This window comes from Rhinolophus sinicus, chromosome 12 (assembly GCF_057876585.1).
Source record: "Rhinolophus sinicus isolate RSI-liver-muscle chromosome 12, RSI-T2T, whole genome shotgun sequence".
NCBI lineage: Eukaryota > Metazoa > Chordata > Mammalia > Chiroptera > Rhinolophidae > Rhinolophus > Rhinolophus sinicus.
The window spans coordinates 25,676,179-25,785,271 of record NC_142512.1 but is presented as its reverse complement, the minus strand read 5'-3'; the positions used below and the strand labels follow the sequence as shown (position 1 = coordinate 25,785,271).

At 38.3% G+C, this 109,093-nt stretch overlaps 1 protein-coding gene across 2 annotated transcripts; it reads right to left on the bottom strand.

The window, feature by feature from the left end:
- Positions 1-457: 457 nt before the first annotated feature.
- AP2B1 (adaptor related protein complex 2 subunit beta 1) lies at positions 458-105,669 on the bottom strand. Of its 2 annotated transcripts, XM_019732556.3 has the most exons (22): positions 104,458-105,669; positions 99,661-99,720; positions 94,844-94,949; positions 90,037-90,172; positions 88,067-88,312; positions 74,900-75,090; positions 72,638-72,859; positions 71,985-72,105; positions 71,761-71,856; positions 70,840-70,955; positions 68,842-69,007; positions 67,411-67,509; positions 61,638-61,897; positions 55,095-55,287; positions 42,897-42,938; positions 41,927-42,073; positions 40,714-40,859; positions 34,183-34,312; positions 16,357-16,441; positions 15,376-15,462; positions 8,580-8,734; positions 458-3,167 (listed from the first exon to the last, which is right to left on the bottom strand). In XM_019732556.3, the coding sequence occupies exons 2-22, from the start codon at positions 99,695-99,697 to the stop codon at positions 3,093-3,095; spliced, it is 2,856 nt and encodes a 951-aa protein (XP_019588115.1). In that variant the 5' UTR covers positions 99,698-99,720; positions 104,458-105,669; the 3' UTR covers positions 458-3,092. The 2 variants fall into 2 exon arrangements, with proteins under 2 accessions (XP_019588115.1, XP_019588118.1); XM_019732559.3 differs by lacking the exon at positions 42,897-42,938.
- Positions 105,670-109,093: the final 3,424 nt, after the last annotated feature.

Sequence of the window (109,093 nt, the reverse complement as noted above, 5' to 3'; positions counted from 1 at the left end):
CACAAATGCAGGTGACCACTTGAACTCCTTGGGAAGCTTGCTTTCAAGCAGCATTAGTTCTATTCACATGGGAATATGCAGGCTGAGTCCAGGTCTGGAAGCCTTTTATAAACTGAGAGATGAGTGACATGTCCTGAGTTAACAGGAAACCTATGAGAACCTCTGTTGTGCTCCCTCCTACTGCCCGTGGGACCATCTGCCGAGGAAGGACCGCGCACTCCCTGCTGGAGAGATGCCTGTGGTGGTGGTGGTACGGGGCTTGGTTAACAGGAGTCTCAGACATGTGTGGGATTCTTCCTCATGCCAATTTTAATTTCATCTGTCTAAATCCCTGGAAGGGCTAGGGCAGCCAAAAGGAAAGTTCTGACAGTGTCGTTATCAATGCACCATTCTTCCCCTGTCCAGGGGTGTTTTGTTCGACTGTCAGTTCTGAGAATAAAGTGCATATACTAAAAACTTTTGTGTAAATGAGTTTATTGAGGAAGACACAAGGTCAAGCTTCCCCCAATCCCCACCATCCCCAAGAACAGATCCCAACAACAAAAGAATGATAGGCATTCAGAGGGCAACATTTACCCCTTCCCCCCCTCCCCATTTCTCTCCGAGTCCCAAGCTTCACAACACAGACACACTGAATAGGGTTGGGCGAGGACAGACACTCAGGGAATCTCTGGCCAGCAAGAGTTCTGGGTGTGTGTGTGCTTCCATTGCCCTCTGTATGACACCAGCTGACGTTACAAAGACATACTGAGGCAGAGGAGAGGGGAACGCAGGGCAATCTCCATTCTGTTTCCCCTGTTCGGCCAAGCTTGAAATGGGCCAGAAGGGAAGCTGTGGTGGAGGCAACAGGTTCTGTTTCTTCAGGAGAGGTCCTTTTCTGAGGAGCAGAATCCCCCGCTAAGTGCTGGGGCGCAACGGGAGGCAGCCTCCCCAGAGCCCAGGGTTCCCGGATTGGTTCAATCAGGTCAGCTGGGAATGGCTGCAGTTACCTGCCACTGCTGGGAGGCTGAGGGAAGCCTAGTTTCAGGGGTGGAGGGACATATCCTGATATAAAATTGTTTCTGTCTGCTTATCTTGACACACACCCCTCCTTCTGGAACTAGTTTGCTTTGAGATGAGAACATTGTATTTGTAGTGTGAACCTTCACTGCTTGTATCCAACTGACTCTATGATTTCCCAATCAGGGAACTTTATTAACCCACTTTTCCACCCCACACATACTCTCCACATGCCCAAGGGGTGCTGAGCGCAGGACATAGTTCCTTTCTCCAACCCTGGTAATTCTTCTCTTGGAGATTCTCAAGGTTTAAGAAACTACTTTAGGCGACCCACTCCCCCAGGCTTTGCAAATGGTATGAATCGGGGTCATTTCAAACATGGCAGGACTGGGGGGCAGTTTCTGCTCGTTTTCTATGTTTCCTGCTCTTGACTCATTGCAGGGCTGAGTCCAACATAAGGCCTCTGGACTCCAGAGTACCTCTGATGTGAGGAGGGGCAGCTGAGAACCAGTCTTGGTCATGGACCCTGAATACCAGGTGCCAGGCAACACAAGTGCCCACAGATGAAAGGGTGTACACACTCTGCTAAACAGGTTGGTGTTTTGGGCATGAAGCATTCGTTGCCAAATCATACCCAATGTGTTGAGGGAGGGGATTTCACATCTCCCAGTCTTCTAAGAGATGACAAGAACTGCTTGCTCCTCTGAGAGGACCCCAATTGCCATGGAGCCTAAGTAACAGGAGTAAAGAGCAGATCAGAGAGCTGAAAGGATAAGGGAATCTGAGACACCTCTAAGCTCACTTCCTCTCTGCACATACCCTGGTGGCCTCAAGAACTACGGCTCCAGGACCATATGGGCAACATTAGCTACTCCTTTATTCTGGCATCTGGATTTACCTTCTCGTGACTGAAAAGATACTCTGCTGCCACCTGATGCCAATGAATGGAGTGCCAAAGTCAGTATGGAGTATGAGAAAAAAGCCACAAAGAAGTAGGCACAGAAAAGGCAAGAGAAAGGCAGTGAGGAAAAAAAAACTAGTGAGACACAACTGTAGTGAGAACTACGCTGATGGGGATTTAGGACACACAGTACCCCAATTCTGCTACTAAACACCTAACAGGCCTTAGGCAAAAATGTTCTTTTTGCCTTTTTTCTTTTTAGAAAAACAGGGCTGCATAAGTTATCACTTAAAGTCTGTTTCAACTCTAAAACTGATTTTAGATCTGAATTGGAACCGAGAGTTGAATGAAATACAGGGTAGGGGGTGGGGGAAGGGCATTTTGATTCCTGTTCCCCATCTCTACTCAAATTCCTTAATAGTGTTATTAATGGGTCAGATCAGGGGACAGGAAAGTAGTAAGTGCTAATTTCTCTCAGCCTTGGTGCTGACAGGCCCTGTTCCTGCATCCGAAACAGCATTCAAGGAAGATCACCGTTCCCAACTGCAGAGCAATCAAATGAGGTAATATGGGGCAGAGAGAATCACAAGGAAAAGGAATTTGGAGAGAAAAAAAAGTGAAAACCCCAATGGCTAGGACAAGGTTGCCACAGATAAGAAAAGCCCTAACAGGGTGGGCAAGTAACTGTGTCTCTTCCTCCAGGACTGTGCCATTAATGATGGTCAGTTGTTTGAACATTTTCTAGCAGTTACACTGTTCCCTCAATTTCTCTTATGTACAAAAATATAAAACAATAAAGTGCAGTTTACGTTTTTCAGTGACACTTTTCCTTGCTTTAATATTTTTTGTCTTTTTCTGCTTTTGAAATGAGCTCTCAATTACAAAATATCAAACTACACTCAAAAATGTCAGCCACTGGCAAGTATGGAGAAGCCTACATGTAAGGACGGACAGCAGCAGCAGGTGGCAAGAGGTGGGAAGTGATGGAAGCAGTGGTTACAAATGTTCACAGGAAGCTAAAACTATCCAACAGGTTGTGCCCTAATGTTAGCACAGGTTACACTAGTCACTACCTTGGTGGGTGGCCTCAGTATATTTAGGTTCAGATTCTACATGGCAATACAACTTCTTCCAGTTAAGAGTCTTGGCTTGCACCGATCACAGGGTGGCCAGAGGGCACCAGAACAGTCTATCAGTTTTTCAAGATGCTGTCGTAGACCTGGTAGATGTACTGAGAGACTTCAGGAGCTCTACACTTCAGCGACAGCTGTTGGGAGAGAAAGGAAAACAAAGATTAGCAGGAGATTGGCTAAACTCGGAAGGTATCCAAGTACTCAGTTCAAGAAAATCTTTTTCTGATACGGTGGGAAAGGAGCTTCTATCACTGACGAGCCAAAGAGATCTTGTTAGTAGGTATTGTGGGTTTTAGAATTTCAATTTAATCAATGTCAAGTTGTGCTGTGTTTCCACCTACATTCTATGTGGGTCTATAAGATTAGGAAATAATCCATACTAAAAACATCAAAGTCTCTGACTGCGGGGGAACAGCTGTTCCAATGCTTTGCTAAGAGTCATAGGGATTATTCCCCCACATGAAGACGGAAGGGCTAAACCCTTGTCTTGTGGTGGTCGTTTCAGCTGTCTACTTGGTTCTCAGTGTGACAAGGATGGTTATCTCAGTCCCAATTCAGGAGGATGTACAATCAACTAAAATAAAAGTGTGAACTAGTCAGGTCCAAGGTACTCGTCCTTTCCCTATTATATTGAAGAAAGCATACATGGTCATGGAGGGAAAATAAGAATTAGCACAAAAAGACATTTACTTACTATAACCAGACAGCAGTTCATGCCAACAGTTTCATCTTTAATTTTCTGCCTCTAGACAGACAAATCACATACTTCTGATACCTCTCTACTTCTCTACCATGGCCTCTTCTTCTAGTCTAACAATTACCAAATTAAAATTAAAAAGATTCCAATGTTGAACGCTGAGATTTTCACTTCGTAGGTCAACAAGCACAAAAGTTAAACCCAGATTTGGACTCCTTATTAGATTAGGCAAAATACTACTAATAATAATACAACAGTGGAAGCATTCAAACTCCATTTAGAACCAGAAAATTTCATATGTGCTTTTTGTATTACCAACACCATCGCTGTTATTTATTAAGGTAGATCAATAAAAGTTGTCTTTAACAATATATCACCATGAGATTTTAGATTTCACCTTTTTATTCTCTTATTAGAGACTCTGGATATGTTAACATAGTACAACAGGCGAGAATATTTTTGGCAAAAAAGTGAAGATATTGGTCAACCCTGAATTTCTTGAAAAAACTCACATCCTTAAAACCTGAAATTTTAAAAATGCAAAAAACAGGAAAACATCAACAGAGTCTCTTTTTATTTACAGCTTCAAGGTTAGGTCGCTAAAGCATTTCCAAAAGTGCTGCTTGACATTAGTCAGGAAGACAATTCTGGTAAATGTAAACAACAACAACTAATTTAAGAACATAAATATGCATAGAAAACAGATCCCTACCTGGTCAAAGGTACAGTGATAGGCATTTCCCTGACTTTTCAACTCCCTATAGAGGCAATTCTGTATCACCTCCTCCACAGCCTCTCCACTGCCAGTGTTGTGGGGAATTCTCGTGGGACAATACATGCGCTCAGAAAAGGAGGAGAAGCTAAAAATAGTAAGAACAGCCTAAAGGAGGTAATTCCCAGACTAAAAAAGGGTAGTTCCTCTCTCCCAAAATACTGTCCAGTATTTTTTCACATCTGTGTAGCAAAACTTGAAGTTCTCCCAGTTGGAGGTTCATTTTTTTTGTTCATAACTGGTAAGGAAATGCTGCCTTTCTCAACAAAAGACTGAACTGCAGAGGGGAGCCTGGGGGTGAGGTGGGGGGGCAGGATGGACTGACCAAGCTTGGACCCTGACAGTTTCAGCTGCCCTTTGGAGGAGGGAGAAGGAAAGAGGAGGAAGAATGAATCTCTCCCCTCAACTCCTTTATGAACTCTTACATCACGCCCCCCCCCCCCCCCAACTCCCAAGCTATCCCAGCCTTTAACAAAGGGTCAGGCTTAGACTTCAATCCACTCCTTGCTTTCCAATTAGTGCAGCTAAGACGAGCTAGAATGAATTATTATTATTATTTGGCTGAATCCTAAAGTTAAAGGGAAACATACACAAAGAAGCTACATAATCTGACTTACAAACTATAGCTAGGGCTCTGGGTCTCATTTAACATGGTTCCTAAAGGAAGAGAGGCCTTACTTGGGCTTTAACGTTCGAACTGCTAGCCTGCTTATGTGACACATCTTTAGTATCAACCACTTAGGAATGCCACCCATCCAGACAGACCCACCAAGGGAAGAAGAGTCACTTCTGCTGCCTAAGTAAGCCAAGGACTTACACATCCACTTCTGGTTTATAGTCTGGAACACACATTTCACCTGGGATAAGTTATCCTTCCAGGTGAGATGCAGCTAATAAGAAAGAGGTAGCCTCATCCTCATAGGATAAACATACCTTCTTAATGAAATACAGTAAGGACTGTAGTGGGGGAAGTGACTTATTCTCTCTTAGGAGACTAAGGGGCCACCAGTCCTCATGGGTTAGTACCGGCTCAACCAGATTTCTTTCCTCCTTACTACCTAGCTGAGATCAGATCAGTAATATAATGGGTGTTTGGGGTGATGGAGGAAAGGAAATGGGTTAGTACCGGCTCAACCAGATTTCTTTCTTCCTTACTACCTAGCTGAGATCAGATCAATAACATAATGGGTGTTTGGGGTGATGGAGGAAAGGAAATGGATCTGAGTGATTCTGAAGTCTGGAGCACCATTTAGGGGAATGGATTAGGCCTGTGTGAGACTGTGACAGAAATTTCAGATGGTTTTGTGGGCAGTAGGAACCTAGTTATCACACAAATGGAAAACAGGCGAGGGAGCAAGGAAGTATAAACAAATACACCACTTACAAATACAGGGGAAGAGAGATGGTTGTGGCTAAAAAGGGCCCCACGAGGACAGGATCTCACGAGATTTTTTTTCCCCCCTTCTTTCGCCTCCCCCCCACTCCAGTTCAAGCCAGTTGTTTCTCAGTCTAGTTGTGTAGGACACAACTCCCTGGCCCATGCTGGTGGTGGTCTGAGCCTTGTGCTCCCCGCCCCCCTGGGTCGAGGCAGTCGGTCGCCAGTCGTAGGTCAGCCACTCAAAGCAGCTCTCACCGGCTGCCAGCTGCTGCCCACTCACACTGGCCACCGGCTACTCCTGGCAGCACACAGCAGCCCATGCCGACCTCCGACTGCTCACAACAGCCCAGCTCCAGGGACAGCCGTTGTTCACAATCTTAGCTGTAGAGGGGGCAGCTCACTGGCCCCTGTGGGAACCAAATCCGCGACCTCGACCTCGGTGTTAGGAGCTCAGCGCTCCAACCACCTGAGCCACTGGGCCGGACCACGAGATTGTTTCTTACAGCTACATGTGAATGTACAGTTATTGCAAGATAAAAATTTAAAAAATGTATAGGGGAGGAAATGTCCTTCAAAAGGTGAATGGATAAACTATTGTACATCCAAATGGTGGATTACTACTTGGTGGAAAAAAGAACAAAGTGTCGATCGGTACATTCAACAACTTGGATGTCAAGGGTAGTGTGCTAAGTGGAAAAAGACCAATCTCAAAATGTTACACATTGTATGAATTTATATAACACTGTTGAAATGACACACTTATAGCAATGGAGAACATATCAGTGGTTGCCAGGGGTTAGGGCTGGAGTGAGAGTCTAACTGTAGCGAGACAGCAAAAGGAGTTTGTGATGATGGAAGAGTTCTGTGTCCTGACTGTGGTGGCAGTTATACACCTACAGATGTGTTAAGATGTCAGTATTATACACTCCTTAACAATAACAACAAGAGAAATGTAAAAACTGGTGAAATCTAAATAAGATCTATAGTTTAGTAAATAGTATCTTACCAATATCAATTTCCTGTTTGAACATGTACAGTGGGTATGAAAGATGTTATCAGCTGGGAAACTGGGTGAAAGACAGATAGGAACTCTATGAACTATTTAAAAAACTTTTTGCAAGTCAAATAATTTCAAACTTTTTTTTTTAAATTTAACAAATTATGTTTAGGACAGTGATACCAAAAGGTTCTTCTCAAAATTATCTTTATCCTTATAATAACAGAAAGAACACGGTAGGAAGTATTAAGATACCTGAATTCTAAGCACAACTCACCTACCAGCAAATTACACGATCTTGAACAAGTCACTAATCAGTCTTAACTTTGGTTTCCTTATCTGCAAACTAGGGATAACCATGCTTCTTTCACTTAGCTGAGGAGGAAGACTGTATACAGTAAAAGAATGGATGATAACAAACACACACACACACACACACACACACACACACAGCAAATTTCTAGGGAAGTAATAAATGGGGTTATTTTATGAGACATTGATCTTACGGTGAAAATCTATCCCTCTAGGAACAGCACAGAAGAGTTTTCCTTTCTTGGGGGAACTCAAAGTAAGTGACAGGGTAGTTTCTTTCCAACAGGAAAAAACGGGGGAGGGGGGATTGGCAGTGGGTGAGAGGAGTGTACAGTTTATGGGGGGAAGCCTGAAGTTTCCCAGCTCACAAATGTTTGGGCAAAAATCTAGCTTGACAGGCCTCAGCAGCTCACACACACACTCGTCCAGCTTACTCGAGGGAGGGACTAACTAGTGGGGAAAACACCAAGAAGTTTCAGTTGTGGGGGGTACTAGTATGCCCCTGATACATGCTAATGAAAACAGACTTGGCTGTTAAAATTAAGGAATGGGGTCACAGACTTTGCTAAGCTAAATGGCTAAAAAGTTCCCTTAATCTACTGCCTAGTCAGTTTCCTCAGTTATTCAATATTGAAACCTATTCTCCTGTCACTGTCTAGTCCCCTCCTTCAAAATAGCCTACAAAACCCTCAAAAATAACAAAATACGATATTTCCCCTATCCCGAGTAGTTTCTTTCACCGTACAAAATCAGATGACAAGCAGCATCCTATTAGGAGATCACATTTTACAACAGCAAACAAATGCCCAGTGTGGGGTATAAATCTGTGACTTAGAGTAATTTGCTCCTGTCCGAAAAATATTGCCAGAATGTAAATGTTAGTCCATTGTAGTATTTAAGGAAGTTTTCCAAACGAAAGTTCCCTTATAGCTTGCCAAAAGTGTATCCCATTTTGCCTTACCTTTCACAACAAGCATTTCAGGACAATGCTAAAAAACATTCATGTGTCTATGCCTCTGATACCCTTAGGCCATGAGCTCCAAAAGCAGGAAAGAAGCCCTTCTTGAAATGAGCTATGTAAACACTCTTCTTACAAGTACCTGGTTACCGTATCACATGCACAGATAGGCTAGAGAAGTATCAGAGATACGGCTAAAGTTGCCAAGTGTTGGGAGCTACTCTGTATATACAGCGTGAGTCTGAGGCATTTGCTGCCAGAGACACTATGCCTGTTGGATGGTGACACTGCAGACAGGTCCTCTAAGAGGCAACTAAGGACTTCATTATTGACTGCTTGTTTTGGACACCCAGGGTCTGAAGTGCCTCCTTCAGGTCTTTCCAGGGTGCTCCCTCCTCAAACCCATCTCACCCATTCTGAGAAAGGCCTTACCGTATAATTGGGGTTTCCTGGCTGGATCCGTAGCTCAGCCAAGATCCAAATGCCATTAGTGAGCTTCAGGGACTGGTACAGCATATCCTGCCCTTCCACATTCCTCTTGGCAATAGTATAGACGTTGTTGTTTTGCAACTTGCTGGAAACAGTGTCTAGAAACACAGATTCAAATCAGTATCAAACCAATGCATGCTAACTCTCTTATGACATTCTTACAGACCACGTGTGAAGTCCCTGACAAGTACCATTCCACATGCATATGAATGTACATTTCAGAAAGCCTTTCGTCCACAATAGCAAAGGGTCAGGGAGAGGCTCTTCAAGCGCCCATCACATTCCAGGTCAGAAAACAGAGTAAGATGCAACTGAGCATTAATGTAAGCATTACCTGTGAAGATTATGGTGAGTCAAAGAAACTTAACTAGGTGCTAGACAGGTAAAAATGCTCTGAAGAGAACACAGACAGAAATGGGCGTACGAGCGTGCTGCAGTGACGGCCATGTTGCTATTTATTTCTGGAACATTGGTCCCAGAGCCAGGGATACATACACCGATAGTCAAACCTGTACCACTACTTCCTGAGTCGCTACTACTTCACTATGAGCCACTCTGGCCTCAACTGCCAGATCAGAAAAAGGCACAGAGTAGCAGAATCCTACAAGTCAAATTTATTAACCTTGGATAGTTAAGATTATTTTTTTAAAGCAAATTATTTCTTAAGCCTGTAGAGAATACCATGCCTCCAAATTAACACTGAAATAAACTGTCTCAACAAAAGACTTTGAGAAAGACTGAAGTTGTACAAAGATGTCTATACAAGGTCCTATAACCCCAGCTGCTGCTGCCGGTGGAGGCCTTCACAGTCGCCAACCCAGGGTAAGAACAGGTTGGTGTTGGGGTCTCCTTGTGACTACAGCATCAAAGAGACATGATGTTCTATAACTGCAGGTCATTTCTCTCTCCTTGTTCTCTTACTGCTAATATGAGACGTGTAGCATCAGAGAAAGAGAAACTTTAAAAGGAGATGATGAACACTGCTTTTCTGTTGATAGTTTATTATGTTCATTTCTGATAAGAATTCAAATTACTCATGCCAACTTCAGGAACTAAATTCTTTCCATATAAAAACCTGTCATATTCTATTGTGCTCTCTAGGAAGAGGCTGCCATGGCGAACGGTCTTTCTGTTCTCCTAGATAGCAGGCTGAGTACAGGGATCCTGGAGTCTTTCATCGCTGTGCTTCCCACAGTATCTGGGACACAATGGCTACCCACCAATACCTGTGAATAAGCCTGGCTCAGGTGTTGGAGATGCTGATATGTACATAGTGCCATAGGCAGTAAAAACCATCTACTTAGATGTGGGCTGATTTTGCAGGTAGTTCTTGCCCTAACATCTTTCTCACATATTCAAACCAGTCCAAGCTCAGGGGAGGAGGCCCTTAAGTCTTCACTAAACCTGTGCACCACACTTAGTTATTACTTAACTTCCTCCCTTTTGTTTCCAAAGGTTTTCACTAACACCAAGCAGAGTAGTTATAACTTAAGAACTGGCTATCTTTGAGGTGCCAAAAAGTGTATCTTAGGGTAGTTATATGCCATATAACTGGAGGGGGCCTCAATAAACTTTTTAATCACCTTGTGAGGGGTTAGGCAGTTCTGGCGGTCACCCTGCTTCTCACAATGAAGGGCTCCTGCGCTTAGACTGGGTTACTAGGCAACGTCGCCAGCTGGAGTTTGGCTAATATCTTTTGACAGGACTGTCTTTAACATTGGGGGGGGGGGGGCTGCTTTAAGTTGTAAAGCCAGTTCTTAACTTTCAAAACTCTTGCCCATTTCCAAGGAAGCAGGAAATACACACAGTAGGAATCTTTACTGAAGAGCCACCTTGTTGCATAGGCACAAATACATTCTAGACTATATATATATATAGCAAGGCCCAGATTCCTAAAGACATCTCATGATTTCACTACCTATATAAGAGATGATAGGCTAAGAGGAAGCATACAAATACACATACACACTCTCCCCTTCCAAAAAATGAGAAAATATGGCAAACAGCCAGGTAGAACAAGCAAGGAGAACAGATGTAACTTTAATACATTGGAAGCATTCTGGCCAAGAACCTGGCTCTGCTCTTCTTGAATGGCTGTATCATTTCTATCAGATTACTGAATGGAGGGAGGGTTCTATAGCATAAGGATATGTGAGTTAACTTTTATTACCCTTAGATATTAGGTCTGAGCTTGAGGATATGTAGATGGTAGGATAATCAGACTCGGCTAAATGTACTTATTAAGAATGGCAATGGGAGCCAGACGTAAGAAGGCTTCCCAGCCAGACTGGGATAGAATTCTTGACAAGATATCATAGATTTTTTGCATATCCGATCTCCTGGGAAACAAGATAGAATCTTACAGCTCTGGGACCCTGAGAATGAGAAGGTAATATGAAGACACTGAGATCTGCCCCAAAAGATGAAATAACAGAGGCTCGCAATGTGCAGGTCCACTTATATGTGGATTTTTCAATTGACCCATGCAGTTCAAACCCACGTTGATTTTCAAGGGTCAACAGGTGGTTGGGAATCCATGTATAGGGAGGGCTGACTTAAGTTATCTGTGAAGTTTTGACTGCATGGGTGGTCAGAGTCCCTACCCCCCAGGTTGTCCAAGGGTCAACTGTATTTGCTTCAAGATGTGATTTCTTCTGGTTCATTTGTCTTCTTCCCCAAATTTGGCTCTTTGGATCTGGGGCCTAAAATCTTAGAAGGTGTGGATATGGTCTTCCTTCCTTCACCTTCCTACTTTAGCTAAGATCACACCTTTTCCAGCAGCAATGAGTGAAGACACTACTCGGAAAGTGGGAAGGGGGGAATCTGCATTTGGGACCCAATGTGGTGGTCACCTGCAAGTTCAAAACCACTATGACTGCTGTTTACCATTTAAACAACCAAACTATACTTAACTGCTGGCTGGCAAAGTATTTCCATTTATGAAATATTATGGAGAATGGGGAGAATCACGACAAAACAAAGAAAAAGAACTCATCCTTACCTAGTCCTCATGCTAGAAAAAAAGTATTTGTCCCTTACTATAGTGACTAAATAGGGAATACATACATCAGGTCTCTGATCTTTTCAGAGAATAAACAGTAAAAAAAAAAAAAAAAGTTTCCTGACTGCTTGCCAGAAAATTTTTTTTTAATTTTATTGGGAAATATTGGGGAACAGTGTGTTTCTCCAGGGATCATCAGCTCCAAGTTGTTGTCCTTCAATCTAGTTGTGGAGGGTGCAGCTCAGCTCCAAGTCCAGTCGCCATTTCCAATCTTCAGTTGCAGGGGCACAGCCCCCTATCCCATGGATGGGAATTGAACCGGCAACCCTGTTGTTCAGAGCCTACGCTCTAACCAACTGAGCCATACGGCCGCCCCAGAAAGATTCCTTTCTGGATATGGCTGGAGATGGGATTACTTCAGGTGCACTTAAGATAGTGGTCCCAGACATGTACACACCCCAAATGCAGCTATAATGGTAAGCTGCAAAACAGAGTCATACACTCCTCCTGACACCAGTAGAGATGGCCAGTGCTAGGAAGCAGGGAGACCCATACATTAGTGCCTTTCTGATCTAATATTTTCTAGTATTTACACAACTAGTGGACACAAGCACCCCTATCATACATACCTTTCTATCAAGATCTGATTAATTATTAAGGCTTGGGAAGAGGGTTTCTTCTTTCTTCTCTAGAAAGTAATCGAAGAGCAAAAGTAAAAGCTCAAGCTAGGCTGTAAGTCCTTTAAGTCTGTGACTTCCCATAGCCCTCAGGAATGCTACTTCCATCTGTCAAATGTCTACTCTGGCACAGAAAAGCTATTTAAAGTGTTGGTGCCATTGTGATTAGGGCAGATCAGCTGGAAAGGAGGGTATTTTTAGCTTTCAGCTAGATCCAGGGTGTTGAATCAGAAGGCACTAATCTTGGAAATGCTCATGTTAATAGAGCCTTTGAGACTGGAAGGAAATGTAAAGGCCAGGGCACTCCTGACCTTGGGGTGCAGGCAGAGGAAAAGCCAGAAAGGATTAGTTAGTTACAGGAAGTGGTCTTGCAAGATTAGCAGTGATTTAGTGTGGGAAAATGATGGCCTTGGGCTCCTGGAGAAAATGAAGTGGCTGTTTCTGCTTCTCCATGTGCTGCGCCGTCACAGAGCAGTGTGTCACTGGAAAACCCACTCGTTGGTATTTGGAGCACCCAAGGCAAGGAGGAACTGGCATGAAGCCATGGCAGAATTGATCAAAACTGAATTTGCTCTGAGAAACTGTTCTAGGCTACATCAGAGAACACAGCCCCACTGGGAGAAAGGCCAGACACTCCCTTGGCCAGATTATAAACATACACCAAGGTGCAATGGGGTTCACAACTCCAATCTGGAAGCAGGGGGATCTTTTCTATTATTTTGGCAGGTCACACTAAAGCCCTCAGTTATCCAACTTCCATTGTTTGTTTTTGTTTTGTTTTGTTAAGTATGTCCCTTTCATATTGGATGTCTGACACCAAACCTTCTTTTCAATTACTCTGGCCTTTTTCTGTGTCTCTATAGGCCAGTGTTTCCCAGATTTGTTGAAGGAATACTGGTGTTCCATAAGATGTTAATAATAGGCATTTTCTAATTTTTTTTGTTTTGTTAAAGATATTGGGGAAGGGGAACAGGACTTTATTGTGGAACAGTGTGTACTTCCAGGACTTTTTTTCCAAGTCAAGTTGTTGTCCTTTCAATCTTAGTTGTGGAGGGCGCAGCCCAGCTCCAGGTCTAGTTGCCATTGCTAGCTGCAGGGGGCACAGCCCACCATCCCTTGCGGGAGTCGAACTGGCAACCTTGTGGTTGAGAGTCCGTGCTCCAACCAACTGAGCCATCCGGGAGCTCAGCAGCAGCTCAGCACTGGGTGCCGTGTTCCATTTTAGTTGCAGGGGGTGCTGCCCACCATCTCTTGCGGGAGTCGAGGAATTGAACCAGCAACCTTATGGTTGAGAGCCCACTGGCCCATGTGGGAATCAACCGGCAGCCTTTGGAGTTAGGAGCATGGAGCTCTAACCGCCTGAGCCACCAGGCCGGCCCCGGCATTTTCTAATTTTAAATTCCACAAAGAAATTCAGTTAACATTGAGTGAAACAGATTTCTGCAATGAAGGACTTTGCTGCTTTTAGGGTGCTAAGAGGCACACCATGCACTGTATTTTTCAACTTTGACGATAGAACCCATTTTTTTAAGAAACAAGTATCCTCAGGAGCATAATGTATGAAATGACACCATAGGACCTACTACCACAGGTGACTTATAACAAAGGGCCTGGTCTATTCCAAGCTGGGTACAGAAGCTGCTTCTCTTACAGGATCTGCTCTGGTTCGCACCATTCGTAGCCAATGTGGACCTGACGAGCTTCCTGAACAATAGCTTATTATACTGTGCAGAGCTGCCCAACCTCCCACACTCATCAAATGAGGTTTGTGGTAACTGACCACTGAGCCTCACAGAGGGACCGATAACCCTGGCATCTACCTAGAATATGGCACACACAAAAAGCTCAATTTGAGTATTTTTTTGTGAAAACCCAACAAAAACTCTATAGTTTTGTTGAATAAATACATAATTAGTCAGAGTGAGAAACTTAGAACAAGAATTCATTAGAAAGAAGGCAGATACGTGGTATTCCTGAAGAGAATACTAACTAGTTATTACAATGGAAATTATAGAAGACATCTCCTCCCACACCTCTCCAAGGGCACAGGAGAAGCCCTATGAGAAAAGATTTGTCTAAACAGGATAAGTACATCATAGAGCCCAAAAAACTAAAATTTAAAAGTCGGAGAGAAAACAGTGAGTTTTTTCTCTCTCCGTGCACTGCCACACTGCCTCTCTCTCAGTTCCACACTTTGGCTATAATGGGATGGCAGCATGTGGGAAACCCTTATGAGAACCAACTGCATACGGAGGAAGAAATGATGAAATGATGGATAAATGAAGAAAGACGAGGTATGAACAAGGCTCACTTTCATTCAAACTCAAAGCCTTGTACTTACATGAGAGAGAGAGAGAGAAAACACCTGGGACAAACGCAGGCCTCTGAACAGCTTAGGGCTCCTTCCACTCCTGAGAACTTCGGTGAAACAAAGCCCTAGGGACTGACAGCTGCTATTGTTTCTCCTCTTCTGTTACCTCTTTGATACTCTATTATAGTAATAAAAATAACTACAAAGGGCTCTGGGGCTTTTTAATGATGATTAAAGAGGATAGTATCATGAAAGAGCTGATACAAGGCAAGAAAGAAAAAGGTTACCAACTAGTCTTTACTCATTAGTACCAACTAGGACTTTACTAGTTTCTTGTTTAATAGCAAAAGATGCTAAATAAGGATGTCAGAGTCACCTTTCATCCAATACTGAAGACAGATTCAAAAGGAAAAATTGTCCTTTTAATTCTCGGGAGAGTGCACATCTTCAAGTGTCACTTCAATCATATGATGACTACAGGATGTTCCAGTAACATCACTGCCACATGTTCAACTACTGAAGAATTGGGAAGATGGCACCGTTCTAGTTCATTTCTCAAATCTGCTGGCTTGTAAATCATCTAGTACCTACATCAAAACATCCCAAGTTTTTAAGGAGAAGTCTGTGAAGTAATATACCTACCATATACCCACTAGAAACAAGGCAGATGTAAAAAGAGGTAAGACAAAATTTTCATATATCGAATTTGAATTTACTAAGATGAAAATGAAATGTAGAGTCATTACTCACCAGCATTTAAATGACACTCCTTAATCTGAAACTGAAGTTCGTTTTCATTGGGAATGTCCTTCCAAGTTGCAAGGAAGACCTGGCGCTCTGTATGGGGACGCACAGGGAAGGAAGGACGTGCATAATCGGTCAGTATTCTCATTTCTGATGCCTTGCACCAGTTCTTTTTGGAGAGCAGCTCTTGCAATACAGCCAGGGGTAGCCTGTGACTAGAGCCAATTCTGAGCTACACAGACGTGCTATACTCCAGGTCAACTAATCCCTCAGCGGCTGCACTAAGGTACATTGGAAAAGAGTTTACATCTAGGGTTTAGTTTGGGCTCTACTGTTTTCCTACTTGGCAACTCTGGGTAAGTTTGTAACCTTTCTGATCCTTAATTTCACCATATATAATTACATCTGTCCTGCCTACCCCAAGAGCCACTGTAAAAACCAAATCAATTCAGTGCCAATTGAATTTAATATGTACCAATATAAGCTAGTTTTATTAGAAGGTGGTTTCATAAGTAAGGGAAGAGAGAAATGCCAACAACTATGTGGGGAATACTAGTGATTTACTATAAATTACTATAATTATAATGAAAAAGTGTGAAATATTGTGAGAATTACCAAAGTGTGACAGAGGTACAAATGAGCAAATGCTGTTGGGAAAATGGCGTCGACAGACTAGCTTGCCACAGACCTTCAATTTGTGAAAAACAATGTCTGCTAAGTGCGACAAAACCAGGTATGCCTGTACTGTGTATATGTTAGGGTGACTGGGTTATTCAGATATCGGTATTGTGATTTAGACCAACACCAAAACAACACCTAAACTGTGACTCAGGTGAATAAATAATTACCAATTATTAGAGCTTTCGAATAGCCTTACCCCATTTTTGAATCCTCAAAATTACTTGTATTTCTGGGCTACGTTCTGCCTAACGCTCAGGGGAAGGGCAAAGGTATGCATGTGGCAGAAGGACAAGAGGACGTACTCACCCATTTTACCATCTTCTACAAAAAGTACATTGAGTGGGATGAGGCAGCTGAAGTAGAAGACATCAATATTGTTTTTCACAGCCACCTGCCGTGAGAGTAACAGGGAAAATTAGAACATCATAGGACGCCAGGTGGGAGGGAAAGAACAGTTATGTGCCTAGAAATATATACCCTATTTCCCTCCTCTTTTAAACAGTGCAGGACCCCCCAAATCAAGACACACCAGCCCAGACACTGCAAAATACATTCTTAACTCATTTCCACAGTCAGAGCAGAGCACTGTCACAATCTGCAATTCTACCTCTCTCTCGGAGGAGCCCCAGGAGGGATGAGTTCAAGGCACAAGTTTCATATCCAGAATAATCTATTCAGTTATTTTTTTGTTTCTGTGGTTATTAATAGTAGCTGCTGCTACTATTTACTAAGTACCTATTATTGATATTATTGCCAATCCTCATTATTACTATTCCAAACAAAGTAAGTATCACTTTAAAGATGAGGAACTGAGATTCAGAAAGACCCAGGGTCACATTTCTAGTATACAGAAGAACCAGGATCAAACGTATTTTTATGTGACCCTAAATGTTGATTTTTTCCCCTTTCCACAGTAACTAGTCATACTGCCCCTTATCTTTTTATAGATACTGGTTTTAGATTTGTTTCTTTTATAAAATCTTATTTCCCAAGTCCTATGGTTGGCAAAAGCTTGTGGGTCAAAAACACTGGTAAATCTGATGACTATAAGAAGGAAAAACCTTTAAACAAATGAATAACTGAGTTTTCTTCTCGCAACACAAGCTTCTGATTTAGGTAAGCTGTGATTCTACCATGGCCTGTTCTATTCAGAGCATGCTGTTTATATTTTTTAAAAAGTTACAGTAAGTATTTCTATTCAAGAGGAATACTGATTGGCATATATATTCAGAAACAGACAGACTCTACTGTGGCAGATTATAAGAACCATATCCTGAAAAAAGGGCGAGTAGGAGGAGAATTACTTTAAACCACCACTTCCCACTGGTTTCTGTCACTAGTGACTTTTCTATTTGTGCTCTGGGCACTGCAGGAAAACATGTCTCTGGGCAAGGTCTATAATCAGTAACCATGCCTATGTCTCCCTCATTTTGCTCTAAGAAAATAAAGGGGGGAAAGTACCTATCCAGAACTACTATTTCCAGTCCACTCCCCCTTTTGGGACAAATGTCAAAACTTTGGCGATGAGCTCCAAATATCCTCTTTCCAAAGTACTTCTAGTTCTTTAACATTTATTATGAACTCATCTTCCCCACCTTCAATAGTACCTTTATTTCCTCCTCCATAATTTGGTTACGTCTACTTGACAGTCTTTCTGTTCTCTCTCCCAGAAGAACCCATCAAATGACTTTCCTTGTAACTTGTGTTTTTAACCTTTCAATTACCAACCCCCTAGAAGTTTCTGACCTGTATCATATAATCTGATACCTAAAATGCTGAGCGAGCAGGAGTCTCAAAAAGCTTGAGAATGATGAATGCAAGCAGAAAAACCAACCTCAGGAAAAAGGGACTTTAGACATTATTTTGGATGTACCAGAGTACCATTTCAAAAGAATTTACACCAGAGTGGGCTTCCGGGAAAGACGTATTTTCTAATCAATGTGGTATTCAGCAATGAAAGACAGAGAACTCTTACTGTTTCCCCGAAAATAAGACCTAGCCGGACAATCAGCTCTAATGCGTCTTTTGGAGCAAAAATTAGTATAAGGCCTGGTATTGTATTATATTAATTATATTATATTATACTCAGTCTTATAGCAAAATAAAACCAGGTCTTATATTAATTTTTGCTCCAAAAGACGCATTAGAGCTGATTGTCCAGCCAGCTCTTATTTTCAGGGAAACACAGTATTTCAGATAAGGAAGGGTACCGGGACATTTAGCCGTGAAAACGGGGGTGGTACGGGTGGGCCAGAGTGGGTTACATAAAGGTCTTACGTGAAATGCGAGTCATTATCATTACTATCATCTCTGAATATAATGTAGTTGTATTTCATAATGTGCCATTCATTCAAACATTTATTAATGTTGACTATGTCCTAACCATCTGAGACATGAGTACAAAGAAAACAGAAAATATAATCCTAGTTCTCCAGGGGATCATATCGGCGGTACTTAACCAAAGACTTATATTAGAATAATCTGGAGAGATTTTTCAAAATTGATGCCACGCCAGGGCTCTATCCTCTATAAAAGAATAACCATCTCTAACTCTGGGGCCTGGCATATATTCTATTTTGGAAAAAGTTCCTAGGAAGATTAACCAGATAAGCAATTAATTTAGAACAACGTTACTGAAGAAGTCTGAATCGGCTTGTAAGTATCTTGTTCTTCGGAGGGAATCCTTATTCCCCTGGGTGTCCTTTAACCAACAGGAAAGCTCCCGTAGGTTAGCAGTGCGAAACCATTCTGCCTGAAGACCCTTTTATTATAATAAATAGATGAAAGTCACGGACATTCTTCCTGAAAAACGTACTTGCAACATTCTGACATACAATGTCAGGGGTTTCAGGATACCCCGAAAACTACCCCTGGACTTGTTCTAGGATAATCCTGAGAAGCTGGGACACCCAAATCAGAGGCAGCAGACACGGTGGTTCAGAACATGGACTTGGGAACCAGACCAGACAACCTTGATTTTGAATTTTGACTTTGTCACTTATTAGCTGTCTGACTTTGGGCAAGTAGTACTCAGCTCAGTTTCCTGTCTATAGAATGGAGATAACAACAGTACTGAACGCAAGGGTTGTTAAAAGGATAATGAGTTAACATTTACAAAGCACTTAGAATGGCGCCTGGCTCACAGTAAGTACTAAAACAAGTGTTTAATAAAGAAACATTGCTTTTATCTTTCACCATCTTCTGTTTTATTCAGAATTTTTCATAATTAAGGATAACCAAATTAGACTTATCTGAAATCTTACTATGCTAACAAGAGATCAGAAGTAAAAAGCCTTAGCAAATCGTAAGCTTAATTTAATGATTCTTCTTGCTACTGTGCCCTTGGTAAAATACCATCTCTTTATAGGATCAACTGCACACAGGTCACTGTTTGGAAGGAAGTGCTGAATCTCTTACATTAGCTTTTCAAAATCTGCATTTTGCAGCTCTCAAACTTTTGCTCTTGGCTAGAACTGTGTTCATTTTAAGAATACCATATTTTGCTGTGTATAATGTGCTCCCACGTTTTTGGCCCAAACTTTCAGGTAAAAATATCTTTCATTTTAATTTTTTAATTCAAATTTTTATTTGCTTACATTTAGGTACTTGTTTTTTGTATTACAAAGGAATTTTAACATTTGTTTTTTAAACACATTATGGTACAAGAAATTTTATGTAACAAATAATTACAAACACAAGAACAGATACAAGGTACAAGAAATTTTATGTACCGGTAACAAATTTATGACATTTACGCATCACAGAAGGCCAAGAACTCTTCATCATTGCAAGTTCGGTGTAAATTCAACAAAAGCAACTATTGTATCCCAGGGTATGATTTTGCATATGGATATCATTACTGATTTCTAGAGTTACCCTTGTAACTCATAAGCATAAATACAAGAATTAAAAACATTTGTATAGATATGGAATTAGTACTACCCATGTATAAACTGCATCCTTATTTTCCCCTCACAAACATGGACCAAAATAATGCCCATTATATACAGTATATAGTTCTCTTGGATCTACCTCTCTAAACTAATTCCTTAACTTTGACCACATCAAAATTGCTTCTTGTTCTCCAAACACTGAAATTCACAGCTCTCTGCCTTTTTACATGGTGTTCTTTGTGCTTAATATAGCCTTCTCCTGAAGCTTTAGCTGTCTGGAAAAATACCTATCTAATCTTAAGGTTCAGTTTAAGCTGGAATTTCTCAGGAAAGCTCTTATCCCTCCCCAAAGTACCCAGTGCATACACTTCTGTCTACAACAGCATAAAATAACTGCTTATATCTGCCTCACCCTCAATACAATGAGCTCCTTGGGTGCAGGGGCTCTCATTTTCACTAGCTCACTCGTGGCTCAATGAATATTCGTTGGATGAAATGAAGGGAAAGAGGACAAATGGAATGGAAGACGGAGGGGGTTCCTCGTTCTGCCTCTACATCCGTCATATGCATAGCACAGTCCCGTCGGGAATGTCTCTCCTGGGTAAATTCATACTCAATGAGGCAGGGGTGGGGGAGGGGATGATATGTGGGCTCTTTTAGCTTCAAATCACTGAGCTAAAATAATATCTATATGCTAAGGAAGCATACTACAGGTAGATCACAACCCAAAGAAAACGAGATTCTTCAGGGATGTGCCAATCAGTCCTTGGGAGTTAAGGCATAAAAGAATCAAGGGAAAAACACAGTATGAAGCCAGTTCAATTCCAATCCAGATGGTGTTACTTTTAAATAGAACTGAGTCAGCCTTAAAAAGTATATTGATTGCTTCAGAGGGAGGAGGGGAGTTCCTTGTTTTTTGAAAACTATCCCAACAGGTACAGAATAGGAAGACATAATCCAGACAAGCTGGAGAACTATTTTCCAAGAGTTTTTTTTCTTCATTTTTTATTTTGTTTATTTTCCAAGAGTTTTAACATCAATACCTGCTTGCCTATGGGAAGTCAATGATCATGTATATATGCAAACGCCTACTTAGTATCTCCACTTGGATAACAAACACCTCAAACGAACATGTCCAAAACCAAACTCTCCATCTCTCCTCCTTATCCTTAAACAGAACCTGCTCTTTCTAAACTCAGTAAATGGAATAGTGCAAAGCTGTTTAATGGTCTCCCTGCTTCTGCACTCGTCTCCCCACCCCCAACACTTAGCTTCCCCCAGTCTCTTCTCGACACAGCAGCCAGAGGGATCTTAAAATGTAGGTCAGCTCATAAATACTTCTCTGCTCAAACCGCCAATGACTTCCCATCTCAGAACAAAAACCAAAGTGACAACTGCCTGTAATGTGATGCCCGTTACGTGGTACTCCTAGCCCCACGTCAGCCACCACCAGGCATGCTCCTCTCTTACGGCTTTTTGCATTTGTTATGTTTTGGTCTGGAATTCTCTTCATCCAGAAATCTGCATGGCTTATTCTCAGCCTCCTTTAGGTCTTTGCATTTATCAAATATTATCTTTTCATGTAGGTCTCCCATGAGCAACATATTTCAAAACTACACCGCCCAATCTCCAACCCCAATTCCCTGCCCCATCTCTGCTTTATTCTTCTCCATTGCCCTGACATACTAGCTTACTTATCTGTTAGTTTATTGCCTGTCCCTGTGCCATCTACCCCACCTCCAAGTTCCAGGAGGGAAGGGACTGTCTCTTGTTCACTACTGTATTCTCAATTTCTAGAACTGGTACTGGCACAGAATAAGTACTCAATAATAATGATTGTAAAAGACACCACTCAAAGTTCCTAACAACCATTTAGGTTTAGCGAAGACATGAACTTGATCTAAAGTTTCCAAAAGAACAGTAATTCTCAAGTCTTTTCTAGTGTTTTTTCCTTAACAGAAGAAGAAAGTATGGATATATTATCTTCGGGAGTGGAGACAGGGGGAAGGGCCAGGATTAGGGGTGTAATATGAAGTAGCCCACTGCAAGAACAAAATTTCTCTGAAGCTGCATGCTAGTCCATAATACATCTATACGTTTTAATATGAAAATGTGTTTCTCCCTTTACCTTTGAGTAAAACTGGTGCTCCAGGAAAATGTGTCACGTATATTCTTCAGCTTCAAGTACCTCCTAGCAGTGTGTTTTTAAAAACTGTGGGTCACAACCAAAAATTGTGGTTCTTAAAAATTTATTCAGTGAGCTGAAAATAGCACACACACACACACAAAATAGAAAATATCATAGTGCATCTCGTGAAGAGTAAGTAATGCTTCCTGAAAGTATTTCAGTTTTATGTGTGTTGTGTGTGTATACTATGTAAAATATATTTCTCATTGTAAGTTATAGTCAAAAAAGTATAAAAGCCATAATCCTCACATACCAAAATTAAAAGCAAGTAGTAAAGAAATGGGTTTAAAGAGCTAAGGAACAGAATGCACACCTCAGCTTCTGCTTTGCGGATGCCTGAAGCAGATCGCAGATGGTACCAAGGAGATCACCTAATCTTTGGTTCCTCTGGTCTATCAAGTGAAACATGTGGCCGTAACAGTTATTAACTTGCCTCTCAGGGACATCAATAGGAGGACCAAATAGAAATGATTCTGAGGCACTTGGAAAACACAAAAGAAGGCTATAAATGCTTCATAATAATAATAATTTTTAAAAGTTACTTTCAGTGGCTTCTGGGGAAACAGCAGCCTGTCAGCTTCAGCCTGTAACCAGCAATTAAGTTTCTTTCCATAGTACAGGAAGCCTGCTGCGGTAGCTGCAGCGTCTTTATGGTGGCGCAGCTGGAGACGAACAGGCTAAATTAATATTCTAACCTTGTTCCAGTGCACTGCAAAGTACTATAAAAAGGTACGAAATGAACTCGGTCTGAACTCTGGCAAATACAGCCTCTCACCACACCTCTCACCACAGATAACCACAGGAGTCACTGCCACAAGAAAAACCAAGGCAAGTGGCACACAGCTCACCTTTGAGAGTATATCAGCTATTCTTCGATGATGTCACTCGTGACCTTTCCAAGTCTCTGAAGAATATTTTTTTCTTTTATTATTCCTCTCCATTTAGCTTTTAGAAAGATTATTTACAGGCTGGTCCAACCTAAGACCAGGCAGTGACGCCAACCTTCTCCATTCAGTTCTCTTGAGGAATGATGATTCAGATGTATTTCAAGCACCACACCACCTAGTCAACAGATCCTAGGGGAATGGCTCTGAGTGACAGGTTTTTAATGGCACTGACTCCAACTGTGTGATAGATGTCATCTGAGACTCAAGCAGAAGTGGCTCTTTCTGTTAGCTGCTGGAGTTAATTAAATCTACCTGTAGTTCTGCATTCCTAGTCAATGCGAAAAAATATCTACCATCTTTAGTTTAAATGTGGTCCTCCATTTCAAACCCATTTGAAAATCAGTGAGGAAGCCAGTGTGGCAGGAGCGGAGTAAGTGGAGGAGCAGCAGATGGAGTCACCGAGGTAAGGCGGCATGGCTAGATCACGCAGGCTCTGCAGACCACTGTTAGGATTCTGGTTATTCGCCTTAGAAAAAATACCACTGCAAGGTCTTCCAGATTAGTGGTCTATACACTTGGGCAGCAGTATAGCAAGAATCAAGCAGCTGTCACAACTCTGACAGGACCATACCTATGTGGAGAGAGTCATTGGCAGCTGTGGGCCTCACAAGAAACCCAGGTCGAGGGAAAATAATGTTAAGCTACACTGCATCTGTTCCTGCTCCAGGAAGCTTCCTGATTTAAAAAATAATTTCATGTTAGGCAAAATAAATCAGGACTCACAGCAAATGTCTAGGTGATCTCTTTCTGCCAACATAGAACCCACCTGCCGTATTATACTGACTAATCTGTACAGGCTCTAAACCTAAAGATCTCCATTTCTCTTTCTCCCTTTAACGACAGTTTTGTGTATCTTGCTAGGACTGGCTGGTGGGCCCTTGGTTACAGCTCTTGTACCTTAGAATACTATCTACACTAACAACATGAACTGTTTGCTGTGTAGGGCTTATTGTTGAACTTAAAAATATTTATTTAATAAATACTGTAAGGAATCACAAAATGGTGAGGCTGGAACTGGTAAACTATTATCAGTTAAAATGATTAGATATTCCATACCCCAGACTGGTTTGTCACAGGGCAGAAGACCCAACGGAAATGCAAGAGAAAAATAGACCACAGTAATGAGAGTGAGTGAACATTATTCATTTTTAAATCCTGGAGTAAAACTGATTTAGAATCTAATCTAGGTTCCAGATAATCAGCATGCCGTCTCAGATTAGTTAGCAGCAAATTAGAAATCAAATAGGTTCACAGGTGTGTCTGTCTATGAGTATGTACTGACTGGTGTATTACCTCACCTTAATGTGGACAAAGAAGGGTACGTGGCTGCCAAGGTGACTGGGCACATGGGCAGGACACTGCAAAGATGCTGTCTCTGAGTAGTTTTACTGGGGAAACAGGTCATACATAGACGGGATAGAAATTATTATGAGTAGCACAGCGTGAGCTATGAAATTGAGAAGTTTTTTTGCTTTCATAGTTGGAGAACCTGCCTTCTAAACTCCTTCAGTAGTTCCTGGGAAGAAATGTTAGCACCAAACCAAGGACCACCATTCATCTACACACTTTTCAAAAATGATCAAATAATTATTTTCCTCAGTCTCCAACTGTAATGGATTCTAAGTACATTTACCAGTGTTTCTACTTCTGTTTTTTCTTAAAACTAGAATAAATCTGACATCTGCTTGCAGTACACACAAATAAATGTCCTTCCATAAACTTCGGCTTTCCTGAAGTGGAACAAAATGGAAAATGAATTCAGACTGAGTCTACTTTCATTATAGGCCCCCCCGACTGATTTTCACGTCCTGTGAGCACTGACTGGCTCAGAGAGAAACTTATCTATAAAACCTTAGCTGTAAAACTAGGATCTACAGATAGGATTCAAAGACATATTTTAGTTCAATATAAGTAACTTCCTAACCGAGTTTTAGGAAGATAAAATGGGCCATTTTACAGTATTAAATCATTAGTAGTATTCAGGCAGACGCCGAGACTCCAGTCACTGCTCATATAGGGTCAATTCCATCAGAAACAGGGTTTGAAGCAGACAACATTAAAAGTTACCCCTTCCAGCCATGAGATTTTACATTCTTTATGTTTGTACATTGACACAGCTCAACGTTCTTCTCAAGTTTCACTTTCAAAATGTATGGACCTTGAGACCATGATGCCTATGCATAATTCCTACATAAAAAATATGAATAAAGCTAATTCTTTTCATATCTCATTGAATATGATGCTACAGCAAAATATAATAGTGTACATAGGCATAAGGGAAGGATATGGCTCTCAAGTGGGCTTCAATCCAGCTCAAGAAAACCCCAGTGAGTTCCCTTTGATTCCAATCTGTAATGTACATTAAGTCTTGGTGAAGTCCCTTACTGCATAAAGACCACATGGTTAAAACTATTTTGCAATCGTTTGTCATACAGAAACACAAAACTGACTCCATTTTTCATCATCAAGTTCTAATTTACTATCATGATATAAAGATGGCTGGGATTTTTATAGATGAAAACCAGCAGGTCACTTTTATTACTACTTTAGAACTACACTGTGAAATTCATTATGATTTGCTCAAGATTGGCAGCATCGGCTTCCATTACTTGGGTAATCTGATCTCACAGGCCTTTTCATTTTTTTTTTTGTTTGTTTTTTTTTAAGGAGGCCACAGCTCACAGTGGCCCATGTGCTGATTGAACCGGCAATCTTGGTGTTATCATTACCACGCTCCAACCAACTGAGCCAACCGGCCACCCCAACGGGCCTTTTTTTTAATAAAGCACTAGCTCCCAAACTTGGGTGTTGTAAGAACTGAATTCTGGATTTCAGGAACAACTGTCTCCTGTCTCTGAGACCAAGTTTATGCTCCCTTAGACCACTTCTGCTTATCAGAACACAGAATTCTTGTCTACTGCTTATGTGTGGTTATTCAAGCAGGGCAATTGCTACTAACAGGCATATTCCTACAAGAGCCCCAGAAACCAGTAGTTGAGTGCTAGTTATATTAAGATAAAAGATATAGCCTGGTAGAATCTTGATGCCTTGACCAAAAAAAGATGAGGGGTGTTCTCAATAAGTACAGCCTAATAACAAAAGGAATATCTAGTATATAAGATACTCTATTTCTCAGCTGAGATTAAAGGATATGTTTACAGTCTTGATGTGACATGAAAAATATATCAAATTTGAAGTAGCAATCACAGAAAGTAATTTTCTCTTTTGTTTTCTTGGGTGATAAAATGTTTTTATCTTTTATAACCAAGACTCCATTACCTACATATTACTAATGGAATATTCCAGGTCTGTCCTGTCCACAGGGATTATTTTCAGCACTGGATCTATCTGCCTGACCTGGAAATCTCGTATAGTTCCCAGAAGACCCACTTTGAGGACTCAACCTCTCTGGAAGCAGCATGTGGTCCCATAAATGCAATCAGAGTGCACAGTGCTCAACTGTGGATCTTGGGAAGACCAAAGGAAGCTTTAACACAAAACTCGTTTGGCTTGCACAACAGTCAAGAAAAGTCAGCAAATGCCACGCTGGTTTGCTTCATTCGGTGGAAGCTTCTGAAGAAGCCTTCCGTTTGGAAGCATGTACCAGTTTTTCTGGTACAATAGCTAGAGCTGTGGGCTTTCCGAGTGTGAATGGACATATGTGAGACACGAAATATCAGGGACAGGCACCATCTGCAGCTGATTTTCTCATAGGCTGGGACTGCAACGTAGGAGTAGCAAGGGACAGAATTTTCTCAGGGCCATACACTGGCAAAAAAAACCCAAAACCTTTTGGCTGACCAGGATTTCAAAGAAATGAATAAATAGGATTGTAAGATTGTGTCCTTTGCAACTAGCATCTTCAACACTTTCTGCCTAATCATTCAACAGTTAAATGAATCGAGCCGATGAATACTACCTTGTTTTAGAAGAAACATTCAAAGAAAAAAACCAAGAGACATTATTTCTTTTCCTTAATTAATGTTCATCCTCTTATTGAACAACTTATGTGGGCTCTTTAAGGGCAAGAGGTAGAAATAACAAAAACCACATATAAGAAAAGACCAATTCTTTATTCACAGGTTCACCTCTAAGGCTCCTAATTAAAAAGTAGGATAAAAGGAAGGAAAGAAGAATTTTTATGAAGGTGCTATCACACTTTCAAGTAAAGATAGATTGAAAACCACATTTAAATTTTCTTTCTCCTGGAAGAAATTCTGCCGTAATTCAAGACAAATATTTAAAAGCATAAATTCATAAAGATAAGGAAGAAAAAATACAACAGCAACAAAACGTTGGTTAACTATAAAACAGATGGACTAGGGCCGGCCTGGTGGCTCAGGTGGTTGGAGTGCCGTGCTCCTAATGCCGAGGTTGCCAGTTCAATTCCCACACGGGCCAGTGAGCTGTGCCTTCTACAGCTAAGATGGTGAACAATGGCTCATGGGCTGCCATGAGCAGCCAGAGGTTGGCCATGAGCTGCTGTGTGCTGCCGTGGGCTACCGTGTGCTGCCATGAGCGGCCGGTGGCCAGCATGAGTGGCCGGCAACTATTGTGAGCTGCTGTGGGCTGCTGTGTGCTGCCATGCCTAGCCGGCAGCCAGCGTGAGCGCCCGGCAGCCTGTGAGAGCTGCCGTGAGCGGCCGACCTCCGACCGCCTGCCTCAGCTGGGAGGAGCGCAAGGCTCATAACACCAGCATGGGCCAGGGAGCTGTGTCCTACACAACTAGACTGAGAAACAATGGTTTGAACCGGAGTGGGGGAAGGGGGGGAGAAAGGAAGAAGGGAAAAAAAGAAACAAACAGATGGATTAGTAATAACACAACAGAATTCTCAAAGGCTCAAGACTGACAGCACCTCTGAAACTGTGTGGAGGGGAAATGAGAGGAGTAGATGTTAAAAGAAAAAGAATTCAGATGGTGTTAGAAACCTAGATCCCCACCACCAGTCTAAGCTACCTTAGCCCTGTAGCCCCTACATAAAACTAAAGACTGATTCTTTTAGAGAGGATAAAAAAGATGGCACTTTGAAGGGGATGCCAGGCATGGCTGAGGGGTGGCAGATTAAGTGAATGTATGCATACTGAACGGTAGACTCTCCAGCTCTCTTCCCCAAGTTAGCTCCCAGAAGACTGGCAGAAAGCCTTTACTAGACAGGAGAGTCAAAGGTAACTTTTGGAAGAATTAAGCCAACCAAAAAGAAAGTGTTGACATAAGCATTCCAGCTGGGAATTATGGGTTAACTGGGGCTCCTGTCCTGGGCCTCATGGTTTAGAGGGCCTTACTCTAATCCTCCTCTGGCCTCCCTGCAACCCATGGGTAGAAGAATCCACAGGGCCAAAGAGACTGCCCAGCTCGAACACACAGAATTTTCTAGACAGCCACAGCACTGTTTCCAGGGCCTGCTTGAGATGCTTTTACTGGTCACTTTTCCTGAGGGTCAGTAAGCACACCCTTTGGCCCAAGGGATGGTCCAAGGGAGCGAGTGGGATAAAGGAGGAAAGTGGGCTATAAAACAGGGTTCTCCAGTTGTCCTTCTGAGTGAACAGATGGGCAATTTTAGCAAAGAACCAAATGGAAATCCCAGAACTGAACAGGACAATATCTGAAATGAAAATTATACTGGGTGGATTTTTAAAAAGGTTGTAGCCTATAGAAGAGTCAGTATACTTGAAGACAGATCAATAGGAATTACCCGAGCTAAAGAACAGAGAGAAAAAAAGAACAGCCTCCATGATCTGACAGACAACATCAAGTGGTCTAACACACATGTAACTGGAGTTATGGAAATACAGAAGAGAGATAATGGGGCAGAAAAAGACTTGAAGAAATAATGGCAAAACTTCTCCAAATTTGAGAGAAACTATCAAATTACAGATCCAAGAAGTTCAGTGAACCCCAGGCCAGATGAAAACAAGGAAAACGCCTGGGTACAAAACAGCCAAGCTGCTGAAAACCAAAGATTAATAAAAAAATTCAGACAGCCCATAGATCAGCACTGTCCAATACAACTTTCTATAATGAAATGTTCTACTTCTGCACTACCCAGTCTAGTAACCACGATCCATATGTGCATTTGAAATGTAGCTAACGCAACTGAGGAAACTACATTTTAATTTTATTTTATTTTAATTAATTTCAATTTATATAGCCACATGTGGCTAGTGGCTATTATATTGAACAGGATAACTAAGGGGACTTACGAGATATCAACCCCTCATAATATGTGCACTTTACTGATTCGAACAGCAATAATAAAAACAAAAAAGTTTAAGATACTGAGATAAGAAACTTGTACATTGGATATTTGATGTTAAAACACTGTTAATTGTTTCATGTGTTCAACAGTTATTGTGGTTATATTTTTAAAAAGAGAACTATTTTAAAGATATATATTAAAATGTTTATAAATGAAATGATATAGATGTCTGAGATTTGCTTCAAAGTAATATAGAACAGGGCTGTGGATGGGATACAGATGAAACAATATTAACTATAGATTGATAATTATTGAATTGGGTATAGAATGACTGATGATGGTGGGTACACAGGGCCTCACTACAGTATTGTTTACTTTTGTAACTTGAAAATTTTTCCATAAAAAGCTTCTAGGAAGTGGAATAGAAGAAAGATATGCAAAGTAGGTGGGAAAAAAAGGGATCGGTCCAAGAGGGTCAATGTCCAAATAGCAAGACTTCCAATGAAAGAAACACAAAATGAAGGGAGATCTACAAAAAAGTTTTTAAAAAGTCCCAAAATCGAAGGATACAAGTTTCTATTTTGAAAGAGCCCAATGAGTACCCAGCACAACAGGTGAAAAAGATTCACACTGATGAACACCAGTGTGAAATTTCAGAACCCGGAGGTTAAAGAAAGGCTCATATAAGCTTTCACCGAGAAAGAGTAGGGGACAGAACAGATTCAAGAATCAGAATGCCTTCAGACTAGGAGGAAAATGATCTAGAATGTTACACAGAAACTGTCAAATAAGTATGAAGATAAATAGGACTTTTTAAACCAGGTGAAGTCTCAGAAACTATTCTCTATATTCCTATTCCCAGGAAACTACTGGAGTATGTTGTTCATCAAAATGAGGAAGCAAACCAAGAGAAGAAAAATACAATTGAAGACCAAACATAGAAGAGAGGTGAGGGGACTGAATCACCAGTGTGATGATGAAGGGAGATTCCCAGGATGACAGCTATGTTTCAGGCGTTCAAGGAAATCATTACAGACCGGAGCAGGTCAAAAGACTCCAGAAGAGACTCCAAAAAAGTGAAACTGAGAGTCTCTTTAAAGGGTCTGATCGCTTTGTAATTTGGGATTGAATTATAGTTAAAAAGAAGCTCTTAACACAAAAAAATTAAGAAAGGATTAACCAGTAAATATCCAATTACTTACGAAGAGTTTTACGAAGGGGGGGAAAAATCAGCCTTCATTATATACAACTCAGTTTTAAGGAGTATATACATAATAACTATGTATAGTGCCAGGTGGGTACTGCTGAATAACTATGATGCATATACCTGAGACTAATATAATATTGTATGTTAGCTATATTTTAATAAAAATCTTAAAAAAATAAAAAGGTATGTAAAAAAGAGTATACAGTTATAATAATGTAAACACTGAACACTGATTAAAGCAAATTCTAACTCAGTTCTATTAGGAAAAAAGGAGGATAAGAAATATCCATGTAGATGACGGCAGTGAGTAAGGAGATACAGACAAATACCTAAGATGGAAAAATCCAGAAGTCGTAATACCAACACATTATTTAGAGATAGAAAGGTAAATATAAAACATAGAAGGAAAAATTGGGGACTATTTTGGGAAGAGAAGGCTAGTGACTGGGTTTTTCTTAACTAACTATAGAACTAGTTGACTCTTTAAACTGTGTTTTTATAACCCTGATAAAATTAAAACTTGAAAGAACAGTGCTATCAGTGTTCTCATAAGAGTTTACAGCCCAATGAAAAAGGAAGCCAAGCAGCTGCAAAGACCAGGATGAATACATTGTCTTTTTGCAGACACGAACCTGAAGAAGCAGTCACTTGCCAGGTATCAAGTTTGAAGAAGTATATTGGGAAAATGTTTCTATGCAACTAATACAAACGAAGTGAAAAACGAGACTATCAGAGTCAGAGAAAACTCATTTAGCAAGAATAATAAAAAAGGTTTTTGTTTCATTTAATATAGAGGGAATCAATTCACTTTTTTACGGAATATAATAATTATATGATATAAATAAAGTCAAAAGAAGCTCCCAAAAGGGCAAACTAAACTTTACTTTGTGTAATATTTATAACTTGGATTCACAAAGGCTTTTTGTTTTTTTAACAACCAATATCAGTTAAAAAAAAATTTTTTAGGTTCAAATCCCTGCCAGGTATTTAATTCTTGTCTCTAAGTTATAATCTATTTTACATTTGAAGAGGGAACAGTGTTTTTTTAACCTTTCAATAGTGCTTCAAACAGACTATAAGCCATTAAGTAGTTTGATGAGCATTTTAGTGAAAAGTTTTTGTACTAAGTGTTACATTCCAGTTCTGGCATCTGGGTTTGATTTACTTGTTCTATATATTGATACCAAATTAGCCAAAATAGCTAAAACCCACACTGCATTCAAAATTTCATTGCCTCAACCCCCAAATATTCCTATCTACCCCTGATTTTATGGTCTAGAATACTAGAAAAGTACTAATTTTTCCTTCACGAGCTTTTGGATTTAAACATTATGCAAATATAATGTTTAAATGTCAGTCAATCTTTACCTGGATCTTATGGTTTAAGCTTGTTGGAGTTAAGATTTGATTCTTTTGCTCATATTGGGACAAGGGAAGAATGAAGCTGAAATCTAAAGTAACCTATCTACCTTAGGTTTAGCCATTAGTTTCAACTTCCACCAGCAGACATTAAGTAGAGCTGTTTATAGGGAAAGAAAGTTTTTCTCTTTTCAAGTTTTTGCTTAAGTTCTCCACTGGGAAATGCCAATTAATGAGAAAATAGCCATAATTATAACATCCCTGAAAGAAGAGAATCCATGGGGAAAACTTGGAGAATCAGTAGTTGACTACAGATGGAAATTTTTTTTCCCTAGAGAAGCTGAGATACTTTATTACATTCTCCTTAGATGGAAAATGCTTAAGTTTGCTTTTTATAATGTCAGGTTTATAAAAACGAAAACTTGTTAGTCCTAATACCATAGCAACACTTTTGATGGAGGGGTCTGGACTAAGTAAGATTCATCGTTTTTTATGAGGATTCTTACTGGGGATGTTCATTTTATTGACTACGAAATGGAAATGCAAATAGGAAAGTAAAATGACATTCGTTTATTTACTGTTTCTTTTTTAAGAGCAGAAAATTTGCCCTGGTTTCTGTGACCCAAATTCCCTTTTCTACTTCTAAAGTAAAGCATTCTTGCACTCATGCTGACTGTCCTCAAACATTAGGCTTGAGGCTCTGTGGGAAAACAGGAGGTTAGATTTCAATAAAAAGGGAGCAGATGTAGATTTGGGTTAGTTAGTTAGCTAGTTACTTCAGGATTCTGTGCTGGAAAAGCCGCTTAACACGTTACTCTCATCATAGTAACAGCCAATTCTATCTGCACAGTAATCCTTGTTTTGTTCCTTTAGTCTGAGCCAAGTTATATTGTGACTCACTCATTTTCACTCTAAATCATTATACCCTCTGCTGAAAAAGAGGCAGTCAACTACTGTGGCGACTAGGTAGTTAGTGAACCAGCAAACAGGCTTGTTTTGTTGGTATTTTAACTACTGAGGGATGTTAGTTTTTAACTCCAAGTACTTTTACTGTTGATGTTTCACCATCAGTACTAGGATCTCACACTGGTATTTCCAGAAGATTAAGCAATGGGATCTCATCTGTCTTGACTGGAAAGTGGAAGGTCGGTATTTGTCTTTAATCATTTTAAACATATTTTATAGTCTCATTCAGACTATTCTATCATTTCAAGTTCTTGGTAGAAGAAGAATACCAATCCTCCTCCTTGCTTTGTCTTCTAACTGTCTTCACAGTGCAGCTTTCCTTCTTTTTTTAAAAAAAATTTTGTTGTTGTTAAATCGGGAGCTCATTTTCGGGAGAGATTTTCTTTTCAGTTCAGAGTCCTGAGGGCCCCAAAGTTTCATTTCACCAGTCCTGGACCAATTTTACATTGATGTATTGGTTTGGAGAATACTGCCCCTACACAGCTAGTATATATTTGGACTATGTACCCATATATTACGCCACGGTTGGCATAATATTGGGCTCTGGATTTCTCACAAGAGGCCGCCAAGAACCCTGGTCAGACAGAAATTTTTCTATCACTTGCCCGAGTGAAAATGCTTTTCTAGTTCCCTTTTCAGGTAAGTTGCCCTTCCAGAGGCTCAGCTTTACTCGAACGCAGGATCAGTTATAGTTCCCCACCTCAGGCTGGCCCAAGGCTCTCTCTCCTGTCCGTGAACATTCAAATCCCCAACTTCTAGGGCTTATACCTGAATTAACATCCCTTTAGGGCTGCTACAGCTTCAGCTCACAAGCGTACCACTCTGCCTTCATGCTGTTTGAACCCCAGAAGGCTTATATTTCAAGAGAAATTCAAAATAGATAAAAAGTAAATGAAACTCTAAACTAGTACTTAAACATTCAACAAAATTCAATGTCTTCAAGATCGAGAGGCTTTTGTAGACCCTGATAAAATTCTGAGCTCCTATAAGATTCTGCTATACTTATCATAGCTATGTGCTAATAGGGAGTATTTAAATCCAGATAACTATACATGTTTGTGTGTTTAAAGATAACCTCATAGTTCTCTATTGTGATCTATCATTATATAAGTAACATTCAAAATTGCTATGAAAGTCTTCAGAAAAAAAAAGTTTGTAAATAAGATCTTAAGTTTCTAAATGTTTGTTGAATAAAAGAATAACTTTCTAAGTCAATCGTGACTTTTAAAAAAACTAAAACTCTTTTCCATGCAATTATTGCAAATCCTATTCCATGACCAACTCTAATATAGAGAACAGTGAGGGGTTGTTTTATATGTATAAATAAAATTGGCAAGATGCCAGCTTGTACCCCCGAGTGAAGTACAACTCTAACCTGCAGGTTATTCAGAGGCTCCATCTTCATGACTGGGCCTAAGGTGTTCAGAGGCAGGGAGACATCGATGCTCTGGTTTGGCATCAGTGGTGTGTGGATGGCCAGAGGCGTGCTGGGGATGACACCAAAGCTAGGAGAGAGGATGAAGAAATCCCAGAGGTTAATCAGGGGGCAGGATGTAGCCACATCTTTGGGTTTTAATGGCTTTTTACTCCATTTGAAGGAAACACAATTTTTTTTTTTAATATTAAATGAAGGAATAGCAGGACACAAGGTGCTCAATTCTCATTTACTGTAACACTGGTTACACCATAGTAAAGGAAAGAGAGTTCCTGAGCAACAAAGCCCAGAGTACTACCCTGGTTTATCTTCCTCTTCCACAGGAACCTCCTGCTAATAGTTAGTCCCGCAAATTCCAACTCATTCAAACAGGAGTATCAAAATGGTAGATACGCAGCACCTATTCAAAGACACTATTCTTAAAAAATGGAGAAACAACAGTACATCTTTCTTATTGACAAGCAAAACGTACTTGAAAATAATTTGCCATCGAAACAAATGCAATTATGGAACATTTATACATGTTAAGGGGAAAATACACTTAATGATGCAATTGCAGCAACAAAAGAACACACAACAGTGAAGGAAGCACCTGGGGAAGAGATGGCCAGATAATAGGAGAAGGTGAAGGGGAGCCAATAAAACTCAGAAAAGAAACTATAATACAAAAGAATAAATCATGTTAGAAATGAACTGAGCTACATCATGAGCATAGAGGCAACAAATACTCAACAAAACTTTAGCAAATTAAATCCAGTAATTCATAAAAAAGATAACATATCCTGACCAAATAGGATTTATTCCAGAAATACAAGAGTGGTATAAATTTGAAAAATTAATGTAATCTGTCATATTAATACACTAAAAAAGAACTACGTGATCATCTTACTAAATGCAAAAGCAGCATCTGACAAAATTTAATGACCACTCATAATAAAACTAAGCAAACTAGGAATTCAAGGGAAGTCCCTCAACCTCCATGAAAAACCTACAGCTAACATTGCACTTAACGGTGAAAAACTGAATACTTTTCCTATAGAAATAGAACCAGAACATGGCAAACATGTCCCTTCTTACCATATCTACTCAACATTTATGGGCGATCCTAGCTAGTATAATCAAGTAAGAAAAAGAAAAGGCGGGACCAGCCTAGCGGCTCAGGTGGTTGGAGCGCCCTGCTCCTAACTCCGAGGTGGCTGGTTCGATTCCCACATGGGCCAGTGAGCTGGGCCCTCTACAGCTAAGATTGTGAACAATGGCTCTCCCTGGAGGTGGGCTGCCTTGAGCAGCCAGAGGCAGGCGTAGGCTACCATGGGCTGCTGAGTGCTGCTGCGGGCCATGGGCCAGGGAGCTGTGTCCTACACAACTAGACAGAAACAACAGCTTGAAACGGAGTGGGGGTGGAGGTGGAAGAAGGGGGGAGGGAAGAAAAAGCATTAAGACTGAAATGGAAAAAAATGAAACTCTCTCTATTCACAGGTAACATGATTCATCTACGTAGAAAACCATCAGGAATCTATAAAGGGACTACTAAATAGAATAAGTGAGTATACCAAAGTTGCAAGATACAAGATATGATCACAAAATACAGTTGAGAAAAAAATTTATTACAGTAAAAGACACATTGCCATTTATCCCCCTCAAAATGCTCCTCCTTGCTTGAAACACCCTTATCCCTTCGTTCTTGCCACTTTCTGAATCTTTTGTATCTTCAGTTATACTGTTGTGGCTGCCTTGATGTCCTGAATCATTTTGACTTTGGGGAAGAGTCGGAAGTCACACGGTGCCAGATACAGTGAATAAGGTGGATGAGGACACACCATAATATTTTTATTTGACAGAAACTGTTGTATACCAGAAGCGATGTGTGACACAGAGCATTGTCATGATGGAGGATGAAGTAAAGACACTCATGAAAGAGGACTTCCAGAACTGCTCCAGAAAGTGGCAAGAACAATGGGATAAGTGTGTTATCCCAGTTAACACACTTAAGCGAGGGGGAGTATTTTGAGGGGGATCAATGGCAATGTGTCTTTTAATGTAATAATTTTTTTTATTTAGACACTCACCGTATTTTTTAATCACACGTCATACAAGCTCAAAATACAAAAATCAATTCTATTTCTATATACTAGCGACAATCAAAAATTAAAACAAAAAAATGCTATTTACTATACCATCAAAACTACAAAATACTTAAATCTGACAAAAGATATTTAAGATCTACTCGTATACATGACAAATTATAAAACATTACAGAGTTAAGTTAAAGATGACCTAGATAAATGGAGAGATATGAGTACACCATGCTGATGGATTAGAAGACTCAACATTGTTTGACATCAATTCTCCCCCAAAATGATCTAGAGTCACTGTACTCAATTGAAATCCTAGCAAAGGACCTGTAACAGCCAAAACAATTTTTGAAAAAGAATAAAGTTGGATAGGTTATACTATCTGATTTCAAGACTTACTATGGAAAAAAGTTTAATTTGACTCTTACTTTATACCGTATTTTTAATTATCTTAAAACAAATTATAAAAGTAAATGTAGGAACTAAATTTATATAATACATCCATTAAAAAACATAGAAAAAAATAATCTGTAACTGTGGGTCAAAGATTTCTAGATATAACACTAAAAGCATAGTCATAAAATGAAAAATTATAAAATGAACTTTATTTAAATAAAAAACTTTTAACTTTTGAAAGACATTGTTAAGAAAATAAAAGCAAGCCACAGACTGGGAGAAAATATTTACAAGCTATATATCTGACAAAGGACTTGTATCCATAATGTATCAGGAGCTTTTACATCCTAATAACAAAATCAAAAAAAAGAGGGGGGAAACTTCAGCAGATACTTCCTTCACCAAAGATATAGAATGGCCAATAAACTTATGGGGGGAAAAATGCTTAATATCATTAGTCATTCTAGGAAATATAAATTAAAATGAGATACTATTAGGTTGGTGCAAAAGTAATTGTGGTTTAAAAGGTTACAAACAATTGCAAAAACCGCAATTACTTTTGCACCAACCTAATAGCGTATGTATATCTATGTATAAGAATGCCTAAATCTGGTAAGGATATGGAACAGCTGGAACTCTCACACATATGACCCAGCAATACCACTAGTAGGTATTTACCCAGAAAAACTGAAAATATATATCCACACAAAGACTTGTAGGTTTTATCTTTAGTCACAAAAGATAAAACTGGAAACAGTCGCAAATTCCACCAATGGGTGAGATGGTAAACAAATTGTGGTACATTTATCACTGGAATACTACTCAGCAATAAAAGGAAATGAACTATGGACACATCTTAAAGCATTACGCTAAGCAAAAGAAACCAAATGCAAAAGACTCTATACCATGTGATTTCATTTACAAAAAATTATAGCAAGACACAATTATAAGGGCAGAGATAGAGCTACATAGAACAATAGAAGAGACACCACAGTAAACAGTTAAGAGACATAAAGAACGAGAAAAAGCAAATAATATAAAATAGAAATGAGAGAAAATGATCACTTCTATCCATGAAGCACTCTAGCCAGAAGACGAAGTCTAAATCTCATCAATCCTACAGATTTGCCTCCAATTTACACATATAATTAGCAGAACCTGGATTGTGAGAAACTCCACAGATAAAAGACCTATTTTTTTTTTTTTTTACAAAATAAATTTCAAGGAAAAAAGACAGGAAGAGGAACCTATAGTTTAAAAGAGACTTAAGACACTTATCAACCAATTGGCATGTATGGGGACCCTACTGGGATCCTGTTCAGACAAAACAAATTGTACAAAAATACTAGACAACTGTAAAAGTCCACTGATTGGATATTAGATGATATTAAAGAGTTTGGTCAGTGTTGTGATTCTGGGTAAAAAGGGGGTCATGAGATATAAACTGTAATATTTATAGATAATATTAGAAAGATAGTATATATAAAAGATAGACAATTTAAAAGCCATAAATGCATAATTTTCCGAACAAGAAAATCTAGACAATGGAATAGTACAAATATTTAAACATAAACCCTGAACACTTTCCTGAAACAGGAGACTTCAATGTATATACATGGACAGGACACACCTTATTCCAGGAAAGGCTGATCCAGAATGGACAACAATGGGAATATCCTAATAAAATAATTGGACTTCAGGGGCCGGCCCAGTGGCTCAGGCGTTTAGAGCTCTTGTGCTCCTAACTCTGAAGGCTGCCGGTTCGATTCCCACATGGGCCAGTGGGCTCTCAACCACAAGGTTGCCAGCTCAATTCCTTGAGTCCCGCAAGGGATGGTGGGCTCTGCCCCCTGCAACTAATAAGATTGAACATGGCACCTTGAGCTGAGCTGCCTCCCGGATGGCTCAGTTGTTGGTTGGAGTGCGGGCTCTCAACCACAAGGTTGCCAGTTCAATTCCTCGACTCCCACAAGGGATGGTGGGCAGCACCCCCTGCAACTAAGATTGAACACGGCACCTTGAGCTGAGCTGCCACTGAGCTCCTGGATGACTCAGTTGGTTGGAGTGCATCTTCTCAACCACAAGGTTGCTGGTTCTACTCCCGCAAGGGATGGTGGGCTGCGCCCCCTGCAACTAGCAACGGCAACTGGACCTGGAGCTGAGCTGCACCCTCCACAACTAAGACTGAAAGGACAACAACTTGAAGCTGAATGGCACCCTCCACAACTAAGATTGAAAGGACAACAACTTGACTTGGAAAAAAGTCCTGGAAGTACACACTGTTCCCCAAAAAAGTCCTGTTCCCCTTCCCCAATAAAATCTTTACAAAAATAATAATAACTGGACTTCAAAACTATGGGGAGCCAGACAAAATGATCAAATGATTTATATGGGGTGGGGGGCGGGGCAGAAATCAGTCTGGCAACTGACTTTTCCACAGGAATATTCAATGACAAAAACCACTGGAGTAAAACATTTAAAAGAATTTGAGTCAAGAATTTTCAATTATAAAGTTCACAGCTTTGACCCTGCAAGAATTCAAGAATTGTTGTTCACAGAAGCCCTTTTATCTAAGAAACGACGCTGGAAACTTAAATAAAACGACTGGCAGTAAGCACAAATCCAAGACAAAACAAAGACAGGGATAAAGGTGGAAGAATAAAAGGTAGAAATGATACAATTTATTAAAATGCGAGGAAAAGGGAGCAAGTGGGTAGAAAGTAGAATAAGTTCTTGGCCCCATCTGTCATAACTGGAGGTCAAAAATGACAAACCAAGCAGTAGAAATTTAAGCATATTTAAGAGTACAAAAGTAAATCCCAAGATATAGTACTATTGACATTAGGTGAGAAACGGGGGAGGGGAGAAAATATACATTACGATAGGAAATCAATAGACTACCTGTAGAAAGCAGGGACTAATAGTATTTTATAAAGGAAAAAGATTGACTATCAGAACAAAAATATAAACTTTTGTAAGTATCAGACTATTTAAAATTTTGAAAAAAACCAAAGACAAATAGAAATGAAAATACGAAGGAAGGCTCAGCAGATTGCCTTTACTATAATATATTCTCCCAACAGCTTTAGCCTTTAGCATGGCCAGCTCCCCAAAAAGTGGCTGGACATATAACTGGTCTTGACAGAAGGAAACACAGACTTTGTAGATACATAACTGATTTCTAACCTGCCAAACTTTCAAATCCAGGGTATAAAAGTTATTTCCAAATGATTAAAACTAAGACAGTTATTGATACAAGTTGTCATTTACGATTTTATTAAATCTGCTTCAAAGGTACAATTACTACTTTGTTAGAAACAAGTTTGAATATCTTGTATTCATGAATGAATGGACCTGCCATCAAAGTCTAGCAGTCAGTTCCCTGAACCACAAAATTTAATAAAAACCACTGATATCTCCGAACTACAGAACATCAACACTTTACTTCTTCATGCTCTCATTAATAAAGAGAGGATTCACTGCTAAAAGCAGTCAGCCTACATGTGATTGTTCAGTTAACCAGGTATACTGTCTTCTATATTTCTGACATCAACCAAAGTATTATACGTTCATTTTTTCCCACCAAAATGTGAGCTTTGGACACATCTGTTTGGTTCAGCACTCTAGCCTCAGTACCTGGAAACGTCTGGCACACAGATGCCAAACAATTGCTTGTTGAATGAGTAAGTGGATTTCAATCAAAAGTTTTTTTATTTGATAAACTGTTTTAGTAAAAACACTCTAGTCCTAGAATCCTATAGAAAGCATTAAATAAGTTCTGGTTTCCTCATGCCAAGTGAATGAGTTTCCCAACTAAATTCCCTAGGGCCTCCAGAGTTGAAACAGACCACTGAATAGACGTGCAACAGCCAGTATTCACTCTACATCTAGCATCTGCCAACATGAGAATTTTCACCCATTGTTAATGGCACATTCTCTTGTTGGGCACCAGGTACATACACGACTGTCTTAGGATCAAGCTAGGACTCCGATTTCTCACCTATTCTTGTTAAATTGGATTGCAAAGTCTGTCATGTGTTGCAGAGCTTTGTTGGTGAAGTTCATTTCCATATAGATGTGCCCTTGGCGATGAGTAAATGTTCCGGAAATCTCCAAGCCTTTAGCCTTTACTGCAGGCAGCCAGACCTGAAATATAGCATAAAGCCCAATGGAACTAAATAAGATTTATCTCGATGCTATTTGTTTTTGAATAAACAAAAATTAAAATTTCACTTCCTCAGGCAATTATGGTGATTTTTTTTTTCTAATATTAAGTCAGATGCAAAAGGCTCTGGATAAAATCGTATTTTCCCATTTTTGAGATAATTCTCAATTATTTAAGAACCAAAAGACAAAAACAGTCTAAGCGTAACCTTGGCTTCTTCTCCACCTTCTGTTCAACTTGGTCATTTTACTACTGCTATCAAAAAGATATACAAAGAGAAATTCCAACGAGTATAAAGTAGCTGTTGTTAGTAGCTTTGGTGAAAGGCTTAAAAGGAAAGAAACTGAATCTACAAATGAAAATGCATAGTATAATCTCTGAAGGCTTTTTTCTCATTACCAGAACCATTACTGGTAATCTCCTCAAGGGTAAAGACTGCGTCTTATGCATATTTTTAACTCTTGATGTAGTTTCTGGTAAATAGTACTATTTGTTGCTTAAATCATCTGAGTATCTATTCTCTATATATAATTCATTCATTACCCACCCCTGGTCCCAAAACTACAGTAAAAGTAGTTTCTTTCCCCTTCTGAATTTCCATCTGAGCGTCACATCAAGCAATGACGCAAAACCTAAATAAATCAGACCTCTAAAAAGGTACACTAAAATCCATGAAAACCAAACTTCAGCAAAGGGAAATGGTGCGAATGAGGAGTAAAAATGTTACTTCTCTACACTGTGTTTTCCCCACTGTTGCACTGGATGTCAAATTTACACCAGACTGACTGCAGTGCTGACAAACTAGACTATTTCTAAACATGAGAACAAAACCCAAATACTCAGTATTTCCAATATTAAGTCTAATTGTAAAAATGGTTAACAAAAATACTACACTGCTTCCTACTGCTAAACTTGAGGACCACCTTTCGTCTTCCTCTTAAATCCTGCAAAACAAGAGCCCAAACCTTGAATTTTATTATCAGTAATACAAACATTGGAAGCAAAGTAATTTGGGTCCTGTCCACTAAGAAAGTGTTGCTTTACTCACAGCCTTAGGAGCCACATATCCACCAGGTGCCATGCCTATGCCCGTGGAGAGTTCAAACAGGTCATTCAGACCACTACTGACCACGGCAGGAGTAGGTGAAGGAGCAAAGGTAGCAGGTACCGACGAAGGGATGAAGGACTGTCCCACCTGCAGAAGAAAAAGGCAGGGGAGGGGAGCATTGGGAAGAAGAGATTAATGGTCCTTAAAATGTTGCTATATTGTATTTTAGTAGTATTGATAAATCAGTAAGAATACACCATAATTACAATATTCTTAGGAGTTGAATTAGTATATTCTTTGTCCTTTTAATCTTCACTGATAAGATACACACACTCTTCAGAAGTTCTATCAAGAGAGGGCGATTAGTACGACCAGGAACACAGTGATCCAAGATTTTTTGTTTCCAATTTTAGCTTCCATGATTCTGTGCAAAAGGCCTACAGGTACCCTGACAAAGGGGAGTTTGTTTCTACATATAGAAGGAGAAGCATCCAACTTAGACAGCAGTTCCATTTTCACTTGGGTCTAGGCAAGTCTTACTTCCCCATTTAGGTGTAAATATCTAGTAGGAAACTCTTCTGGGGAGGGATATTCACATCCCCAGAACTAACTTACAAGGAGAGTCTCACTCTGAGTCCAACTGACTCTGTCAAGTTTTTTTTAGATGACACCAGAGAGTAAGAGCGTTCTCCAGTCAAGAGGGGAAATTCCATTTCCTTTAGCTCTTTAATGTTAGGAAGACAAAGATCTCTGTAGACACTAGACTGTAATCCCTAAAGATGCCCCTATACCACATGTAATGCATGTCCCCAAAGGTTCCAAGTGACCCTACGCTACTTTCTGCTCTTCATATAGAAGTTTCGGTGTGCAGTGTCAGACAGCAGCGGTGGCTGGTCTGAGAACGTGTGCATGGGAAAGACATCAAACAGGGGCAGCGCATCCCATGGTGAAAAAAACGGATGGCACTTACTGCCGGACTTCCTCCAATGCCCCCGCCAAGGTCACTGCCAAGCTGAAAGAGAGAAAGGAGAGAGAGGAGAGAGAGGTAGAGTTCATTTAGCTAAGTACTAGATGTCCATGTAGAATCTGTAAATTGCTCTACCAAGTTGCTGGGAATACATGCTATTCAACTTGTCTCCCAAAACCTAAAGAAATTTTAGATTGCAAAGAAGTATGTCCTAGGTGAACGGAGCAGTGGCAGTGATGGTGTGTGTGTGTGTGTGTGTGTGTGTGTGTGTGTGGCAGGGGGCTGGGAGGGTTGAAAAAACTTAGAAAGAAGATGGAGCTGAGACATCTCAGGGATGTTTCAGATCCAATCTTTCCACTGGGGTACACAGGCACAAACCCAAGCAAGATTTAAAGAGCTTGCATATTCCAAGAAGTTCTATCTTTAAGCAGTAATATTTTGAATATGGCTTTTTTTCTTTAAAAGGAAATTTCAGGGTGAAAAAAAGAAAAGCAAAGAAAAACTAAAATGTGCTTTGATCTACAAAACCTGCTGTCCCACTGAGAAGGTGGGAACCAAACCAGTACTGAGGTACAATTTCCAGCTTCAAAAATTATAGGAACAAGAGTAATTTTTAGAGTTAGAACTTTCCTAAGAAAGAAAACAGCTGGGATAGAAAGATATCCTACTTGGGGAGAAAGTGGGAAGGCATGCAATGCCTCAAATATCTCTCAGGGTCAATGCTACTAAGGAGAAATGCTGTGATTTATTTGGAGTAGAACATTTAAAAGTATGCTAACTGATGGAGAATTAAACTAACTTAATTAGCCAAGTGACAGGAAAATCATCCCACATGGTCTTAGCTGCGCCCTTTCCCTCCTCAAGGCTCTTATATAATTCACCGCGAAGTCAGTCTTCCACGACCAAAGCATTAAAGAACTAAAGCTGAAAAGAGCTGAAGAAACAAAACACACAATACACAACTAATGGGGATGCTGAAAAAGCCCAAACCACCTGTTTCTGCTACAGTTCCATGTTTGCTTCCTCCTTAGTTCTCACTGTAAACCTAAAATTCCTCTTTGAATCACCACATGGTTTACGTCTGCTTTACAAAACAATGTTTCCTTTACTCTCTGTCATTTAGTGGTAGGAACTTAAGAAATCTTTGTGCTGTGGTTGTGTTAGAAAACAAAACTATTGGTCTTTGGGATTTGGGAAAGAGGATTTATTTATTTTCTCAATGAACAGATATATAAAACGGGGTGGCCAAAATCTGCTTTTTCCCTGGTTCTACAATTGTACACATCTGTAGCATGACATCTGGAAAGCATAAAATTCCTTTTATTCAAACAAACACAGATGTAATATTTGCTGGGATACAAGGCACTACTGGGAATTAAAGATGTCAGGCAATGAGGGGAATACATAGATGAATAAGACCCAGGCTCTGCAAACTGGCAGGAGAAGTAAAACACGAATGCAAAACCATACAGAACATACTAATGGAAAAAGGGGAAGTTCTAAAGGGAAGTGTCTCCTTTTGGCGGGAGGATAATGAAAAGCTTCAAAGAGGTGGTAGTTTGGGATTATAAAAAGCAAAAATGGGAGGTTATTTGTCAACAAATACCATGAACAAAGGCTGAAAAAACATGAATAAAAGCATGATCAAGAATGAGGGAGTACAGTTCAATTAAACTGGAGCACATGATAGACATGTGGGTTAAAAAGTCACAGAAGTTTACAAAGGTAGGCTGATTATGGGAGGTCTTTAGTTTTTAATTTTTTCCTTCATAAAAACCTGGAAGTTTCTTAGACTAAGATTTCAAGCTTTCTAACAGTATTAATAACTATTTCAATTGTGCTCCACTAACTGTGGTTTTCAACCTTAGGTAAACAATGGCATCAACCACCTATGTGTGTGTATGGAGGGGGGAATTAAAAAAAAAATACTGATGCCTGAGTCTCACCCCCAGATACAGTGATTTAATTGTTCTGGGGTGTAGTCTGGGCATCAGAATTTTGAAAAGCTTCCTTGTCATTCTTCTGTACAGACAAGGTTGAAAACCACTGCCTTAGAGAATTAACTATTACTTGGACTTAAACAAGATTGATCTGTTCAGAAATGACTTTGAAAATAACGTTTAAGTAAAAAGGAAGTTAGAAATTGACTAAAAAGAAAAACCCTTTCTAAGGAAGGGGAGGATGCAAAATGTCTCATTTGTCCTGATGTTTTGATCTGGTTTTATGACTTTCTAATTGGCTTACTCCCTCTCCCACCAATCACTATCCTCCTTTCTGGCCAGGCTTACAATCTAAGCTTGAAAGAGACGCAATTCTTTACAGACCTGGTTGGCACTCAACAGCAAGAAAGAAAAAACACACTGGAAAAGAAACAGCAGTTTTATCAAATATGCTAAATTCAAAAAAAGGCACTCACTGGTGGTGTTTAGGCCAAAGGAAATAAAGCCCAACTATAGCCCTTATTTTCTTAGATATCATTCTTATTATCTTTGAGTATTTTATGAGCATTATCTTAGCTAGAAAAGATCTGAATGTACTCTCCCCTGCCATGCTGCTTGTCAATTCAATTCAAAACCAAGGAAGAAATTGAAAGGAAATCCTGATACTCCTTTCTTTATGTTCAGTATTGCAGATACAACTCAGCTAGAATAAAGAACTCTGATCTGACAGAGACAGGATCCAAGGGATCTGAGAGACATACAACCAGAAGTATAAAGGTGCACCTAAACTATGCTATGTCCAGGGAGCAAAGGGAAAGGAAAATCGCAATATGTTTTCTAACTAGCAAAACTAAAGCTTTTTCAGCACCATTCCTCTGAACTGAGAAAGATTCTAAGTTATTACCTTCTTTCTGAAAATATGACAAAGGTGATAGCAGAGTGATGGCATGAGTGACTAATAGGGAGTCCTCTCCTATCCACAGTGACAAGCAGGATGGTGCAGATAGTAATCAAGGGAAAAAAAGGCGGGGTGGGCTAGAAAGTTGAACAGAAGAACCCAGGAAAGTTGTCATGTCGACCTGACCAGCCATTAACCATTTCAGTTCAGTTCCTGGTATTATCTGGAGTCAGACAAGATTTATCTGTTTGATTATATTACACTTACTTAGACGGTAGGGCACTAAAATCAAATTAAGACTTGTGAAAATTCAGTGATACTGTTATCCAATGAGCTGGTGGGAGTCAGAAGTGAAAAAGGATAGGTGTGTAGGGCACGGTTTTAATCTCAGTCTTACGTGTCTAGATACTGTTTTGGGAGTCTCTCAGAGCTGTCCACCTCCCATTGCTCCCAGATTGCCTTACTGACACTGCTGTTTTCTCTATGAAGGAAATAATGTTATCTACTGGCTAACTAAATCAGGACACAGGAAGATGAAGGAAATAGAGGTGCTGGAGACTCAAAAAGGAAAAATTAAGGGGTAACACTGGTAGCCTGAAGAGCAAACATTTCAGTGTTAAGTAAACTTCAGTAAACTTCAAGGAATGCACTTCTGTATTGGGTCTAGTAATTGAAAACAAGATGAGTGGCTGGGTAAGAAAAGGAGAAGGGCAGGAGCAGGAAGAAGGCCAAAGTGTTTTGAATACAATCTCCCTGTCAGTCTCCTTCCTGGACATATAAGGAGGTAATCTTTATGTGCACATAAGTGTGCTGGGAAAATGTGAGGTGTTAATCCACGCAGCTCAACCACTGCCCTCCACTTGGGGTAACAGATTCTGTAATACACCATTAGACACTCGACTTCCTGTCACAAAGATGAGAACGCAAGAGTCCTCGATTCAAGCGTGAAAATAAAAACTGATCCTCAAACTCACTTTGCAGAACGTCTGATCAGTTACTCTTTCTTCCTTAAAATATGTGCCATCATGAAACTAATGATCAAAACCTTGATATTTTAAAAGATATTCTATTTAAGAGAACTTGTCAAGGCTGGTGTTAACAATCACCATAAATAAGTTTGCATTCATTTGGTAACAAGTTTTTGTAGTGCTTACTTATGTGCCAATGTAATACAAATACTAAGGAGAAAAATGGACATAGCGCTTTCATTAAAAAAAAAAAAAAAGGAAATAGAGGTGCCAATTTCAGGAAAAGAATTTCAATGCTGAAAACTGAGCAGAATTTTCCTAAAGATCTCCAGCCAACACCCAAATTTCCTGCTAGTGGTATAATTCCCTCAGTCCTCAGTCTAAATTATAGTAGTTGTAGTTGTTAAATGGCACTGAGAATAATACTAATATTTGGCTACTGTCAAAGAGTGGCCACACTATCCTGCCTGAAGTAGTGCTGACTGGGGTTCAGTTCATGTTGAAGTACACGATAATGTGTCCTTGCACTGCTAATTCAGTAATTGGATGAAAAGCACTGATTTCATGGTGACCCATCATAACTTATGGGCTAAAGGGATTTCAACATGGTTACATGAGCTCTGCAGCACAGTCAGATTGAGCCCAGGTTTGAGAGCTGAGTTTGTATACAGCTCTAATTCAGTTAGATATCAAAAGGAAAAACTCTCACTCCAATGGCAATATGTTACAATAGCGGGAATACACAGAATGCAAGACTAAAGTTCTATAAAGAAACAAATCTGGCTGATTATTTTTATTTAAAAAATCTTTTATAAAATAGTATCAAATGAGATGGCCATTGAGCAGATAAAAATAAAAATTCCCAGAAATGATCACAATGACTGATCTGGATTATAGATTAGCCCCTTTGAAAAACAACTGACGAGTCCAAAGTATACTTACCTGCTTCTAAAACTATGGCGTTGTCTGAGTATCTAAAGACATGCTATTAATTAGAGGGTAGATCTTAAATTCAGATAGTTCTTGGCTCCTGTCTAGATTACTGCCTCTTTTATTTGATGCCTTCCAGAATGGACCTAATTGAAGGGAGTCATATACGTAGCTTACTGAGAGTTTGGTTATTCAGGAGTCAAAAAAGAACGATGTAAAAACAGTGTACAATGATACCCATCACAATTAATAAAACATCAATCTGTGTTTTTCTTATTAGGGTGTTAGATTTTAGAAGACACACACCATCTCCTAGGTGAAAGTAGGATTTTCAGCTGTTGGGTTGCAAATTGTAATTTGATGTTCAAAAAGCTGTTCAGAAAAGCATCATAAATGATAACTAACCAAATTGGTGAAAAGAATCTGTAACCATGGAAAAGCTATTAAATTGATAGCTGAGAACAGACTTGCTGTGGAATAGCACAAATGAATTTAGATCATACAACACCATCAGAACACCCCTAAACTTGAAGGAAAAAGGCTTCTATCAGCAGGAAAGTAGGGGATGTAACAGATTACTTCCAGAGATGGGAGAGAGAACAGAATGTGACATCAAGTCCTTAGACTGTCTCAGGTCAGACAGAACTCAATGTTGAGTATCATAAAAATCTCCAAGAGAAGCTCTGCATCCTGTCTCATTTTCCTTTGTAGCATTTACTACCTTAACTGTGTACTTGTTTGTCATCGGTCTACCCTCACTAGAATATAAGCTCGTAAGAACTTGTCACAACTATATTCCCAGTACATAGAATAGAGCCTGCCAGAGAACACTTGTTGCGTGAATAAGTGTTCTACTACCCATATAAGCAGGGCTATTGGCTGTATTATTTCTTGGGGAGAAAATTTTGAAATGAATCATTTTATTGCAGAAAATTATAAAAAAATAGACGAAAGGCTGACAAAACTGTTCCATTAACTGGTCGAGAGCACCACCATATCTGCATCAACCTTGCCAACACATAAGAATAGAACCAATTTTGGGTGGAAAAAGAACCCTGCCCACCCACCACCCCCAGGCCAAAGCCCTTTCTAGAGAGGAAACGTATTGTATTGCTGAGTGGCTTTGACAGCTAGTTTTCAGTGGAAGAATGCCCTGCACATCATTTATTTGCCCTGAAAGTACTAGTGCTTTATATCACAACTCACTTGACAAATAGACAGAAGATGTGATTTCACGGCTCTACTTAAAAGAGGGTAAGATGAACAATCTTGTTCCTTTTGCTGCAAGATGTATGTATGAACTTAACTCGTTCCTCTTTTCACGAATAAATATACTTCTACAGTCCTTCTCAAACTTTCATGGGCCGCCAAGTGGCATGCCAGCCTAAACTCACACACCCAGGGAACCTGAGATGTGTGGCATGGAGAGGCCTAGGGCAAACAAACCTTGTGTTTTACCTTAAACATTCAGGCAATTTTGTATTCTAAGACTTAACACATCGGTGTTCAGTCTGTGTTTACATATTTCCATTAATTAAGACTGACATTGTAAGACAGTGAGCCAAGTTTATTCTGCAGCTTTAAAAGCACCCTGCACTCTGCTGTGTACCCCAGATATTGTGTACCCCAGAGTTTGAGAAGGACCAAAGTTAAGTGAGACTAGACTCTATCCTAGAAGTTGACAATAACAAACAAACTGGAGGAATCACAGAATACTGTAAAGAATATAAACTTTGAAGTTGTGAAAAAGTCCTGGGCTCAAATCCCAACTCTTGAAACTTACTTGCTATGCAACCTTCAATATTCCATAAAATGAGGCTCAATCACCTTGCAGGGTTATTTTGAGGATTAGAAATTATAAAAGTTCTAGCACAGGACTGGCACAGAAGAGGCACTCAATAATTGATCATTATTCCCATAACTGCTAGAAGCCAGCCTTGACTAAATCTATGCATTGATAAAAAAATAAAAAAGGGGGCCGGCCCGGTGGCTCAGGCGGTTAGAGCTCCATGCTCCTAACTCCAAAGACTGCCGGTTCGATTCCCACATGGGCCAGTGGGCTCTCAACCACAAGGTTGCCAGTTCAATTCCTCGACTCCCGCAAGGGATGGTGGGCCCCGCCCCCCTGCAACTAAGATTGAACAGGGCACCTTGAGCTGAGCTGCCGCTGAGCTCCCAGATGGCTCAGTTGGTTGGAGCGTGTCCTCTCAACCACAAGGTTGCCGGTTCGACTCCCGCAAGGTATGGTGGGCTGCGCCCCCTGCAACTAGCAACGACAACTGGACCTGGAGCTGAGCTGCGTCCTCCACAACTAAGATTGAAAGGATAACAACTTGATTGAAAGGACAACTTGACTTGGAAAAAAGGCCTGGAAGTACACACTGTTCCCCAATAAAAGTCCTGTTCCCCTTCCCCAATAAAATAAATAAATAAATAATAAAAATAAAAAAGGTTATAGAAGTCACATTGAAGAATTTACCAGAGAAGTGTGGGCCACAATTTACAAAGATACCTCCACAACACCACCAACTCTAAAACGTAAGCTCTTAAATCACTGCAAATCTATTCCAGAGGAAGAAATATAAAAATGCAAAACTAGTATGTATAATGGATTCCCCACAGGCCAGGAAAAAAACCCTCAAAACTGTTACTAAAATAGTTCATGACTTAAAATATCAGAAAGGTAAAAACCTGTAAGGAACAGAGGGGGAGGCTTTGCAAAACATGCAGTGGAGTCAGGACAAGGCAGTTTCTCCTCTATTCCACTCCATTCCAGCAGGGCACACTGAGAGCACATTCCTCTGGCAGGAAATCCTTTGTCAGCATAGAGAAAGGGTACTCTGGATAATGCTTCCTTTCCATTTTTGATGCACAATAGCACCATAGCACCATTTATCTAAATAGAATAGTACACCACACCTTGGATGAACAAAAGACTATAGTTTAGCCAAGGCCTCTGCTGACAGCCTAAAAATAAAGGCAACAAATAGTCAAGGTTCAATTATTACTTTACTGATCTTCACAGATGTCAGACTCATTAGCACATGTTATAACATATATGCAAGAGTTATGTACATGGGCCTTGGGTCACCTCCCACACTACAAACCAGAAGGATTTGCACTGTGAGAAAAGTCATACTACCCAGAATGAGCAGTTTCTTAGATTCAGTATCAGAGGTCAAAAGATACATACATAGCTTCTAAAACAAAGAAACAAAAAACCCAAAATAACTACTTTTGCAAGCCTACATCTAAATAGTACAACATCATGCTTTACGTGTAGAACAGATGTAAGTTCGTGTAGAACAGATGTTAAGTTCCAGTCCCTGAATCATTCTACAGTTAAGTTCACACTAAAAAGGAAGAAACTACCTGTAGACTTCAAGCAAAAGAGAATACAGTAGTCCCCCCTTATCTGAAGGGGATATATTCCAAGATCCCCAGTTGCTGCTGGAAACCGCACAGTACTAAACCATATGTATAATACATTATATATGTACATATACATATACTACGTTTTTTCCTATACATACATACATACATACATACCTATGGGGAAGTTTAATTTATAAATTAGGCACAGTAAGAGATTAACAACAATAACTAATAATAAAATAGAACAATTATAACAATATACTGTAATAAAAGTTAGGTGAATGTGGTCTCTCTCTCTCTCTCTCTCCTGAGATGGCCACTAAGTGACTAACGATGGACAGGTGGATATGCTGGACAAAGGGATAATTCATATCCTGGGCACAAGATTTCACCACACTACTTAGAACTGTGCACAATTTGAAACTTATTATTTCTGGAATTTTCCATTTAATTTTTTTGGCCCGCAGTTGACCACAGGTAAATGAAACTGTGGAAAGTAAAACTGTGGATTGGGGGACAGAGTGGGGGTGGGGGGGGTAATCTACTGTATTTCTTGAATGAAAATTCTAGAAAAATTCAACTCACTAAATATCAAAATTTCACAAGTTCAATAATGAAAGAAGGTGAAGGATCGCCAGGATCTGAGAAGAGAAGAATAACAGTATCTTCCAGTGAAGATCAGTTTTAGACAGAGGAATAGAAAATGGGTAGACAATCCAAAAAAACAAACTAATTTTCAGTCTCTAGTTATGGAAAATGAGCAAGGATAAAAAGGACCCTGGGACTGAGCAACTAACCCAATTTGGTCATATACCACTCTGACAGACCAACTTCTGACAGACTGGATCGCCTAACAGCAAAACACAATGGAAAAATGTCCTGCAGGGAAAAAACAAAGGTAAAGCCAGACAGACCTAATTTTGTAGGAGGTGCCAAAGAGGCTCACTGGAATATAATTCTTCTGTGAAAATTACTGTCTTGGCTTAGAGATCAATTTTTAATATCTCTACCCAACTCCATTTGTAACTTCATTTGGCTCAATGTTCTCAACCTGGGCTGCAAAATTAAAATAACCTGGGTATCTTTTTAAAAATACCAACGTTTAGGTCCTGTTTCCCAGAAACTCTCTTTACTTTATTGGGCCCAAATACTGATAGTATTCTTTACAATATGGTGCTATTAATAATTATGCAGCTTGAGTTGCGAACTACAACGCTTGCAATAAAGGGTTAGTAACTGCCAATGCTTCTTTAGCAGCACAACACTGACCTCTATAGGTAAGGTGCTGTTAGAAACCAAAGCTAAAGCAGTGGCCACAGTCTAGAGGCCTTGTTGACATAACACTGAGCTAACCCCAGTGCTGCTTGCCAGGCAACCACATAACTCCAATCCTGCCCATATTTTAAATGGGGGTCTGGGTCAAATTCTACCACTCCTAGCAACATTATTCTTCCTAGAGAATAAAAAAAGATCTTTACCAAAATAAGTGCAAGTTTCTTGTCCTCCCTCAATTAATTTGGGGCAGAAGAGGCTCTCTCTTTCTAGAAGTGTGTCTACTACTGAAGTCAAGAGAAAAAGGCATCTGTGTTTACCAGCAGCTATAAACACCAAACCGAAGTGGTTAACAGTGGTCACAGATATTTATGTCTACTATGCAAAATGTGGTCCATGGACCTGGGAACTTGTTAGAAATGCAAACTCGCAGGTCTCACCCCAGACCAATTAAATTAGAGTGTCCTATATAGGAACTTGTGGAGACTTCGATGCACACCATAGTGGACGAAGCACTGCTGTGAGGCAGAATTCACTCAAGAAATGGCACTATTGGTACAGATAAAGTGAAAACTTTGAGGGTTATTTTCCTTTTTAAATTAGATAATTTGCACACGAACAATAAAAGCATTTTAAATGGCATAGTCTACTGCTGCCTTAGCAATTCATCTTCCACACAGCCAGATTTAGGCATTCCTTGTCATGTTCTCCTAAAAGGAATGAATCTTGGTTCTGTGAGTATATATACATTCAACCATGTACAGATCCAGAGCAAAAAAGGGGCTTTTACTCCTTCTTATTTTGATTTCTAGGATATACTTATAATATCCCAGAATAAGTTGAAGAAAACTGCATGCAAACACTTTCTGGGGCTGTAACACCAAGTATAACATTTTAAACGCTGAAATCAGAAAAAGCTAAAATTTAGAGTTACACAGGGCCTTCATACAAAGGCTGTATAATATTAAGAAATCCAATTTATTCTTCACCCTCCCAAAAGAACACCCTTTACCAAAAAATAGAAAAAAGGCCCATGTGTGCCACTGTCTACTACATTCTAAGCAAGTTCTAACAGTTTTTCTATCTGAAGTAACACATTCAGGAATTCTAACAGATGACTGAATAGCTACGTAAAATAAGGAGAAAACGCATTGATTTTAGGGGCTAGCAAGAGCAAATACAAAGCCAAACACAAATAACCCGTATCTTTCCTTCCATGCTAAAGTGGTCAAGAAACAAGAGCAGAATCCTGGGCCAAGCAACGTCAGAGCATAGGGCTTCTTTCTCCCCTCCATCCTTTAAACTTGATTTGTCACTCTTAGGTTCAATGAGCCATCAGGGAAATTAATAAGTAGGGTTGTTAAGGCATAAACCTGAAGAAAACGTAACATTTAACTGGTTGATGTGTCGACAGAATGGGAAAAGCTATTTCAATGCTTATAAGGGATTTCTGGAAGTCTCCATGAATACGGAAATATTTCAATACTCATTTGTCAGTCTCCTGCGTCTATGAGGAAGCTACACAGCAACGCAGAACGATCATACGAAGAAGCTGTTGTTTTTTACAACTCATTCAACTCATTCATGAAAGATACGAATATGAAAAGTAAATGCTTATATTCCCAAGAAACACAACAGGAGTGCTCATTTGTGTCACTACAGCTGGAGTCCAGAGCTTGGTCAGTGTAGACTCTGAAAGCAGTGACTTTCAATTAGCAAAATGCACAACCCACAGAGCTATGACCATAATGCTATTTCCTCAGACTCTGCCAGCCACGAAGTATACGTACCTGTAGTGGCTGGCCTAAGTCCAAGAGAGAAGAATACTGCTCATAAAATAGAAGATAAAATGTTGGTATATGAAGCAGAAAATACGGTTGTTTTGTGTATGTAATCTCTGAGAACATATATTTTTGTATCTATGGTATCTGTCTTCCAATTTGATGTAGGGAAATAAATCAATTTGTTGGGCATCTTTATAGTCATCAAGTCGACAAAAATCTATTTACAAGTGTCTAGCTAAAAGCCTGACTAACCTCATCCCAGTTAAGTACCCAGTTTGGGAGCCAAGTGATTTTTCTGGCCTTCTCTACACAGGTGGAAGGTCATCCTTACTACTTCTCATTTATCTTGTACAGCAACCAAAACTAGTTTGGTTCCTATTGGTGGCACATATTCCATATTCACAGATACTCTGGGCTTTGGAGCCTTTTAATATTAGAATCCTGGAAGCTAATTAAATTGGAAGTATGACAAGGTGGTAGGGGGTGGGGTGGGGGAAAGGAGGGGAAAAGAGAAACCAGTCAAGCGGTACTTCCGAACTATAATAAATGTAGGGTTTTTATACAAGTGGCTGCCACAAAACCTTTTAGCGTAAGACAGGGCATAAACCAATGAAATATTAAAAAGGCCAAGCTTTGAAAGCCTCAAAATAGGATATTCTCTATGAGGTCACTTAAATGCTATTCAGATCAAAAGGGGAATTACAGGGGCTCTCCAGAGTTAAGAAGCAGGAGCAATAATAAGCTCTGGAAAGGACACTAAACATTAAGATTGCTAAACAAGAGGTTGATTCAACATCAAAAGTTCTATTTAGAGGCAGGACAATAAAACAATCCTGTACACTTGCAGATATAACCCATCCCACTGATAGTATAATTAATTAATCCTCTAAAGACAAATAATTCTGTCCTTTATCAAAGGACATTGCTTTGCTTAACAAAGAAACGTCTAATTCTAAAAAGCTGAATAATTTGAAGTTTTTTAGCATATCAAGAATTAAAAATAACCAAAAGAAAGAAGGCAGAAAGATGCTTACCAGACTATCTAGTCCTCCTCCCAAGAGATCCACTGCTCCCACCTGCATGGAGGAGACCTGTGGCACGTTGACTGGGGGACCCAGGTCAAGGTTTAAAAGGTCCCCGAGAAGGTCACCTTGAGAGGGGATAACCTGAGGCTGTTCCAGGTTGGTGGCAGTTGTGGTGCCAACAGGACTGTCACCTGCATCAGTGCTGTAGACACACACAAAGAAGGGAAAAAAGTCAGTTTTATCTGGGACATAATAGCAGGGCAACAGGTGAATGTCAGATATGTAAAACACAGGAGGGAAAAAACCTCTGATTTTACAATCATTTGTTGACATACATGAAGAGATGATAACAATTCTTGTTTTTATCGAAATACACTTGCTAAAATGAAAATAAATGTATACTACATAACTTCATCAGTCGGTCAATTTTAATTGAGAACCTACTCTATGAAGGAACACCACAATGAGAACTCTGGGGAAATATTTAAAATATATATATAAATACATAAATATATATATTTATATATATATATATATATATATATATATATATATATATATATATACACACACACACAAATGTATATATGTTATATATACAAATATATATAACATATATAAATTTTTTTTCTGTCAACTTACATTCTAACAACAAAACAATTAGCATTCACAAAATGAATGAAAAGCACAGTCACTGTGTAATAGCAGAAACGAGCATTGTGTGAGTATCTGCATATAGACAGGATACAGATGAGAAATAAAAAACAAAACCAGGTGGGGCTGATTCCAAAGGCTTGCGAGAATGGTTTTGTGACTAGATTTTGAAGAACAGCATAGTTGTGAGAAAGTACTGAGGAGAGAACCTCCAAAAAGGAAGGGATGATTTGTGCAAACGATTTGATTTTAGGATGGTGAAAAAATTATTATTGGTAGGAGCAGAGACTGGGATTGGTAAGATTTGGGAAAAGAGATGAGGAAAAGAACTTTGAAAACTAGTCTGGAACTTTGAAAACTAGTTCTATACAATGAATTCTCACAATCATTCAATTATATAAAGAATTCCTACAAACAAAAAGACAACTCATTAAGAAATAAGGAAAAGATCAGGCATGTCACAAAAGAGGATATACTAGCAGTCTATAAACATGGAGAGGTACTTCATCTTTACTCATCAGGAAAATGCAAATTAAAACTTCAACCAGATACCACCACACCCCCACCAGAATGGCTAAGATTTAAATAACTGACAATACCAAGTGCTGCTTAGGATGTGAATCACCTAGAACTCTTACATATACATTGCTGGAAGGAGTGTACATTGGTACAATCACTTAACGAAACTGGCAGTGTTTCCTATAGCTAAATATACATCTCTTCTGTAACCCAGCAATTCTACTCCTAGGTGTGTACCTAAGAGAAACGAGTATGTAAGTCTACCAAAAGACATACAAGAACATTCATAGCAGCTTTATCCACAGGAGCCCAAAACTGGAAATAACATACAGGTACATCAACAGGAGAAGATATAAATAAATTGTGGCATATTTAGGCAATGGGACTCTATATACCAATAAATAGGGATAGACAACTAATAACGCAACATGGATTAGTCTCATAAATATTATGTTGCATGAAAGAAGCCAGACACAGAAGAGTAAATACTGTATAGTTCTATTTATATGATGTCCAAGAATATGCAAAACTAATCTATAGTGACAGAAGTCAAAACACTGAGGGTGGGTATTAATAGCAAAAGGGCTAGAGGAATCTTCTAGGGTGCTAGAAATACCCTTTATCTGATCAGGGTGGTGGTTATATGAGTGTATACATATGTAATAACCTACTGAGCTATACACTAAAGATTAGTGCATTATTAATACTAAGATTACTATAAATAAATATCAATTTAAAAAGTGGGGGGAAAAAATCCCCCAAAGAAAATTCGAGGCTTAGATGGCTTCACTGTGAACTCTTCCAAACATTAAAAGACACAAAGAAAGAAAGAAAGAAAGAAAGAAAGAAAGAAAGAAAGAAAGAAAGAAAGAAAGAAAGAAAGACCAATCTTAGATAAATTTGAAAGCGAACAGAGAATGGTAACGGAGAAAATCTGAAAGTAGTTCAGACAGCTTACTGAATATTAAGGAATTATTAATTATTACTAAGGAATTATTGAAATTTAATTTTGTTAGGCTTGATAATACTTTGAGACTTTTTAAAGTCCCTATCTATTACAGATAACATTTAAAGTATTTATGATTGAAATGACATGAGGTCTGGAATATAAAATACTCCAGCTCGCCCCCACCCAAAAAAATGTGTCGATGGCCAAATAACAACATTAGCAAAACAGTGATATCTGTATTGAACCTGAGTGATGAGTATACGCAAATTTATTATACGATTCTATCTTGCATGTTTTCTAAGATTTATGTAATAAAAACTTTTTAAAAAGCAAAAACACTGCAAAAATTCCATTAAGAAACAAATCTTTTCTTTAAAAACCTAGGTAGGTTTTAAAAATACTTGAAAAATAGAGGACAAAGAAGAATGAAGAATCAAATTTAGAGAATAAACAAAAACCAAGAAGCAAAAGACCAGTGACGCTCCTTATAATCATAGAGGAATCTGGAGGAATGATGGGGAAAATTATATGCTGTTTTCAATTCTGCTAAGTTTCAAGTAAGAAAAACAAGTAGAGAAGCTCAACAGACAGCTAAGGACGAGGGACTGGCAGTCAGTTAGAAAAAGAAACTTGAGAAGAAATCCATAAAACATCTCAGGTGAAATCACCAGAGTAACACAAGGCTGTGGCAGGAAGAGCAGGGGATCTAGAATAAGAAGACTAGGATCAAATGTTGGCTCCACTAACCAACTAGTTGTATGACTTTGGACAAGCAGCAATTTCTCTGAGACAAAGTTTCTTCATCAATAAAATGGTAACAATGTCACCAAATCACAGAGTTCTATTTTGTAACCTTAGAGAGGATCAAATGAAAACATGGTGTGAACTGGAAAACCCTGTAATGACAGCTGTGTTTAGTAGGTAAGTTCCCTACAGGAATAATACACAGAGAACCACAGAGAGAAGAAGGTTCAACCCAAAGAAATTCAAAACACTAATTCAAAAGACATATGCACCCCTATGTTCACTGCAGTGCTATTTACAACAGCCAAAATACGGAAGCAACTTAAGTGCCCATCAATAGACGATTAAATAAAGATGTGGTACATACATACATATAATGGGATATTACTTTGCCATTAAAAAAATGGTATCTTACCATTTACGACAATATGGATGGACGTAGAGGATATTATGCTAAGTGAAATAAGTCAGAGATAAATACCATACGCTCTCACTTATATGTGGAATCTAAAGAACAAAATCAACGAACAAACAAAACAGAAACAGACACATAGATACAGAGAACTGATGGTTGCCAGATGAGAAGGGGGTTCAGGGACTGGGTCAAAAAAGGGAAGTAAGAAGTACAAATCGTAGTTACAAAATAGTCATGGGGATGTACAGTACAGCATAGGAAATATAGTCAGTAATATTGTAATAACTGTATAGTGCCAGGGTGATCACTTCGTAAATTATATGTCTAACCACTACGTTGTACACCTAACACTAATATAAAATAATACTGAATGTCAACTGCAATTGGAAAAAAAAATAAAGCATCACTTGTGACCAAAAAAAGAAAAAGAGGAGAAGGTTCGGAATGAGCCTATGATACAATCAAGATTGATGATTGTACCATATGACCCAGCAATCCCTCTCCTGGTATCTACCCCAAAAATCTGAAAACATTTATACATAAAGACACGTGTGCTCCAATGTTCATTGCAGCTTTGTTTACAGTGGCCAAGACATAGAAACAACCAAAATGTCCTTCGATAGATGAATGGATAAAGAAGTTGTGGTATATATACACAATGGAATACTATTCGGCGGTAAGAAAAGATGATATAGGAACATTTGTGACAACATGGATGGATCTTGAGAGTGTAATGCTGAGCGAAATAAGTCAGACAGAAAAAGCAGAGAACTATATGATTTCACTGATAGGTGGTATATAAACACAAAACAACAAAAGAACAAGACAAACAAAGGAGAAACAAAAATTCATAGATACAGACAATAGTTTAGTGGTTACCAGAGGGTAAGGGGGGTGGGGGGTGGGAGATGAGGGTAAGGGGGATCAAATAGATGGTGATGGAAGGAGAACTGACTCTGGGTGATGAACACACAGTGGGATTTATAGATGATGTAATACAGATTGTACACCTGAAATCTATGTAATTTTGCTAACAATTGTCACCACAATAAATTAAAAAAAAAACCACACTGATGATTGGAGAAGAGAATGAACACAGAACTTCAAAGATTAAAGACAGAAAAACAGTTTAGAAGAAAAAGTGTCAAGAAAGCCAACCCGTGAACTGTCTAAATGGGGGCAGGGTGGTGGTGCAAATATATCCAAAAATTAATGAAGTCAAAGGGGGAAACAATTTTATATACACCTGGCAAGAAAATACATGAAATGTCCATAAACGGTATTTCTCTGCATATGAAATTCTATCATCTTATAACATGTGCCATTTAGTAACTGTGGATTTATCAGTACCTCTAAATAGAAGGCAGAATAGGTAACAATGCATATATTGTCCTTCACTAATAACAGAAGAGTATTATGAGACGATAAAGTGAGTTAGATGAAAAGAAGTAGTACATGATTCTCTACAAGAACGTGGTAAATCATTATGTATTCTTTCTAAATGGAAAATACAAGAACATGAAAATGTTTCCCACTGTGAACTACAAAATTGTCACCAAAGCAATATTTTTAAAAGGTAAGATTTTTCTAAATTAGACAACTATTTGCCATCTCACCCCCACAGAAAAGCTGACAAGTATAGAATGCAATACCGAACTAAAAAGCACTTTTCCCTTTCCCAAGTGATTTAAAAAGACCTAGTAAAGCAAAGATTTTCAAACCTCTCGCAGAGGCAGAATAAAGCTTTACAGTGTTGTTGTAGTTCATATCAGAGGTGTATTACTTAACGTCACACTGCAGAAGAGAGCTAGGTAATGTCGGTACTATGACGGACATGCCATTTGCAGCAATATATCATCCCTAGTTATTTCAAAAGAAAATTTATTTCTGCATTTGTGTTTCCTTTAAAAACAGACAACAAGCACAAATAGACAAAGACGAGGTTACCCAAAAAGGAACCATAAGGAATTGTGAAGGCAACATATTTAAGGCTATTAATCAGATAAGACCTTATGTAAAAGATTGTTCCTTTTTACATAGTTTAAATATTGGTTCTTTTCTTGTGTTCTAGAAAGGGTTGTTTTTGTTTCTTGATTTGTTTCCCTTTCCCCCAACCATATGAGGGTCAAAAGTTATCAGGAAAAAGGTAATTTAAATGGTATATAAATATGGTTACAGAGGCAAGTTACAAAAGAAAATCCATATCTATTAACAAAATTTGCAGCACAGACTGGGAGATGTACTTGGAAGTTAAGTGGTCATATCTAGAGAATGTTAAACACTACAAGGCCTAATCCTTACAAAGCCACAGTCTCCTTTGGGTGAAAATCACAGCACCTGCCCTAAAACCAAAGATTTGACTGACTAAATTAAAGGCTAATGAAAGATTAAAAATAATTTTCTTGGGTGTTACCCTTTCCTTTTTATCTGTGCCCAGTCAGTTTAAATAAAGCCTTAAATATTGACTACATTAATTTGTAAAGCAATAATTCCTACACCCTGGCTACTCATGGACCACATAAACAGCAATATAAATTACACAATGGTACAAGACACTCATTAATGGAAATGTAATTAACCATGCTGGGATCAAATTCTACTTAGATTTAAGGCTTAATATGATTAACAAAGGAAAGAGATTCTGAAATGATTACAAGATACGCATTATAAGAGCTTATTAGAGTACTGTTCCTCCCAAACTAAAATTTTAAGATAGCTAAAAAAGCAAGAGTTCCATGTTACCTGACAGTCTGTTCATAATAAAATTTCTTACTGAAATAATCAATTTAATTTGGTAAAAAAAAGATACAGGTGACTAAAAAACTATGTCTACACAGAATCTAGGCTGCTTCTACAATCCTGCAAATATTGTTTCATTAATAGCTTTACAGCTTTTCTCTACCAGTATCCATAAGCTTCAACCAAAGCTACAGTAAAGGATAAAGATAACTTAATGTACATGTGGACTTTTTTCCAAGTTTTCAACTCTGGCAAGATTTCGAGGCTCAACTTTAGACCCTTAAGCAACTTTTAAACTTTATCGTTTAGAATATCTTCACCATGATTTTCTAAACATAATCTTACCTACTCCCAGATTAGAACAGAGGGGTCTTTCACCCATTGTGTGCGGTCACTGGTATTCACATGGAGCCCCCAAGGGCAGTACAGCAGGTTTGCAAAATGCACAACAAGTTGTTTTCTAGGTATAGAAGCATGAGGAAGACCAACTCTATCTAAGCACTTCTCACTCAAACCTAGTTCACCTGCTTACCTCCCATGGTGTATTGGCAAGTGTTTGCGATGGATGCCATGACTTCCTTCCACAAAAGCATTGGGAGGCTTGTGGTACACAGAGGCCAAAGAACCAATGTGGCAGATGAGCTCATCCAGCAGAGTTGGCTCAATAAGATCTGTCTCCTCAGAGATGAGTGGCTTCTCAGACAAGACTACCTCTTTGGCTGTGACAGGGTCCGTTGAGAGAAGGCGCCAATAAATATAGCCCCGATCTCGAAGGTCAGGATTATCAGAATCCTAATGGCAAAGGCAAGAAGGTTTAAACAAAACTTTTCTCCACACAGAAACCCAAATTGCTGGGTTATCAAGGCTATGCTATAGTGATTTACGCAGAGTTGACTGTTAAGACTCAATTTAGACTCAGTATAGTTTTAATATAGTCATAATTCTATGATCTCTAATGTTTCAAAGAATTTAAACATAAATTGAGATGGGAGATGGGTTTGTCCTAAAACTCAAATTTAAAGGGGAGTTGGGAAAAGGAAACTCAAGGTTATTCCAGTAAAAATTAACTGCTTGAGATGGCTTTGGGGCATAAAAATGTTTTTTTAACTACTATAAATATTAGCAGGATTATTCATGAAATATATCTTACAGCTATTTCACCCATACTTTTCTTCATTCAAATGCTTATTAAGCATCTCCTATGGAGACAAGGGCTAGGAGAGAGATAATAACCAACAGTGTCTGATTTTAACGAGTTCACAGTGTATTAATTATTACAATACAGTATGAGACGTTACTATTATTTAAATAATAAAAAAGCTGTTAAATAGAGGATGGCTTGTTTTTCTGAGGTAGTTTTAAAATAAGTTTTATATGCTCATGGCTAAAAAAACTTATTATCAATGCCATCACAATTTACAAGTATATAAAAATAAATCTACCCCAATCATCTAACCCTACCCCAGCTTAACTCCCCATGCCCAAAATAGCCGTGTTAACAGTGTGGTATTTATGTTTCCAGACAGCTCCCACATATACACATATTTATTTTATATAAAACCAGTTTCATATTATATAAACTGCTCTGCATGTTGCTTTCCATATTGGTAATACAGCCGCGGTTTTCCACTGTGTAAGCAACACTGCATTATTACTTACTAGTGCCCTACTGATGGACATTTAGATTGTACTCCTGCCCTCCCTTCCTCCTTCCCTCTACCTATCAATCAATTTATGTTTGTGATCATTACAAAGTGGTAATAAATATGCTGGTATCTACCTCAGAGTAAGTCTACACGGTGGCATTTATTTGTGCACAAGTTGTTCCAGTGGTATGTTATTAAAGGCAACAATAAGTTACTGTTTCAATTTCTATATTTAAAAGATACATACAAAAATATTTTCTTTAAACTAGGCCAGTTTGAGGACTTTCACATCAGTTTATAAGTAAACAGGTGAACTGGTTCATGATTCAGCCACGTGAGGCACATGTCATTCCGCTCAATACCAGCAATGACCCCGGTGGTTTTGACTACATGGTTTTATATGGTTTTTCTTAGGCATATATTGTTTAATTTGCATTCATAATGGATTACAAGTTAAAGACAAAAACAAACAAACAAAAATCAACATAAAGAATATTGAAATATAGCAAATTAACAGTATAAAAATGGTAAATTTTACCTCAAGATAATCTTTATCACATTCACAGTTTGCATTATTCTAATAGAAATGCATATATGTATATGTAGTATATATATTAAAATGTTTATAGTATTTGGAAAGTCCGGGTTAAAAAAAGGAAACAGTGATAATATCCAATTCAGATGAATCTGTTTTGTTTTGTGGGGGGTAAATTGCTCCTGAAGAAGTGATTACAAATAGCAGCCTGAAACCTCCTCACTTAGATTTTCATTTGGAAACAAAGCTTGAACATTATAAAACAAACAAGCTGATTTTTTTAAAAAGAAAAAAATACAAGTTTCTCAAAATATCAGGTCAGGAAAGCAAGCCCCACACCAATTTTTGTTGATACAGAAATTAAGAGTTAAATTTTAATCTATATATTCAGTGCCCAAAGCACGTCATTTAAAATTCATAGACTATTATGCTATTATACAATTAAGAAGAACACTGCACATCACTTAACTGGGAAAATTCCATTTGTCTTTATAAATTAGTAATACTGTTAAGTTTTAATGTAAATTTCACATTACAGTTTAATAACATACTGATCAAAATTAAATACCTTTTACTTCAAATTTTCTCATATATCACATACATGTTTAACCAAATAACCAAAAAGAAAAATTCCTGTGGGGATTTTATACAATACAAAATTATATATTTCTATGAAAAAAATGTTTATGAGTCCCTCACAAATTCAAAATACTGCAATAGGGCAAACTGCTAGAGACAGAATCACTGGATCAAAGGGTATACGCACTATAAATCTTAACAGACACTGACTTTAAAAATATAGTCCTATGAGAAACGAATGTCAATTTTCCAAGACTGAAAGTCAAGAGTAGGCAAGGCTCTCCACTGCTGGCATTCACTGTTCTGAGGGCTGATCCGTCAGGCTTGCTGAAATAAGCTGGCCGTCAGTGCCTCACTATCATACGGAGGCCACAATAAATCAGGCCCAGCCAAGCCTTGTGACAAGGAAATAAACCTTTTTATAATTTTAATGTGCCACCATATGTTTACTGACTCAGAAAATTTGGTTTTGGATCTACTGTATTGCTAGCCCCTTAGGCCCCTCATCAGGATCTCAAGAGTCTAGTTCTAAAAATTTGAGAGCTTCAAAAACAATTCTTATCAGTAAGCTCTAAAACTGTAATTCTTAATTTATAATGTGCATCAACATTTTAACACACCAGGAAAACCACTGAAAGTGTAGATTTCAGTGCCAAATCACAGAGATTCTGATTCATTATGTCAGAAATGGAGGCAAGGAATTTGTATTTTTAATAACACAGATAATTTTGATGATGGTGGACTCTTAATTCATAGACAGAAAAACTTAAGATGAAGACTTCTCTTCCAGGTACTACACAAAGGGTAATTACTCAAGTCTGGACATTGCTGTGTGTATTCTTTGCTCATTCCTCTATAAACTATCAAAGAAAAAGAGACAAATCTTTGAAACGAAGCCACAATTCAAGGGTTGGTTTTCTCTTCCCCTAACTAATGTTTCTAATTATACCACCATTTTATTTAAAATTACAAGCAAAGATTTCACATATACTTCTCTGAATCGTCTGCACAGGGAAAGAATAGTATCGATGAACTCTACTTGTAGGGATAGAACAGCAGTATGAAAAAAATTTGCTCGGCTGTGTCCTGAATCAGTGGGCATAGCAGAAAACAGAATCCTACCACCCCATTCAAATTAGCAGTTTAGCAGGTCGCACTGCCCTCAACTTAAACTGGTACTTACCAGTCATAAATAAATATTAGGTTATTTCACAAACTTAAGAAAAAAAATCCCAACTTCCAGTAGAAAAGACTTACATAAATGTGCTTATTTCTCTATACAAACTACTCAGATCTCATTAATTGGATTAAAAAGGCAAGCCTAGAGAAACTGCTTGATAATAATTTATAGCCACATATGAAATAATCATCCACAATGATCTTCAAACTGCTAAGCTCACTTATGTGTACTGGCTGTTGCACAGCAGTGCGTCAGGCAGAGGAAGCCGGAATGGGTTTTCTCAAAGTCATTCTTAACCTTCAGACTAGAGAAGCAGCACAGCACAGTGGAAAAGGCAAAGATCCTGGTGCCAGGCCACCTGGGTTTGAGTCCTATCTCCGCCCCATACCAGCTGGGCCTCTCTGTTTCAGTTTCCTGACCTATAAAAGAGAGTATTAGCAGTACCAACCTTTACTGAAATTGAGTTAACATGTAAAGTGCTTACTTAGAATGCCTGGTACATAGTCATCACTACACAAACGATTGTTATTAAGATTCTATGGTAGTCCTTGTACAGAAAGTCTGGAATCTGGAATGTCTGATGGTTTATTCATACCCTGCCCTGTTCTAGAAAGGAATTTAGCAAAGCTTACAAAAATGCATCTAAGGCTAGAGAGCATAATTAGAAACGCAGAAAAATGCATGCCACAATGACCTACACATTTTCTACAGGAGAGCCTTAAATTTGATTCTAAGGTTTTGATTAACTGATATGAAAAAGAAGTTAGTCAGATAAGCCATTCAGAGGGGGCAGTCAACTACACACCAATGCGTAGGAGAATCCCAAACTGGTTATGAATTTGTTTGATGGAGCCTCATAAAGAAGAAGACATATAATGAAATACACAACGACTGACAATAGATCCAAATAGGATAGTTTCTCATGACAACACTTACTACCGGATGATGGTATCAGTATAACTGAGTAAAAGCAATTCTATGAAGGGTCAAATACAATGCAGTTTGGACACAGCTCTCTACTAATATGACTTGATTCAGTAGTGAATTTCAACTATCTACAAGAACAGAGAGTCCTTGTATCCTGTAAGCAATCCTCCCTAAACACTTTATCTCAGTCAAATTTTGATAAACATTGGGAAAAGTAGTATGATTGAGTCTGAACTCTGACAAGAATACAAAATAGAGCTCGTCCTATGCTGCCTGTTAAATATAGACACATAGGCTTTAATAGGCAATGGAGATGGACACAGGGTTGAGAACTTGTGAATACAATGGAACTTACCAAGGACACTTGCCTGATTAAAAGACGATCCCTATCTATTTAAAGATGAGCAGAGGAAGAAGCAAGGCCAAAATTCTCTTTAGGAAATTGTTCTGAATCCATCTTAACAGAGATACAAATAGATTATCAAGAATCTAGACTAGGAAGTTTAGAAAACTCAGTTCAATACAGATAATATTAAATAACCATTGCCTTGATAGTATGGAAATTGCTTTGCTTCAGGCAAAGGAAGATGCTTAAAAGGGAAGTTTTAAAAAATACTTCAAAGAGCTCTTACAAATAAATTTTAAAAGATGTAAAATTAGTAACAGGAAAGATGACAGCTCAAAACTAGGCAAAGTACTGGAAAAGGGTTTCAAATTTTAATATACCATTATAAAAAGATGAAAACAATGGAAAATTGAATCTCTGAATCTGATTCCACGTATAGACACACATCTAAACTCTTGCCAGCCTGCTAAAGCCAATTTGTTCTCGAATTCAATTAAGAACATTACTAAATCATGACAGACCGATGATCATTACACTAGTTACACCAGAAAAACTAATAATTTTGTTTTCTGTGGATATAAAATGGCGACCTGATCTCTAAGGCATTTGCCACATCCCTGAACTCAGGACCCATCCTAAGGAAGACCAAATATATCAAATAATTAAGGAAAGAGCATAAGCACTTTAAAATTATTTAAAGAGAAAGGCAACCACTCTAAAAGATAGAAATACATGAGATCTTTGTTGAGGCAATTACCATCTCTACACAATACTTTCATTTGAAAGTTGAAATCAAGTCACCCAGAAAGAGGTACTGTGAGACTCAATGTCATTTTCATATAGGTACGTCCTTTAACACTAAGGAGTCTAAATTCAATTTTCATGAATTATAAAAACTGGAGTCAGTCAATTCATTTAAAAGCCATACAACCAGCTAATTCAGAGGAATATGTGTTAAGAGGCACGGTTTTTATATTTTGACTGTATCCTTCCAATTAAAACCTCCCCAAATGAACCTTCTTGGGGAGTTTCGTAATTTCCTACAATTTCAAACAAGACAAATCAACCACATGCTTTATCCCGATTTCTTACCTGTGTCGCCAAACTCAACACCTGCTGTACTAGCTCCTGTGTTTCTGATGGTTTCTTGAGAAACAGCTTCACTATGGCAGTAAGCAGAGTGAGCTGCACCTAAGCAGACATAATTTAATAGATAAAGTAAAAGGCACTTGCATTATCCATACCATCATTTCCAAAATGGTGTTTCCCCAATTATTAACTACTATTATCATTTTGATTAAGAGACAAAGGTTAAAACTGAGCCAATATCAACAACAGAGGTATTCATCAACTGAAAACTCACTAGCCTCCAATCCCCAAATTGCATTTTGGTATCAAAAATTGCTTGTTTGTTTCTGGTCCAGATAATGACCAATATTCTAAAATACATGCTAACACTGTGATGGCAATAAAACGGGTTCCTGACCAAGTCCTTATTATTTAATTCCACCAAAAGCCACAACTTTGGGGGAATAAGAGAATATTGTATAATACTGGGGCAAGAGCTTAGAATTATGCCAGATCATAGCCAATTAAGAGTGGGCTGCTGAACCACTAAGTTACTGGCTTGTATGTGTTCCTTATAAAGGTCTATTAAAATTACTATGGTGGATTACATAAATGAACTTCAATTTGCAGTGAGTAAAAATGCTAAGGGAAAAGGGTTTAATAATTTATCTGCTTCTCTGGACCTGTGGCTCTAAGGTCAGGTCTCTCAATTTTGGTAGAGGAGAGACAGAAGATGGGAAGGAGTCTAACCATCCAGAGACTCTTTCCAAACTGCACATGCCAGCCTGCACCACAGCCGCAGGTGAAAACCCCTGCTATAATAAGCCATACCCATTACTAACAGGAATGGGTAAACATCTTCAAGTACCAGAAAATTAAAAAGTGGTAACTACTGCTCTAAACTAGCTGCATCACCCTAAACCTTGTAAGAACTAAAAATGTTTAGGCCCACCTCTAACCTATTGCATCAGAAATTCTAGGAGTGGGGGGCCCATCAACCTGTGCTTTAACAAGCTCTCCAGGTATTTCTGAGGCTCATTAAAGGTTTGAGGACCACTGGTCTCAGTTAGGCAGGTTTTTTCCACCAGAAATAAGCACAACTAAAAAAGGTCATCCCTTTTGGGAAACAAATGAATGTAACACTATATATATAGAGAGAGGATGCCAAAACAATGTATACACATTTTGAGAAAGGAAAAAAATGTACTAAAATTGTAATACTCAATATATACCCATAGCAAAAGATGAATACAAGTCATGTGTATACATTTTTTTTGGCACCCCTGGTATATGTATATTCATTCTCATCCTCTCTCTCTCTCTCTCTCTCTCTCTCTCTCTCTCTCTCTCTGTCGCTCTCTCTCTCTGTCGCTCTCTCTCTGAAATGCTGAACATTTACTTTCCCTGGAATCTTCCCAAAAAGATCTATGACAGAACCTATAGATGAGAACCTACCTGGGTGCTTTCATCATGAAAACCCTCCAGGAAGCTCTCCAGTAACTCATCTGCATTGTCAATCCTTTCAGCATATTCTCCCACAATCCAAATCATAGCTGCTCGAGCATCTGGCTCATCCAGCGAGTCTAAGTTCTCACACAGAGTGGCAATGATACTTTCATACCTGATAAAACAAAATGGACTATAGTTACTGAGGGCAAAACTGACAACAGTATTTAACAATGAAGGCTATGGGCAAAACCACAGACAAGGTACCCTAAACCATACCACCAAAATATAGAGGCTTTTTAGTCAGAGAATGTATAGATAGGCTTTGAGCCAGATTATAAATGGCTTAAATTTCCTTTCAATTATGTTTTAATAACTAGACCGTAAACCTTTATAAAAGCTCATCAGGTATTCTTTTCACAAGGAAAAATTAACCTGTGGTGTAAGATAATACCACTACTTTGTATTACTAACAATCTTTCTTACAACTAGATCAGAGAATTTTCCTATTTATTATTCCATTTTTGCCTTTGTGGTAGAGGAACAGAAATCTCACTCTCCTTTTAGGAAAATGGAATAGAGTTAGACAACAACAGCATTCAAACTAAAATCAATAATTCTGTCCCTTAATCCACTTACCTCTGCTTTTTATAGAGGGTAAATGTACCCTCTTTATGTTCCTCCCCCCTCCTAAGGCAGCTGCACTAATGATGTTTCTCCAAATAAACAAGTAATTCAAATATTTATTTTTAATTTTACAGGTCTAGAGCTCTCTCACTTTTACCCTGTTGAATCTAGCTCCTTAGCTAATGTAATTTTAAACATCAAAATGACATTGTATACTCTATTAGATGTAAACTAATAAACAGTACACTTTATTGTTAGCCCTACTTCCAGTAATTAAACCACGTTTTTGACAGCTTTTCCTTAAAATTAAACTGCTATAACCCCTTACTAATATAAACCAGAAATGGACATATTTCTCTCCCTATCATATTTTAGTATATGTGCTGCCGAAGCGAGCACCTCTCCCTATCATATTTTGATATACATCTCTACCCTTAACCAAGAAGTTTATAAACCAAACACCCCTCTTTTCTGTGGTAGAAGTATATGGTTCTTTTCTTAAAAATACCATTTTTAAAATTAAAAAAATATATATAGTGCTTAATAAATCACTACTTTGCTAAAATTTTTCTTCTAATTTGTCTACCACTAAGCTAACTTAGTGTAAGCAAGTCGCTTCATGAACACTATCTTTAAAGACTAATCCGAAGCTTCAGCACAAGATAGCTCTATAATTTTAAGGCAAAACGAGGTTTAGGATGCTTATAAGACTTGCTCTTATTTCACTCTTTCAGATTCCTTAGTTGCTTGCTTTCAAAATAAAATCTAAAGCATTTTTGCTCCATAAACTACGAGGCCTCAATGTGGAAAACGTGTGGAGTGAAAATGCAGGTTTTGCAGCTACATACATGGGAGCAGCTCCAATACCTCGGAAAAGGCCTGAGGCCCTGATAATTTATTGTTACCTTTCTATAATTTTCTACAAAGTACTAGGTACATGCAAAGTGAGCAGTGCCACTGTCACCTTCCTGGTTTTTACCAGGATGGCCATATAATTCATCATCCAAACTGAAACATTTCTGAGAGTGAAAACGGATACACAATCATTAATTGTGCCTGGTAATGGACATAAACTGGGATTACACCCGTACAACCTAGAATATATGGGTATCCTATTTAACAGTAACTTTACCAGCAAAGAATCTGGTAAACTTCAATATAAGCCAATCAACAGTGCATATGCAGACAGAGCTTCAATTCTTCTAAAAGTAACAAAGCAGGGTGAAAAAAATCAGGTTTTAACCACCTTATAAGTTTCTGATCTTTAATAAATTACCCTATTATGACACTACAAAGAATATTCTTACCTAGCCAATTTCAAAGTGCCTTGCTTACACATTTCCTAAATGATTTGAGGAAGAGGGAGGTATTTGGACATACTTGTTGGGGTACTTGCGGAAGATGTCCCTGATGACAACAATTGCCTCTTGGACCACATAATTTACTTTGGTCTGGATGAGATCAAGCAATGTGCTTACACAGCGTTCTGCAGATTGCTGGGAAGAGGAACATAATGAACGACAGGTCAGTTGATCTGTCCAATAACACAACCTCAATATAAAAAAAATTTTGAAACATACATTTGCATCAACTAGACTATACTAAAAGATCAGGCACTTAATCTGACCAAGCTATACTAGAGGCTGGGGTATTAGATGGAGATACACAGAAGTTCTAGATATACCCCAAATTTTACTCATTACAAAATATACTGACAGATGAATCAGTTCAAATGAAAAGAATCATCTTGCATAGCCATACAAAAATGAGAACAGTAAGTCAAGGTAGAAGGGAAAATAAGAATGAAAGAATAAGCCAAGGTACTGGGTTTTTATCTGGAGTTCATGGATGAGTGGAGATAGCAGAAGGCAACTTTAAACCTCTTGAAATGAAATTGCCAAATTTCATGTGCATACAAGCTTATTTTTCAGGGAGAGGGTCCAGAGCTTTCATTGTATTTTCAAAGTTATCTGTGCTGCAAAAAACTGAAAAGGTTTTTCAGAATATGAACGAAGCTGCTCATCTCACAGCAAAAAGTTAACAATGTCTAGAATTGGTAAATCAATAAATAATAACATAAGCATTATTATTTAGAGAGATGGAAATAGCTCTAAAGAATAACTAAAACCAAAAACACGATTAAAATGACTCCCTCCAGAAGAGGAACTAGGGAGAGCTGCTTTTCATTAAAAATTCTGTAATACCTTAACTACGTGCTTTACTATTTTGATAAACGTTAAAATGCATTGTAAAGACAGGAGTAAAGGGCACCCTCGGAATCCCATCACACGGGACACTTGCCTCCACCTTGATGGCACACCGCCCAATGGCCCGCACGGCTTTGCGAACAAAGTCAACATCCACCTCTGTGGCATATTCCTTCAGTTCTGCCAGAACCTGTGGAGGACCCAGGACGTGGACAATCATTAAGGATTCTTAAACAGCAACTTCATGGCCTAGCTTTTCCTGAAGGCCAGACCTTAAGACCTAAGTCATTATAAACTTGAGTTACTTCAAAGTCTGACCTGAGCAATATTGGCTTGGGATGCCAAACGAATCATGATGTCCAACTTCTCCAGTTTAACGTAGATGGGATCATTGTACTTCACAAAGAAGACTTTGATTTCCTGCTTCAAGATTTCAGGCCTGTGAAACACAGAAATACAAGATGAGCAAGGTGAGGTATGTATGGATATATCCTTCAGAGTCTGTATTACTCTCTCAACTATGCCTCTCTGCTCTCCTCCCACTCCAACCCCTCCAAGAGAAAAAACCCCACAAACTTCCCCTGCATGCCTCTATTCTTAACAGTTCCGCTGAGCAGACTATTTTTATCGCTTTAAAGAGTCAGGGTACATGTTGTCAAGAAGAATTTCTGGAAGAACAGCAATCTGGCTCTAAACTACGGCCTGCGCCACAGTAAGCAGGCACTAGCTAGTATGCTATGAAGAGACCCTTCAGAAAACAAACTGCACTGTAGAGGAACGAGAGGCATTTACTATAGGAATAGTCCAAAATCAACGGTTAGCCCCCTAGCCCTGGCGCAAGCTGCTCTGCCATACCACGTTCTCATTGCCATCCATTAAAAAGAGTTTCACACTGGTCTCTTCAGTATCGATATAATTAAGCATCATTCAAAATTACAAACACTTGAATCACCAATTCATTTTTCCCCAACCTTTTCTGGACAATTAGGTTGATGTTCCTCAGGGCAACGTACTGCACCTCCGGCTCCCCAGACAGCAGGGTGACCAGCGGAGGGGCCAGCTTCTTCAGCAGCATATTGTAGTAGTCAGAGTCCTTGGGTAACAACTCGAGGAACTTCATGAGGACTTTTACTGCTGAGAGCACCACTGCTGAGTTGGCATGAGACAGCCGGGGAGTTACCCGCTCACAAATGCTGAGGACAGAAAGGGAAAATTAACATCTTGAATTAAAACTTCTTTGCTCAGTCCAGTCTATAAGGCAATGTGTCAATGTCCCATGGCCCAAGTACCAAGGGATCAGAGAATCAGTTAGAAAAGTCAAAGCTCCATGCACAGGTAAAATTGGGATCCAACACTGCAGCAGCCTCACTCCCAGCACACTACAGGCAGAGCAGGGATATCAGACGACTCTAGGACACCAGCCATAAGGGATGTTCAAACTGGAAGGAAACTAGCCAATACCCCAAACACTTGAAGCTCACACCATTTACCTTCCAGTTTTATAGTCCTGTTCCCCATATTATGTAAGGGCTCCCTGCCTCACAGCCCATTTCTCCTCAACCTACAGGAAGTCAAATTAAGCATTCCAAGGGTTATTTTCATAGTGAGATAGTACACAACTGTGGCTGAAGGTTTCACTGTTAAGATGCAGGAGGAGGTGGGTTGACCGGGAAAACTATCCAATCCCTTGCCTTCATGATAAGGGAGTCTCCGAAGGGGTTTCTGTTTGTGTTTTAACAACAGTACACATTGCAATATTCTCCCAACCTCTTCCCCTTCTCCCAGCCCCTTCTACCTACACTTTAAGGCCTCATATAATCTTGAATATTTAGTTATCTGTTAAGGTTCTTCAGAAATTAACCTAATTTTGATAGCTCTTGGACAACATAAGTGCTACTGACTATATCCAGTTAAGGACACAAGATAAGCAAGCTGTGTTTCTCTCCCTTGCTCCTAAATCTACTTGGCTGACTCCCTGACCTCCTTCAGGTATTTATGCAAATGCCACCTTTTCAGTGAGGCCTTCCCTGACCACCCTTTTATAAAATGCAACTCAAATATTTGATCTTCTCTGGGCATCCCCAAATGCCCAACATTTTTTAGATCGCTTCCCTACTTTGTCTTTCTCATTAGCACTTATCATCTGACATGTCATATTATATACACATATTAGATATACTTCTGCCCCATCCCTCATAGTGTTCCATGAGGGCTATGATTTGTCTGTCTAATGCTGTATCCTCAGGGCCTAGAACAGTGCCTAGCACACAACATGAGCTCAATAAATATTTCCGGAGTGAATGGGTAAGTGTGAGACGTCAATGGCCAACAGAAAATAAATTCTATGTAAAGTTCTTTCCAGAAGATATTTGTACTTTCAATGACAGGAAGAAACTACCAGGGTGACCTTTAGCTAAGTCTAGAGGGAACAATTTCCCAGACAAGTGAAGAGCACTTACGTTACAGTAGCTTGAGCTTCAGCCAGGCAAGGAAGGTTCTTATCTACCATAATTAAAATATGTCAACTTTAATGGAGAGCCAACATTTTCTCAGAAGCAATTTGCCTAGTACAGTGCCTATACACAAAATGCTCAAACACTGGTAGTTAACTCCAACTCCGCAAACTGAAATGTATGTATGTGTATAAAAAACTTAGTAGCTAACTGCTGATAGTCAAAGAAAATTTGCAACTCTACAGTGGTAAAGGGCTGAGCAGAACAATCCAGATGTGCCTTCCGAGATCTCCAAATTCTGACTGACATGATTTCTACAGCTAATGAAAGGCATCATATGTTTTGCTGGCTCCAACACACTTTCTCTAGCACTGAATTATAGGTGTAGTTCAGCTCAATAACTAGTAGCAAGCCACTTACTGTGTATCTAATACGAAAAGTTTGTCACTACAGTGATAGACACTCAGAAACCTTTATTTGTTAAATGGCCAGGAACTGCTGTATGGGAGATGTGAGATCATGATGAGGGACATTTTAGCAGAGCATAACTGTACTGTGCAAATAAGAAATGAAAAACACACATCTCAGAAGAGCTATTTTTATATGGTTTACTCCACTACAGACAATGTTCCTAAATCCAGTGAGAAAATACCATGGGATAGCAGTATCTATCACATAAGCTACTGATCTTCCTCGACATAACTAATCCCTTTTTCTAACACAGACACTAGACCTTAACCAGTCAAGACTCGCAGATATTACCCAGAAAAGCAGACTGACCTCTGAGCCTCCCGGTCATCCTTGGGGTTGTAATTAGACAGGCAGTCCAGGATGAATATCTGGCCCCATTCAGTGCATTCATTCAGGGCTGTCAGCAGCTTGTTAATGTTCTGTGGGTTCAGGTCGAGTAAGTTGCTGTTTGGGTGAGATTCACTGATTTCAGATAACGCAGCTACCGCATTAGCCACCACCTGGGAAAGAAGCAGATATGACCCTGATTTACCAAGAACAGTTCAACTGCAGACAAATATTTAATCTTCTCTGGATCACCTCATAGATCTTAACTCATAATCATTCCTGAATATTTTACCTAGTCAGCTAGAAACAGATAAACTGCTTTTAAAACATATTAAACTACCAGTGATGGCATATGTAACTTCCTAGTAGTCAGGCAACCAAGAATTACAACAAATTCATATATTAGCAGAAAGTCACGCTAATTTACTATTAAAACATTAACAATTTTATTAGTACTCAAAACTACCAATAGAATCAGGACATGAACAGCTAAAAAAGCAGCAAAGCTTAAATATGAAACATGTACATTAGGCAATGGAGAGAAAAATCTAGGCCACATCTTACAGTTGTATGGGTGTGCATACATGGGGGTGGGGTGGGGAGGTGATACCGTTAATCATATCACGAGTCTTAAGAGTAAGAAAATGTGAGCTTGAAGTCCTGTTTCCTATTATATGTTGTTGGGAGAGCACATAATCTCTGGGAAATTCAGTTTCCTCATCTGAAAACTGGGGATAATTTAATCTACCTCACAGATTAGCTTTAGTTTGAGAATAAAATCAGATGACATAAATATAAGTTCTTTCTACAAAGCCTTATGCAAAATGAAGATGGTGATATTACCATAATTCATCAGGACTAAGCTGCAGAGTTTTTCACATTAACATCTCTGAAATTGGGATGCTTTTTATAATCAATGGCACATCTGTTTAACAGAAAGTGTTTTTCTTTCTAGGTAATACAGAAAATAATAATGGATATTATAATCAACGGCATCTTAGAATCGATGAAATATGGTATCTCAAATGTATCCTTCTTTCAGGCAATATGATAAATGAAAACTTGTTACCGAATATATTAATAAGAAAGTACACTTGTATCCTGACTTACAGATCTGGGAATCCATATCAGTTGCAAGAAAAGAAGTAAACACTCTATCAAAATTACAGATTATTTCTAATACAACTAACAAATCTACAAACAATGAATATTTATAAAGTAATTTAAAACTTGCAAAACACCCGAAGATAACCAAAACACACACACAAAAACTATACTATGGCCCAGTACAAGTGAATTTAAAACCACATTTTGCAGTGAAGCTCCCACTTGTTACTAAAGATTAGCAAGGTAACGCTGCAAAAATATTCTGTAATTATAAACAAAATGCGATACGAGACAGCAGCTTCAGTAATTATGTATACTGAAAAGATTCTCATAAATGTCAATTCATTGTTTGTTCTTACTAAGGTCCTTTGCTCAAGTTTGAGAAACTAAGAGTTGTATGACCATCCTTCTACTAGCAAGAAAAGAAACATAATGGCCACAATTTAGCTACTGATTTTAATAACCACTTCTCTGAGTAGTCTGATTATCCCATCATGTGATTTTACCCAGAAATGTCTAGAGAATATGATTTTTTAATCAAATAACACTCATGGCAATATCCATTATTATATTAAGTATAATGAGGCCACAAATGAAATCATCTTCAGCTGTAATATAGTGATCAGATCAAAAATTCCAAGATGAAAAATCGGAAGGCTTAGTTGGTAAGTATGATTACAGATATTAATATTTTATTATTATTAAAACAAATCAGGAAGAATTATCTAGTCCACCTACCACAAGACAGCATGTATGAGGTTCTTACCGGACTTAATTTTTGTTTGCTAACTCTACCATCAAGCACAGGATTTAGTGAAAAATAAAAGGCATAAAGAGTGAAATAACAATTCCCTCCATCATCTCAGTGCTTTATATGCCGGGAAAAGATGTTTTATTTCCTATGTACAATACACTTGACAGACGCAATTATAATATAAAGGATCAAAATGTCACACCAAAGAACTAAAGGCCTGTTTTCATCTATTGCTGCTCACACATGCCGAATCTTGGTTACCAGTTGCCCAAAATAAATGTCCTGCCACAACTTACCATTTCTGCCAGTCAAATCCTTCTAATGTTTAAAAAAAAAAAAAAAGTTATGTACAAGGTCTGTTAATAGGAAATGTAGGTGAGAATTAGAGGAAGTAAAAACATTGGGGAGGAAAAAGAACAAAAGAATGCTGAACAGAATGAACAATTAGAATTCCTCTGTTATTATCATATGTAATTGGAAATTAAACCAAGTATATAATGCAGCTAAAGAAATATAAGTTCTGGTGATAAGCAATTTCCACTTATCACATTACAACAAGAAGGGAAATAGGGAACAGTCTAATTAAAAGATCCAGAGAGATCAGATTATTGGGTTATGTTTAGAAAACCCTGCACTGAGAAAAGAGATCACTACCAGTCACTGAGCCAATGACCAACCAGAAGAGACGCACCCCAATAACAAAATTCTACTGTTCCTCCAAAATTCCTTGAAGTTCCTTCCATTCTACCTTTCCACTTCCATCTCCTCATCTTCACATATAGATTGTTATGTTTTCAGAAACATACTGAGGCCAGCCCATTGGGATTGCTTAGAGTTCTCCTGGTCAGTGAGCCATATTTCTTTAATGGAAATTTGAAGTAAGTTAGACACACTGACTCTAAAGTAGACAAAGACTGACTTCAAGACAGCAACTGGGTGACTAGAATCTACAGGATGATTCACTTATCAATGTTTATATACTTTTGTTTCTTTTGAATTTTGTACTATGTACAAAGTACAGATATTATCTTTTAAAAAATAATTTAGAACTTAAAACTTAAAAGATTTATTTATTTTCTCTTCCCAGAGAGCCTTCTCCAAACAATAATTCAATTATCACAAAAGAACAAATCTGACCCTTGCAGTAACTGCCTTGATTTACTGGTGTATTAAAACAAAGGTTATGTCTCTTTCACTTGAACCATCACTTTGAATTTGAACTAACACATGTAACATTTTTCCCTCTAGAATACCTTTCTCTTAGGAAACACTACCACAAAGAGAACAATGGCCTTTAAGGGGTTTCTAAAGGAAGTTTTACTTTAAAAAGAGATTTATCAATAGGGTTTATTGAAGTTTTTTTAGTTTAGTTGATTTATAAAAAGTCGGCATCTAGGTTACAAAGGAACACATCCATAGTGTCAAAAAAATATTTTTTTTTATTCATCTTGCCTGGCATATGGTCTCTGGGAGACTGCCACTAAACATTCCTCCTCCTTAACCTCTCCCCCTTCGTAGACATAATGTAGTATTTATACTTTACAGATTCAGATATTAATCAAACACACACATAGAGAGATATAGATTAAATCACACTCAAAACTAGACAAAAATTCTCTGCATTAACTACAGACTTCTATTCAATTCAATATGTCCTTAGAGACCCTTGGAGTCTGCTGAATTGTTTTTAAGGTAAGTACTTTGTGTTTTGACTTACTTGATTCTATACCTAATAGTGAGTTGCACAAAGACATTTATTGAAGACTTACTATGTTCCATTAAATCCTCATAGCACCTCTGAGGTAGTTGCTATCAAAACCTACCTATTACAGATAAGGAAACAAGCTTTAAAAATGAGCTTATAAATAGGGTTAGAGAAATCCAGTGATTGCTTAGTCAAAACAACCAGAAAGAGTGTCTGAATATGAACTCAAGGTCTGTATCTGATTCCAGTGTCTGAGTACTAATCATTCTACATTTAGCATCTACAGAAATTCCAAGAGCTGCGAACTTCAACTGGGGGAAAGAAAAAAGAAAATCAGAATTGGGGGGGGGAGAAGAATATAATCAAAACTTTCCCTGCCAAAGATAACATGCAGATTTATACAAGGAGAAACATGTATTCTTCTTCTACTGTACATATTTCTTGACAGCACTTAAAGAGGCAAGATTTACTATCCAGCTATAAAATCTGATTTATAAGCTACGCCTATCTTATATGCAGAAATTCTGAGGGCATAAATTTGACCTCATTTTTTCAAAAAAGGAACAAACTGGAGAGGTGGATATGATTAAAATGAAAATCATCCTGTAGAAAAGAACTCTAGAAGGAAATCTAGATATAAACTGGGAGAGGAGTATCAGGCAGAAGATCCTTTATGAGAAATCTCACATATTCCCATCCCTTTGAATGATTTTCATCCTGCACTCTAACTTCACTCATTTTCATAACCTCAGAACCCAAGGAAGATATCACTTTCAGAACAGTGATTTCCTCCTACTAACTAAATTACTACTTTCATTTCCAGCAATGACCTTCAAGGTCATACACTCTGAACAGAATAATGCTTCAGTTTTCCCGCTGAATTTACAATTATTTTGGCTGGTGCCCCTGAAGACTTGAATAAAGTTAAAGTAGTAGAATAACAGACCAAAACCAATATGATGAAACCACATAAGTGGTTTACATATTTTTATCCTAAAATACTTTTATCATCCTGAAAATCAGCAACAGTTGGAATCTTGCTTTCTCCTTTAGGGAGTGGTCTCAAGTGACAGTTAAACAGAGCAAGATATTAATTGTTCTAAGCATGTTTCCACCATTATCATCTCCTTAAGGAAACAATGAGTATGTGGTGCTAGTTAATTTTCCCCCCTCAAACAAGTAAAACTTAGAGCTCATGCTTTACTCCAAGACACTGTCCAGAATGCCTACTATCAATACGCTGAATATATTACATTCTATAATGTTCCTTTCCCCCCCATCTTCTTCCCCAGAATGAGGAAGTTGAGTCACCACATCTCATTATGGCAAGAAAGTTTGAATACATGATCAACAAGGAAGATTTACAAATAAGTCTCAATAAAATTCATTACTTAAGTGGCTTAATGCAGTCTGACAAAATGCAAATATTCTTAAAGCCAAAACACTACAAATAAGTATTTACAAATAGACAAAAGGCATTCCTACGAATCAGTTACTTGGCCCACAAGCCCTAAAATTACACTAAAGCATGCTGCAGCATGAATAAAATAAAATATGCATTATTATGCCACTTATTATCTCCCTTTTGGGAGTAAAATAATCCCCTGCCAAATTAAAGCCTGGAGACCATCTTAAAGGAAACACTAAGAAATGAATCAGCCATGATCTTCAGGCACACGGCTGAATTACTATGTACAACAGGATCCAGTTTTCAGGAAGCTGCTGATGAAAACTGCTTAAAAGGTATATCCTTGAACAATTTCCTTTTAAAAGTAATTCTGCAATGATGTAGAGTAATACTGTAAATAGACTTGGCTTCATTTGTGGGTAAGCTGACCTCAGAATTACCGTAAAAAACACCTGGCTTTAAATAATATATACAAAAGAATTAAATACCTTTAAAAAATAAACTTGCCACTAAAAGATTCACCCTTCTAAAACTAATATCCAGCACCACAATCACTATACATTACAGAATATAAATGTCATTATTAAGGACTTATTGTATACCAGGTTCAGTATTAAGTGCTTTGCAGCACTCTATTTTTTAATGTTCACAACAATCCTATGATAGAAACACTATTTACCTTGTTTCCCCGAAAATAAGACCTAGCCGGTCTTATTGGAGCAAAAATTAGCTCTAATGCGTCGTTTGGAGCAAAAATTAATATAAGACCTGGTATATTATATTACTTATATATTATATTATATTATATTATATTATATTATATTATATTATATTATATTATATTATTATAAAGACCCAGTCTTATAGTAAAATAAGACTGGGTCTTATATTAATTTTTGCTCCAAAAGACGCATTAGAGCTGATGGTCCATCTAGGTCTTATTTTCGGGGAAACAGGGTATAATCTCCATTTTGTAGATGAAGATTCTGAGGAGTTTAGGGCAACCACACAGTAGGAAATACAGAACCAGGATACAAACCTAAGTCTGTTTGGTTCTAGAGTGAAAGTTTTAACCACTATGGTACAGTACTGGGGGAAAAAAGAAAGAAAGAAAAATTTCACAGTTACAAAGCACTTTCTGTTTATGATATACTTTCATACGGAGTGAGCCAACTCCTTATAAAAGGAAGTAATTAAATGCAATTTGGTATCCGGGAATGGCAAAAGGATATTTGCGTTGAAACAGGTGAAATTCAAATAAGTCTGTACTTCAGTTAATAGTAATCCACCAATGCTAATTTTTTAGTTTCGACAGATGTAGCATAGTTATGTAAGACGTTAACATTAGATGAAACTGAGTGAAAGGCGTATGGGAACTTTCTGTACTGTCTTTGCAACTTTTCTGTCAATCTAAAATTATTCCCTTCCAAAATGTACTTAAAGGAAAAAAAAAAAAAAAACCTACGTTGCTAATAATTGATAAAATAAAAACTGATTTAAAAAGTGAGAATAAACAGAAAAAGATTTCCACCAAGTTTATAAAAAAGGAAAACAAAAACTGTTTGCATTCTCTGTAAGTAGAGGCAGAAAAACACTCAGGTCAATCCGTGGGAAATTCAAGAGGTAAGCAGTTGGCCTTTTATCAAAGCAGCCTCCAACGATTCCGCTTACTCAACACTCCAATCCTGCAGGAATGAACAGCAGCTCCTCTTTTAGTACCAAACGTAACATTACTCACTTGAGAAGCCCAGACACAGAAAGAACATATTATCTCCTACAATCCGCTTACCAAGTGCGTATCACATACTGACATTCTCACACAGGCCTGAAATCCTCCTTTACGGACATCTGGCATGAAGAGCACTCTGCATTTCTAACTTCACGTGTGAATAATATTTTAATTTTATAACTCTCCTACTCATTGATACATATTTAGGGATAACAGAAGTCATATAATTAAAGCACTAAATTAAGTGAGGTCATTAAGCTTTTCCATACGTTCTAGGCCTGTCTTCAATAAACAATTTCACATAACCCACAGGGTCATCAAATACATTCTGACAAAAATCCTCAAAATTACAAAGTAATCTAGAGAGACTTGAGTTTTTCAATATTTATCATCTCAGACTGAAAACACACAACAAAAGTCCTAAATAAAAATTACAATAATTGGAGAGTGCATAATATTAAGTCTATTCAAGAATGGCTGCGTTTTAAGCATTTATTGTATGTCAGGCATTATAAATTATTAAACAACTATTTCTAATGTTTTAACATAATCCAGTAAAATAGGCATTATTACCTCTACTTTACAGATGAGAAAATTAAAGCTCATTTTAAGTAACATGTCGAAGCCACATTTCTAGTAAACAGTCAACCCACAACTCAGAACAGCAACCACTCTGGCCCTAAAGATTATATGCTACTTCCACAATCCAAATTTTCACAACCTTAGCACTACTGATACTTTGGGACAAACAATTCTTTGCTGCAGGGGGCTGTCCTGTACACTGCAGGATGTTTAAAGTATCTCTGGACTCTACCTACTCGATGCTAGTAGCACCCTTCCCATCAGCTGTGACAACCAAAAAAGTGTTTTCAGACATGGCCAAATGTCCTCAGGGAAGCAAAATCGCCCCCAGTTGAGAACTACTGCCAGAATCCCATGCTGTTTCTACATGCTGGTTAGCACACAGTTAAAATACACACTTTTTCTGAGAAGAAAAATGTAATTTTTCGTAAAACAGCTTTCCGGAATAAGTTCAAATTGAAAGAAACTGGCAGTTTAACTTGAACCTTTGCTAAAGGCTATACTGGGCCAAGTTGAGGCTATTGTAAGAGTATGCTGCCTGTGCAGGAGAACCCTCAACCAATGAAAATGTATGTTTTTTACTAATTCAGTAAAAAACTTTGTACTTTGGCAGAGAGACAGAGCAATGAATGAGGCGTGTTCCCATGGACAGCTCTCAGAGCCATGGAAGCAGAACTGAGGTTTAGAAGACAGAGACCAAAGAGGTGAAGTCGCTAAGCCATAGGGACTTAAGAGAACTGAACTCACAAACAAAAAGCAAAGCACAAGTGGTGGGGCTGTAACAAGTGTCTCTAGAATAGCAGATTCTAGCATAAATATGTTAGCTGAAGTTGGAACATCTCAAAATGCCTCTAAGAGAGAAAAGAAAAACCATAGCAAGGAGAGAAAATCCTAATGTGTGGGCAGAAGGCTAGAGAATAGTCACCGTCACTCAAAAGTATATTTTTCTTGTAAATACAACTTCGTGAGAGAAAAAATTTTAAATTCTGACATTCATGAAGAAATCAGGGGAGCTAGATTCCTGTAGGTCCAAAGTGTTTCCTCGTTCTAAAGACAGGTTTACTTTCAAAATAATGGACTAATACAATCTGCATCTGAAATTAAGTTTCGCTCTAATTCCCCCCAAAGGAATTGACTGTATGAGTTTGTACAGATAATCCAAGAGATCAGAACCTTTAAATATTGTAGCATTAACATTAACCTTTGCCCAATGTCTGCTTCATAATTATAGTAGCAGCAGCCATCGTCTCATGAGCTCCCATAAACCAAGCACTTCAACAGGTGCTTTTTATGCAACAGCTCAATTAATAATCCCATCACCTATGTAAGATAGTATCTCTCATTGTACAGAAGAGGACACTTGGGGAAGTTAAGCGAGGACTTAACAGAGTCAGAATTTTTTAGTTCAAAGTCTAGCTTTTCTCTTTCAAATAGTATCACACTGAAAGTCAGTTTTAACTAAAGTACAAATGGTAGAACTGCAGGAAAATGAGGTGTGTGATCCTCCCCAAAAGACAGGGAATGAAAAGGTAGTAAAATTCTATTATTTGTAGCAAACTACCATTTGGAACCAGCCCGGAGGTCAACATAAGCCCAAGAGTAGGCAGATCTTCTTGATCAACGTTTTACTCTCAGATCTGAGTCATTTCTGCAGATGTTCAAGTACTTTGACATCTAGGATGCCCTTCTGAAGAGCTACAAGAAAACTACTAAAGCAGAAGCATTAATTTCTTCCGCAAGAGATTCTAATACTTGCTGGTGCAATGCTGCCCCCATGTGGAGCAACTTCTGAAAAAGTGGAACAAAATTACCTCTCAAGAGCAGTAAAATAGGACTCATGTCCATCACCAGAGTAAAAGGATTAAGATTTCAGTATTAAAATATTCTAGACAATCAAAGGCCTTTATATATTCAAAATTTTAATCATTTTAAGAAAAGTAAATAGTTCTAATTCTACTGTATACATACATCCATGAAGACAGTGACCAGTGATATGTACTGGGGACTCAGAACTAGGTTAGAATCCTGGCTACATTACCACTAGCTGTATGACTTTGGGATAATTCTTTAGCCTCTCTGAGTGTATAATTCTTGATCTCTAACATGGAATAACCTCTACTTAACTGGGAAGATATATTGTAAAATATTTTAAGTAAAAACATCTATCACTGTGCCTGGCACCGAATGCACTTAAATTTCCCTTTTCCTAATGACACAAGGTCATCATGAGCCTTAGGAAATTCTCAGATGTTTGAGCTACTAACCCTTATATTCTACCACTAGACCTTGGAAGTTTACTTAACATTCACGCACTCGTTGGTTTCCTATCAGCAGCTTTTGACCCAACTAATAACATAAAAATCAGTGATCTAATGACAGTTGAAATACGTTTTGGTAAAAAGCAGGACATACAGTTGAGATGAAAGTACGAATTCAGAGATAAAATATATGGTGATAGAAGGAGAACTGACTCTGGGTGGTGACCATACAATGTAATACATAGATGATGTACCAGTATTACAGAATTGTACACCTGAAATCTATGTAACTTTACTAACAATTGTCACCCCAATAAACTTTTAATTTAAAAAACAAAAGTGATTTCAACATCAAAAGTAGGCGTGTATGTACATGTTAGCTACCTCTAAGTTCAAATTTTCATTTCTTCACTAACACAAGAATTGAGATCTAAAAAAATGATTTGAATGATTTTTTGAGTAGGTAAAAGAAGGCCAGGACAAGCGTCGAGACAAGCAAGGCACTCCAGCCTCAAAATTTAAGGAGGCACCCCACTGTCAGGCTTGTGCAGGTACAGAAGTGGCACCTGAGAGTGAACGTCTCCTCAAATTTTGCACCCTGGCTGCTTTGCTAGTAATAAGTCAAACATTATCAGAGAAAAGTTCTACTACTGAGAAGTCTGACAAGAATCAGAAGGATTTTCTCTTTAGGGAAGTAGGTCCAACAATTTAATATCTAACGCTAACAATGGCTCTAGGAAAATCTGCAATAAAGATACAATAAAATAAAAGGCATTCCCTAAAGTTTCTCAAAAATCTACCAAGGAACTTTAAATTTCCTCTGAAAGTTTTCTCAAAGATACTTGTGAAAATCTCCCCAAATCGCTTCCTGAGTTATTGTAGTAATAACAGGTTAAGAATTATTAAGAACATTAGTTTACAAAACATTAGTTTTGCACTCTTAATTCTTGTTGATTCTTATGATACATTAACTTCAAATAGAGACCCATTCATGTGTTACCTGTTTAAATTATTCACAGGTATGGGTTGGGGGAAGAAAACAGGTAAAACAAGCTTGGCATGTACTGATAATTGTTGAATCTGGTGATGGTAAATGAGTTCACTTTATTTTGCCATTTGAACTCTTCTGCTGCGTTAACTGATTTCAAGTTTTATTTTCAAAATGTGTCAGAAATCCACAAAAAACAAAAAGTTGATATTTTGACTATTTTATGTATTTAATAACAATTTGAGCTGAGTATATAAATGACATTTTTATGTATAAAAATTTCCTATTGGGCTGGCCTGTTGGCTCAGGTGGTTGGAGCACCGTGCTCCTAACGCCGAGGTCACCGGTTCAATTCCCACATGGGCCAGTGAGCTGCGCCCTCCACAGCTAAGACTGTAAACAACGGCTCTCCCTGTAGTTGGGCTGCCGTCAATAGCTGGAGGTTGGCGTGAGCTGCCGCCGGCTGCTGTGTGCTGCTGCGGGCTACCGTGTGCTGCCAGGAGCGGCCAGTGGCCAGCGTTGAGTGGCCAGCAGCCAGCATGACCAGCCGTGAGTTGCTATCAGCAGCCGACTGACGAATGGCGACCGACTGCCTCAGCTGGGGGGGAGCGCAAAACTCCTAACACCAGCATGGGCCAGGGAGCTGTGTCCTACACAACTAGACTGAGAAACAACGGCTTGAACTAGAGTAGGGGGAGGCGGGGGAGAGGCGGAAGAAGGGGAAAAAAGAAAAAAAAACCCCACAAATTTCCTATTGTTATTCATTCTTGAAAAACACAAAAATATAGAAAAATGTACATCTGGTTTCCTAAACTTCTTTTATGGAAGTTTCCATCCGTAGTCAGTGGATGGAAATATTCATTCAGATATATCCAACCGTCATGGCAAAAGGGCTAATTTTCAATGTGTTTGAAAATTCCCATAATAAAAAGTATAAATATATAAATGGCATACGTATACTACGTGAATACTATGGACTGGACGAAACCAGCCCTTCCTCTACAATGAAAACTTTGAATAAATCAGACAAATTAGGCTTGTTCCAGAATTGTTCCATCCTCTCAACTGATCTGGACAAAGATTTCTAAGTAGTACTTGGGTACAAAAAAAAAGGTGCCTTTACTAAAGCCTCAGTTAGTCCCTATCGCTGACCACCTAATTTTATAGGTTCTGCTTTGAAGAATTGACATTAGTACAGAGATGCCTTTTTTTCCCCAAACTGGAATTGCCTGTACGATTTAGAACTTGGTTTCACTTCGCTTAACTCCGCACTCTTAGCCCCACTGGATATTTAACGAGCTACCAGAGGGTACATGACATCCTGCTCATCTGGATGCCCAAACACTTTCCATCTTCTCATTTGTCCTCGGTAGAAAATTTCAAAAACAGTTGCTCAGAATAACAAAGTGAATCAAAAGCAATGCCAAAACCACAACGTGGTACCAGCTAAACATTCTATAAAATAGATACTATTGACTTACACATTTATTTCTTTATGGACTTTTTAAAAAAGTGCCACATGGTACTACTTGAGGGAAAAAAGGCAGGGCTGAATCTTCTAATACTGGTAGTGATACCCTGTCAGAAGTCATGGTTTAAGCACATACACACCCACATCACGTCTAGGCCTAAGTGGTGGTTAAAAGATTCCTGATGGTAGGTAGCACCACATTACCTTTAAAAAAAAAATGTGGCTTGCTTCATCCTTTGACCTTGATATTAAACTTAAAGGATAATGAACAGAAGCCAAAGCTACCCAAAGAATTAGATGAACCAAATGAAATGTCAAAGCAGAGATCTGAGCAAGTAATTTGCAAGTGAGAGAAAATGTCTATTCAAGACAAATTCCAACTCTCTATTTCAAAAAGTTCAAAAAAAAAAAAAATATCCAAAGGTTACCTAATGATTAACCCTTAATGTTATTCTCTTCCAAGTCAACACTGCATTAGGCAAAAGGGGAAGAGAAAGTGGCTATGTTCTTCCATCTTCTTGCAATGATATGTTGAGCTCAATTCAAATGAGCTTTAGTGACCAGCAGAGTCAATGTACCGCTTGTGCTACTTGGCTCCCCTTTCATAATAGAGGCAAAGTTTAAAATGCCAGTAAGAGAAATAAAAGCCCCCAAAACTGGAAGGTGTTATGTTCTGCCAAATATTTAGCACATAAACAAGTAGGCTAAAAGGAATCGTGTCCTGGAATTTTCCTATAGAAGAATGCATTACAATAATTAGGCAATAAAGGTAACTTTCAGTTTCTATTCCCACATCACTAGAAAATACCACAAATATCTACCTGAAGAAATAATCTTTAAAAAAACAAAATGAAGTAAGCTTAAGGTAAATCCTGCTTAAGAAAATGATGAAAGAACTGGTTTGTTTCTGAGCCAATACAGGGGTAAGTATGATACAAAGGTTTGTTTCAAGACCCTTGTATTTCAGTACTTGGTTTTCACGTCAGAAACACCTCGCGAGATAAATTATCTGAGGAACACACAAATATCATGTTTCCCACAGCTAACCTATGGCTCAATGGCCCAAAGGTAAGATTTGTTTTAAACATGCTTTTTAAAGGGACCCATTTTAAATACTGCTCTCTTTAGAAAAACAGAAACTTATTACCATTGGATTTGAATCTGCTATGAGATCCCGCAGAGAATCCAGGAATCCCTGATCTTCCACCATTTGGGCGTTGATATCATGGAGTTTTGCCACGCAGACTGCTGCTGTTTTCCGAACATAGGGGTCTTCATCCTTCAAGCACTTGCGGAGGGGCTCACAGAGATATTCCGTAATCTTGTCCACCCGTATGCACCCCATGGTTCTGACTGCCAAGGCCCGTATCAGAGGGTTGGGATCTTCACAGTCCTACAAAAAACCAATCATGGACAACTACAGGTATACACGGTGACTAAAAGTAAACAGTCTAGTTTGCATAAGCCATGAAAGAATATTTCACTGATGTAAACTTCCAGATGCGATCAGAACCCAAATCTCCCATGCTGTTCCTTTCCTAAGTACAAATCTTAACTGACAATTTAAGAGTATGGATTAGGAATTCATTTAATTGTTTTACACACAGAATGAAGAAATGCCCAAAATTCTTCCCAGGGTTGAGCAAAAGCCTAGTGAGCTGGTGTTACCCTTCCTATGACCATTAGTGGACCTGCCCTAAAAATAAAAAAAGGCCTTTGGCCTTGTAGTCTGGTACACGAAAAAAAAAGAGAAATTGGAAAGATGTGTCCCACTCCACTGTCAGTTCACAAACAGCAAGTAGGGAGAAAAAAAAAGAGTTTGGCCTACAGCCAAGAAAGCAAAGGACAGCACAGAGGCTGGTTTGGGCCTGACATCTCTGAGATCCCGATGAACAAACATTGTCCTTTACTAGCCAATGCTATTCCAAATGCAGTACAAATAGAACACTTAGTAAGAAGGAACATTCCTTAAATTGCCCTACTTTAAAAATTTTCTTTAAGCATTATAAACCTACATGCAGCTAATTTCCAAAAAATATAAACTAAATTCTTTCCAATGACACAGTCTTATTTATGAACCACCAGAGAGAAAGAATGAAATGTTCTCTCTGATTCTGTACAATGTAGCTAAACACAGGAAAAGAACCAAAATTCCCTGAGAAGGAAAAAAGCATATTGGTTATTTTTCAAAACAGTTTAACAGAACCTAATTTTAGAAATGCTCTCTTTTTTAAAAATGCAGACTAAATTCCAGACAAAGAGAAGTAAAAAAAATATATTAATAAGAACAACCTCATTATGTTTATCAAATCTAATGAGCAAAAACTGACTGAATATATTCAATTAAGGAATTTTTTAATGGTCAATTAAGATATGACGGTGGTATTATGGTTATGTTTTAAAAAGATCTTATTCTGACAAACGTAAGGATAAAATGACAAATCCCTAACAAAAGGATGTTTGGGATTTGTTTTAAAATTATTCACTAAGAAAGGGGATGAGGGTCAGGAGAGTATGTATGGGGAGTATAAACTAAACAAGACTGGTCACGCGTTGGTAACTATTGAAACTGCAAGTGGGTATTTAGGAATTTATTATACTATTCCCTCTACTTGACTATGTCTGAAATTTCCCATAATAAACAAATTTAATCAAATGTTGTAAGGCCTATTAATAAAAAATGTAAGTTTTAGCTCCTGTAACTTCCACTACTTCTGACCTGTAAGCATAATTTCTACAGTTAAAAGAGGTAAAGCCCCAAGTTACTAATACTACAATAATACACCCAACCTTTGTCAGGCTTAGAAGCCTTTGTGAGCCTTTGTCAGTTCACAAAACAGTGAGGTTTCACCTAGCTTTCTTCTTCCATCTGGCAAGGACACACCAAGCCCAGCTAACAGAAGGCTCACCATATGGTCTGAACCGGATGACAAATGCTGGCTTAAAACATGCACATTCCTAGTCACTGCCAGTACTTCTTGAGAGGCCCTCTTTTAGAACAGAGGTTGCTTACTTGCAATGCAGACACTAACTGAAAAGGTTATATATCAAGAGACACTTCTGATAAGGTTATGTGAAGAAGAAGAGATTGCTTGTGAGTCCTTGGAGAAAAGTTACCTTCACAAAGCTGTTGACAGCCATGATGGCCATGTCGGGCTGACTCTTGGCATAGTTCATCAAGTAGAGATACACGAGTTTCTTTAGTTCCAGGTTGTCAGTCTGCATACAGTTCACTACATCTGGAAAGAGAGAGCTGAGAAGAAGAAAAAAGAGAAAGGGAAAGTGAATAGATGTTGGTGCCAAGCTGTTGGATAAAACACGAAGAAATGGCCTTATTTTACAAAGTGATATGATGCAAGGACAGATGCCCCCTACAGTGAAAATAATAATTATAGAAATGAATTACTAAAGATCTCTAAAAATAGATTTTTAAAAAACTTTTTATTATGAATATTTTCAAAGAAACAAAAGTGGAGAAAGCAGTAAAATGCACTCAATGTATCCATCATTCAGCTGCAAATAAATACTGATACATGCCCAATCTTGTTTCATATACTCTCTCTTCCCCAGTCTCTACCCCATCTAGTTGCTCTGGATTCTTTTTAAACAAATCTTAGACATCATATCATTTCATATATAATATTTTAGTGTATATCTTTAGCAATCTTTTAAAAAAATTACTATCTTTATCACATAAAAAACTGACAATTCTTATCAATTCATTGCAGTTTCAAAGCACTACAGCTGTTATTTTTTTAATGCTTATATTTGTCCATCCTTGACAAGTGGGAACTTACTCAGCCCTGAGTCCTTGTGATAGGACCCGCCATTTTCAATAGCTTCCTTGCTTTCAGGCAGAATAAGATGCTACATCCAGGCTCCTTTTATACATTTCAAATTCCACAACTGGGTAAGTCTTTTCTCTAAGACACCCTGATTTCCTTTTAGTGGAATTTATTTATTTTTAACTTTACACATTCAGACCAATGAAAATTTCACTTTGCGCAAATATAAAAGGAGTTTATACTTTTCCCAAGCTCAAGTCATTTCATAATTTTACCATTCTTTTATAGAGCCAAAAGAAAGAAATTTATGTTTCCATTCACAAAGTAGCACCATTAGCTTGGATGGTTTGATCCTGCTAGATTTTAAAGTGTAAGATGCACTTTTAAAAAACAGGCTAACAGTAATTTTTTAAAAAAAATTATTAAAAAATAGGTTAACTATAATTTTAAGGGAAGTTAGCAGTTAACATCCCCTTAAGGCTTTATCAAAATACCTTATAAATTTTAAATTCTTCTAAATATCTTACTACTAGTAAATAAGGAGAAGCAAATGTCCATATATTTCTACAGAAATATGAATGACAGAAATAATTGGTCACATGGCATAGCTCCCATACACATATAAAACCAATATACAGAAATAGAAATTATTTACAAAAAGGAAGATGGATTGCAAAGTCAAAGAATCTACCGTATTTCCAATGAACCAATGACTTCTGCCCTGGCAGGCAAACTACTTGTTTACCTTATGTAGTTTCATGTACAGGTAGATATTTAACAAACACTAATAAACACTCTCCAAAAATGAGTGTTCTTTCCATTTCCTAGGGGAATAGTTTATGTGCAAACCAACTATAAAACAAGTAAATAAATGTGAAACATTAACTAATAGTAAATTTAAGATCCTAAATAATTTAATTCCAACCATCTGCACAAGATCAAGAACAGTCACAGTTCTGTTAGGTACCAACCTATAAAGCTAGAAGCCTGAACCTCCAATATGGTCGCCACTAGTCACATGTGGCTTGCAACGTGGCCAGTACAAACTGAGATGATGTATATGTACACTGTATATGAAGACTTAGTATGAAAAATATAATGCAAACTGTCTCATCAATAATTCTTTTATTGATTTCATGCTAAAATGATACTATCTGGGGTATAGTGGGTTAAATAAAATATAGTTAATTTCATCTAGTTTTTACTTTAATTTTAATGTGGCCACCAGAAAATTTTAAATTACATATGTGGCTCGCATTGTATTTCTATAGGATAGTGCTGAATTTGAGATTACTTGCAGTGGAGACTGAAACATGATAACCTACCAATAGCTCATCTCTATTCTGTTTCTTTGAGCTATCTTTCTAGGCACAGCACAAATCTCATCTCTTCCAAGAAGGGTACTGCAACTATTGCTATTTACATGCAGCTCTCTTTTATAGAACTGATAGCCTTATAATGTATACCTCTAGTACATTACCGAACTGTGTTTTATTATCATGAAGGCTAAAAGACATCTATCCTTTTGTTTTAATTATGACATGTGGTATAGTGCTAAGCACAAAATAAACAATCAGCAACTAACAGATGAACAAATAGTATTTACCAAGCATGCAAAAGGAAACTCAAAGACTTTAGCTTTCCTGGAGGATACAGAAACAAACCTGGTAAGAACAGAAACGCCCCACCAATAAAGGACGCTGACTTTTACCAGCTCATCTGTACTGATGCTCTCAATCCAGATTTATTTCTTGGCAACAAACAAACAAACCAACCAACCTTCAGTGACAAGATAGATCATGGATAAACTATAGCCTGTGGGCCAAATTCAGCCCACCACTTACCTTGATATGAGCGATGAGCTAAAAGTGGTTTTTACATATGAACATTCACACCTGATTTGATGCTAGAGAGAATACTAACTTTGAACCCCAAATAAACAAATTGTTCTTCTCTCCAAAAAGGATCCCAACTTCTCCAATAGACGTACAGTACAAAAAAAACTATACTCATTATGTTTTTAATTTCATCAACAAAATATTTGTGTAAAATTATTTTCTTTCGTGATATAAATTACCTACATAATGTCCTCAATGTTTTGCCTCTTGGCCTGCTAAGCCTAAGGTACTTACTATCCTGACCTATACAGCAAGTCTGCCGAGCTCTGTCATAGATGGTCACAGACCAGCACGTTAAGAATCCAACGTGCTTACATGCTAACAAAACTCCAACAACAAAAACCCGCCTCACAACAGCAACACCTGGAACACAAGATACTGAGCCACTTATAGCCACCGTTTTTACCTGAGCTCCCTATCAGGTTAGGGAAGATGTTCTCACCTTTCCGGTCTCATGACCCCTTTAAAACACTCTTAAAAATTACTGAGATCCGCAGAGAGTTTTTGTTATGTGGGTTACACCTATTGATATTTTACCACATCAGGAATTAAAATGAGAAATTTAAAAATCTTTATTAATCCATTTTAAATAATAATATATTTCACATTAATATATCATTTTAAAGTAAAAATTTACTATTTTTTTAATTAAGATGACATCACTTTATAATTCTGCAAAAGTCTTTAATGTCTAGTTTAAACAAAGACAGCTGGACTCTCATCTGCTTCAGCATTCAACCTGTTGTAGAATGTTGTTTTGGTTGAAGTGTAAGAAAATCCAGCTTCATGCACGTATATAAATTGGAAAAGGGAGGAGCACTTTAATAGCTTTTTCAGATAATTGGCTATCCTTCTTTGATACATTAATGCTAGACAAACTAGCTTGTTTTGTTTTTTCTTTTGCCTCTTCTAGTCCACAAAATGGTAGTTTCTTAAAGTTAGTTGCAATGTAGACTCTGAAACTACATCAATAGACTTTTTGTATTAGGTTACATTAAAATGTATTCATTTATCATTTATTTTTACTGGATCTTTTAGCCATGAGTAATTTTGTGATATATGCACTGGTCATTTGGAAAATATTGGTTCAATGAGTTATGCATATATTCCTGATGTTGGCATATTTTCATTATATAACAGCAAATAATCACGTTTATTAACTTCACCACCAATCTATCTCATCAGAAAAGTCTTTAAGTATTGAGAAACTGTCAAGTTCACAATGGGAGCTACAAGTCTCCTAACACTAATTTTTACTTTAAAGCTTGAAATTTGTCTGTCAATTTTTTTCATTTAAAGTGACAGATTCGCTTTATTCATTTTTTATAAAAACGTCTCCCAAATACTGAAGTCTAATTAATTATAATTTGTCTGTCAATCATTCTTTCACATAAAAATGGTGTTCCCAATTCAAACAATCATGCAAGGGCTTTTTTTCAAGCCAACCATCACACTTTACTATACAGCAGAAGTGTTTTATGCATAATTCCTATTTCATCACACATTATTAAACAGGTTCAAGATTTAATAAAATAAATTTTGAATGCTTCATGAAGGACAGTCCTAAATGAAACTGCCCTTTTTCTCCTCCAAGTACATGGTGGTCAAGAATACAGTAACTACTGTTACAGTTTGGCACCACTGCCTTCATTCATACAATGGTGTAATGAAAAAGGCAAATAACATCTCAGTATTATTATAAGAATAGCTTTGACTTCATGGACCCCCCGAAAGGGTCTTGGGACTCCTCAGAGGCCTGCAGACAATCCTCACTTATTTCCAAATGGTCTTGCCAAATTACAGAAATAAAAACAAACAAAAACCCAAATGGATTTTGTTATCACTGATTGTATCCTGAATTCAGCAACTAAATGTAGAGTTGTAAATTTGACGGCACTGGCTTCAGCCAATTAAAGAACATATGAGCTTCTGCTTCTCAGTATATTTTTATCATTTTCTAAAATACCTCAGCAACAGATCTGTAACTGTGCCAGCTCTCAGGAGGTTTTATGCTAGATCTGTATGCAACAAAATCAAACTGGTTTCTCTCTCCCCATCCTCTCCCTAAAAAACTTAAATCACAGAATTAATATAAAAGCAAATAAACTTCCTGATGATGTTTTCAGGGGCAAACCCATTCTTACAGGTCCTATGATTATAACAGTTTTAAATGAAAAGCAATAAAAGCCATGAAACAGGGGATGGGTCTAAAGTTACCAACACTAGGAGTATTCCACTTACCTAACATCCTTCCCCACTGTCATAGCAGCAATGACTTTCTTCACAGCTTCCTTCCGCTTTTCTTTTTTTTCATTGTTGAGTTCAGCCTTTAATTCAAAGATTTCTCCTATAAGAGAACAAGTGGATAAGTTCCCACAAGACTAAAGAACTGAAGCAGAATACTGTGCTATGTAATAAGTAACACGACAGCTGACCAAGGGCAGTGCAGCAACTGAAATAAGATTACTTAAAAATTACAGAATAGGCAAATCCCTAGAATATCATGACCCACTCATAAGGACACCATCTCTTAGGTTATGGCCAGAGAGGAGGGGGCCCAGATCTTAGGAGGCAGAGGGGTGGGAAAAATCAAGTCTCATGATATCTTACTACGGTGGAGACAGAATGGCATCAAGCGATGATCTCACGTCACAATCTCAGGGTCCTAGGGAATCAACTACATATAGAAAGGGAACACGTTCACAAATCAGTGCTTTCAAATCCAAAATGACTCCAGATTTCATGTCATTCACCCACTCTCAACTTCACAGATAAGAAACTGAGGCTCAAAGGTCTCAGACTGAGTTAGTGACAGAGTTTGTGTGTGTCTCTTGATTCCAAAGGTTCTCAACCTTGGCCACACCTTATTACCTGGGAAGTTTTTAAAAATAACAACGCTTAGGCCCTGCTTTGGTCCAAATAAATCAGAATGTCAAGGAGCAGAACTCCTTGTATGTTCATATATTTTAAGTTCCCTCAAGGGATTTTAATGCACAACCAGGGTTGAGAATCACTGCTCTACTCTAATTAGTACTTTAAGAAGTTGAGGAGGAGGAAGAAGCTAACAGAGTCTAATGCTTTATTCTAGTCAAATCAAACAACAGAAATAATAATCTTGAAGCCTCAACAATGGTACAAACCAAAGCCATTCCTAAAGGTACAATTTGAATGACTGCTCAAGCGCTGCACTGTGAAATGACATGGTGTCACTACTGTTTTATGTCCCAGGCTCCCCTATATTCAGAGAGCCGGAGCTGAATGAAATAAGGGAAGGTAACAACCCTCCAACTGGTTTTAAAAGAAAGAAGAAAATACACCACTAAACCAATGAAAAAGAAGTTGACTACTCCCACTTCAACTGTCCACCTATACCCTTAAACTCTTCTACAATATTGCCTCATTTTCCTCCGCCTTTATGACGGTTCTTGATGTTCATTTTAACCAGGTATCGTTCATCAGTATAGAAATAGTGGGTACAGAAAACCACGTTACCTGCTGAAGTGTCTAAATGGGAAGGATGAAACTGTAAACACAGAAGTTGAACACCAAAAAAGCTTGTTACCTCAATATCCATTGCCAACAAGGCAATCAAATTCATGTTACAAACACAACTGTTTTACTTAATCGACAACTGCAAAAACAGCCCAGCCAGAAAAGCTGCACCCTGTAAAGAGTCATTCTCTTCTTCACCAAGTCCTTTGCTGCCAAAGCCAGCTCTTAGGGGGTCCTTCCATTATTTACTTCTGGGAACAGTAAAAGACAAGCAGCAGGGTTTCAGAAAATCTGAATAGTGAATAGCAGCAGGGGTTGAAGAATCAAAACAAGCTGTAACTGAAATTATTCCAACTCCAATAGCATCAACTTAAAGAACATGTTACCGAGGCAATTCTGGTGGGTGTTGCAGGAAGTAAAAGGAACACAGTCTATCCATTTTTAAAAATGTGGTATTTACCCAGCCATGACTCATCTGTAAGTCTCAAAGTTTTACATGTCCCTAATTTGAAAAAGGTTATCAGGACCCATTACCGAGAAGGCTTGAAGAGTTAGGTGAGTTTTTAAAGTATAACTTTTTATGTCATTATAGACAATATTCTGGTCATCGAAGCCCACAAAATGTTAACAAAAGAAATACATACATTTCAGAATAAGAGAATTAGAAAAAGCTGAAAATGAATGGCAAGGGACTAAAGGCTTTTGTGAGGTGTAAGAAATAAAAACAGAAAGGAAGGAGTTTGGAGGGGCCAAGGAGGGGCACCAAGTGAAGCACGGTATCTGATACATACTACACCTTTATTAAATTCTTATCTTTTTTCCCTCCTCCTCCCCTTATCAAATTTACCAAGCCTTTCTAGCAGCTAGCAAAAGTTCTCAATCTTGGCTACACATTAGAAAAATCTGGGGAGCTTTTAAAAACCCCCATACTCAGGCCATATCCCAGACCAGTGAAATCAAGTATCTGGGAGTGTGGTGAGGAGGTGGGACTTGGACATCAGTATTGTTTTAAATTTCACTGGACAATTGCAATGTGGAGGTAAGTTTGAAAGCTGCTGACTGGTACGTAGTTGATATAATAAAGCAACTAACTATGGAGTTTCCTGTGTAAGAATTTGTTTACCCTTACATAACTCCATAACAGGACAGATCTGCTTACACTTTCTACAAAATGTTCTGGCTCTCCTTGCGTAATGCAGGCCACTATAGTATGTGCTCCTACTTTTTCTTTTTTTTAAATCATTTAATCTTAAAGTTGCAAGATTCCCCAACTGTTAACATTATGCCACATTTGCTTTATTATACTTTCTATATACTTTTTTTCCCCTGAATTATTTAACATTAAGCTGCAGACAGCATGTCTCTTTAGCTCTAAAGGTCTGTGTAGAATCTCTAAGAACAAGAAATTACCTTACGTAACCACAATACAGTGATCAAAACCAGGAAATTTAACACTGATACATCATCATCATATAGACCCCATGCAAAGGTCTTGATAATGGCCTTACAGCAATTTTACACCCAGCCCCCTCGGGCCAGGATCCAATTAGGACCATGCATTACATTTATTGTCACGTCTATCTAGTTTCCTTTCATCTGACAGTTCTTCAGCCTTTGTCTTTCATGACAGTATTTTTTTAAAAGCAGAGGCCAGTAATTGTATAGAATGCCCTCAGTTTGGGTTTCTCATGGGTGTTCCCTCATGATTACATTGAGGTTATCCGTTTCGGCAAGCATTATTCTTAACTGATGGTATGTTCTTCTCAGTACAACACATAAGAGAAAAATGATGTTAATTTTCCCCATTACTGGTGATAATACTGAATACTTGGCTAACGTGGTCAATGCCAGGTTTTGACACCATAGTTATTATTTTTTCCTTTGTAATTCATTAAGTAATTTGTAAAAAGATACTTTTGAGACTATTTAAATATCCCATTCCCTATCAAACTTTCACCTGCTAGCTAGTTTAGATTCAATGATGACTCTTGCCTGAATCAATTGCTACTATGATTTATGAGTGTGTGTATATTTATTATTCAGTGGGTTACAATCTACTACTGTGATCACTTTTTTAAATTCTCAAATTATCTCCGATTTGGCGTGGAAACCCCTTCAAACTGTGCTGCTCCTTGACACGTGCCATCATTTTTTGAGCACTCCCTCGCTTTATGGTATCAGAGGCTCAGGTTCATCTTGTACTTTCCCTTGATCCAGCCCTGGAATCAGTCATTTCTCCAAGGAGTCCTGACTCCTTTCAGTGAGAAATGATATTTAGAAACCAAGATCTGGGTATTAGGTGTCCTTTTGCATCTACTCTGTTTGGAGGAAATTAGGATATTTAATCAGAAACTCCACCAATGTTAGGGTGTTGAGAAAATGTAACTCGTACATAGTAGGCACTCAAATATTTACTGAATAAAAGAATCAAAGTAGAAGGACTCTGCAGAATGCTATTCAAGACCAAACTTAGGGAAATCTGTAGACAGTCAGGAGGCTGAGGCCAGTAAACACTACAAGGGAAACAAGATAAAACTGGGGCAGAGAGGTTGTCATGTTTCAGCGGCTGGAGGAGAGGAGAAAAGGTACATTTGAGAAGGCAAGTTGTTGGAGAATAAGAGGAATGCGCAGAATACTAAAGTAAATATAAGGACTGCTGAATACAAAAGCACATAAATCTGATCCCAAAGAATATATAAAGCTCAACTGATGGACACAACAGACTAAGAGCTAAACTGGTCTGTCTAATGGGAGGGCCATTTACAGCATTAGAAATGAGCTATTTCATTTAGGAACAATTTTACATAAGATGAAGAGGATGGACTTTCCCAAGAAGAATCCTTAGTGCCTAGGCTAACACTCATATGTAAAAACCAGTATATTTCTGATAACAAAGACGATGAGATTAATAAATTCAAAGCTACTCAAGTAATCTACGACCTAAAAATCATAATATTGACTTTAGAGGTTCCCTGTTCTAAGAATAAAGAACGTATCTAGACAAAGCCTAGACAAAGAATGAGGTAGCGCTATCTGGAAGGATATGAAAATGTCAAGTTTCTATGCAGTTTTGCACGACCCCCTTTTCTTTAAAGATAAATTTTAAAAAATCATATGTATTAATATATATATGCATATGCATAGAAAAAGATTGAGGGTGAACACCGAGTTTCCCTCAGGAACAGGAATAGGGAGGGAGAGAACTTTCATTTTTACTTTTTACATATTTATATTTAACAGTACTGCTTGTTATTTTATTTTCAAGTAAAAAATCGAAAGAGAATAAATGTGCTCAGATCTATCAATGGATCTTCAATGGCTCAATGTTGCTTACTTTCCTTTTACTAAAACAGAACCTTCAAGTCAAATTAAAACCTATACTTTAATAATTTCCTCAAAACACTTTTCTGTAGAAGCAGCAGGCCCCAGTGAGACTGTCCACGACATGCGTGTCTTAAGCGGTCAGGAACATTCTACTTGGGACAATCTTTTTTTTTTTTACTGGGACAATCTAATACCGTAACTTTTGAAGAATCTCAAAGCTTTGATGAGGTTCGCATACTTACCTTTTTTATTGGTTGTGAAGTACTTGGAGTCAGTCATGGTGTTGGATTTTTAATGTGCACCTACAGCAAAGAGAAAAGAATTCCTTTATCCAAGTTATTTATGTCCAGCAAGGCATTCAATTAATTTTAATAACATTTATATACAAGAATTTCTGTATTCAAAAATGAGTATATTCTTCCTTACCACCATCATTGGTGACTCAAAGATAATTAAGAATGTAACTTCTTGCCTCAAGGATCTAATTGGGGCAAAATCCAAAAGCCAAATGGAATGGGGTGATAACCTGAACCTATCATGGCTTTGTGATGTTATCCACAATTTTCTCCTCAAAGCCTTCAAGACCTCCAGCTAAACCTCTTTGTAAATACATCTTCAGTTAGTCACTCAAATATTTAAGATAAGGCAAAGATTATTTTGAAAGATCTCCCCATTACTTTCCTTTCAAGAAAATCTGATTTACTTTCCTGCCTCAAGATGAAGTCACTCCAAAACTTGTACTCTGAAGCAGAGTTTGGTCAAGGGAGAAAGCAATTCTGCCAATCTATTCACCATTACATTCAACTTTCAATAAAAGGAACCTCAAAACCACCAAAAAGTTTCAATTAGTAGAACAATGTTCTTTCACGACAAATGTCTATTAGAGAGGCGAGCATGCCTTATGCATGAATATTTTTAAACTATAGTTTTCATATTTCCAATAATTTACACTTATCCCAACTGTATTCCCAAAGAGTAATAGTGTACAGTTAAAAACAAGGCAAGAAACTGAGATATTTGTCAACATTGCACACAAAAGAGAATCAGAACTGGCATTAAAACTTAAAAGAACACAGATCCCAGCCTCAACTTTTAACTCTTCTGTTCCAATTTCCAGAATTCATCCAGCTGACACAGGGCTCTACCAGTAAAACAAATCAGCACAGACTGGTCACATTTCTCCCTACATAATGAGAAAATGTTTTCTGATTTGAGAAACTCTAAGACTTTGTCCAATGCACTTGACTTCTTTGAATAACTAAAATTTTCTTTTAATAATAATCCTTCTGCTCTCAAAAATGAGTATCTTCTTCCTTACCACCATCATTAACAAAACTTATTACCAAATTTAGGACAGATGCCCTGGTACCTGCTCATGGTCAAAACAACATGAGTAACAATATATTTGGCAAACCTACGCACTAAACAAATCAATGTAGTTAAGGAACAGGAAAAAGAGCCAAATCCTATCTCTAAAATGTGTTACTTGGACAATCTAAGGGAAATGAGACTCACTTGCTATCTTTCCAGGCAGATCCTTACCATTAATATTTACAGTCCTGATCCTTCTACAATAGTACTTTAGGTTTTACCAGAATTTCACTGAATTACCTTGTTGAAAGAAGTGAGCTAGAACTCACAAATATCATTACAGAATGCACAAATTTGTTTTTGATAGTATTTGTTATAACTAAAAATTAACCTGTAACAGAGGCTGGCCTTACACAGTATTTTCACAATGCCTTTCTAGCAAAAATTCAAAGAATGTTATAATCATTTAATCCATTCACAATGTAAATTAAACATGAAGTGAGCCAATTGAAGAACAGAGTCCTTTCCATAAAGGACAAGGAATATAAATCTGAAGTTATCATCTAAGCACTTACATACACAGAGAAAAACCAGTATACAGAAATGGTTACTAGAGCCTGACAGAAGAGCCATAGCTCAAGGCCACTATGGTCTGTCTTGGATGTTATCATGCCCTTCTAAGTCCGATAGGCTCATCAAAACTTAAAACTTGCTTAAGATTTAAAAACAAAATCTGCTTTGAAGTTTTCACCGTTTCTTCAAAAAATCATTGTTTGCTAAAGGTCTCATAGACATACACACATTTTAAATTCTTAACAGTTTTCAACACAATCTGTTAAACATTAAATTAACCTAGTCTTAAATTCTGCCTTCATTAATGACCCACATATTTCGTTACCTCCCCTAAAAAACTCATTGTCAAGGAATATATTTGTCCTATTCATCATGAGCATTAAGTGTTCTTAAAGTTCATTAAACACTAAGCGATTAATGTACCCACCCACAAAATTTCAGGACAGAGGAGAAAATCAAGTAAACTTGATCCTAAATTAAGAATCCCTGCTCTCAAAGAGAAAGGAAAAACATCACTCTTAGCTTACACTGTTGTAAACACCAGTAATGAAATATCCCTTACCCATTTTAGCAGGGAAACACTATATTTAAGTCAGTTTTGCCTTAAGCCAAAAGAAATTCTAAGAAAAATGAAAACAGTTGAAACAAAAACAAATAAGAGGTGGTGGTTGCACAACTGAATGTATGATATGCCACTGAATTGTTCACTTTAAAATGGTTAATTTTAGGTTATGTGAATTTCAGCTCAAAAAATTCCATTTGTATCATTTTTAAATGAGATACATTTAATCACATGCCAGAGATGGACATAACCAGGTTCCCCAAAGCATAGGATGGTGAAAACTGTTGCCTGCATTAGAAGCCAAAGAAAAACCAGCCAATGTAGAGCCCAAGAAAAAAAAAAAATCAAGTGTTTGGGGAAGAGTCTCAAAAATCAAACTCCTAAAAAAAATATCTATCTATCTATCTCTTTCCTTCAGGAGATCCCCAGGAAAAAGGAAAGACATTTCGGAGTCTGAATTCATACTACCTTTCTACCAGATCAAACCAGACAAGTCCTTGATGTTCAGAGGACTTGCAAGGTGGCCTGGGGACATTGTTAAATAACAAAGCTGCCAGTCAAAGCACACAATCACTCTTACTAGCCCCCAGTGTGATGTCACTGCACTTCAGAGAAGGTCTCCTAGTACAGGATTATACATCTAGATTTAACATAACCTAGTTTCTACTAAATATAGATTGTGAAAGTCCCTTGCCTCTTTCTATTTCTTCCTCCTTCCAGTCTCCCTAAAGAGAATAAGGCCAGAAAAACATTAATAGCATCTTAATTTCAAATGGTTCTCTGGGAAATGACAGCTAAATTAGAGTTGGTGAGGCCACTAAATCCTTTCTTTTCACTTAAAGTTGAGCTTTAGACAGTCTTGTATTTACATGGAAAAACTGGCCAAAGAGTTAACCAAATTATAAAGCAGAAAGGTCACTCCAGCAATCTTTTATTACAAGGGTGAGAGGTGCTAGTCAGATATTTCAGTGATAACGCAGTAACAATAGCATCTTCAGGTATCATTTAGCTCATAAGAAATTACAAAAGACACCTAATTACAACAGACACACCTGTGATTTCCATTTAAATATTATAAGACTACAAAGTAATGTATTAATATTATACAGTAAGAGCTCAAAAGTTTTACATCCAATTTTTAACTGAAATACCAATAAACTCTGGAAAACTTAAACCTAGCAGGAAAAAAGGAGAACATGTCCTATCTTATTCATTCCTTGTTCAGCTTGCTTCAAACCCGTGCCTAAAATGTAACACTTTAAAATATGAATCTGTTTAAGGAAAAAATAAGTGGAAGAACTGAACTTTCTTGAGTCTTAATTCACAGAATGTTAGCTTTATATTAATTTTACCACCCAATTTTCAGTGAGGCTGTTTGCAGAACACACTATCCTTTTGCTTCCTTAAATGTTTAAACTGTGACGATACCTGCAAACGGTTCTCACCTTACCACTATGCTTAGTCATCATTGGAATGTGTTACACACCGTCCTGTCCAGCAGCATCTCGTTCATCTGCTGCTTTCTATTATTACTTTGTAAGTGTACCCTGAGGCTAACCAAGAGAAGTGTACCAGGAAGATTATTAATAATTTAAATTGTTCCTCACTGAGACCACCTTCTTTGTCATGCTGCCTTTTCTAAACTTACTGCGTTTTCTCTACTTTTTTTTTTTTTTTTAATTTACATTGATTATCAGTTTGGCATTTTAAAAACACTTCCTTTCAAAAGTCAAAGTTTAATCAAGCAGCCACATTTTATTCACAGGGCTTCATAATCAAACGTACAAGTGAGTTTAGTAAAAGCCTGTCCCCCAAATAGAAGATTGTTTTGAAAACAAACAGCATAAATAAATTCCTTGGATTCAAAGAATTTGGAAATAACAGGAAGTTCCAGTTTCTTTACCTCTGGCTTAATCTACAGCTTTTCTCAAACCAGATCATTCGTGCTAAATCCTAAATCCAGAAAGAAAAAATTCCGGATTAAGATTTATCCCCACTTGCTTCTCCCTCTTTCACACTGGGTCAGCTCTTGAAGCTTTTCTTCCCTTCCCCTGTCAGGAATTCCTGTTCTTTTCTCAGGTGCTCAAGATTCTTGGGATTTGCTCCTCCATTACGAGGTGGGAGAGAGGTCTCTTTACCTCAAGTTACAGGAGGCGGGCGAGGTTTGCCCATGAATGGACAAACCTTTGGGGGAATCCCTTTTCCCTTTGGCTAGCTGGACACGTCCCAGTGTCTCAATGAACGACGCCAAGCAGCGAGGGTTGGTTCTCTCCTCGGCCTCCAGCCTCTACCGGCCACACCCCTGACCTCCGGCCTTCCTAACCCCGGACGTCGAACACATCCATCCTTTCGGTCCGCTCCCCCGACGCCCACATCCCAGCTGCCGCACCCGAGGATTCCCGCACCCCGCCACAGCGCTGGAGTGCCTTTCTCCAGCCCTCTTCCTCACAACGGTCACACCCGACGGCTCACTCCTTACTCAACGGTCACCCTCCCAGGATTTTCTCTCCTCTGCCGGTCTGCAGCCCACCCTCGAGTTCCCCCCTCTCCATCCAGGAGGGACACACCCCAAAGTTGGCCAGCTTGAACTCACCGGAGGCGAGGGCGGGGGTGGCGGCAGCAGCCAGAGAGCACTGCCCGAGTGCTGTTGTAATGGTTTCCTGCACGTCACGACTCCTTTTCCAGGTCTAAGCCACTGCGCAAAACTTACTTTGCCAGGGACAAAGATGGTGGACAGGAAACTCTGACGTTAGAGAACCTCGCCGCGCGACGTCATCCCCGCGCGCGGGTGAGAACCAGAAGTCGGTGCTCCCTGTAGCCCGGGGGATAGATTTTGCTGGGTCTGGGAGAGACCTGGCACCCGCGTCTCAGATGATTGTCTAGCCAAAGGGCTATGTTAAACAAGCTGACATTCTGAGTTTATTTCCTCGCACAGTTTTCTAAAATCCTTACGCATAGAGAGGGTGAAATATCCTGTTCCTTTCTTAAAGAAGAAACAACTGAGCTAATTTCCCAGGTCAGTTCAGGAGTGTGGACAACGGTGATCCACCCCAAGACTAGACACGGGCAGTGGGACTAGAGGAGAGTGGCGCAAGGAAAAAGGTTGAGATGGTATCAGATCTGAGTTCAAATCTCTGCCCTGAATGAGGCTGGGAAAGTTACTTAACATCTCCTCAACCTTTACCTATCTGTGAAATGAAGTCTCAAAGGATGTATCTCTCTTGGGTTTGTGAAGCTTAACGAGGATAAAATACATAAAACATGTAATAAGTGGGCTTATGCAAAACTTCCTTTTGTTAACCACAACCTAGAAATCTTGGTACCTTCCCCTCAATTTTGCTGTGAACCTAACAACTACTGAAAAATAAAGTTGTTTTTTTTTTTTTTAATGTGGAGAGTGAGAGAGCATGGGGCAAAAGCTGAAGAAACCAAAATTTCAAAGGGACTGAGAAGAGTAGTCAGAGACTTAGAAGGAAAAGCAAGCAGTTATAATGTTTCAGGATGCTTTTAGCATTCCATGAAAATAGGAACTATATCAATGTTCACTCTTCTATCTCTCAGGCCTAGCCTCCCTCCTCAAAATTTGTTGAAAGAATAGATGTATAAGACTAGTCAGTATCAGTTGCCATAGAGATAAGGAGGAAGGGCTGAAAAGTGTCCAAGGATTTAGCAACACAAAGGTCTTTGATGTCATTGCTGAGAACATCAGTAGAGATATGAAGGCAAAAGCCACACTGCAGAAGTTTGAGGATGAATGAGAGGTGCGGAAATGAAGTCAGGAGTAACAAATAACTTCATAAGAAAGTATGGCTGAAAAGAGACGAGATATAGAATGGTATCTGAGGGAGAGAGTAGCAAGATATATTTTTTTAAGTTCTATACACACACATTTTCTTTAGACTATCCCTTTAGCAATACCATGGGCTCAATTATCTTTTATACACATGACTCTAACATCTCTATCTCTCGCCTTGACCTGTTCCCCAAACTTCACCACCAAATTGCTAACCACACTGAAGGGTAATTCTATAATTATGGCCCACCCAAATTAAGCAAATCATAAGGGAATGTGGGGGTGATTGAAAACCTGGTTCCAGGTACAACTCCCAGCAGACAGAGGTGGATTTTGTCAAGAAGATGCCACCAGAAAATTCTTAACTTTGATTCACATCTATTCCCTATTCAAAAACTTACAACAGCTCCTCATTGCCTGATATCCCCCAAACCTATTCTTCCCCCAGTTTTCGCCATCTTTCTGACTTTTTCTTTAGTTTTCTCATCTACAAAATGGAAAAAATAGTAATACTGAATCACAATATTGTTACAAGGATGAAATGAATCAGTATATGTAAAGCACTTAAAACTGCACATAGTATTACTATGTAAATATTTGCTATAATTTTGATTGTTTCAATAAATTACACTAAATTGCTCAAGCCAGAATCCTGGGAGTCATTCTTTATTTCTCTGCCTTAACTGCCACATCCAACCCATCTCCCAGTTGTCAATCCTACCTTCAAAATACATCTCAAATTCATCCAATCCCCTCTATTCCATCTCATTAGTCCAAGCCACCATCACTTCTTGCCTGGACTACTAGAAACCTCAACTCTCCTCCCAACCATAATCCACAGCAACCAGGTTTTTGTTTGCTAAATTTTTTGAAGCATAACAAACATTCAATAAAGTGCACACATTATAAATGGAGAGCTTGATGGATTTTCACAAAGTAAACATAAACACATAACCATTACAGGGTCATCTTAAAAATATAAAACTGATCATGACTCTGGTGAATAAATCCTTCAATGGCTTCCCATTGCACTTGGACTAAAATCCAGGCTCCTTCTCATGGCCTATATAGACCCTGCATGGTTTGACACCTGTCTGTCTCTCTAACATCATTTTATGCCTTTCAGTCACTCCTCATTTCCCCTTTTGCTATATATATTGTAACCCTCAAATACACCAAGTTCTTTCCCATCTGAGTTCCTCCACAAGTATTGCTCTTCCTGCCTAATATTCTTTTTCCCCAACTCCTCATATGGCTGGCTCCTTATAATTTAGATTGCAATTTAATTGCAGTCTCCTCAGAAAGGCACTCCCTGATGACCTAATAGTCTAAATTCACCTAGAGCCAAATTTCTTTTGGCTTAAGGCAGGAACTGACTTGATACAGTTTTCCTGCCCATATAGGTAAGGGATATTATATTACCAGTGTTAATTTAGTTGTACCCTCCCAGCCCCCACTGTCACCCCCATCCCAGCCCTTCCAATTTATAAATATATATTAGTATATTTACTTGTTTATTTCTCCCTCTCCAATTATACTCTAAATTCCATGAGAGCAGATACCATGTCTGTTTTTATTACTACTTTATAGCCAGCACCTAGCATAACGCTTGGCATATAGGAGGTGCTCAATATTTGTTAAAGAAATGAATGACTGTCCACAGGCAAAGTACTAAAACTAGCATTTAAAACCTTCCATAATGCGTCCAAATGTACTTTTCAACCCAGTTTCTACTATTCCTTTCAGTGGCTCCATGGTTAAAGGAAACTAAATAATTTCCTCCTCATATACACTTCATGCTGCTCTCTTAGCCTGGAAAGCCCTATTACTCCCATGACTTCCCCCAAAAGGACTCACCTTTTGAGGTCCACCTAATTGACAAAACTTTCTCAGTGGACATCTGCTAATGAGATGAAGTACAGGAGATACCAGGTTACATCTTTATATTAGAAAGTAACTGGCAGAGAGAAGCTGAGATAAAACATGAGGTTAGAAATAACTTTATTGTTTGGTTACACAGACCTTATGTTTAAGCTAGTTTGAACTGCCTTATTTCTCCTAGGTGGTAGTTACCACTTCCACTAAACCCACTCATTAACCTATCTGATGGCTCTTAATACCCTTTAACGTTATGTGCAATCACTTTTTGTGTCTTAACATCTATTAAACTATAAACCTGAGGGTGGGATTTGTGATGAGGTGTTTATTTGTTGGCTGTAATAATTGACATTTGTTGTTTTTGACTACCTTTCCTTTTTCTCATGTAATAACTTTAGTTTTGGAGTATCCTCAGAGGACTATCAATCAAGGTGTTTTGCCCTCTTCTGGCTAAGAGTAAAACAGAGTGGAGAGGAAATCTGAACCAAGATAAGTCAACAGGAATTTGAATCATTAAGTATTATGACAGAAAGTTGTTTAAGCTCATTCATTTCAACAATGTTGCCTGGATGAGACTGCTTATTCTCACTAGAGACATCCAGTAGGATTGTGTAGTTCCTGCTCCTTCAGAGCTGGCTTTCCTCATTTTGTTAGTTACTCCATATACTTTTAACAAATTTCTTTTTACTTTAATTTAGCCTGTTTCTGTTGCTTTTAATCAAAGAACAGTAATTGATACAAATGTTTATTTCCCACTTATTTTAGTTGATGCTCTTTTTCAGCTTCGTCTTTTTGCTGTTCACGTAAGAAAAGCCTATATATAATAGCTACCATTGATCAAGCACCTAACATGTACCAGGTGCTTTATAGAGATACATACATTATCTCTAGTCCGTAAACTCTGTAAGGTAAAAATCTTTGATCAGTGTGACTTATCTGGCAGGTACGTTGGTAGAGTAAAAAACACTTTTTAAAACTATAATTAAGGGTAACTTGCAAGATTTTATTTCTCTCCTATTCAAACAACGAAACCTAAACATTGTTTTTGAGAGTTCTCATTAAATAAACCAATTATCTATATACTATAAGGTCCTCTAGGCAGTAAATAATATCTTCTATTTAGGGCTATTTAGCCCAGGGGTGGGGGAGAAGTTTTGGAGAAGACAAGTTGAACTTTAATTCATCCGAATTCGATAAACCTGTATCAGCGATCCAAATGAGGCAAAGTTGCATACAATGTAAGAAGCACTTTGCAAGCCGTGAGGCAAATTACATTAACTTTGCTATACAATGAAAAGTACCTTCTTTGACAAGCCTCCCGTTCATGCAAAGTAGAATTCGTCAGGATCCCTCCGCCTTAGTACTGTATTCACACTGCTAATGTGACACACCTACCATGTACGAAGATGGGAGCCGTTTTCATCTAGTATAGCAAGTGCCCAGAGTTATGCTTAAATGTAACCAAACCTAGAAGACAGGTAAACTTCCAGCTTGGACGAAAAGTAATCGTCCCAATTTCCGAGGAACCGCGGGAACCTCAGTCTAATCATATTTCTTT

Coding starts and splice junctions, on each gene's coding strand:
- AP2B1 (XM_019732556.3), bottom strand. CDS start 99,697: ATGACTGACTCCAAGTACTTCACAACCAATAAAAAAG. Junction 75,091..88,066: donor TAGCAGATTCAAATCCAATG/GTAATAAGTTTC, acceptor CTTCTTTCCCAG/GTGGTGGCTAATGCGGTAGC. Junction 72,860..74,899: donor GATGACCGGGAGGCTCAGAG/GTCAGTCTGCTT, acceptor TTCTGTCCTCAG/CATTTGTGAGCGGGTAACTC.